General features: G+C 41.7%; 6 protein-coding genes across 34 annotated transcripts in view; 3 read left to right on the top strand and 3 right to left on the bottom strand.

Moving 5' to 3' along the window:
• Positions 1 to 2,913: 2,913 nt before the first annotated feature.
• POLH (DNA polymerase eta) lies at positions 2,914 to 35,964 on the bottom strand. 6 transcript variants are annotated; one of them, XM_072642247.1, is made up of 12 exons: positions 35,761 to 35,964; positions 32,458 to 32,554; positions 27,626 to 27,766; positions 25,954 to 26,088; positions 21,084 to 21,301; positions 14,859 to 15,028; positions 13,409 to 13,512; positions 11,861 to 11,980; positions 10,949 to 11,072; positions 10,351 to 10,416; positions 7,689 to 7,858; positions 2,914 to 5,284 (listed from the first exon to the last, which is right to left on the bottom strand). In XM_072642247.1, the coding sequence occupies exons 3-12, from the start codon at positions 27,760 to 27,762 to the stop codon at positions 4,411 to 4,413; spliced, it is 2,118 nt and encodes a 705-aa protein (XP_072498348.1). In that variant the 5' UTR covers positions 27,763 to 27,766; positions 32,458 to 32,554; positions 35,761 to 35,964; the 3' UTR covers positions 2,914 to 4,410. The 6 variants fall into 6 exon arrangements, with proteins under 6 accessions (XP_072498348.1, XP_072498350.1, XP_072498345.1 ...); XM_072642249.1 differs by having other exon boundaries at positions 35,778 to 35,895; XM_072642244.1 differs by lacking the exon at positions 35,761 to 35,964 and adding an exon at positions 34,276 to 34,346.
• A 308-nt stretch (positions 35,965 to 36,272) lies between these two features.
• On the top strand, positions 36,273 to 95,840 carry XPO5 (exportin 5). Its single transcript, XM_072642243.1, has 32 exons — positions 36,273 to 36,574; positions 37,626 to 37,747; positions 38,772 to 38,844; positions 40,019 to 40,156; positions 40,361 to 40,543; positions 45,473 to 45,499; positions 46,350 to 46,535; positions 58,006 to 58,082; positions 62,977 to 63,076; positions 64,101 to 64,184; positions 65,102 to 65,227; positions 66,055 to 66,145; positions 66,599 to 66,727; positions 67,636 to 67,751; positions 71,556 to 71,711; positions 73,048 to 73,089; positions 73,854 to 73,943; positions 75,328 to 75,527; positions 76,232 to 76,331; positions 77,436 to 77,617; positions 82,315 to 82,415; positions 87,626 to 87,722; positions 88,300 to 88,436; positions 89,254 to 89,351; positions 90,929 to 90,975; positions 91,404 to 91,501; positions 92,254 to 92,355; positions 92,807 to 92,889; positions 93,085 to 93,192; positions 93,510 to 93,647; positions 93,797 to 93,961; positions 94,217 to 95,840. The coding sequence occupies exons 1-32, from the start codon at positions 36,470 to 36,472 to the stop codon at positions 94,352 to 94,354; spliced, it is 3,639 nt and encodes a 1,212-aa protein (XP_072498344.1). The 5' UTR covers positions 36,273 to 36,469; the 3' UTR covers positions 94,355 to 95,840.
• POLR1C (RNA polymerase I and III subunit C) lies at positions 95,824 to 99,938 on the bottom strand. The gene is made up of 9 exons (XM_072642277.1): positions 99,690 to 99,938; positions 99,534 to 99,605; positions 98,305 to 98,412; positions 97,906 to 98,038; positions 97,712 to 97,831; positions 97,266 to 97,418; positions 96,968 to 97,117; positions 96,535 to 96,651; positions 95,824 to 96,329 (listed from the first exon to the last, which is right to left on the bottom strand). The coding sequence occupies exons 1-9, from the start codon at positions 99,756 to 99,758 to the stop codon at positions 96,211 to 96,213; spliced, it is 1,041 nt and encodes a 346-aa protein (XP_072498378.1). The 5' UTR covers positions 99,759 to 99,938; the 3' UTR covers positions 95,824 to 96,210.
• YIPF3 (Yip1 domain family member 3) lies at positions 99,835 to 105,878 on the top strand. Of its 2 annotated transcripts, none has more exons than XM_072642279.1 (9): positions 99,835 to 100,130; positions 102,209 to 102,406; positions 102,637 to 102,743; positions 103,792 to 103,837; positions 104,094 to 104,186; positions 104,395 to 104,526; positions 104,666 to 104,779; positions 105,014 to 105,137; positions 105,648 to 105,878. In XM_072642279.1, the coding sequence occupies exons 1-9, from the start codon at positions 100,050 to 100,052 to the stop codon at positions 105,782 to 105,784; spliced, it is 1,032 nt and encodes a 343-aa protein (XP_072498380.1). In that variant the 5' UTR covers positions 99,835 to 100,049; the 3' UTR covers positions 105,785 to 105,878. The 2 variants fall into 2 exon arrangements, with proteins under 2 accessions (XP_072498380.1, XP_072498379.1); XM_072642278.1 differs by having other exon boundaries at positions 99,867 to 100,130; positions 102,206 to 102,406.
• A 2,552-nt stretch (positions 105,879 to 108,430) lies between these two features.
• Positions 108,431 to 112,570, top strand: LRRC73 (leucine rich repeat containing 73). Its single transcript, XM_072642280.1, has 6 exons — positions 108,431 to 108,780; positions 109,617 to 109,777; positions 110,263 to 110,385; positions 110,942 to 111,042; positions 111,763 to 111,988; positions 112,198 to 112,570. The coding sequence occupies exons 1-6, from the start codon at positions 108,509 to 108,511 to the stop codon at positions 112,266 to 112,268; spliced, it is 954 nt and encodes a 317-aa protein (XP_072498381.1). The 5' UTR covers positions 108,431 to 108,508; the 3' UTR covers positions 112,269 to 112,570.
• Positions 112,571 to 113,532: 962 nt separating this feature from the next.
• The window catches only part of TJAP1 (tight junction associated protein 1), a 24,906-nt gene continuing 20,830 nt past the window's right edge, over positions 113,533 to 117,608 (bottom strand). For 15 of the 23 annotated variants that reach the window (XM_072642255.1, XM_072642265.1, XM_072642260.1 and 12 more), the window contains 6 exons: positions 117,555 to 117,608; positions 117,399 to 117,465; positions 117,169 to 117,198; positions 116,190 to 116,297; positions 115,930 to 116,013; positions 113,533 to 115,350 (listed from right to left, as the gene is read on the bottom strand). The exon at positions 117,555 to 117,608 is cut by the window's right edge and continues 108 nt beyond it. In XM_072642255.1, the coding sequence (XP_072498356.1) occupies positions 114,280 to 115,350; positions 115,930 to 116,013; positions 116,190 to 116,297; positions 117,169 to 117,198; positions 117,399 to 117,465; positions 117,555 to 117,608 (1,414 nt within the window). In that variant the 3' untranslated portion in view covers positions 113,533 to 114,279. The remainder of the gene's footprint in view (positions 115,351 to 115,929; positions 116,014 to 116,189; positions 116,298 to 117,168; positions 117,199 to 117,398; positions 117,466 to 117,554) is intronic. The other 8 variants (XM_072642270.1, XM_072642273.1, XM_072642269.1 and 5 more) reach the window with 1 other exon arrangement.

Here is a 117,608-nt window from a genome sequence, read left to right as displayed (position 1 = left end):
TGGTACAGAAAATTTGTCTCAACCCTTCTTCTCTCTGGTGCCAGATCAGTTCAGAATGACCTGTGGGAGCAGAATGTGTCAGTATGTGAGTTCAGTATAAGCTCAGAGGTTGTGGGATGGCCTGTAAGGATCATATTCTATCCTGCTGTGGCAGAATGAGAACTATCCTGTCTTTCCCTGTGCATTGCTTGCACCTGTATCTTTCTCTTTCTGAGATCAAGCCTAAGCCTCTATATTTTATAGATGGAAAGATGAGGCCACGGTCAAGGGGTAAATGACCAAGGACTTGGAGTGCTCTGTGAGCAGATGATCCTATAAAATGTCTAATAAAAAGAATACAAACTTGCCTCCTGCCGCAGAGCCCTGCACTGCCTGCGAGCTGGGGAAGGGAGGAGATATGCTTGCTCACCTCAGAAGCAGCTAGGCTTTAGAAACATTAGTGGTTTCACCCTATGGGTATAAAGATACAGGCTGTGGTTGTCAACTTCCTGGGAGAAGGGTAGAGCAGCCAGAGAGCCCAGAAATAGGGAGATGGCAGCTGGAAAGAGGAAACAAGCTTTGACCACCCCAACCCCACCTCTCCTCCCCCTAGCCATTACTAGCCTGGCTGCCAGCCAACATTAGGGAGAGGGAAACCAAAAGCCAGAACTCTTCTTTATTTGAGGCTACCTTCTTTTATGTTCAGCACCATTAGAATCCTTATTTCTTTGTAGTTGTGACAAATGGTAGGTACCTAGGCACACAAACCTAGAAACAGAAGTGGTTTCTGCTCCACCATTCTCTTCCGCATTATTTCTATTAGTTCCACTAGCAGGAGTAGAAAATTATAGTGTTATTGTCAATTTAAGAGTTCCAGCTGGAGACAGCTTACTCTCTAGGTCAATAGGTCAGTGCCAGCAGGTCAGTCCTTTGGCAGGAGGTATGTTTACATCAGCCCTCCCTCACTAAAATCAGTCAACTGCAAGTCACGTCATCACCTTGATGTCACGGTCCTCTTCGAGAATGAAGAACAAACACACAACAACATTTACATGCTGGACTTCCTTCTTTAGAACTGTGCTTTACTCATTCATATCCAGAAAAACAAGCTCAGTAAATATGCAAACAGTGGTTTTAACATCTGTGTGAACCCTTAGGGATCCACTTTATGTCTGATTGTGAGATGTGCTATTTAACCTATTATATCCTGTTCTGATGCTGTCTACTCAATGACTCAAAGATCTGCAGTTTCACTGGTCTAGAGGTATTCCCTCCACTGACACAGATCCTCACTCCTCTGTAATTTAAATTGTTGAGAGCTGTTATGATCATGAATCCCAGAACTTGAGTTGGAAGCAGCTGTCTAGGTCAACTCATAGGAATCTTCATTCTAACTTTTGTTATTCAGTCATGTCTGGCTGTCCGTGACCCCATTTGGGCTTTCCTTGGCAAAGATACTGGAGTGGCTTAGCATCTCCTTCTCCATCTCATTTTATAGATGAGGAAACTGAGGTAAACAGGGTTAAGTGACTTGCCCAGGGTCACATACCTGGTAAGTATCCAAGGCTGGATTTGAACTCAGATGAGTCTTCCTGACTCCAGATCTTCCACTCCTTCAGTCCATCTAGCTACCTTCCTCTGTTATAATTGTCATTCAGTCTTTGCATGCAGAGCTCCAAGGAAGAAGATTCCATCACCTCCAGATTCAGGCAATTCCACTTTTAGTAGACAGCTCTAATTGTAAGGAAGTTTTGTTTCTAACATCAAGCCTAAATTTGCCTTTCTGAAATTTCCACTCATTGTTCCTGGTTCTTCCCTTTGGGTCCAAACAACTTTCCGTCTTCCATTTGATAGCACTTCAGATGATTGAAAATTTGTCATGTTTTCCTTGGGTCTTAGTCAAATATCCCCAGGTCTTTCAATGTCCTCATGTGATAAGGACTCAGCATCCTGGTTTCCTTCTCCTGGACACTTTGCAGCTTATCAGTGTGTTTTTAAACTGTAGTGCCCCAAACTGAACCCATTGCTCCAGCCTGGTCTGAGCAGGGCAGAGTACAGCTAAGACACTTGTCGCTCTCGCAGCCCAAGATATTCCATAAGCCTTTTTGGCTGCCACATCATACTGATAGAAACAGCTAGATAGCACAGTGGATAGGGTGCTGGGCCTGGAGTCAGGAAAACTGGAGTTCAAATCTAGCCTCAGATATTAGCTGTGTGTCCCTAAGCAAGTTAACTAACTTCTTTCTGTCTTAGTTTCCTTTACGTTAAAGTGGTGATGATAATAAAAGGACCTACTCCCACGGTTATTGTGAGGATTAAATGAAATATTTGTAAAGCATTTAGCATAGTACCTGGCACATAGTAAGTACTTATTTAATCTTATTTCTTTCCTGATGACTCATATTGAGTTTATAGTCCCTTAACTCTGCCTCACTCCCAGCTCTTTTTCGATAAATTACTCATCAAACCTCCCCACTTTGTGCTTCAAGAATTGATTTTTTTTTTTAACTCAAGATGTTACATTTATCTCTCCAGTTTTATCTTATTAGATTCAACCCAACACTAGCCTATCAAGATCTGTTTGGATCCTAATTCTGTCATCCGCTGAACTATCTCTCCCAGCTTTGTTATTTGAAAACTTGATGAAATTGCAGGTATTCACCAAAATAGTCAGATTAACTTCAACTCATATCTGTAGTTCCTCATGACTGTCAGGTCCAATCACTTTAATCCTTATTTAAATACGTATTAAACACCTACTAAGTGCAAGACACCTGGGGATACAAAGAAGTCCTATAAAAGGGATTAATTAATACGGGAGATAAGACACACACAAATAACTATAATGCAATACAGGATGGGTATGGTAAGAACCACTGAAGTAGTTTTAAGTACAATTAAAAAAAAAAGAGATTCCTCCGCCCCCAGGGAGAATCATTTCAAACAGCATTTATTATAAAGAATTTCTTGGAAGACTGAATGATCCAGATCTTTAAGGATAGGTAGAATTTTTTTTGAAACTTTTATACACTTTATTTAAGAAACATGCCAGGTTTTATCACTTAAAAGAATGAATAGGAAAGCTTACTATTTCCTAGCCTTCTAGACACAGGGAAGCTACTAGCATTAGACAGATGATCATTTGAATCACAAGTACTGCTTTAATCCATTACAAATAACGGAATTTTTCAAAAAAACCACTATGCTACATACATATGCCAGACTCCATGAAACGTTATTATACATAATTGTGTGAACTGATCTATAAAGCTAGTGAAGTCATTAATAAGAGCAAGAATTTCGACCAGAGTTGAGGAAGGAAGAAACTTCTAAGTAGAAGGAATTGCTTAAGCAAAGACATGAGGAAGGAAGGGCATGTTAGTAACCTACGTGTGAACAGATCTGCTACAGAATCAGCCAGGATGATCAGGGTAAGCACTTATAATGGATACTCCAAGGGATCTCTAGGCCATCTAGTTCTACCTCTTCATTTTACAGATGAGGAACCTGAGGCCTAGAGAGGTTAAATGATTTGCCAATGTCACACAACTAGTAAGTGGAGGAATAGGGTCTGAATCCAAAGCTTCAAGTTCCAAATCCATTACTCTTTCCATTGTAGCCTGGCACTTTCCTTTCACATCTAGTCCTTAGATTTTAGGTATTTGAGAAAAAAACACAACTGCCTTTTATAGACTTGGCTTTTGGAATACTCTCTTCACATGGATCAACTTCTCCATCTAGGGTAGAGTCATGTCCCAGACTTATTCTGCAGAGACTGTGGCACAATACCTTTAAATTCATTAACAGGCTAGAATTCCTGACTTGTACCAGTAAGTCCACTATAGAATAAAATAAGTAAGTCCGCTTCAGAATAAAAAGGGAAAAGCCCTAAGACTGGAGGCTATCAAGAAGAATCACTGCCATTAAACCCTTACTTGTCATTAACCAGTCTAGTTACTATAGAAATACCCTGCCTAATGCCATTAATTGGTACTATGAAAAAATCATTCAAGGGACAATTAGTCACATAAAAAGTGTTAGAAATAGCCAATTGACCAAACTACATTATAGTAAGGTTTCACAAATTTAATTCATTATTGTGGTGTTTGGTAATAACATTATTATGAAACACAGGTTGGGCCCACTATCTAAGGCATGCCTGTATTTATCAAACACCCAACTGTGCACACAGCACTGTAATGAACATTAAAAACTTCACATTTCAAGTCTTTGCACCAGGGTGTCCAATTAGAAAAACAGCATCTTTCAAGGGAATGCCAGGATCACCCATCATGTGGGGTTGTAAAAATAATTTTTTGTGTATGCTAAAAAAGTTTACTATAGATTTCCTTTAAAAAGCCATGCACATTTCTGTTTCTAGGATTTCACATAAAAATGATAAAATCCTGTGCAAGTGAGCCTGAGCCAGAGCTATCGAGTTAATGGCTTGAAAAATGATTCCAGCGTTGGGGTGCCCTCAGGCCTGGGGCGCTTGGCACTTGAAGGCAAGGGGCTCTTGGGACTTCTCTTGACCTGAGAAGGGGAGGTAGCAGGGACAACAGGAGACCCAGAGGAACAGGGCCCTAAGAACGAGCTCTGCAGTTCCATTGCAAAGTGATAGTCTGTGTGTTCAGGCATTTCCCACACTAATATCAAAGAGCCACACTTGTCACAGCACAGCTGGTCCTCGGCATCTGGAAAAGGGGGAACAATAGTAGCTATCTTGCTAGCATCATCCAGAGAAGAACCAAGTCTGCTTGGCCCACTCTGGGCCAAAACCATTTCTCTTAGAGGAGCTATGGAAGGCTTAGTTTCTAGGACTTCAGCACGATCTGGTTCTGGAGAAAACTGGTTCCTGGTGATTTTTCTAGCCACGGGGAATGCATTTTGTGAAGGGAGAGAAGCAGAAAAGCTATTATGAAGATGTGGATGTGTTTGGGCCTCCCTATTTTTTTGTATAAAGAAGGGCTCCATTTCAGTTGTATCGTTGCAACAAAATTGTAAAGAGGATTTCAGTGGTGAACTTGACGCAGGGACCTGGGTGGTAACAGAAGATGGGATGGAAGCCTCTTTGGCTTTCTGCTTCTCTGCAGCTTTTTGGAAAAGCAACTCCAGAGAACTGGTGGCTCTCTTAGTAGCTACTGCCTTTGGGCTACCTTCCAGAGCTTTAGCATTGGAACCAGCAACATCTGACTTCTGAAGAGATGGGTTACTGCTCATAAAGCTGGTGGTGTCTGTGCAAGATGGTGGAGCAGAAGAAGAGAACTTGGTGGCACAAAGGAAGAGCATGATGAGGGGAGGAGACCTGCACAGAGAGAAAAAAGGCACAGAAAGATTAGCAACAAGTCTAGATTTCAGGGCTTAAGGAAGTGAAGACGATATTCAAATCCCATATAGCTACATCTAGACTAGTTCTCATGTTTCATGACTATCTGAAGTTCATCAATAAGAAACAGAATTCAATCTGAGAACATTACTAGCCCTCACTAAGGCCTAGATTCCCTCTGACAGAAGGATGGTATATCCCTGGTTATCCTCTCTAGTACTGGCTGTATCTTCTCACACCGTGATCCACTGGTCGTAATTTTGGGAAAGGGGTAAGAATATTCCTTACTCCCCATTGTTACTTTCATGTGCTCCCTTTACTTCCATCACTTAGCAATCTGTCTTTCTTCAAAGTTCATGGAATCAACATTTTCTACTCACATCAAAATACAGTATAGTAAACCAATTTCAGGGTTATTCTCCTAACTGTGGATATTTCCCAAGGGTCCTCTTCACTTTCTGGGTAACCTCAGCAACTCTCACGGGTTTACCTATCATCTCTATGCAAATGACTCAGTTATATAGAGTATTCTCAAAATCTTACACTACACACACACACACACACACACACACACACACACACACACACACACACACACACACACACACACACACACACACACACACACACACACACACACACACACACACACACAGTCTCCCATGAGCTTGAGTCCAAAATCACCAACTGCCCGTTAGACATTTCAAACTGGATGTCCTAGAGACATCTCATATTAAATATAATACATCCAAACCTAAACTCATTATCTTCCTCTAAAAACCTTCCTGTCTTTCAAATTCATTTTCATGAAAGACATTTCTTATTCAGATTCATAACCAAGGCATTATCCTAGACTCCTCCCTTTCCCTCACCCAACATATCCAATCAGTTACCTATTTTACTATTCTCACTATTTCTGCCTCCATCATATCTCTCAAATCTAACCCTGTCCTTACACAACTATCACCTTAGTTCAGGCCTTCATTACTTCTTGCATAAATTATTGCAAGAGTCTCCTGATCAATCTCTCTACCCCAGATCTCTCACTACTCCAATCCACCTTTCACACTGCTGCCAAAGTAATTTTCTTTAAGTGCAGTTCTGACCATACCACTCCTCTACCCAACTCCATCAGCTTCCTATTCCCTCTAGAATAAAATATCAACTCTGCTTGTTTAGCTTTTAAAGCCCTACATGACCTGGCCCCAATCTATTTTTACTGTCTCCTTAGCTACTACTCCCTCCCCCACACTGTGTCCCTGCCAAACATGCCTTCTCCCTATGCCTCCCACAGGCCATTCCATCTAGGTCTCTGTGCCCCACAAGTTGAGCTTTCCCCCAGGTCTGGAATGCACTGGCTCTTTATCTCAGCTCCACTTAGTGGTCATTGTTTGGGCCTGATGGCTTAGAGTGAAAACACATAGAAATTGTTTCTATTTTGACCAGAAATCCTGAGGGTCTTTTTCTTCCAGATTGATTTTTTTAAAATAGGTAAAAGGGGCCACTCCGTGGCTCATTTCTTACCTAACCTTAATCACTGAATGGGCATTGCTTCAATCAAAGTGAGAACTCGGAAAGATCTTAGCTTAAAAAGGCCAAGGTCTCCCACTGCATTTGGGGCCATCTCCAGTTATCCTGATCTGTATCTTGCCACTGGCCCCAGATGACTCTGGAGGAAAAAGTGAGGCTGGTGACCTTGCACAGCCCTGCCTCACTTAAATCCAATTTACTTGCATGTCATGGCATCACTTTCCTGACATCATGGTCCTCTTTGAGAAGAAAGGACAACAATCTCCACCTAAGAATTAAAGCACCATCTTCTGTAAGGTTTGTGATGATTTCATTCTTTGTCTTTGTATCCTCAGCCCCTAGCACAGGGTCTGGCACACAGTGGCTACTTAATAAATGCTTGTTGCTTGATAGTTGTTTTGAGCTTGAGGCTAAACAAGAATATGACCCAGATTACTGACTGATACAATCAGAGACACCTTTGAGAATGAAAACAGACACTTTATAAAGTTACCTTAATTAGATAGCTGGGAAGAAAATTCTCAGATGTTTTCCCCCAAATAACTCCTCCCTAGGTGACACAGTTTAGCCTATAACAGGGCAGCCATGGTACATTCTCAATCTCTTAACCAAGTCATGAAAAGGGGAACAATGGGGATGCGAGAGGGGATAACTGCAGCTGGACAATTTTGTTTCTGGGGTTGCAGCTGTGCATTCTTCCCAGAGTACATGACCATTCTCTTCCAGGATGTAGAGGCATATTCATTTCATTAAATGCTGGAGCCCACACAAGTGGTGAGCTCTTGTACTCTACCTAATGTGAAAGTCAGGACAGTTATGGATCTATCTTCTTAACAAAGAGAAAGGAACTCACCATTTAGCTTTGATTTCAGCAGTATTATAGTTTCTGATAAGAGCAAATGCATCACTGCTCATCCTGTGGGCATCATAGCAGGCTAGGGCACAGCAGCGGCGCAGGCTGCTAAGACGTTTATCTCCTTGTACCCGGATGCTAATTACCAGCTGTGTGGCCACTCTGTCATTCTGTGAGTAGAAGAGAAGAGGAAGCCAAAAGTGAAATTGAGATACACATCTGGATATCACGTTTTGCCCAGGAGATATAACAAAAGCCAAAATGACAGACTGGTTTGGGGGAAAAGAACTGTGCAAGGGTAAATACCAAGAACATGGGGAAGAAGTCCGGAAACAAGCAATGATGCTGATACTTACTGAGTGCTTACCATATACATGACACTAGGCCAGGCACTACAGAATATAAAGATTAATAAGGCATATACTTTGCCCTCGAGGAATTTATAATCTAGTACGTAAGAGAAAATAATAATAAGAGGCAATATGTGGCCAGAGGTGTGTATTATAGTACAAACCAAGAGCTGTTGAGAAAGAGGCAGCATCTGAACTGTGTCTAAGGATAATGAGGACTTTGATGAAGAGAGATACAGGGAAGAGCATTCAAGGCCAAGGCACTGGCATGAGGGAAGGCACAGAGCAGAAATACACAGTGTGTGCTCAGGAAATGGCAAGTAGTCTACATATTTGTGTGAGAGTCTGTCTGAAAGAAGTATCCAATTGAAAAGCAACTAGTAGTATGGACTGACTCCATAATTAAACTTCTTCTCTCTATGGGCTGCCCCTATACTAAGTGAGGACACATACTGTCATTACCTGCTTCTAACTGTGTAACGTCTGTGGGAGGCAGAATTTAGAAAAAACTGCTTATTGCAGGATGTTCAAGAAGTGGACAAGGAAAAACTGAAAAGGGATCCTTCCTAAATTCTAGGCATCCAAACATTGCTGATGCTCATCATACTGAAGAATATTTTTCAAGAGGAAGAAAAAAGGGCAAAAAGTTCTCACCTAATGTATCAAAATATTGTGGCAAGATATATGCCCCAGTTCAAATTGCTGTTCAGTTGGATCTTTGTGACTCCTTTAGGAGTTTTCTTGGCAAAGACGTTGGAGTGGTTTGCCATTTCCTTCTCCAGTTCATTTTACAGATGAAAAACTGAGGCAAACAGGATCAAGTGACTTGCCCAGGGTCACACAGCTAATAATTGTCTGAGGCAAGATTTGAACTAAGGAAAAGGAGTCTTCCTGGCTCCAGACCTGGCATTCTATCCACTGCCCCACAATTCAGAGAGGGCCCCATAAAGGCAACTTTAAAAGATACTATAAATTAGATTAAAGAATATTGGTAAGGAAGAGAATGAAAAGAGAGGAAGGAGAAGCAGTGGCCAGCCATTTGTTGAAAGAAAGGAAACAATCAAAAGCTGGGGTTATGAGGAGGGTGATGACAGGAGAAAAAGAAAGTGCATTTGAAAACTTATTAAAAATAACTAAGAAAACTTCTATGTAAGATTCGATCCTGAAGTAGTCCTCTCTGGAAAGAAATTTATCTTCTCCAGAAAAGATATTAAGGGAATCTATCTTTAAGCACTACTAGAGCCTTAAGAATTCATGAGTTTGTGGCATGAAAGTCATTTAACATGTGACTACTACAGGCCACTCTCAATATCACGTATTGCAGAAAAAGAGACTTCCTACATGGACAGAGGAAGTTCTCTAAATCCCAGGTTCCCTAGTCCAATGAAATCCCAGACCAGTCCCCTCTGCCACCATACAGCACTCTGCAACATGAGACTAGATCAAAAAGGAGGTGAGAAAAGAGTGTCACCTAGTGGCCAAAGTCAGAAAAATCCAGGCAAAATCTCTTTTTTTTTCCTTAGTATCAAAGGAGGTAGCTGACTGACCCTTTAATATATACACTCAAATTCCAGATTAAAAGATGGGATTAAGGTGGGGTCATATCAGAAGGCATTCTGGAGTACCCTGTAAGTTAACCCATATTTTCTGAGAAAAATGAATGCTAGAATCTTATATGGAATTAACGGACAATAAAGAGATCACCTAATTCAATCTTCTCATTTTACAGATGAAAGAACTAAGGTTTGGGGACCAGCTTGTTCAAGGACACACAGAGGCAGAGCTGGAACTAGAACCCAGGTGTCCTGATTCAGTCCATATTGTAAAAGAAATAGTGATGGATGGTCTACTATTTTTCATCTCTAATCTAACTCCAATCCTTCCTACTCTTTTCCCAACACCAGATCTTAAAGACTAGTGTCCACATCCTAAGATCACTTCGCAGTGACTTGGTACTATCAGAATTAGACCCTGGGCCAAAGACTGGTAGAAGCAGTCAGGGCTACTTGGTGTTCAGAGTTGTAGCAAGGTTATGTGGAAAAGACACAATAAGACACTAGGTTCCATGGACTTTGTGACAGGGCCACTCTGACACGTGAGAGGAAGAGGCTTTCACTTTAGGAGGCATGGCTTAAAGATGGTCATGCACAGGAGTGAGGGGGGAGAGTGAGAGAGAAGAGCATGATAATACTGCTTCTGAACCTGAAAAACATTCAGCAAGGTTCTAGCTTCAACATTTCTGTTTCAAAAACAAGCTTCCTAGAATGTCCCCAAGCCCATGATACAAATAGAAAGAAGAAAATGTTCCTTACATCATTTTGGTCCTTGGTCAGTCTCTCTTCTAGCTCCAGGGCTAACTGTAGTAGCCACCACTGTACCTGTAAAAGGCGTGTTTGGGATTCAAGATTTCATGAGTAACAACAGTGTACTTCTATCAAGGGACATAGCTGAGACTTGTTCAGGCCTTCAAATGCACAGATACAGGAAGTATCCCAAGGATCACTAACTTATTCAACTATTATCACTAATTAATACTATTTTAGCTTATGCTAAGACACTTTCTAGGTGCTCTTGACATGGTATCCAGTGGATTTCAGGTATATCATAACCTTATGAAACTCAGCACAAACTTTCTTAGGACTATCAATTTTCAACTTCAATAATGAGAAATTCCATTTAGAATTCTAATCAAGTTAGTTTCATTTATTTTGGGGTAGAAAAAAATGAATGCAATAAATTTAAAATTCAGCTTAACAATTTTCAAGGTCTGGAAGGAATATATTTCCTTCATATTCTGTAATCCTGTAGCTTACTTAGTGAATGCAATGAGGTTCCTGACTAAACAATCAACAAAAACCCACTTCAAATCTCTGTTAAAATGGCATTTTCTGCCTGAGGATGTCTACCTACCTGTTCTGGAGTAGCCAGGGCTGTTACCCCTGGGAAATTCTTACTACAGCCTATGGTCTTAGGTAATTGCCTAGGTTTCACTGGATCATGTTCAATCCCTCTGCACATGGCATACAGCCAGGATCTAATGAAGAGAAAAGAGGACAAAAGCTGAAGGTAAGCTCTAGTCCTCGGCTCAATTCCCTAAGTCAAGGAAAGGTAAGAAAAACTGTCCACAATTGACCCCTCACCAATAATATGTTCTGTCCTTTCCAGGGAATGTTGTTGTACTCAATTAAGGAGGCAAACTCTCCTAAATCCAAACAAGTATTTGCATTTTCATATATATGTACATATATTTATATGTATACACACACACACACACACACACACACACATATACACCCTATCAGAACTTATACCTATGAGTAAGAGTCATCTTCCATTCGCAGCTTTCTTGACTCTTAAGTTTCCTTATACATAAAGTGGGGAATATATCTATAGTTCTGACCTCACAAGGCTGTTGTGAAGATGAATTAATTCAATGTATGTAAAGCATTCTGCAATCTTTAAAGTACTACAATTAGGTTTTTTATCCCATCTGCTTTGTAGGGTTGCTGTGAGGATAATACTTTGCAAACAATAAGGTACCATATATAAATGTGAATTATTATCATTGCTATTTCAATACCATGCACAAATGGGGCAGTAGAGTAAAAACGGCCATGAGCTTGAGCTGAGTGATCTTTGCTATTAAAACTTTCCCAAAGACATGAAAGGAAAGAATATAGGAGACATCCTTTAAATCAAAGTAACACACAATGATCCAGAGACAAATCTAAAGCTTTCTTGGGAATTTCTGCCCAGAGAAACTTTCTATAGAAATTAGCATCACCATAAGGAGATTATCCAACTATAAAATAAACTGCTTACCCATTCTTTTCCCCAAAGTGACTCTGGAGCTGGAGTTCAGTGAACTGGGTTAGCTCACCCATGTACTCCACTCCTAGGGTACCAATAACAGAAGCTCCCAGCTTTCCTCCGAGATTACGGCTGCCAACAGAGGGTAATAGAATCCAAAGCTTACTCAGAGTAAGGTGGAGAATGATTAGCAGACAAAAGGATATCATTCTTGGGGTCAGTGGCATCACAGGGATAATCGATTTATTTTTACAGACAAGGAAACAAACCTAGAGAAGTTCAAGGCAACACAGTTAAACCCAGGGTAACACAGCTAGTAAATGTCTAAGGCAGGATTTGAATACCCTCGTTTCATTTACCGAGAATATCTTCTCCAGTCTCCTCTTCCTTTCCAAATCTTATTAAGAACTAGCTAAAATTCAGCCTCTTCTATCACCTTTCCTGACCACTTCAGGTTGAAAGGACCTTTCCCTCCTCTGAATTCCTATAACAGTAACTGTGGAATTAATTATTGTCTTTAATTATTTAAATCTTCCACTTATTATTATACTTTTTGTGTGAAGATGTTTAGGATAAACTTCTTGAGGTTAAGGACTATGTCTTATACATTATTGTATACCTCTTAACACTGAATAGGCAGACACTCAATTATAAATTATTTTAATTTTAATTTTCACTTCTTAAAGCAAATTTTGAGATTATTTCAATAACCACGAGCACTTTAACTAAAACGTAGATGGGTGCTCATCAACTGTACAATGGCTGAATGAATTATTAAATATACTTCTGTTCCATAAGAAAGGATGAAGAGGTAATTTCAGAAAAACTTGAGAAGATTTGCATGAACTAATTCAGTGAAATGAGCAGAACCATGAAAACAATATTATAATGACATTGTAAAAATGCATAGTTTTGAAAGACTTATGAACTCTGATTAAACCAATGATCAACAACGGTTTCAGAGGGCCAAAGATAAAGAATATTATCCACCTTTTGATAAAGAGGTGACAGAATACATATGTAGAATGACATATTTTGAGAACTAGCCAATATGGGAATTTGTTTTGCTTGTGACTGTGACAGACTGCTAAGTAAAAACTACTACTTACATTTATTTAAGCAAAACAAGAGTTTTGTTTTCCTTTTTTTTCTTTTCTGGGGGACAGGAATGGGAAGAAAAGAATATGCTTATTAATTAAATATAATTACAAAAATAATAGGCAAGAAAGGAAGTGAAGTTCTTATCATGTAACCTAGTAAAAGATTTTGGCAAAAAGTATATTGGGAGGAAGAAAGGTTAACTGATGATTCCAGTCATCTATGGTATTCTTTGTCCTATTACCATGGATAATCTAGAACTGAATGAATATCCACTCAAATTTGTTTGCTTTTGAAACTTTCCTTCAATCTTCCTTTCCTTCCATCTCCCCACCTTCCTGTAACCTACTTTCCACAGGCTATAGACTTACCAAAAACAAACAAACAAAAAAATCAGAGTAGAACTCTAGCCTACTCTCACAAGGATTTGAATAAAGAGCAAACTGTTCCCTACAAACTTACATTTTACCAATAGGCACATGACTGAAGAGTTGTGGGACAGATCCATGTGACACCAGAGTCTGACGGTTGGGTTTATTTAATCCACAGGCCAGTTTTGCTAGAACCTGAAGCGTGCAAACAGCACAGAAATATCATTACTGTCAATCTCACCCACACAAAGGGCTAGTGAATGCAAAAACATTCTGGTTTCCAGATTACAAACAAAAACAAAACCAGAAACTCAAGACATCTCTAAACCCTTGTATCTCACAACATCCTCAGTGGAAAAAATGACAGACCTCTCATCACTCTCACTATTCTTCCCACATTTCTTTCATCTTCAGCTTTCTCCAGATCCTCCCCCAGAATTCTGCCAATCCTTTCCTTGAAATATTCCCACTTTTATAGATTTGTCAAGTAGAGAGAGTGTAGAAAGAAACTAAGATATTATTAGTATAGCCTTGCCTTGATAAGTTAAGGTTTCACAGCTCACTGCTGAAACAAAGTAGGCCCACAGGGCTCTAGTCACACTATTAGCTAACCATTTACTTGGTTTCCTATCTCAATAAGCCAAATGCTGTATTTATTCACCATAATGTCATCATCAATTCAGACTATATAATTTGTGATTAATTCAGCCGGGAGTTAGTATGTGCATGCTCCTTATCAACCCTTTCTTCTTAAAGTACAACAAATTAATGGTACAAACTTATTTTTCCAATGACAGACTGCTAAGTAAAAACTACCACTTACATTTATTTAAGCAAATATTCTAAGTATTTACCCTAGACAATACTTTAACTTCATTTGAATTACTATATGTAGGTAAATGTAATAAAAGTATTTTTAAAAAATTTATAATTTCTACTCTTTCCTTAAGTCAGATTAGCATCCCTTCAATTTGGTGTGAATGCTTAAGATTTTATTGTACACATATCTCTTACTGGATGTATTGGAAAATCAGAAGAGAAAGTGATGCACAGAATACACATGAGAACAACATGGTGCAAGGAGGCAAGAGGCTATCTATAGCCAGAAAAAATAAAGGAACATACCAAATTTTTACAGGTCAAGCAATGGTTTCCCTCTTTCGCCTGAAAATATGAGTTTACTTCTGTTTGTTAGCATGCTGGGGATATCCTGAGGCTTCTATTTAGGTTTCAATGGGGAAGCAAAGAAAGAATCTATTTTCAAACAAATATAATGATCCAAATATAGGCAGCCTCTGAATATTAGGCACATTGCAAAAACTAAGGTTTCTTTAAAAGGAGGAAAATAGGTATAGACTGAAAAACATCAGCTACATGAAGTTTTTATACAAATCAGGTTTGGGGGGAAAGTGCTACCTATATTTGAGTCAATACGTTGTCACATGTTCCTAATTATTTAAATACTCTTGTCCTTGTTTCACAAAATTGCACAAAGATACCTGTATTTCTCTTTGAAATCCACCCCTATCCTTAACCATCACCTTGTTGTGTGAAATCCCAGCTGAGCACTGAAAACCGGTGTGCCTCTCTATAGCCGCTCTCATTTCCTCCACAATTACTGCTCCCATGGTGAGTTGCAGGTCTGGAGAGCTGGATTCATCGAAGGAAAGAGACTCAAGCCACTGGATTACTCCTTGCTTTCGGATTTCATCTGAGAAAGGAGTGAGAGGGTGTCAAAATAAATAAAATATGCTCAACCCCATATCACTGCCCTTATTAACTGTCCTGAAAGGAAGGGCCATCCTTGCAGAGATGCTATAGTCATAGGCCAGTTTGCTAGAGTAAAAGATAACTCAGATTTCCACAAAAATAGACAACATGAGGTACTGACAAATTTGCACTTTGCTCCTATTCCAGGAACCTCAGCTAGGAGCATACCTTAAATGGCCCTGGCATTTGAAAAATAATGTGCATAAGTTACCTCTTGAGTAAGTAAACCAGACTCCAAGTGTGGTTTTAACTTAGCTTGAAGAGCTTCTGAATAAGACTGAAGAATCAGTTGAAGAAAAGCTCTGTTTATAAGGTATTCAGTCACCCCCAACTGCTCTTTCCAATCAGGACACATTTTTGCACTTGAAAGAACACTTTTTGATTCTGAATTTTAACAAAAAAAAAATCATTTCCAAACACATAGAACATAAAGTAACCATGACACCCTACTGCTAAATACATGTTCTCTGTAGTCCACCTGCAGATTGTCATGAACAGCAGGAAGAATAGATGTCTCTGTTCTAAACACAACTCCAAACAAAGTCGTTTCTTACCTGGCCTCCTAACCCCTGTTTTCGCATCTGGTCCAACCCTGGACTGGTGTGTCCAATAAGAAAGCATTCAAAATTCAGTCAAATCACATCTCAAACTTCATGCTAGTAACACAATTTGTACACTTTTAGAGCTATAGTTCACAACCCTGGTTGTCAAATGAGACACTGGAAAGATCGGTGAATTTACTTTCTTGTCATTCATTCTTAAATGAATAGTTTTAAAGAGGCAAAACTTAACTAAATATTCAATGGGCTGAGTTACAGGACATATAGAGATACTCATTAGAATGAATAGGATAAAGAAAACCTAACTGAAGTCATTTGGATAAAGGTAAAGAGAAAGGCAGTAGAGATATGACATCTAGAAAGCAGGCAAAGGACTTGCCCCTGCACTGGCAGCTTTGCTGCCACCATTCTATCCTTTCTCTAAGCTACATCTGGAGTGTTTTGGATGGACAATGATAACCTGGGAAATGTCCAAAAGAAGGCACCCAGCCTATGGAAGAAAGCCTGGAGTCAATGTCACGATAATATTTGTGAAAGAGCATTTGGCCTGAACAATAGAAGCCTCCATGGAGATATAATTGTCTTCAAATATTTAAAGAGCTGTCATGTGTAAGAGGGATTGCAGCTCCTTCCATTTGGCTCCAGAGCACAGGGCCAGAAGCAATGTGTGAAAGATGCAAAGAAGCAGATTTAGCTTTTATATCAGGAAAATTGCCTAACAATTAATTAGGCTTATCTATAAATGAAATGGTTTGCCTCAGGAAGTGACAGGTTCCCTCTCATCGAAGGTCTTCAAGCAGAGGCTTTAAGACTGCTGGTTGGGTGTGTTGCCATGGGGTTTCTTGCCGGGTAGGAAAGGAGCTAGACAGTTCCTGAGATCCAGTCCAATGCTGAGATTCACGTTCAATGATGTTACTTTCCAATCCCTTCTTTCCATTTGTGCCTTCTCTAACCTCAACTCAACTGTTAACAAACTGCCCTTCAACCTGATCTCTTTTCATATTCTTTTTAATTCTCACAGAAACCTGGAACTCTCCAGAAGATGGTTAATGTCTGGGCCAGCTTCTCCAGGGCAGACTGTACCCTTCCTCATGTAACCTACCACAATGAACCAAATTGAGGACTTGGCATTCCCTGGGCTCTCCACTGTACCACCACTATCATTCAGCAATCTCTCCTCATTCAAGGTTCACCATACCTGTCTTTCCTCCAGGTTTCTAATCTACTGCCTTCGGTCTCATATTTCCTCCTGTCTTAAGGAATTTAGTACTGACACAAAGTTTCCAACTCTCCAACCCAACTGCTGCCCTTCTACTTTGAAACCTCAATTTAATGATGTCTTCTTAAATCCCCTGGGGCCTCCCACTTCATAAACCTCCTTAGCTCCCATGAGCCACAAGATTGCTCCTACCTTATGAGTTACACTATCTATCAGGATTGCCACATCCAGTGATATGGCTTTTCTTAAAAGTCTTAGTCGAATGCAGGCCAGGCTAGTTTTTCCTTAAAATGTATTGAAATCATCCTTGATACTTAATTGGTATAGGAGGCTGAGGCTGAAATCATAGATGTTGCTTCCTGGTAAAAGCCAGTCCACAAGGAGTTAGAATGCAGAAGCAAGGAAGCTGTGCCTAACGGAATCAATGCTCTACCTACACTGTGACTTAGTATATTTCCTTTTTGTTAACTGTTAGATTGATTTGGAACATCTCATTTCATTCCAGACAGACATAAACCCGAATTCTTGTCAGGCCTGGTTCGCTCCATGCCTCCCTTTCCTCTCTTCTCAGTTTTGACCCTACTGTTGAACAATTCAGCTCTGCATAACCCTGTCGCTTTTGTCTCTTCCCCCTTTCCCCCTGCTCATATTCGGTCACCTTTATCTCCTCATATATAACCTGAGTCAAATTTCCACTCCTGCTGCTCCTTTTCTGAGCTCGTCTCACCCCACCTGACCCATTAATCTCTCCTCTTCCTCATTTCTCCTTGTATTTTTACTTTTATCTGTGTACATGCTGTGTACCTTTGGTACCATGGAAATCCCTTGGGAGCAGAAACAATTCCATTCTTCTCCTTAACGTCAGTACCCTGAACAGAATCGCTACTTAATGTGTGGTGAAATGAAATATGTCTCTATAGCTGTAATTCTACACGTTTAAAGTACTTTTAAGTAAAATTACATATCACCTTCAGTAAATGCTTATTGGCTAAATGAATGAATTAGGAAGAAGAAAGTAAATGGGATCTTAATAGTTAGAAAAAGCCAGCTATATAGCAGCCCTGGAGAGCTTTCAGAAGGGAAAATTTTATTTCAGAATTCAATCTTTGGAGAAAGTACATACAATATTCCTTCCATTTTACCACTCAACAACTCACTTAAAAAACCGCCTGAAAATCCAAGGTCGGGCTTCATAGATAGTATAGCTGAATAGAATTGCTAGGATTAGCATAAAAAAAGTAAATAAAAGTTTCAGCATCAGATTTGCCTCCATTCCTGAAAGCTTCAGTAGAAGCTTCAGCCACTGAGGTCAGTTATCGCTCCTCAGTACTGAGTCCTGTATAATTTCTTGGTCAGGTAAGTGCTGTAGTATAGTGGGTTAGAGTGCTGGGCCTGGAGTCAGGAAGTTGAGTCTTTCTGAATTCAAATCTGGCCTTAGATAGTTACTGGTTGTGTGATTTTGCACAAATCACTTAAACCCTGTTTGCCTCAGCTTCCTCCTCTGTAAAATGAGATGGAGAAGGAAATAGCAGACCATTCCAATATCTTTGCAAAGAAAATCCCAAATGGAGTCATGTGTCGGTTGGACACAACCAAACAAAAATCTAATTTCTGTTCTGGACCATAAATGTTCTGTTTTGTACCACAGATGGCCATAAAACAATAGGTTCATATATATGAGGATTAGCTCATTAGCATTAAAAAAAACAACGAAACAACACCTAAAAACAGTAAAGCATGAATGTTTTCCTTTGGTTTAATTTCTTAAAATGTGTGTATCCCTCAAGCTGTCCTTGACCCTACTCTCTTCCTCTTTCTCTGCTCTCTCTCCTTTGGTGATTTCATGCATTCCCATGGCTCCAGTTAACACTTTCCTGCATCTGACTCCCAAATATTTGTCTCCAACTCCACACTCTCCCCAGAGCTCTAATTCTGTATTTCCAAATGGCTGCTGCATGATCTCTGCCTGGATGTGCCACAAGCACCTGAAATTCAACATGTCGAAACTTAAAATCCTCATTTTCTTTCCCAAAAGCTTCTCTTCCCCCTAACTACTTTATTTCCGTTGTGGAATTCTTATCTTTCCTGGTCATAAAATACAGGCAGCTTTGATTCTTCCCATATCACAGTTACCTGACACGTAAAATGAGAATGGGACTAGGTGGTGTCTGGGTCCCCTTCCAGTTCTAGAGCTTTAATTTTATGATCATTGCACCTGTTATCTTTCCCATTAATCCCCCTTTTTTGCTTTTCTTTGTATCCCTCGCTCTTAGAACAGTTTAAGCACATAGCAGGTCCTTTAAAAATGCTAGTTGACTAACTTTTCATTCAATTACTGAAATCACCCTAAATCAAGCCCTTATTCTTGCTTCCTGACTGATCATATCCTGGCCAATCCCCTCTCCAATCCATCCTTTGCACAGTTGTCCAAGTAATCTTCCTAATGTGCTACTATGATGTGATTCATCTATTCAAAAGACCTTCAGTGGATCCTGCCATTAGAAGGGCACTCCACAATCTGGCTCCAGCTCATCTTCCTGGCCTTATCTCATATAACCTTGTTACATGGCATGTTCCTGTCCAGTCCTGTTCTGTCACCATGCTTTTGCTTAAGGCATGCCTTTATGCCTAGAATGGACCCTCTTTTCCCCAACCAGGCCCTACCATCTGTGGAAGCCTCTCCCTTCCTTGAAGGCCCTTCTCAGATGCTATGTCCCTCATGAAACATTTTCCGGACTTCCCTATATTCCCGATGTCCCTGCCTCCATGTCGGTAGATCAAGTTCATTTCTCTCTCTCTCTCTCTCTCTCATAGTACTTTGACTGGAAATCTTTTTTTTGCACTTACCACACTCTCTCCTTTGTAGCAGTTATTTGTGTACATGTCTTTCCTTCCACTAGCAAGTTACATGTTATTTACCTTGGAATTCCCAGTGCCTAGCACACAAATAAGCACTCAGCCAATGTTTGCTTAATTTAATTGGTTGCTCTGAAATCAGGCTGAGGTTCCCTGCCTACACAGTCATCTTTAGACCAACAGCACAGCTTCTGAAGGCAATTACAGAACAGTTCCCTCAAGGGGATAATCCCCTACAGATTTGTGTCTAGACAGTTTCCTAAATTTAGAGCCAACAAGCATCCAATATTTAATGTTTTCTAATAAAATGGTTAATCTTAGTGGAAATAATGTTACAAAAGTATTCTGAGAACATAAAAATGGTGCCTGTTTATGATAGAAGGAAGGCTAGTCACAACACTGTTCTAAATGTCACACTTGTCAACGAGGATGAAAGGCTTTAGGACACAGAATCCTAGGTTTCAGGGGAACAAATGGAGTCCTACTATAAAAACACATAAGAAAAATACAAGATCTTATTCTTTCGACTTTCTGAGACTGAGGATCTGGAAATATCACAGGCCTTTGCAATAAAGGACAAAATACAGTACAGCTTTCTTGTATTTGCTTTGCCCTCCAGAAAGGTTGGGGAACCTGCCCTGTAGTTTCAGACATTAATACTTTAAGGTTTATAAAGAGATTCAGGTCTATTATCTTCTTTAATCCTCACAACAACTCTGTGAGATAAATACTAAAAATATTGTTAGAATTGTTATCATGTTATATTATTATGATGAAACTGAAGCTGAGAACAGCTAAGTGACTTATAGTTTGCAAATGCTGGAGGCAGAATTCAAACCAGTCTCTTCGGCTCCATGTCCAGTGTTCTGCCCACTATACTACCCTGCCTCCCCTAGTCTGATATGTTTTCTTAAAAAAAAAAAAAAACCTTGCAATTATTACTAACCTTATTTAGTGCTTTTAACTTAAAGCACTTTCATGTAAACTCCCCATTTTATCCTCACAAAAATCTTATGGAGGTATGAATTGCATGTGTTTTGTCCCAGAAATAGAAGAAATATATTTTCACAAACTACTGAAATGACATCAAGCTAACCTAAATTAAAAAAGGGAAAAGAGAAGCTCAAACTCCAACTGCTCCCTAATTAGTACTCTGCCCCAGGCGTATCTACAAGAAATTGACTTCTTATTGATTTCATAATACTTTCCTGGAATGGAAAAGTAAGTCTCTTTTCCAAGTGTTATTTTCTTTAAAGTTATTTCCTTTTCAATGAATGCAGCTTTACCTGTAAAATATATCCTAAGAATCAGCACGACTGAGGAAAGCAGGAAAAGGAATTAATATGTTGTTATAGAAGTACCTTTTTCAACAGGCCCCTCCAGGGCCTTAGTGCCATGGGGAAACCCTTGGATGTAGGTGCTTGCCAACAAGTTTGCTGTGATAGGCTGAGCTTGCAGCTTTTCCAGTCTCTCTTGTACAGCACTAGTTAGATCTATGTAGGCCTCATCGATGCTGGAACGCTCAATCACAGCAAAACGAGACATCACCTTCATCACTTCCACACTGGCCTCCCGGTACCTGAAGATTATAAAAATCACAGATTTGGGCCAGGAGCCTCAGGAATGACAGCATGTTGGTCCTTTTTCTGGCTCTGCCACTGGCATCCTAAGGGAACCGAAAAAATGTTCCTTTTCTTTGTGTAAAAAAAGGGACTATATGAACACTACCAACTTACTTGGATTCTTGTGGAAATTATAAGTAGGTTATAAGTAAAACACATGAATAAAACACTGTAAAAAGCATGTTAATATTTTATTATCATTCTTTTAGATGGCAAGAGGGTATTCAGGTATCAAATTTGGAAAAAAGGTTATAAAGAGTACGAAAGAAAACCAGAAAAGGATGCTATAAACTATACAAAGTGGTACTTTTTCACACCTTCCTACGATAAATTAAAATTACTATATGGAAAGTATGCAATCTTCATGAACATATGTTGTTTATTTTGTAGCTATACATATATAGCTCTACAAAAGCAATCTTTTCCTTATAGACTCTTCTTTGTATTATGTACAATGAAAAAAACATCCCAGACTTCTTTTTTCTCCTTTAAGAAAAAATAAACTGTTATTTTTCATTTCATTATTTTCTCCAAGTTTTACTTTTTAAGAGGTCAAGGAAGACTCAGAACTCTATGTCTATTGCTCTAAACAGCTACAATCTTTTTTTGATTCACCATTCCAGGGTCTCAAAAAGATGTATTATTACACAGAATACAAGAAATACATGACAAAAGAATTGAGAAATTATGGACTCTTTATGTTGAAATAGATCTTGACCTATACTAAATCATATAGACGAATATTTACAATGGTTACATTTTCTAGTAAATGGGGTTCAACAACTTCCTTGGGGGTCTCATTCCACTGTCTAACAACCAATAGTCAGAAATTCCATCGGCTTAGCCATCTACTTACATTCCCTGATGGAATGTAAAAGCCATTTCCTATTATATTTTTAGAAGGAATAAAGGATACCTGGTAACTGTTAAATTCTGTCTCTACTTTTTGTAGAAGTACAATGTAGTTATTCTCTATGAACTCAGAACTCAAAACTCAAAAGTTGAGATCTTCCTCTAAATATCCTTACAACAATTCTTTGAAGTAAAACACAATTTTTATCCAGATCACCCACCTGCTATCTCTTCGATTTAAATAATCAAAATTCTTTAAGCCTTCCTCATAAGACCTACATTTCAAACAATCAGTTATTCTGTGGGTCTTTCTAGACTTTCTTCGTGCTGTTTGTGTTTCTCTTGGGCTGCAGCCTTCATATTTTAGCAAGCATCTGACCAGCACAGACTGTGAGAAGATTACCTGACAGTTTCCACAAACAGTATTTTATCTTAGCACAGCTATGTATTTTGTGTTACACAACCCATTCTCAAGCTAATTTTATTTTTATTTACTGTTTGTTTGTATATGTAGAGTAGAACGTAAGGAGCATTGTAGATGAAAGTACAGGTTTCTATTACATACAGATTATTTTGGTTGTGCAGTAGATAGAGCACTGAGGCTGGAGTCAGAAAGACTCATCTTCCTGAGCTCAAATTCAGCCTCAGACATTTACTAGCTGTGTGACCCTGGACAAGTCACTTAACCTGTTTGCCTCAGTTCCTCATCTGTAAAATAAGCTGGAGAAGACAATGGCAAACCACTCTAGTATCTTTACCAAGAAAACCCCAAATGGAGTCAGGAAGAATTAGAAACAACTGAAAAACGACAGAACAACAAATAAAATAAAATTAACTTGTAGCTTTCAAAAGCTTATCTGCTTGTCTGGCCTTCCTTCTGTTCTTATTTCACTACTCTTTAAAAAGAAGCCTCAATCATCCTTTTTCCCCCTATTCTATTCCCTCTTGTGCTTAAATGCCATCGCCTGTTGAGGGGAAAGCAGAAAAAAAGCCCTTATAACAAATATAGTTAAACAAAACAAATTTACTTATTGACTGTGTTCAAAAATGTAAGCCTCATTCTGCATGTTGAGCCCATCATCTCTCTGTCAAGACATTACCTTCATCACCAGACCTCTGGAATCATGATGGTTCATCACTGAATCGGTTGGGTTTTCAAGTCTTTCAAATTTGATTTTCTTTATTATGCTGCTGCTATTGTATAAACTGTTCTGGCTCTGCTCTATGCATCAGTTAAGGCAAGTCTTCCTAGATATCTCTGAAATACTTCATTCTACTCCATTCACATACCATAATTTGTAGAGTCATTTCCCAATAAATGGATACCCCCTTAATTTCTAGTTGTGTACTACTACAAAAAGAGGTGCTATAACTATTTTTGTACATATGGGTCTTTTTTTCAAAAAAATCTCTTTAGGGTCCAAAAGTATACAAAGTTTAGTAACTTTAGGGGTATGGTTACAAATTGTTTTTCAGAACAGGTAAACCAATTCACAGTTCTGTCAACAATGCATTAGTCCTCAAGCTAACTTTGATGTAACAGTTTAAAATCGCTAGTTTTTAACCAGTTTGTGGCACATAATGACTTAAACTGTTTTATGCTATAAATGCATAAAGTTTTTTGTCTTGCACTTGTAACTGGTCGATCTAGTACTATATTCTAAATCTGGTAAAAAGTGAAAAGTTTCGAGATTTAATGCCAAAGTTCTTATAATGTGAACACTAGTTTAAGCTTCCTCTCAATACAACATGGTAAGGGTATACAATTTACATTTAGGTACAATCTATCCCACTTGATAAGCTCAAAATAATCTATGATTAGAGAGCTATGGTTTCAATAATTTCAATGTTGAATTGGCCATGCCCTAGCTTCCAATGTTCTTCCATATTATGGGCAGCTAGGTGGTGATAGAGTGCTAGGCCTGGAGTCAGGAAGACCTGCATTCAAAACCAGATACTAGCTCTTAGGTGAGTCACTCAACTTGTTTGCCTCAGTTTTCTCAACTATAAAATTAGGCATAACATTAGCACCTACCTCCCAGGGCTATTGTGAGGGTCAAATGAAATAATATTTATGAAGTGCTTAGCACAATGCCTGGCACATAGTAGCCCGATATTGCTAATTTATCATCATCTATTAAGAGTCCTAATTGCAAAGAAATGGCCTTGGGATCAGAAGACCAGGGTTCCACTCCTACCTCTATTACTTTCTAGCTATGTGGCCTTGCTCAAGTCAATTTATTTTTCTGAGCCTCAGTTTCTTCAACTTTAAAATGGAAAAATACATGCATTACCTACTTCATGGTGTTACAATGAGAAAAGAGCTTTGTAGACCATTAAGTGCTGGTTCAGAGATGGATCCAGAAACAGATCAAACCACAAACCTCAAGTCTTGGTCATGGCCACACAAGCTAGAATTGTGTTTTAGCTCTGACTCAGGGAGCGATGTTTATTAACAATGCGTACTCCTGGAAATTGTGAGGCAGAGACAGCTTAGCTTTAAAAGCTGATCTCTAACCTGAATAAAAGTTTGGTGTCAAAGGGCTGTAGCCTGTCCTACCAAAACTCTCATAATTCAGTTTCAGTGACAGTTCAACCTAAGAGTGTTGTGAATAAGAGAGTAAGTATTATACAGATAAAGGAATAGGTATTACACAAAACTAGTCCTAGGAGGACCAAGAAAGGGTAGCACCAGCTGGAGGATGTATAGATTCAGTTCAATAAACATTTATGAAATACCTGCTGTGTACTCCCCTAGGTGCTAGGACAAGATGCACAGTTTAGACAGGACATGATCTTAGACTTCATGGAATCTAGTAGGGAGATTTGACATACATATAACCAATGGGTTACGTGTCTATATTACTTACTGGGGGAAGGAGAAGAAAAAGGGGCATTAATGAATGCTTCATGGAGAAAGTAACATTTGAACTATGCTTTAAATGATGCATAAGAATTCAACAGGTTTCGAGGGGTGAGGGGAAGGAAAAGATGAAAGCATTCCAGTAAAGAAAAACAGAGAAGGAAGGGTTAGGCAAGCAGGCAAACAACTAAGAGAATGGGGTGTCTCTGAAGGAAAGGGAGAAGTATTCAGAAGGAAGAAGTCATCAACAGTGTTGAAAATACATTACAGAAAATAAAATCCTTGCCACCAAAGTCCTCGGCATCAGAAAGTGATATGATTTTATTAGTGGAAATTACATTAAAGAGAAGACACTACCATTTGCCTTGCTGCTGCATCCCAAGGACCATGGGACTTTCCATCTGACTTGTAGCTGAAACCTTCCCTAAGTGCTGTTTCCGTCATTAGAACGTGAGCTCCCTGAAAGCAGGAAGGTCTCACTTTCCTATTTGTAAACACAGCACTTAGCCCTATGGTTTGCATGCATTAAATGCTTGATAAATGTTTTATTAATTCATTAAAGAGGGGATGATTGCTAAAACAAAGTTCTTGAGAAAAAGTGCAATAAAAGAACATAGATATAGGCCTTACCAAAGAGAATGTTCTATCCCTACTCTATGATAAAAGAGAAAAAGAGAATGGGTGATGAGTTTAAATATAATGAAGAGCTTTAAGGAAAGGAGAAGGATACTAGCATGGTTGTTAATAGTTCCTGGAATCCAAACCAAAGTCTCTGGGAAAGTGACATCATTCAGGCGCTGTCAGTTCAAAATAGTACTGAAATCCTCATTCTGGGCATCATGGACCATCAATACTGATCCCTTCCCCTTTATCCCAAAGAATTTTTCTCCTTACTTGGTGAGGTCAGCTTTCCCTCGGGTCTCACGAACTTGTGCTAGCAGAAGATCTGGACATAGCTTCTTAGCATCATCTGCCCACATACCTCTAGCAACCCCGAATGCACGAGCTTCATAACTAACTGCAATTATTCTAGAGAAAAGAACAGGCAGTTATTATATGACCACAAGCAACAAAAAAGGGAAGCATTTACAATATTAATTTACTAGATAAAATGGGAGGCTACCATAGATTGTAGCAATCAGAAATGGGCAAGTGGAGCTCATTTTAAGCAATGGCCCTGTACAACAAAAGGAAAGAGATGCAAACTAAAACAAACCCACTAAACCAGTAGTCAAGTTACATAGGTACCTAAGAAGACAAAGATAACAAACGATACGCTAAGTTTCACAGCTACGGTCACTTACACTGAGAATAACAATCAGCTTTAGCAGTATCCTAAAATATAAAAGAGAATGATAGCATAGAGAGAATAGGTAAAAATGAAACACTGGAACACTGCTGGAGATTTCTGATGCTTCCTGTGTGTTCATCATCTACTAACCTTATCAAGACAAGAGTGCTTTTAAGGAAATATTTTTCTGTAACTCCAATAATAGAATTGATGCGTTTACAGGATAAGCCTTTCACACAGAAGGCAGTCCAAGGAGCCCAAAGAGATAAGAAGCAATGACAGGAGGGAAACAGAGTTGTATAGCCCTATATTCTACTGTTAGGAAAAGCCTAATATGATATAATGATCTGTATAAATATATCTTTCTTATGCTGAAGAAAAAGCAATTTCCAGGCATCATCTCACTGTAATTTACGATACCCTAAGAGTAGCATCCAGTATTATCTAGTTTTGCAGTTGATGATGCCCAGACTGTTGGGCTATATACTTTGCTGAAGTTCATAAAGAAAACAAAGGTTATTTAGACTACAACCAGGTCTTTCAGTGTGTCATGTACTCTATCTCTTCTAGATTTTTAAGCCACTGAGGGTCATGAACCAGTAAAGGTTATAGCCAGAAGGTTTTTGAGGACTAATGACGCTGGCTGCACTCTTCTGGCCCTCTCCCTCATGTCCCCATGATGGGCCCCTTTCCTCCCCATCCCCACCCAAGTTGCCCCCTCAGCTTCCTTTTTAAGTGTTGACTTCCCCCATTAGAACATAAGCTCTTTGAGGGCAAGAACTGTTCTTTCTTTTTGCTTATATTTGTATTCCCAGAACTGAGCACAGTGATAGGCACATAGGAGGCAAGCACTTAAAAACTGCTTGTTGACTAACAAGAAAACTAGAAGTTGAGGAGAAACCAGGCTAAAACAAAGCATGGTAACTACCAAGGAAGAAGGTCAAGAATAGAAATTACATCTCAAAAAGACAGATTTCAGCTTGATTAGAACTATCCAAAAGAAGAATGGGAAGACTGGATGACCATTTGTCAGGGATGCTGTACAGTGGATTACTGTTCAGGTAGAAGCTCAACTAGAAGGCTTCTTTTAACAAATTCTATGAATACTTAAAAACAACAGAAGGCCATAAAATAGTTAAGATTCCACATTTCTAGACACAGAAGTCACAGTTGAAATTTAAATCATGGCAATTCAGGGAAGTAAGTCCTAATTATACTATTTAGTCCAATGCAGATTTTGAAATATGACCTGTTGAAAATGATAATGACACATACCCACCACCCTTCCATGTTCTGTTCTGTACAACCGCACAAGGTTTGCTTCTCAAATGTGGATTATACTTCTGTTCCACTTGTACAAAGAAGCAATCCATGTCCACCAGGGCAACCACCCGTTCCTGCCCAGTGGCCATTTTCCTGTTAACAAAAATGAAATGTTTTGTAATCAATTAATCAAATAAAGACAACCCAAAAAATATATGGGAAAACAACATTTCCATTCATATTTAAGTATTAACCTATGCTTACGACATAGAAAAGTTCACCATCAGGCAATATTTGGGCATGTAAAAATGCATAAGAGGCAAGAATAAGTCATTTCATTCATGAAGCTATCCCTGGCTCCAAAAAAGAAGAAAAGTAAACTAGGAAGTAGCAATATTATCTTCTCCTTAATCTTAAAACATGATTAAAATTTCTTTAAAAAGCATGAGTTAGGTTTTTTACACCAGGCAGACAGTATAAAGGAGAAGTTATAGTCATTGGTTTAAAATAAAGTACAAATAAAGAAATCAGCTATATTGGGGTATCTCTTAAGGTATCTTTTCAATAGCCCTGAACATTGCAGAGCCTTCTAGAAGAGATCTATTAGCATTCAAGAAAGTTTGGCCTAACCATCCTCCAAAGAAAAAACAAATGGATAATAAATGCCTATTACCTAGATCATGACAACCTATAGAGCTTGTCCTTCCATAACTATATCTTATACTGAGAGTATAAATGGATAAAACAGCCCAGAACTTAAGGGAAAGGGAGGAGTAGGCAGGATTGCCTTCAGGAAACTGCAGAGTTTCTTTAGTGACCCTAACTTCTCCTAGAGGTAAAGGTCCATTTTTTTTTTTAATACCAATATCTTACTGGTATTTCAGATGCTCTGCTTGGTTTCAAATCCACCATCATCACATACCCCCAGGATAAGCTCATCACTTGGAAATGCATCATCATGGAGATGGTTTCCGCTTTGGTACTCTCACTTTATCAATACCCTCAGTTGCCTCTACCCCTCTGATTGGAGGGCTGAATGTCAAAGCAAATAAACTCTTCCCAAAGCCTTCCTTTGTAGAAGGCTCCGAAGTCCAGTCAACTCTTCATTCCCTACCAGCTATGCTGCTTATTTCTACTTCACCATCATTATGCCACCCTCCCACAACGAGGTACCTTCTGCCCCAACCTACCTCCCTTTGAACTTCCTTTTGGCTACAGTCTTCCTCCATTAGATTATAACCTAAGTACTTAATAAATTTGTACTGTACTGTGTTCTATGGCTTTGAGTCATGGAACTCTAGTCTCCAAACTAAAATGAGTTTCACTCAAAGGGCAATGGAGAGATGCAGGTAGGGTGTGAGGAGACTGTAACACATGATAAATCCTTCAAAAACAACACAAAAAGGAGAAAGCACTTTCAAAAAATAATAAAAAATAAAATGCAGTAGGAACATGGTGAGAACAAGGGTTAAACCAGTGGTCATCACATCATCCCTCTACAATACGCTCAAGATGTCAGGAGAAAGTGAGTGAGGCCTTTGACACACTGGGTGGACCCCCTAAAATGTATTCAGAGGAGGCCATGGACAAGGGTCATATAGAATTAGCAGGCATGGAAATGTTGCCCTCAACACTGCTTGGGATGAATATCTATTCTGATGAGATCACAGGTCTACTTGAGTACTTTTAAACAGCAACGAACATTTAATCAGACATTCCCTACAATACTGGTTTTTTAATTTAAAAAAAATTTTTTTTAAATGTTTTTGGTTTTCATTAACATTACCCTCTCCCCATTGCAAGAGAACACTGTTTTCTAAGATCTTAGATTCCACTTATTAGAGGGTGCCAAACCAAATCCAGTTATGCAGGATTCCTAGTTTCTCTATCTCCTCTAACCTTATAATGTGCACAAATTCTAAAATTACCTTTTATTTGTGCTACCATAAATGAGGTTAAAGGCTTCCTAAGCGCTTAATAACCAATCCCTAAAGGTGGGTGTTCCCCAAAGGTCTGTCATAAGTTTTCTTCTCTCTCTATGGATTTTGGTTATATCATTCATTCCCATGGTTTCATTAGCATCTCCATGCTGATTATTCTCTAATCTATATATCCATATATATAATCCATATATCCATATATGTAATCTCTCTTGAACTCCAGTTACCTGCATCTCCAACAAACTGCTGAACATCTGCAACTGGATATCCCACTGCAAACTCAACATGTACAAAATGGACTGAGCATCTTCCCACTAAACACATACCTCCTCCAAATTTTCCTGTTTCTGTTGAGGGTACCACCTAGAGTCATAACCCAACTCATACTTGATTCTCCCCCTTCACTCGCCCATTATAATCAGCTGCCAAGACCTGTCAATTCTAACTCTACAACATCTTTCACAACTGTCTCCTGACTCAAGAGACTATGCCTAACTTCAGTCTCTCGTGAACACTCACCTAGGCTATTGTAATAGATTATTTCTTGATCTCTCAGTTTTTTATCTCTTCCCTATTCAATCCATTCAACACACAGCTGACACAGTAATCATCTTAAGACAGAGTCTTAAGTACTCCAGTACTCAAAAAACTTCAGGGGCCTCCTATTGTGTCTAAGGTAAATACAAACCCCTCAGCCTGATATATGCTCAAACTTGGGTGGAAAATGATTAAAGACACACTATTACCCAGATAATTTCCACCGTCTCTCTCCCATCTATCTTTTCAGCCTAATTTTACTCCATTACCCTGAAAAAGCTATATGTTCCAGTCAACCTGAACTAGCTGCTTTGTGAATTCAATATTCCTTCTACCTCCAAGAATTGGAACAAACAGCTCCCCTGAATGAGATATACCCCTTCCTCCTTGAAGCCTTCCAGACTTTTTAACTTTTTTCAAAGTTCAGCTTATGTTACCTTCCTCCATGAACTCTTCTCTGTTCTCCCCAGTCGTTAGTATTCTGCCTCTTCAAACTACCTTTCATTTATTTATCTGTGCATACATTGTATAGCTCCAGTAGAATGTAAGCTTCTCAAGAGCAATCACTGTTTCATTTTTATCTTTGTAGCCCCAATGCCTAGTGCATGGTATGTAGCTAGTAAATGTTTGTTGAATTCAACTCAAAGGCTATTTCCTCCAGTAAATAATGACCTTTTCCCCCCCTTGAACCTCATACAAAATTTTGTTTTGCATCCTTCTAATGCACTTATTTATGAATGACAAGGCTATAGGAACTAAAGAATAAAGGGCATACAGAGGTAAGTTCAAAGTAGGCAGAATAAGAAAGAATACCGACAAGGTTAGGGCACAGCTGTAGAGCTAGATGGGCCTTAAGGGGCATCTACTCCAAACCCCTCACTCCAAAGATGAGACTAAGTCTCAGACGAGTTAGTGACTTGTCACACAGACAGTAAATGGCATAGCCAAGATTTAGATCCTGGTCTTCTGACCCCAAATTCCTTCCACCATATCACACTGCCTCTTTGAAATACATCCAGAGGGAGAGGGGCTGAAAGCCCTCAACACAAAGGACTTACAGGTTGCGAGAAAGGGGACGATTAACCCAGAGAAAAGTTAGGAGGAAACATGACAGCATTTTCAAGTATCTAAACAGCTCTCTGGGCAAAGGAATAAACTTCTTCTTGGCTGCAGGGAGGAAAATTAAGAGCTATGAGAGGAACTTACAGAGGCAGGTTTGGCCTTGAAATGAGAAGAAAACTTCCTACCAGCCAGAGCTGTCCAAAAATGGCACTGGCTGTCTCATACATGCTACGCACATTCAAACAGAAGCTGGATCACCACTTGTGGAAGGAATTGTATAGGAGATTCTTCTGAACAAACTCTCTCCTATCTATCTTTTCAGCCTGATTTCACTTGATTACCCTTAAAGCACTTACATCCTCCAGCCAAACTGGAACTCGCTGCTTTGTGAATTCAGTTCTCCATATCTCACCTCCAGAGAATTGAACAAACTATCCCCTAGTGTTGTACAGTGGAGACAGTGCTCGGCCTGGAGTCAGGAAGACCTAAATTCAAATCCAGCCTCAAACATTTAGTAGGTATGTGACCCTGGTCAGGTAACTTAATCTTTATCTGCCTCACTTTCCTCAACTATAAAATGGATTGTTGTGAGAAGCAAATGAGACAATATTTGTAAAGTGTTTGGTTTGGTGCCTGACACTTAGAGGGGTTTAATCAATGCTTATTTCCTTCAGGAATGTGTTTGACTAGATGAACTCTGAGGCCTCTTCTGACTCTGTGATTCTATGTATGTCCTTATCTGAAGCAGCTAGTTGGTGCAGTAGATAGAATGCTGGGCCTAAAGTCAGAAAACCAATCTAGAGTTCCAATCTAGCTACAAACATTTCCTAGCTGTATGGGCCTGGGCAAGTAACTTGATCTGTTTGTCTTAGTTTACTCAACTGCAAAATAAGGATAATAACAGAACCTACCTCCCAATGTTACTGAGGGGATAAAATGAGATAATAATTGTAACAGCACCTAGCTAAACAGTGGGCACTTAATAAATGCTTGTTTTCTTCCTTCTTTATCCCACTACTAGACTTTTAGCCCCATCAAGTCAAAAAGAATATCTTACATAAACTGTATTTCCTTAGAGTCTAACACAGTCCTGTGCACATGGTATGGGCTTAAATAAATATTTCCTGCATTGAATAGAGTATGTCAAACATAACCCTTTTCAGGTAATTTGTGTGATGTTGAGAACTAATGAACTAATAAAGCTCAGAAAATTTAAGGCACAAAAACAGATAACTACAATCTAAAATATTACAAGTATATTACAAAAAGTGTAAAAGCATTAGGCATAAAGAGGAAGATCTTTACCTTCTATGGGCATCAGGGAAATCTTCACATAAGAGGTAGCATATGATTTCAGTTTTAAAAGATGGAAACAAGGTGAAGAACAGAACAGTTTTCTCATCTGTAAAATGAAAGGATTGAATTAGATGATCTTTAAATCTTACTCTAAAAATTCTCAGTGCCGAAAGCTAACAATGTAACGTCAAGTTTGATAATGCTTATTCAAAAATTCAATTTATCAGAAGCATTGGTAAAAACTACACTATAAGGACCTAGTCTGTGGTTACACAAATTTTTTTAAAGTTGTAGGAGAAATTAGATGAAACTGTTGATTAACTTTGGCTTTCAGTTTCATCTGTGAAATTCAATTTTATCTCCTTTCTACTAAGGCTAAGCAAGAGCAAAATAGATAAAGAAGAAACTAAGTTTTGATATAATAGCCATTCTTTTAAGAACAGCTAATGTCCACCTGCAGGAAAAAATTGTTTATTAGTTTGGAGGAATTATTAAGAATACCATGTGAGAGAAATATGTTTTGGAAGGTTTCCACTTAACCCTAAGAGGAATTTCTTCCTACCTTCCTATAATGAGGCAATTTGAAGGTTCTTGATAATCATAAAACCTGGGCTAGAATGGGCTAAAAGTAACCCACATTTGAAAATTCTTTTTTTCACTTAGTTTCATCAAATTCTAGTTAACTAGTCTGTAGCATGACATAACACAAAGACTCTTTCTTGGATTATTTAAACTACCACTTTTTAATACTGCACAAAATAGCCAGTTAAAAGATTAACTCACAATTCTACTAGACAGAGTATGAATGACTTTATTCAGTTTATGTATTTTGCTACAGAAACCAGCGTACTTTTTAAGTTTTAAAGCAACCTGAAATCACTAAGGATAATTCAGTATGGTTACTATATATAATTCAATAAAATATTTTAGAGGGATCAAAATTGTGTTGTTCAGTTGTTTCTGACTCTTCATGAGCCCATTTGGGGTTTTCGTGGCAAAGATACTGGAGTGGTTTGCAATTTCTTTCTCCAACTCATTTTATGGATGAAGAAACTGAGGCCAACAGGGTTAAATAAAGTACTCAGGGTCACACAGCTAGTATCTGGGGCTGGATTTGAACTCACAAATATGGTTCTTCCTGATCCCAAGCCCAGTGCTCTCTTTATCTACTATGCCAATTCAACAAACATTTATTAAGGGCCTACTATGTGCATGAAGTTGTGCTAGACAGTAGGAATACAAAGAAAGATGAAACAATTTTTGTCCTCAAGGAGTTTACATTCTCTTATGAGACAACAAAAATGTACATAGAAAGGTCAATATAAAATAAATACAAAATAGCCACAGTGAGGTAGGAAGAATACTAACATATAGAGGGGGAGAGATAAGTAAAGGATTAATTTCAGGAGAAATCTCTTGGTGCTGTGCCTTGAAGCAGTCTACAGATCCTAAGAGGCACAAGTAAAGAGGCAGTAAATTTAGGACATGAGATATTTGACTATGAAAATGTCAAGTTTGGAGAAAACAAGTTGGCCAATTTGGCTAGAAGAAAAATGCATGACAAGGGGTCATGTGCAACTGTCTGGAAAAATAGGTTGGTTAGGGTTAGGTGGTGGTGGGTTTCAAATGCCAAACAGGAAAATTTGTATTTTATCCCGGGAATTTGGCAACTGACTGGACACAAGGGGTGAGGGAGAATGAAGGAGTGCTGATGACTCTGAAGTTGCAAACCAAGTTGTCTGGAAGGATGAGGAGGGCCCTTTACAGAAACAGGGAAGATGGGAAGGGGAGAGAGTAAGGGTAGGAAGATAATGAATTCTGACTCACTAACACATGAATTCTTTATCATCCATCAGAACAGCCGAAAGCTTCTAGGAGAGAATAATTGAGCTTGGGTCCGGGGAGAGAACTTGATCTTTTGCATGATTGTACATGTATAACCTATATATAACTTCCCATCTCAGAGAGATGAGGGGGAGGGAAGGAAGGGAGAGAATTTGAAACTCAAAAACGTTTTTTAAATGTATGTTAAAAATTGTTTTTACAAGTAACTGGAAAAAATACAATATTCCCAGATAGGACTTGGGTGAACCCAAGACCAACACAGAAAAGAGCAATGAGATGGTATTTCTAGAGAGGAAACCTAAATCACTTACACATTTTTATTTGACCTCTTTATTGAGGACAAAGGAAACGGAAAACCAAAAAAGTATAATTCATTAGGTAGTAAGGTTAGTGATATTTATCATTGTTATTAATCTGGAAGTTGGAGTGAACAATGCACAAGTATATTTCAGAGTGCTTAGGAAGTACTAAGTTGAAAACCACAGGAAACATAAATGAGCAGAGAGGAAGGAGTATAGATGTAAATAGGAGACAGAGGTTGACAGTTGAGCACCCAACCATATTTTAAGCATCCAACCATATTCTAGAACAGAAAACAGGATTCAACTGGTAAAAGTTATAGTATGTCTCAATGCTATTAATTTGGAAATGTGCAAAAAAAGATTAAGAAAATAATATCTCTTTATTATTTGAGATATCTGACTGAAAGAAGGAAATCAATTTTAGTTCACTGAACAATAATAGCTAAAGAAGGATGTAATATATCCGCAGTTTAAGTTCTCATGTAACAGAGATAACTCAGCCTTGGAAAGTGGATCATGGTAGCAACTTTATGAAACTACGAAGACGAAAAAGAATCAGACTGCCAGTGGGGAAAAAAAGGCACTTAAAATAACAGGAAAGATTAGAGGAACAAGTGATCGAATGGGGGTTGGGGATATAAGACATAAATATCAGCGAATACAATATGTAAATGAGATTGCACAGAACACAAAAACAGACACTGGAGGAAGTTTCTTTCCAGTCGGTGCTGACCCTGATAACGATGATCACTATTACATCGTCTGGTTTAAAATACCTGTTTTTATTCTCTTTTAGGATGGGCTCTCCCTTAAACTAACCCTTCCTAGCCGCACTGGGCCACCCCTAAATGCTCCCATCTCTTCGCGGGGATCCTTTCAGATGATACGACATCCCAGTAAGTACCGTAAGGGCAGTTTTCGGAGTCCCTAGTCTGGCACCCCGGCTTGGACAGCTAAGATACTGCCCCCAAGACGACCCAATCAGATCCAACCGCGATTCTGTCAGACTTCCAGGCTCCAGTTCTGCAGCACAGGATGGCCAAGACTCGGCGGCAGGACGAGCCCGGCTCCCGGCCCCGGGACCGGCCGGTGTCACCGAAAGCGGCGTCCCGTCAAGCCGAGAACCAAGGCAGCTCCTGCGGAAGGGGGCCCACAATTCTCCTACCAAGGCCAGGGATCCACCTGCGCGCGCCGCCGGCCGGGGTCCGCCGTGCTCGGCGTCCGTCTGACAGGAGACGCGCCGCCTGCCGAAGGGGAGGAAGGCGGGCCGGGCCTGGCGAAGAAGGCGATCGCCCCTCCTCCACGCCCGCTGTCAGACACCCGGCTAAGATGTCCCCATCTCGTCCGACTCGACCGCCGCGCCAAGCAGCAGCTCAAACCCAGACTAGACCAGGACTGGCCTTTGGTCGCCGGAAACCGTTGAAACGCCTGCGCACTTAGACCTTCAGGTTTCGCGCTTCGTGCACGCTAAACTCCACCCCATCACCCCCGCCCCGTGGTGGCCAAAGGCCCGCCCCCTCTACCCTCCCCTGGAGGGGGCGCTTGCGCAGTGGCTGGACCCGAGTGCGCGCGCCGTGGAGGGGCGGCGGCGCGTGCGCAGGGTGGTTGCCTCCCTCCTCCCCTTTTCCTTGGCTCCTCCTCCCTCTCCTCCTCTTCCTCCTCCTCCTCTTCCTCCTCCTCTTTTTCCCCCCTCCCCACTCGGAGCGGTTGGTGCTCGCTCCGTAGCTCTGCTGCCCTCCGCTCCTGGTCTTCCCCGGGCGCTGTTGCGCGGTGCGGCCCCGGTGTGGGAGCGCTTGCGGCCCTGGTTGCGGGTATAGCGGAGAGCTGCCTCGTGCTCCGGGGGTGGGCGCGCGCCGCACGGGGGGATTCTCGCCATGTCGACGGATGAAGTGAACGGTCTGTGCGAGCAGCTGGTGAGGGCGGTGACGGTCATGATGGACCCGAGCTCCACCCAGCGTTACCGCCTCGAGGCCCTCAAGGTAACCTGCAAAGCGGAGTTCGGGGGGCGTCTGGCACCGCCGAGGAGTCCACGCGCTGCGGACGCCGGGCCCGCGGCTCCGCTCCGGCCTGGGGCCCACGAGGCCTGCGAACCCCTCCCCCGTGCTCCCTGGCGCCCCTCTGATGCAGCTCCTCCACATCCCCTCCCCCGGCCCGGCTCACCCCGCCGCACCCAGGCCCCTTCCCACCGCCATGCCATTTCCCGGGCCCTGGCTGCCGGCTACTCCCCCACGCCCCATCCTCGCCTGCCCATCCCCCCTTCTCTTCCAGCAGTCGGGCACAATAGTGCCTGCAGCCCTCGCTGCCTTCCCCGGGCAGTCTGCGTGCCTTCTTCCTTTCCCCCGTTCACCCCGCTCTGTGATCTCTCCTCACCCTGCTCTGCTACCTGTGAACGTGCGGCCCGGTCCCGTGCCCTGCCCGGACTTCTTCCTGGCTGGCATTCCTTTGGTGTGGTTTATAAGCATCTCCCTCCCTTCATCTCTGCCCATTCTCAGTCACCAGTCACCGCCCCCCCACACTCTAGAACTCTAGGATTTGAGCTCGTGGTGTCCAGGCTCCGTTGCATGGAGCTGAACGTCAAGTTTTGCATTTTCCTTTCAACGGTGGCGGTGTCCTTGAGGAAATGGTCTTCTGGGGTTTGTGGGGGAAGGAGGGTCGTGGCCGTGCGCGTTGGTGAAGCTGGGGAGGGGGCAGAATCACACTCCCGTGTTAAACAGGAGTTGTACAGGTAATGACTGATTTGCTCCACCCCACCCCGAAAAGAAAGCTTCATAACTTTATGAATGTTCATCTTGTGCACAAGGAGCGGAATCGGAATAACTAGATCTCTTCATCGGGCTGAAGTATTGTTTCATTTTAATCTGTTTGGCTGGGGTGACAAATCAAAAAAGTAAAGATAATGAATGAAGAATATTTTTGTTTCTTTGTTCATACCTCGATATGTGTTTCCTTGCTGACAATACCAAATAATCCTCTTCATATTTTTTATTCCTCAGCTGCTAGTAAAAGCATTATCTATTTTCTTTTCCTCAGTTTTGTGAAGAGTTTAAAGAAAAGTGCCCCATTTGTGTCCCTTGTGGCCTGAAGTTGGCTGAGAAAACACAAACTCCAATAGTTAGACACTTTGGCCTTCAGATCCTGGAGCATGTTGTCAAGTAAGAGACTCTTATGTACCTGAGATCATTTTAGCCTCATATAGCCTGTAGTTTTCCCACTGAACCTTCTGAATATTAAGGATTGTTTTTCTTTTTCTGGTGACTTTTGACATATGCGTACATAGTCTTCCTATTACTAGACAAAATCCTATCCAAGGAAGTTTCCCGGTATTGGACTTGAAATCAGCAGAAATTGAGCTAGAATTCTGCCTCAGGTGCTTGCTAACTGAGTGAGCATAGGCACTCAATCTCTCTTGCCTTGTTTTTTTCCCTGTAAAGTGAAATTAATGCCTGTAGTATAAATTCTACCTTACTGAGTTGTTGGTAGGATCTGGGGGCATGATGTGAGGCAAGCATTTTGTAAACATTCAGAATCTAATGTGGTCTTTCTGGTTCTACGTTTCTGTACCTCATGACCTTTCTGAGAACCTTGCTCAGTTCTGAGTACATGAACAGTTCATGTATGATGACTAGTGTAGCATTATCCAGAAATATCAAAAGCTCCCACATGCCAGCTTCCTAATTTTGGTCATCTGTACTCTCTAGGCCAACTACCATTGCAACAGTTGGTGTTTATACACTAAACTAGATTTACACCAGAATTGTAAATATCACCTTAATATCCAAGAAAGTTATACTACCTAGTCAGATAGCATCAAGGTCCTCTTATTGTCTTAGCAGTTATCAGGGGTATATATTTATTTTACTTCATCAAAATGAAAGGACAATAAATAGATGTTTCTGTGTATGTGGTTTTCCACTATTAGCTTTTGTGCACATTAAAATCTATTCTCAGAGTCATGTTGGTATTGGGATTGTACACCCTACTCTGGAGTCTCTCAAGTCTAATCTTCAGAATGAAAGTATTTGTATACATGTAGAATCAAAAGTACATTTATCAGTAGATTCTTTGATGGATGTGACAGCATAATTGAGGTCGGGGAACAGTTCTGTTTCTCACTTTATAAAATGTTCCATGTCTTCTCAGTGTATATCTATTGCATTTCTCCATTTTGCTGGCCAGGTTTCGGTGGAACAACATGTCTCGCCTGGAGAAGGTGTTTCTAAAGAACAATGTCATGGGGCTGATATCAAGTGTAAGTAATAAGTAGTTGGAGAACTTCTGCTAAGGGTAGATTAAAATGAGGTGCTGCTCTTTTAATAATGATTTGGGGAGTATGGTGTGAACTTTTTGTGTAATAACCAGTTTGACAGAAATCAGATAACATTGTAGAAATTTTACAATGCCATTGATGGGGGTGAAGGTTGGGGGCAGGGGGGCAGGAATGACACAGACCAATGGTGTTTCTATTCCAAAAAGGAAGAAGGTCCCCCCTATGGTTTATATGGTAGTGAAATAATGATTTTAAGTGGTGGTCCCTATAAAAACTGTATTTTTTTCTTGAATGTGTGAAACATTCTATTTCTTAAGCTGAATTCAAAAAGTGCTTAATAAATTTCATTCAGAGGGCTACCTGCATAAATGTTTCAAGCAAATTTAAGGATTTTATCATTGCTTCATTTAATATTAACTTCTTTAAGTGGTCAATTCTTGTGTTCAGGAGTCTAAGCTTTTTAGATCTGACTTAGAGTCCAATGCACCTGTTTTTCTGCTTCTTTCTTTCACCACTATACTAATAGTTTACATTGTGGAAGGTGATTGTGTTGGTAGGCAGAACCAAAAATGCACAATTTTGACTAAACCCTTGGAAAAAATGAGCCCTGACTCTTTTTGTCTTCAAATCATTTTCATCCTTATTAGTGAAAATTCTCATTTGGATTTCAGTCTCTCATTTGAGATATAAACAACCTAAGTCCTGAGACTTAGACTTAGTTAAGTAGCTTTGGCTGGGGGGTGGGATATGGGGGAATACCTGTAATAGCACTATTGATGAAGTGCTATATTTCAAGTCCCAAATCTTATATCTTGTTTCCCAGCTTACTTTTTATTCTGTCCTCACCTCTCTACATATTTTCAATCCCTATGCTGACTCCCCAAAACAGAAGGGAAGAAGTATGAGGAGAAAGTCTATTATGTTTAGCTAAAGAGAAGCATCAAATCATCCTGGTTCTGAGCACCAGCTATTATTTGTTAAAGTATCATGTGAATTTATGAGAAGAGGTAATGGCAAGCCTGTAGAATTAATTCTTCAAATACTTGAGACAGCTGTGTTCTTTTATCTAATTAAAAGTAGCCCTGATTCTATGTTTTCTGTACTCTTGTTGTCTAGCTATATATGCATGTATGTATATGTATTGGTTCTCTTTCAGGGGACTCAAAATATTTTGGAAGAAGAAAGCCACATTAAAGATGTTTTGTCTAGAATTGTGGTGGAAATGATCAAGCGGGAATGGCCACAGCACTGGCCCGACATGTTGAAAGAATTGGATACCCTCTCCAAACAAGGGGTATGAAGCACAACATACATTTATTTCTTACTACCTGTAATGTATATTTGAAAGCAACTACAACTCATTTGAATTTGTGGAATGAAGCATATGCACAATTTATTAAATTTGTTATATATTTTTTTAAAACTTCAGACTAGTAGTAGAGAGCTAAAAGAAATCCCATTTCAGTCAGACTTACCTGATTTATATTCATTGGTATAGGAAACACAGACAGAACTAGTGATGTTCATCCTTCTGCGATTGGCAGAGGATGTGGTGACTTTTCAAACACTGCCCCCTCAGAGAAGAAGGGATATCCAGCAAACACTGACCCAGAACATGGAAAAGATCTTCAGCTTTCTGCTTAATACTCTTCAACAGAACGTGAACAAATATCGGCGAATGGTAAGAGGAATCCCTTTTTCCAGAGGTGCAGCAAGTGGAAAAGTCTTATTGTTCAGGAAGTGGGAAAACATTTTTGGATATTAAGAATAGATAAGAAAAGCAAAAGTCTTTGCATTAAGGCAAAAAGAAATGACCATTTAAATAAGATGTTTCTCAGGCAAAATAGTTTAGTGGGTAGAGTTTATGTGGAGTCTGGAGGACCTGGGTTTGAATTCTGCCTCAGACATTTAGCTGTATGACCCTCAGGAAGTCACTTGACATCTTTGGGCCTCAGTTTTTTCATTTGTAAAATGAGGAGGTTGGATTCAGTGACCTTCTAGCTCTAAATCTACAGTTTTATGAACTGAAAATGACTTTCTTAAAATTTAGTGCCCAAATTACAGGATTGACAGGGGAAAGGGATTATTTATCTTTTTGATAAGGATTCTTCTACCTTGCTGTAAAGGTAAAAGTCTATCCTAGCAAATCATTAAGGACCTATTGCATGCAAAACACTGCACTATTAATTAGACATCTAATATTTGGTTGTCATTTTAATCTTTACAAAGTCTGCCATGTGCTCATCAAATTGGTGTCTCATTAATCTTGGTCTTTTGGTTGCTTTGATTCCCTTCCAGGAGTAGAAAAACTATTGAGCTCATTATTAGTCTTTGTTATAACAGTGCCATTTGTCCTACTAAGATTTCAACTCTGTAAGTTCAATTTTGTCTTCTCATTCATCTCTGTAGGTGATTTTAGTGGAAAGAGGCATTTTGATTGCCCAGTTTCTAGAACTCAAAAACTTTCCAGGGGAGGAGAGTATTAGTTATTTCCTATGACAGTGTCAAACTCTGTTGCTGTTAGCCATTTGGTTAAGTGTAAGGGGATGGGAAAGGGAATAGGCGTTTAGCTAAGAACCTTACAAATATTATCTTATTTAATTTCCAGACACTTTGGACTATAAGCTACTCTTAAGTTTTTTGTTTGTTTTTTGAGGCCAGCGTCACACAGCTAGTAAGCATCTGCAACCAAATTTGAACTTAGGTCCTCCTGACTTCAGGTCCAGTGCGCTATTTGTTGTGCCCCCCCACTAACAGTTTTAAAGGAAAAGTTCAGAGAAAATTTCATTTTAAGATCACTTGGGAAGGAGGAAAAAGCCCTGTTTTTTCTGTTGTCTCAGGCTTAGCCCACTGATAGAATGGTAATGGTGAAGTTTGTTGACTGAGTATTCCTTGGGGATTAGCCAGCTTTCTAAGAATGACTTTTTGCTACAAAATTGAACTAGTAGCCTATAGTGAGCTGTGAATACAGACTTATTTTGTTCTTAGGGGAGAAGTTTTATTTATAGCCTGAGAAGTACAATTGGATTGTTGTTGCTTAGTGAATATTTTTCAACTGGTAGTGGAATCCTTTTGATTGCATAGATTGGCACCCTACAAGAAAGTTTTTTAGCTCTACAAATGTCGTCTCTGAGCATTATCTGGAAGTTATTCTTGTTGTTCACTGCAGTGTTCTGTTATGCTAACAACATGCTAGAGTAATTTTAGGGATGAATTTGGTAGCAGGTAAATAGGTATTTATTAAGTGCTTATTATGTGCCAGGCACTGTGCTAAGCACTGGAAATACAAATACAAGTAGAAAGAAAGATAATCCCTGCTCTCAAGGAGCTTCCATTCTAATGAAGGAAAAGTACCAGTAAAAGGAAGTTGAAAAGGTGGGAGAGAGGAGGATAGTAGAGGAAGTCCCAAGTGGACCGTGGAGAGGAATGAGACTTAGGGAGAAGCCATCCAATCAGAGGGAGAGGCTCCAGGGGCAGACAATACTTCCAGTGTGAATTCTAGGGCCAGAGTGAGGCTTCAAAATGAAGAGCTGGACCAAAGTAGAGAAATTCCTGGAGTGCAGAACTGTTTTATTTTTAATGTGGGTAGCCTTCAGTTTTAAGAGAGGCTTTCCAGACAAAAATTAGATTTAAAATATATTCTCCAATGGTAAGCTGCTTCACTGTCCAACTTCAGTCTTACTGTTTAGCTTTGACCAGTGGTTTTCAGACATTCTGAAGTTGTGGGTACCTCTGTTGAGGTTTACCTTTTCCAGAATTACAGTCCCTAGTCTTGTGGTTGAGCAAGCCTGGTGGATGGTAGAATAGACATCATATAGAGGAGGAAGAGGAGGCAGCGAGTAGAATGAATGGATCTCCAGGCTTTTGGTCAGGAAACTCTAGATTCTAATCTGGCCTCAGACACTCATTATTAGCTGTGTGACCCTGGGAAAGTCATACATCTTAGTGTTTGTTTGTTTGAATGGGTTGGACTTGATGATCTCTTCCAGCACTAGATTTATGATCCTAGTACTTCTTTGCCTTCCATTTCAATTTCTTCAGCCTCTAAGACTTTTACTTGAAGATTGTGCCCTGACAATTCCATGACATACATTTGGAACATTGCATTTCACTCAGACTTTGTTCCCACTTCCAAATTTTGACAATTTTCAATTATTGGAGAATAGTGCTTAACACACTGCCTGGTACATATTGGGTGCTTAATAAATATTGATTGATCGAACATTAATTAAGGATGAGATAAGCAGGCACAAGCGTCATACGCTGTCATTCTTATTCTTGCCCTGGTACCCAAGAGACCTGAAGAATCAAAGTGGAAATAGTAGAATCCAGCAAGAGAGAAGTTAGGGGTAGTACTTTGACTTGATACATTATATTATCACCGTTCTAGTTTTCTTGTAGTGTTAATATTCCCATAGGGAAAGGAACATGTATCTTATTCTCATTATATTTCTGCTTTACTAAAATAATTGAATGGGGCAGCTATGTGGTGAAGTAGATAGAGCTCTGGGTCTAGAGTCAGAAGATTCATCTATGAGTTCAGATCCGACTTCAGATACTTAACTAGTTGTGTGACCTTGGGCAAGCCACTTAACTCTGTTTGCCTCACTTTCCTCATTTATAAAATGAGCTGGAGAAGGAAATGGCAAACCACTCCAGTATCTTTTACAAGAAAATCTTAAATGGGGTCATGAAGAGTCAGACGTGACTGAAATGACCAAACAACAATGTAATTGTCGAGGAAAGGTTTTGAAAGAAAATAGAAGCTCTCTGACATGAACTTCTGTTCCCCTGTTCTGGGGACTCCTTGACCTTCCATTGTCTCTTGTATCATTCCAGTTTTTGATAAGTGGCTCATTGCAAAAGCCAAGTCTTTGATCTTAATTCTGCATGCCACTTAAGTCATCCTGTCCTCTCTTGCTAATCCTGAATCTCTTTTGGTGTAATACCTATATGTTTGGGGGTGGGGGTGGGGTCTTCCAATTTAAAAAAAAGGGGGGGGGAACCCTTCACTTGACTTTGCCTTTTCTTTGAGTTATTGTCACATATGTTCACATCCATACCCCTTGAATAAATATAGTTATACTCATCATTTCTACTTCCTTTTCTCCCAGTAATTTCTCATCCCCTTGCAGTCTGACTTCAGACTCCAACGTTGAACTGAAAATGCTCTTTCCAAAATTGGCCGTCTCTTAATTTCTAAGTCTGATAGACTTTTCTCAGTCTTCATTCTTCTTAATATCCCTGCAGCTTTTGACACTATTGATGACCACCTCTTCAGGAGAATCTCCAGGTTTGGGTATTTTGGGTTTTTTTAACACTAGTTCCTGATTCTTCTCCCTCTCTGATTTCTTCTCAGTCTCCTTTGCTGAATCCTCACCCATTTCCTGTCCCACTATTATAGGTCTTCTCTAAGACTCAGTCCTGGGTTCTTTTCTCTCCACCCACTTTTAGTGATTACCTCAGATCTCCTAAGGTCACTCATCTATGTGGACAAATCCCAAATCAATATATCTAGGTTTAATCTCTTCTGATCTATAGTCTTTTATTACCAAATTTGTGCTACGCGACTTTATTAGGAGTATCTTTGCAATTCAAAATTAATTTTTATTTTTAGTTCCTAATTATCTCTTCCCCCATCCTTCCCCTTCCTCTACTTATTGAGAAGTCAAGAAAAACAAAACCCATTATAAATATATATGGTCATGAAAAACAAATACCCATGTTAGCCATGAACAAAAAAAGAAGAAAATATGCTTCACTCTGGCGCTTGAGTCCATCAGCTTTCTCTCAGGAGGTAGATATCTTTTGATGTCTTTTGAAATTGTGGCTGGTCATTGTGTTGATCAGAGTTCTTAAGTCTTCCAAAGTTCATTATCTTTACAATATTGCTGTTGTGCAAATTTTTCTCCTGGTTCTGCTCACTTCACTCTGTCTCAGTTTATACAAGGCTTCCCGAGTTTTCCTGAAGCCATCTCCTTCATTGTTTCTTAGTGTTGCTTTTTCTAAAACCCCTAGGTCTTTACATTTGCTCTCTTCAAATCATCTTGGACTTACTTACCTGTTGTTTTCTTTGTATTGCCCTGTAATCTTCTTGAGAGAGGGGACTATTTTTCATTTTTATCTTTGTATCCCCATAGCCAAATAGAGTATTTTTCATATGTGTTTAGTAAAAGTTTACATGGTTATATTTGGTGACGGAGTCAGAAGTGATATCTTTTTAAAAACTGCAAAATATTTAGTTGAGGAAAAATTCATGATGAAGTAAAATTTATCCTTCTGTAATAAAAAATTAAAAATTCAGGTTTTTACTGACTTAGTTTATATACAGCATCAATTTATACATATTAATCAAGCATATTTTAGAAGTCACCATAATCTAGTTCATTTTTGCTTCCAACTTTCTCCAAGAGATACTATAGCTTCTCAGTGGGGTGTTACTCTGAAAGATAAAGAATAAGATGTATTAAATAGATTTTAAATCTCTGTTCCAAAATTTCCCAAAGGTATATCTTCATCTTTTGGATTGGGGAAATGGGGAAGAGTATAACATAATCATTTACTCTGATGAACTGAATCTTTATTCTTTTTTTTTTTCTCTTCTCCCCAGAAAACAGATACTTCCCAGGAGCCAAAGGTAAGGAGTGTAGAGTATTAGGAAACAGCTTAGAGTCCTTATAGCAAAACTTTTTAGTATTTGCACTTACAGGTAATACTTAAAAATGGTTCTAAGTAATGGAGGCTATGATTTCTACAGTGTCTTTGGCCAGTTATTTGGCTCTGTGTATCAGAAGTAAATTATACAGATCTCTGCTTCTTTGGTCTTAGATAAAAGTATGTTATTTGGTATTTGTTGAGAAAACAGATTTGTTGACAATAACTATCAATAGGAACTTATAGACTGAAGTCTTAGAACTGCCACTATTTGAGAAGTATTTGTATTTGAGGAAGAAGCTTCTAAATTCCCTGCCATATGGCTGCCACAACTATTATAAATGAAAAGAATCATCTTTTTTCAAGTAAAATTAGAAATAGAAGGTCAGTTGTAATTAAAGTTTATCTTTCATCTCTGAACTTCCAGTTTAGTCAACATGAATTAAGCATCTACTCTAGACCTGCACAACTTGTAAACATTTTCTGGCTGCAGATAGGTTAGGCTGGAGACAGACTGACGATGGTTAGTTCGATTCATTGACAAACAGTGCAGTGGCAACCCTAAATTTTTTACAGGCCACGTGTTGTACAGTCCTGATCTACTCTATGCAAGGAAGTTACTGTGCACTAAAAAGATGAAAAATATAGCTCCAAAGAACTTACAGTCAGAATATTACATGCATGCATTTAAGTATATATAATGTGTTCACAATAAGGTATAGTATGGTAAAGACCAAGAACAACTTGAGATAAAGTAATCTGGAATATGAGAGGGGAAGAATTCTTTTAGTTGAGAGACACCATTACATCTACATATTTATCTGCCCATTTAGGCCCAGGCTAACTGCAGGGTAGGGATAGCAGCACTCAACACCCTGGCAGGCTACATTGACTGGGTGGCCATGAACCACATTACAGCTGAAAACTGCAAACTCCTGGAGATGCTGTGCTTGCTTCTGAATGAACCTGAACTTCAAGTAGGAGCAGCTGAATGTCTCCTAATTGCAGTCAGCAGGAAGGTATGTTGTTTCCTAATTGACAAATGTGTCTTAGGCATTTATCATGTCCGTGACACTGTACTGCTTACTGGGACTGCAGTGATGAAATAAAATGCACTTTGCCCTCAAGGAGCTTACAGCAACCTAATAGGTCACATAAGGTGTGTATATAAAAAATACAAAGAGTAATCATTCCCATATAATTTCAGAGGAGGTTAGAACCAGGTTTTGTGGGAGACTCAAGTAGGAGAAGATATTTTTTCAGCGAGAGTTGAAGATATAGGAGAGACTTATGAAAAAAAATGTCAGTGAAGCTCAGCCTTGAAATAAAGGAGAGCTTTCAGCAGAAGGAAATGAAAGGAAAGGAAAAATGAGGACAGAAAGATGTCTGTTTTAGTCATGGTAAAAACAAAAGGATATTTGAAAACAGTGTATAATTCCATTTCTTCAGAATGCTGAGTGCAAGAGAAGAGGGGGTAGTATGAGAACCTGGAAAAGAAGATTTTGGAGGGCTATGACTAGATAGGCTAAGCAGTTTGGAGTTGATCTGTTAGGCAGTAAAAAGTTAAGTGTTCTTCAACAAGAGAATGAAGTGATAAGACCTATGCCTTAGAAAGGTGGTGAGTTAGCAGTATAACGAGTAGGTTAGAATAAGGAGAGACTAGAGTCAGGGTGACCAGTTAGTCTCTTACTGATATTATTATCTTACTGATTATCTAACTGATAATCCAGAGATGAGGAGGACCTGAACTAGGATGTTGGCAGTGGGAGTAGAAAGAAAGGGATTGATTTCAGAGAGAATTGACAGGTTTGGGCAGTTGATTGGATGTGAGTGAGAGGGACATTAAATATAACTACCCTGAGGTAGAATTACTGAAAAAGATGATGGTTTCTTAAAGAGAAGTAATAAAAAGTAGGTTTTGTAAGGAAGGGTGAGTTCAGTTTTAGGCATATGATCTTGGGAGGGGATCTGTTGGACTTCAAGGTGGAAAAGCCCAACTAGCAAATAGACTTGTGTTTGTCCTTCGTTCTCAAAGAGGACCGTGACATCAAGATGATGACATGACTTGCAGTTGACTTTTATTTGAATGAGGGTGGGCTGTGCAAGGTCACCAACCTCACCTTCTTCTGAGCCATCTGGGTCCAGTGGCATGATAGTCATCAGGACTGGAGATGGCCCAGGATGAAATGTGAGACCCTGGTTCTTTTAGGCTTAGATCTTATCACAGTCTTACTTTGAGTTACATAAGATGTAAGCAAATAGAACTGTGGGATTGAAATTCTCAGCCCTGGAAATGATAAGAGGAGTCATCTAAATATAGGTGATAATTGAAACTATGGGGGTCAATGTGATACCCCAGGAAAAGCTTATTTAACAAGAAAGATAGTCAAAGCCTTGGGTGAATAAATATTCAAGGAGGGGAGAGAAGAAAGTCAGCAAAGGACACAGAATTGGGCTGATAGAGAATGGATGAGAAAAAATAAATGGAGGACAGTAGCGCCATGAGAGCTTGCAGAGGAGCTCTCTATCATGCTCCACTCAGATACCCACCATGCACCCCCCAAAAACATCCCAGTAAAGCTCAGAAATGTACCATTCTTGAAACAAAAAGTTTCACCTCTATACTCCTCTACTCCCAGGAATCCACAGAGGGCCCCCCTTGCCCCGAGTTCTTTGGAGACCCAAGGATAAGCTGGGGTAGGTTGAGGGGTGGAATGCAAGCAGCTTGACCCTAGGTGGGTCCATACAACCTAGTAGTACTTAGCTATCCTAATGGCTACAGGAGTCCTGCTAGTGAGAGAGTGCTCAGCGTTCCAAAAGGATCCAGCTGCCACTGTAAATGACAGAATTCCTTGGAATACGACTTTGTAGAAGGCAGGTGATGAAGGTTTACAACCAAGAAGAGTCTGTTCAGCACCACTAAGTGTAATGCTACAGGAGGGGAAATGAGCCTTTAATGGAATAGAGGATTTCCAAGCATTTCTAATGAAAAGAACTGAACTGAATTGACATTTTCAAATGGAAATGCAGCTGTCAAAAAGGTACCGTGTTTATGGTGAATTCTTCACATGTTAATAGGGGGATAAGGAGAAAGGAGAAATCCCTGAAACCTGTGTTTGAAGCCCAGCATAGGATTAGCCTCTGAGCCCAGCAACAAGGGGGAAGGATCTAGTCAGTACCTGTAGCAGGAGAAAGCCTTAGAGTCCAGTGGCAAGAGGGCACCTCTAGGCAGAACCTAGTGCTGGAATAGCCCCAGAGTGCCTTGAAGGGGAGGGGCTTCTCAAGAGCACGGAAGCCCTGCTCATGCCATTTAGTTTCACAGCTTGATCCAAGTGCATCTCTGCCCTCCCTCATCCTTCTCCTAATCTTCAAACTAGATAGGGAGGAGGATGAAATATGTAAACCATGGAAAACTCTAAATACCATAAGAAAATGCATTGAAGAAGATACCCAGGAATAAACCCTAAGTAGTATAGCTGCCTCAAAGTTCATATAAAATCTTCCAAGGAAAAGACATTCTGACCATAAGGAATGCAAGAGTATCTGGAAGATATGAAAGAAAATACAGAAAGAAAAAGCTAGAGTGGAAAGGGTGACAAGGACATCTTTAGAACCGATGGTGAAAAATCTCACCGAAGAATTGAATGCCCTGAAATGGAACAGACAGAATACAACTCAGTGAGACAACAAAAATAAAGCAAAATTTTAAAATAGGAGAAAATTATCAGACTACCATATTTCAAGATATTACAAATGAAAACTATTCAGCAAAACTAAGTGTAACACTACAGAGAAGGAAATTAGCCTTTAATGGAATAGATTTCCAACCAGTCCTGATAAAAAGACTTTGACTGAGGCTACATTGTCAAATGGAAGTGCAGCTACCAAGAAAAACTTAAGAAGTACACGTTTATGATGAATTGTTCACATGTTAATAGAGGGATAAGAAACAAAAGTCTTTTTGGAACTCTAATATCTTTACAAGTCAGAGAATAGGTTGAAAGTGGCAGATGATGTATAGATGATTTTATTTTAGGAAAGGACAAAAATGAAAGATTTTTTTCTATACTGGAGAGAAGAGGAAAGGAAGGGAAATCACTATTGCATAATTAAGGTGCAGACAATGAAAGTTTGTGGTCATGAAGGAAGGGATAGGAAGGAATAGGCATCTTTTCTCTGAACCAAAGGCAGATAGAACACAATTTATGCACATTTGCATGCACACACATTCCAGTACAGAAATGCATTAAATTCTGAAGGGAAACATGTATAGGCAAGGGAATATTTAAAACTTGAATATCAGAGGAAAACATGCAGCTTGGGGATTAAAAAAAATCAAATAGTAAAAATCTGGCATCAGGTAGGGCAAGGAGAATTGGAACAGAGAAAACGGCTCTTTCACATAAAAGGTCACAAGTATCAGAAAAACTTTTTACCATCATGTAAAGAGCCAAGTAAGAGCAAAGAGGATAGAATGGCAAGAAATACACAATTAACAGTCATATGTGAATGGGATGAATTCACCTATAAAATTTAAGAGAATAGCAGAATGGACTAAAAAGCAGAATCTTAACAATGTTTACAAAAAACACAAGTACAAAGAACAAATGTGGAAACGTTAGAGGTTTTTTTTGTTTTGTTTTAGTAAGATTGTGATAAAGCCAGAAGGCCATTTTTACTACTATTTCATAGTGCTAGAAATAATAGTTATTGACAGTAAGAGAGAAAAAAGAAATTGAAGTGATAAAGACAAAGAAGTAACAAAACTATTGGTTTTTGCAAATAGGATCATTTGGAAAGCCCTAAAATTAACCAAGAAATTGAAACAACGTATCCACATAAGATTATCAGCATTTGTGTTACCAAGAAAACTCAGCAGGAAGAGTTAAAAAGTGAAATTCCACTTAAAGTAACTACAGAAGCTATAAAATATTTGTAAGTGTATCTGAAATGCATCCAGGAATTATATTAAATCAAACTAGAAAACATTTTGCAGAACTGAAGACCTAAGCAATTGGAGAAGCATTAATTAATCACGAGAAGGTCAAGTCAGTATAATAAACATGACACTACTGCCTGTGTTAATTTACTTTCTCAATGCAGTGCCAATTAAACAGAAATATTTTGTATGCCTAGAAAAAAAGCAGTGAAATTCATATGAAGGAATAAAACATCAAGAATCTCAAGGGTAATAATGGGGAAAAAAACTGAAAAAGAAGGGTTATCAGTAGATTTCAAACTATTACAAAACAGTAATCATTAATAGAATTTGGTGTTTGTTAAAAACAGGCAGATAAGTGGAACAGATTAGGTACAAATCATGTGGAAGCAAACACAGGAACGTATTATTTATTTAATTCACAGACTGCAGTTATTGGGGAAAGGACTGAACTGTTTAACAGAAACTATCGGGGGAACTGGATAGTAGTCTGGCAGAAATTAAGTATTCACCATCTCACTGTAAAACAAAATAAGATTCAAATGGATACATGACCTACATGTAAAAGGTCATATCATAACAGGTTAGTGAAAGCAAGAAAAATCTATTAGGGAAAGAGTACTATCAGCAAGTGGTAGTATCAATATAAAAGGGACAATTTTGATCATATAAACATTAAGTTTCTGTAAGACTTGTAAATGTAGCAGAAATTAGAAGGAAAGCATAACTGGGAAAAATATTTTGCAATAGATTTCTCCAAGTTACATTAGAAACTGATTCACATGTATAAGACTTGATCTTTCCCCAATCCATAAACGGCTAAAGGGTCTTAACAGGTAGTTTTCAAAGGAAGAAAATCCAAGTTTTCAAACACCATATGTAAAATTGCTCTTGTATCACCAATAAAAGAAATGTTAAACATTAAAGCAACATTGAGGTTCTACCTCATACCCTTCAGACTAGCGAACGTGAAGAGGGGAAAAAAGACAAATGTTGGCAGGACTGTGTGATGTTACTAGTTGACTGTTGGTGGCGCTTTGATTTGAATTGATGCAACCATTCTGGAAGGCAGTTTGGAATATATATTCCTGACCTGGACTCTGTCCTATCTGCCATTTGGAAAGTTCTGCTGTCTTAGAGCAGCCGAATCATAGGCTCCTCATTGGTCTGAGATTCCTGCCTTGATTACTCTTCTGCATCCTGGACTAGAGCTGGGGTGAGATCCTTATGTTCCCCTGCTACAGCATATGCCCCACCCATAGATGAGAATGCAGCTAGACTTAGAGGTTTATTTTTCATATTTGTAATTAGGTCATTGTTTGATGGAGAAGTGATGGGAGGGATATTAGTAAAAGAGTAAAATACAAAGAATATACTTTGGTATAATTTACCACTGTGCAGTAGTTACTCCAAGTATTTCAATTCACTACTTTTAATAGTATTGCGCTGATATTGATATTACTGTTGTTCAGAATGAATGGGGAGTATTTTAAGAACAGAGATGGGAGTACTATGTTAAAGAGATAAAGGGAGAAGAGTATTGAGACAGAAAGGTGGAGTTTGGTATTTTAGGAGGTCAAATGATGAGAAAACAAGTGGAGCCAAGATGGCCAAGTGTTAGGAAACAGTGCAGCCAAACTCTCTTCCATAAAACTCTGACACACATCTAAAAAATTCACCAAACCAAATCCTGATTGGAATGTCCAGAAAGAGTTATAGCGTGTCATTTGTGTAACTCAACTCAACATAGAAGTCTGCTGACATTGGAAACAAGGTTCGATGAAGAATTACCCACGTGCACAGCACTCCAGTACCCAAGGACAGGCTGTACATCAGAGCAAGAGGAAGGCCCCAGACTCATCCCAGGGCTCTGTCAAACCTATAATGCTTTGAAATGACAGGTATGAAAAATCAAAGGTGAAATTAATAAAATTGGAAGAAGAAAACCATCAAACTAGGAGCTGATTTTATGAAAAAACCAGTAAAATAAACCATTGGTTAATTTGATTTAAAAAAAAAAACTAAATTGAAATGAAAATGAAAAGGGTGAATTCACCACCAAAGAAGATGAAATTAAAACAATTATAAATTGCCTAGATTAACAGAAGGCAAAACAACAATACACAATCTCATCTTAGAAAATGAAATTGAACAACCCATCAATGAATTTCCTAAGAAAAAAATCCCCAGAACCAGATGGATTCGACCAAACATTTAAAGAACAATTTCAAACTCTCTGGAAAAAGGCAATGGAGTCCCACCAAATACCTTTTACCACACAAATATGGTACCAGTAACCTAAACCAGGAAGAGTAAAAACAGAGAAGACTATAGAACAATTTCCCTAATGAAATTTTTTTGTAATGTTATATAAAATACTAGCAAGGAAATTATATTTTTTGTTTGTTTTTTTTTTTTTATATTTATTTTTAGATTTCGACATTCATTTCCACAAAATTTTTAGTTCCAATTTTTCTCCCTATCTCTCCCCTCCCACGCCCCAAAATACCTTAGCAAGGAGATTATACCAATATATCACAAAGACCATATACTGTGACCAAGTGGAATTTATACCAGGAATACAAGTCTGGCTCAATATTAGGACAACTGCTGGCATAATTCACCATATTGATAACAAAACCAACAGAGGTCATGTGATTATCTTAATAGAGAAAAAGAGTTTGTCAACATTCAATACCCATTACTATGAAAACACTAGAAAGCAAAGGAATAAATGGAGCTTTCCATAAAATAATAAGTTTTCTCTGTGTAAAACAAGCATTATTTGTAATGGGGTTAAGCTAGATGCCTTCCCAGTAAAATCAAGAGTCCTCATTATTACCGCTACTCAATATTTTACTAAAAATGAGAGAAAAAAAAGAAGTTGAAGGAATTAGAATAATTGTCACCCTTTTTAGATGATATGATAGTATGCTTAGAGAATTCACTGAAAAATTAGCAACTTTAACACATTGCAGGATATAAAATAAACCATGTAAATCATCAGCATTTCTATTACTTAACAAAGTCCAGTAGAAAGAGATAGAGGATTTCCATTTAGGATAACTCTAGATGATGTACAATACTTAGCACTCTACTTCCAAGAGAACCCAGAGAGTATATAAACACAATTACAAAACATTTTTCACACAAATCTAAACAGTTGGGAAAATACTAGTTGCTCATGGGTAGGCTGAGCTAATATAGTAAAAATGACAATTCCCCCCAAATTAATTTACTTATTTCGTGCCATACCAGTCAGATTGCCAGAAAGTAACTTTATAGAACTAGAAAATAATGCTGACAAAATTCATCTGAAAGAATAAAAGGTCAAGAATATCAAGAGAATTCATGAATAAAACAGTGAGGGAAGGTAGCCTAGCTATATCTCAAACTGTATTATAAAGTGGCAACCCTCTCAGAATTATCTGGTACTGGTTAAGAAATAGAGTGGTGCATCAGAGGAAGAGACTAGGTACACAAGACACAGTAGTAAGTGACCATAGTAATCTATTGGATAAACCCAAAGACCCCAGCTTTTGCGACAAGAAGTCACTGACAGAGACTACTGGGAAAACTGGAAAACAGTATAGCAAAAACTAGGTTTAGACCATATGCCAAGATAAGGTCAAAATGGGTACATGATTTAGACATAAAAGGTGATACCATAAGAAGATTAGGAGAGGAAGATTACCTTTCAGATTTATGGAGAAGGGAAGAATTTATTACCAAACAAGACTTAGAGAACATTACTAAATATAAAATGGATAATTTTGATTACATTAAATTTAAAAGGTTTTACACAAACAAAACCACTGCAGCCAAAATTAAAAGGAAAGCAGAAAGCTGAGAAGCAATTTTTACCTCGTTTCACTGAAAAAGGCCTCATTTCTCAAATATATTGAGAACTGAGTCAAATTTATAAAAATGAGTCATTTCCCAATTGATAAAATGATCAAAAGATATGAATAGGCAGTATCAAAGCTATATCCATGAAAAAATGTTCTAGATCACTTGATTAGAGAAATGCAAATTAAAACAACTCTGAAGTACCACCTAATCATACCTGCCAGATTGGCTAATGACAGAAAAGGAAAATGACAAATGTTGGAGGGGATGTGGAAAAATTGGAACACTAAAACGCTGTTGGTGGAGTGGTAAACTGATTCAACCATTCTGGAGAGCCAGTTGAAACTGTGCTCAAAGGGCTATAAAATTCTGATCCAGTAATATCACTATTAGGTCTGTATCCCAAAGAGGTCAAAGGGGAAAAAAAGGATCTATATGTACAAAAATATTTATAGCAGTTCTTTTTGTGGTAGTAAAGAATTGGAAATTGAGGGGATTCCCATCAATTGGGGAATGGCTAAACAAGTTCTGGTACATACATGAGCGTAATGGAATACTATTGTGCTATAAGAAATGATGAGCAGGCTGATTTCAGAAAAACCTGGAAAGACTTACATGAACTGATGCAAGATGAAGTGAGCAGAAGCAGGAGAATATTGTACATGGAAATGGCAATAGTGTACAATGATCAACTGTGAATTATTTAGATATTCTCAACAATACAGTGATCCAAGACAATACTGAAGAACTTAGGATGAAAAATGTTTTCCACCTTCAGAGAAAGAACTGATGGAGTCTGAGTGCAGATTGAAACATACTATTTTTTCCTTTTTTTTATTTTTCTTGAGTATATTTTAGTCTGTTTTCTTTTGCAACAGGGCTAGTATGGAAATATGTTTTGCATGACTACGTGTGTGTAATTTATGTCAAATTGCTTACTATAGGGAGGTGAGGGGGAAAGGGAGAAAATTTGGAACCCAAAATTTTTTTAAGAAACAATTGTTTTAAAATTATCTTTACTTGTAATTGGGGAAAAATAAAACATTTTAAATAAAAAAAGAAATGACGGATCTGAACTGGCGGCTTTGTCACTCACTATTCAGTTCTGGGTCATAGACCCAGGGCAACCTTAGAAGGGAATCTGTTCATGAGGTTGGTGTTACCAGATAGGGAGGTCCCAGAAGCTCGGAGCCGGCAGCAGCAGCATGGCTGAGAGCCCAGGGCCAGAGCAGGGTCTCATTGCCAACATGTAGCTGAGCTTGCAGAGCTGTAACCAGGGCAGGAATCTCAAACCAATGAGGAACCTATGATTCTGACTCTGAGGCAGCAGAGCTTTCCAGCCAGCTAATGGGCTGAGTCCAGCAGCTTCAGCTTTTGTTCAGACCTATAACCAGGTCAGGACCTTGCAGAGATCTAACCAGGGAGGCAGCAAATCAGATTTTGCCCTACATCAGATCACTCTGGGAACAATGAAAACTTCAGGGTCCCCAGCCTGGCCCTGAGATCTGGGAGTAATACAACACTCAGTACTCTCAGCAAAGTGACAGTAGGATGAGCCCAGCCCTGACATCAAGTCCGTAGTCCAGAAGCTGGCTAGAAAAAATGGCCAAACTGAAAAATAATCCTACCATAATAAAGCTGTTATGATGGCAGGGAAGTTCAATACAAACCCAAAACAGTAATTCCAAAACATCTACAAACAAAAGTCAAGGTAGGAAAAAGGAAAGAAAGAAAACATAAGTATTTCATAGCAGAAGTAACTGAACTGAAAAATGGATTGAGGAGGAAAAATTTAAGAATCATTGGAGTGGTGGAACACTATGACCAAGAGAATCCAGACATCCTCTTTCAATAAATATTAAAAGAAAACTGCCCAGATCTCTTGAATCAGAGGGCAAAATGGAAATAGAATCTCTCAGTCGCTTCCTAAAAGAGAACCCAATGTGAAAATTCCCAGAAATATGTTAGCCAAAATCCAGAATTTCTAGGTCAAAGAAAAATTATTGTATGCAGCTAGAAAGAAAGAATTCGGGTACATAGGAGCCACATTCAGGATCCCGTGTGATTTAACAGCTACCACTGTAAGTAGTGGAGAACTTGGAATATGATGTTACGGAAGGCGAAAGACGTAAGGGCTCACAGCTAAGACTAACTGAGCATAATGCTTCATGGGGAACTGGACCTTTAATGAAATAGAGAATTTCCAGACATTTCTGATGAGGACAGTGCTGCATAGAAACTTTGAGGTCCAAACACTGAAGTGCTGAGAAACCTTGAAAAGTAAACTTGAATGATCAGTGGAAAGGGATTAAACAAGAATAAGTGCTTACATTCCAATATGGGGAGATGATAGATGTGTCTGAATGCTATTACAGGGCTCATAGGGAACATCCCTGTTATGTCTTGATGGTGTAGTATTTCATGTCATCAAGATGGATGTGTAGACATCTATAAAACAAGAAGGAAGGAGGGTGGGAGGGACCACTTGACACCTGAATCTCCCTCTCATCTAAACTGGTCAAAGGAACAATAACACATGCACAGATTTAGATACAGGAATCCATTTCACTTAATTGGTAAATAAAAGCAGGAGGGCGAGATGTAAGAGTAGATTGAAGAAGTGATTAGTCCTAAACAAAAGGAACTCTAAAAATACATAAAAATATTTTCTGACTTATTTTGATGTGACAAAGAATGGTAATCTGAAGAGGTGTGGAACAAACACATTAGGATATATAATTATAACGGAGTACCATTGAGCCTAACTCATTGGTGAAATGACCATGATTAAGGATGAAACATGCTAGAAATGAAGGATTCAGAATGCAGAATGCAGTTTTTGTGGATGTAGCCAGTATGGAAATTCATTTTCACTGACTGTACGTGTTTGTCATGTTTTGGGGTTTTTTTTCCCCCTTGTTTGAGGGAAGGGACAGATTTTGAGGGCTGTACATGTTTGTCATGTTTTGGGGGGTTTTTTTTTCCCCTTAATTGAGGGAAGGGACAGATTTTGAGGGCTGAAATTCAGGTTAGAATGGTTACGGTAAATGTAGACTTTTTCCTTAGATATTTGGCAGCAGATGAGGAGAGACGATAATTTGAGAAATATGAATCATAAGAGAAGGTGTTCTGAGGCCAGAGGAGGCCAGAGCTGTGTTTTGTTACATAGTTCTCTAGACAGGCTTTAAGAATTTGACTTCTTTTCTGTTTGAAGCTAACTAACCTATCTCCTGCATCCTTAGATGACAGTTGTGTTTCTTGTATATTTCTGTGCCTTTATGGAGGTCAATGTTAGAATGTAAATGAACTTCCCAGACCACACTCTACTTGTTTTTGCATGTACTGCAACAGCTCTGGACCTTGGATTTCACTGTTGAGCAATGCTAAATTTGTTATTAGATATTGATTATATACTGTCATGTGGACCTTAACAGTATCTTAAAAGCTAGTTGTAATGATCTTCTGGCTCTCCTGCTTACTTAGAGTACAGATCTTCAATTTTTAAACCAAATTTTGCCATCAACCCAGTACTTAACTAATCTTGTTGCATCTGAAAAGCCATGTAACAGTGTGTTTTTGTGCAGTTAATGTGCATTGAAAGTAGTAGATATCAAGGTTTTGAGGATCTTCATAAGAGGAGTAAATAGTATATTTTGACCTACAACTTTATTTTGACCTAAGTTTCCCTTAATTTTGTCTAGGGTAGGTTGGAAGACCGGAAGCCTTTAATGGTCTTATTTGGAGATGTTGCCATGCATTATATACTCTCTGCTGCTCAGTAAGTAACTTCTCATTATGAACAGAATGTTTTCTAAGTGCAATGTTATTAGCCTCTCCTTGTTGGGACACTGCATATCTGAAACTTTCCCACTCAAATGCTGTCAGCTCATGTACTATGGATAGTATTTGGTTAAAAAAACAAAGCACTTCTCAGGGACAGTGCTCAATATTCTTGGAAAATTCAGTGCTGGAAAGAGGTTTCCAGTACCTCTAGTTTTCTCTACAATATAGTACCCTTTTCTGTGTATATTTCTTTCCAAACTCTCTGTCTTTTCAGGGTTCTTATATTTTGCAATCTCCATTCCCTGATCCATTGGCATCTTGGTGGCCTTGCTGATTGCTCCAAGGATCAGTGTGTGTTAAGAATTCTATTTTACAGACCCATCATATGCCAACAGCCAAAGGATTGCCTTCAGTAACTGTTTCTGCTCTTGTAATACTGACTTTTATGAACAAGATTTTTCTTATCTCTTTTATGAGTTATAGCCTGCCCCATTCCATTTCTCCCTTTCTCTTCCTGGTATTTTCCTCCTTCACCTCTTATTTTTATTTTATTTTTTTGTGTGGATATCATCTCTTCTGATTCAACACACCTTGTACTCTCTATCTATATGTGTGTGTGTGTGCATGTGTATGTGTGTGTATGTACAATCTCTCCATCTACCCAAATACTGAGAAAAGATTCAAGAGTTATAAATATTTTCTTTCCATGTAGTAATGTAAACAGTTCAGCTTTAGAGAGTCCTTTATGATTTTTCTTTCCTGTTTACCTTTTCATGCTTCTCTTGATTCTTGTCTTGGGAAGTCAAATTTTCTGTACAGATCTGGTCTTTTCCTCAGTATGAATGATTGAAAGTCCTCTATATCATTGAATGACAATTTATTCCCTTGAAGTATTATACTCAGATTTGCTGGGTAGGTGATTTCTTGGTTTCCATCCCAGTTCCTTTGACCTCTGAAATATCCCATTCCAAGCCCTTCGATCCCTTAATGTTGAAGCTGCCAGATCCTGTGTTATCTTGATTATAGTTCCACAGTACTCAAATTGTTTCTTTGCAGTATTGCAGTATTTTCACCTTGATCTGGAAACTCTGAAATTTGGCCACAATATTCCTTGGAGTTTCTCTGTTCAAGTCTCTTTTAGGAGGTGATCAGTGGATTCTTTCAATGTTTATTTTGGCCTCTGATTCTAGAACATCAGGGCAGTTTTCCTTGATGATTTCATGGAAGATAGTGTATAGGCTCTTTTTTTGATCATGGCTTTCAGGTAGTCCCATAATTTTTAAATTGTTTCTCCTGGATCTATTTTCCAGGTCAGTTGTTTTTCCAATGAGATGTTTCACATTATCTTCTATTTTTTCAAATTTTTGGTTTTGTTTACTACTGCTTGGTTTGATTCATAGTCATTCATTTCCCTGAACTCAATTCTTTCTTCCAACGAATTATTTTGTTCAGTGAGCTTTTGAACCTCCTTTTCCATTTGGCTAATTCTGCTTTTTAAAACCTCCTTCTCCTCATTGGCTTTTTGGACCTCTTTTTCCAATTGTTAGCCTCTTTTTAAAGCTGTTATTTTCCTCAGCATTTTTTTGGTTCTCCTTTAGCAAGCTGCTAACTTATTTTTTAAGGTCTTCTATTGCCTGAGCCCATTTTAAGTTCTCTTTGGAGGCCCTGGAGGCAGAGGCCTTGACTTCCTCTGACAGTATGCCTTGTTCTTCCTCATCCAAAAGGATGGGGGGAGACACCTGTTCCCCAAGAAAGTAACCTCCTGTGGTCTTACTTTTTTTCCCTTTTTTGGGCATTTTCCCAACCAGTTACTTGACTTCTGAGTTTCTTCTCCATAACCGCCTCGCCTCTAGTTGTGCCAAGCCAGCACTGGGGGCTGAGATTCAAATGAGCTGCTCCCAAGCCTTAGGGGCTTTAGGCAGGGGCAGGGCTGCTATTCAGTGTGAGATTAAGATCAGCTGCTCAGGAGGGGGCAGGGCTGCCACACAAGGCTCAGTTCCCTCAGGGGGTTTACAGTGAGACCTTCAACAATGGATGTGGGTTACTGCCTGCTTTGGGAGCCCCATTTGCTTCTGCATCTACTGCTGCCACCTGAGGAGGCCCAAGTTATGGGGACACCCTGCTCCCATCTCAACCAGCCGAAAAGACCCTCTCACTGACCTTGGCCTGTGGGTTGAGGGACCTGCGCTGCTGCTGGAGATTCTGTCCCTGAAGCCTGCTTGGTTCTGCTCCTCCCAGTGCCACATGGCCAAGGCAGGGCTGGGCTCTGCTCCACATCGGGTGCCTTTTCCCGTCGGTCTTTCAGGTCACTCTGGGCTAGAAATCTCCTCCACTCCCTTGTTCTGTGGTTTCTGCTGCTCTAGAATTTGTTGAGAGTCCTTCTTTACAAGCATTTTATGGGCTGTGGGGGAAGAGCTAGCGTATGTGCGTCTTTCCACTCCGCCATCTTGGCTCCCCCCCAGTACTGACTTTTACGTAAACATTATATGTTATTCTTAAGTGATGTAAATATTTACATGATGACTTAAACTTCCTGTACCTCCTATTTGTGTAGGTAAATATTAGGGTATATTATTAGGTTGGATTTGCAGCAGGGAACCAGCTGGGGGCTGGAGGGTATCTCACAAATATTTTAAATGTCTGATTATAGCTACCTTTCTTTGACCCTGCTTCTCCTGAATTCGAGGGACCCATTTCATAGGGATTCATAAAGTAAAAGAGCATACAATATCTAGAGAATGTATAAATGCCTGTAAGATTTATGATAGGTCTTTTCTAGTTAAACATTTTATTCCTAATCATTTTTTCTCATGCAGAACAATAGTGACTGAAGAAGTGGATTATGTAAACTAGACTTTTTTTTTTGGTGACATATTTCTCATATCAGTATTCTGCCCACTTTTTAGCTTCTGTGGTCTACACAACATTCATAGTCTCATCTCAAATTGTGGCTCTGCAGAACTATTTTGCCCACTACCATCCAGTTTTATAAAATTCTTGGAGAGTTAAAAAGATCTTTGAGATCTGTATAGTATCATAGAATTCCAATTTTAATTCCTTGGCCTACTTCTGAGTGCTGTGAGGTGGGATAACTTTTTAAAAAAATAATTAACGTAACTTAACTGGATTTCACCTAACATATTTTCCATGAGTGATATTTCAAAGTTGCTTAAGTAGAAAACTTCTACATCATAGTCAGTAGTTAATACTAGACACTCAACTTTAATAAGTCCCTGTTTGTCATTACTTCTAATCTGTTTCAGGCCAGTGGTGACCAGCAATTGTGAAGTGATCTATATGGCTTGTAGTGGGTACGGAGTTGACTTTGATCTGTCCACCACATTAAGTGTCTATTAGGTTCTAAACCTTACTGGATATCTGCTGGAGTGAAAAAGAAATGGAAAACACTGATCTTCTCCTTAAAAAGCCCAAAGTAGGGAATTTTAAAGATTAAAAACATTTTTAAAACTGAAGGATATTTATTCTATATAGTTGTATACAATAGTAATAATAGTATTTATGTAGCACCTACTATGTACCAGGCACTGTGCCAAGCACTTTAAGAGTATTAACTCATTTGATCCTTTCAAACAACCCTGACAAGTAGGTGCTGTTATTATCCCCAAATTACAGTTGAGGAAACTGAGGCAAGCAGTTATGTGATTTACCAAGCATCACCCAGCTATTAAGTATCTGGGTTGGTATTTGATCTCTTCCCTCACTTCCGGCCCAGTGCTCTCTCTGTTGTACCACCTGTCTGCTTCAGATAAGGATATACAGAGAATCAAAGAATCAAAAGGAACCTCAGAAGCCTTTGTATAAGAATAGTACAAATTATGTACTTGCTGCCAAGTAAAACAGCAAGTGGTCAGAACAAAGAATTTGTCTTCTTTTCCACAACTCACTGGTATTAATGCCTTAGAATCTATGAGTATATTGGTCTGAAATCTGCCTTTCTTCAGTTTCTATCCATTGTTCCTACTTCTATTCTCTAGGGCCAAGAAGAACGAATTTTGATTCCTTTTCCATGGGATAGCCCTTTGATAGTAGAATAAAGAGATCGTGCCCCCTTTAATAGGTCTTTTCTCCAGAAGACATCTCTTCCTTCCGCTGATCCCAGATGGCATGGTCTCCAGTGCCCTCATCTTGTTATTCTTCCTCTGAACCTTCTTTGGCTTACCAATAGCCTTTCCAAAATGCAGCACTGACCACAATTAACCAGCTGTCTTTTTGATGAGAGCAGAAGGCAGGAGCAATATAACTTTGCCTGTTCTGGACCTTTCTTTGTTAGCTATAATCAGAAAAGAAACCTGGGGTCACATTATGTCAGAGTTTCCTCCATATCAAAAGATGGGGACTTGAGGTATTGATGATTCATGTTGCCGTTGTTAAGTCCTACATGACTAAAAAAGAACTTCAGCTCCAATTAGATATTATCCCTTTGGCATCCTTCCGTAATGTAAAATATTGTACAGAAACAGAGTCTGATTTTATCCATGGTCCCTTGCACTTTGTGTTTTTCAGTTGTCACCACTTCTCATCCCAAAGATGTCTCTGTGTCATCTCTAGTTATCTAGTATTTTTAAGTGTAACTGTATTGTTTATAGATCCATGCCCCAGATTATCAGTTTTGAATGAAAAAAATAATCAGAATTTTATGATTGTCAAAGCTAGAGAATGTAATGGATGGACTTGTCCCTTTTGAGAAATGTTATATTTAACAGAATTGCTTATTTCTTTTTCCTTCAACTTTTTATCTTATCCTAGAATATAATTCATTATAAGGAGGTAGAAGAAATAGCCACTCCTGTTTATGTTTGTTTAATGAAGAATCCCTCTGTCCTTGAATCTTTCCAAACTCAGACCCTCTTTCATCTGTTCTCTTTTAGGACTGCTGATGGTGGAGGACTGGTAGAAAAACACTATGTTTTCTTGAAGAGACTTTGTCAGGTTTTGTGTGCTTTAGGCAGCCAACTGTGTGCTCTACTGGTAAGCATTCTGCAAGTACCACTGAAATCTGAAGTACTTGCCACCCTTTGAGCATTCAACGGTGCCATCGGAGACAGGGACTTGGAAATTATTTCCCTTGGTTTATATGTGGTACTAGCCATATGTAATTAATCTGAACTTGATATGGGAAGATTGTCCTACAAGATTATGTTAATTTCTTTGATTGGAATAGGATTTGAGTTTAAGATTTCTTTTAACTAGTATGTTGCTAATGAACAGATATTGTACACAATTATATGTCATACAATTATAATAATGTTTTTACATAATTATACTAATTATTTAATAATATTATTATATGTCTTACTAAATGAAATTAAAGTTGCTATTCTTCAGGATTGTAAAACACAAAGAAATACTTTTTCTAAAGCACTAATCACTATACTATATCTCTCCTTGTTTGTGGCCTCACTTTTACACAAAAGCCTAATATGTGAAGAGAATATTCTTTAGGTTAAGTGGTATTATATTGCCTGTTAACTTGGAAGTGAAAGGTGTAGGATGAGCAAGCGTATGAAACTCATTTTGTGGGAAATGAGGATTTGATAGTTGCTTTTAGACTTCCACGTTGGACTCCAAGACTCTGGAATGGTTTTATTAATTTACTCTTAATGATACATTTTTGTTTTAACTCAGAAGAGGTCAAGATGATCAGAAACAGGTATAAAGACTGAACTGTTGAGTAATCTGGTTAAATGCTAAGACTTAGCGGTGAGAATGAACCAAGCTTGGAAAATTAAGGCTTCATCTGTATTAAGAGTTTTCAGTTTTCTTGTAGCGTTTAGTAGATTTAAAAAAAAATTTTTAATGAAACATTCATATTGTAGTGGAAATGATAATTCCCAGATATAGCATTTAACTGTAGAATTTTTTTTTAATGAAGTCATTTGGTCAGATGATGTTGCCTTTCCCTGACTCTTTAATTATATTTTCAGAGTTTGAAACTGCATTTTTTGTGAATTCTCTATTGTCAGTAGCCTTTAAAATAATATTTTTGCAACAGGGCACTGATTGTGATGTTGAAACACCAGCCAACCTTGGAAAATACTTGGAGTCTTTTCTGGCTTTTACAACCCATCCAAGCCAGGTAAGTAATATGATGAAGGCAGAAAATCCTTTAGGAAATAGAACTTCAATTCTTAATATAAACCATAGTTTGGCTCCTTAGTTCAAAGTAAAACATTGTAAACTATATTTGTAATTTTAGCAGCTACACCTTCATATTTAAAATAAGGTCTCCTCCTGTTACACGAAATACTGAGTAAGGGATGCTGTGTGTTTTGATCATAGAATCAGTCAGACTTTGGTTCAGACCCTGCTCACAGACATCTTGGGAGACCACAGATGAGTCACTTCAGTTTTCTCAATTGTAGAATGGCAGTAATGATAACTGCCAAGATTTTGGAATATCTTCCTTTTATGAACCTTGGGATAATATTTATCATGTTATGTCACACTTTAAGAACTTGGGGCTCTTTATCAGGAAGATCTCTAAATTTTCAACCCAGCTTTCTAGAGCCCTAGGTTTCACACTGCTAAAGTGTGCTCAGAGTGCTCTCTCCCAATATGTCCTATCTAATTTTCTTTGCTTTCCTGTATTTAAACTCTTTTACTTAAAGATGATATTTGTGATATTATTTAATGTCTAGTTCCTTCTTCCAGAGCAGAATCACTTCAGTTTTCTCAATTGTAGAATGGCAGTAATGATAACTGTAGTCTTCATCAGGGTTGTTTGAGGCTCAAATGAAATAAAGCATTTGGCAAACCTTAAAGGTCCATATGAATGTTAGCGATTATCCCCCAATTATTATTCTGCCCTCAAGGATCAAATAAAGGGGCCATTGTAGCCCCCTTGTTATGAAGTCTAGAGCTTTTGTTAGGAGCTAAAAATGAATCTCTTAATTGCAACCTTTTTTAATATGTGTAGGGGTAAAAATTTAAACCCCTTACAAAAAAACAAACAGGTTTTTTTAAACATATAGGTGTTTTAAATTTTTTCTTCAGTTTCTGCGATCATCAACTCAGATCACTTGGGGAGCCCTTTTCCGGCATGAAATCTTATCCCGGGACCCTCTGCTTTTAGGAATGATCCCCAAATATCTCCGTGCCTCTATGACTAATTTGGTGAAGGTATGTGATGGTAGTTGACTAAGTTGATTATAGACAGATATCTATAAAGACAAGATTTTTCACTGGAACCAATTAAGAACCAAAATAACTTCCTTAGAGAATAACATCTTCCTAGTTCCTCATGGAGAGTCCCTTTTGCCAGTCTGTTTAGTGTCACTGTGGATTTCCTGGCAAAGATTGCTTACTCTGTTTCAGTGTGCAAACATTCAGCATGTTTCCTTGAGATTATTAGTCAGGAAGACTTAGCCATTGATTGGTCTTGGCGTTGACCTGGTAAAAAACCAGTGAAAGGGCTTTTCCATTCAGAGGTCCAAGCTACAGAAATCTGCTAGAGAGAATCCCCTAACCAGGTCCATCAAGTTGTACTTGTCAAATTTAAGGTCTCTCTAGGAGCCTTCAACAAGTCTTGAGGGAAGCACACAAATTCCTGTGTTTGTTCCTTACGTGTTTTGGTACTTGATATGAAATGTGTTCCTAGACCCTTCTTTGTTTGATTCAAATTATCCTTTAATCCCCAAGCTTTATAGTCAAAGGCACTGAACAGATCATTGGTTAGGATTTTCCCTAAGGAGCTAGGAAAAGAATGTTGTTATTTCAGACCTTAGATTTAGAAGTGAACTATGAACTTGGGATATAGCAGACTTGGTAGTTATTGAAGACAGCATGCCTCCCCTCATTCACAATTTTAACACTGAATTGTATTTCCTAACTTAAGAGCTAGCATTTTTCAGGCTTCTTCCCTAACATTTTTTTACGACTCAGAGGGCTAAACCAAAATTCACAATGTTTGTTTTCATCCCCTACCTCTGGGTTGGTGTCTCTTTCAGATTGGCTTTCCCTCTAAAACAGACAGTGCTAGCTGTGAATATTCTCAATTTGACTTTGACAGTGACGAGGACTTCAATGCTTTCTTCAACTGTAAGTGATTTTGGAATATCTTCCTTTTATGAACCTTGGGATAATATTTATCATGTTATGTCACACTTTAAGAACTTGGGGCTCTTTATCAGGAAGATCTCTAAATTTTCAACCCAGCTTTCTGGAGCCCTAGATTTCACACTGCTAAAGCATGCTCAGAGTGCTCAGAGATATTATTTAATGTCTAGTTCCTTCTTCCAGAGCAGAGGAAAGCCTATTATTTTTACTATCGCCCAATCTTCAGTCTACTATAGCCTGCTGTCTTTCTCATATCAATAAAAGTAGGGAACTGATATATTAGGCTGCCACTTGGAGAAACAAGCTGCTGGTGATTTTAAATTCATTAATTGACTTAGCAAATAGCAAAATTATGTATGAAGCACTACATGTGTAGAACACAAAGCTTAGCTCTTCCTGAGATTGAAGACTGATTTCTATCTCATTCACTGGCAGCGTTCCGAGCTCAGCAGGGAGAGGTGATAAGGATGGCCTGTCGTCTGGATCCCAAAACTGGTTTTCAGATGGCTGGGGAATGGTTGAAATACCAGCTGTCAACACCTGTGGATACTGGGCCGATGAACTGTAAGTTTGATTTTAAACAACAAGGGTTTTTTTTTAATTGCCAGATATTAGTGGCTGGGAAAATATTAGGTTAGAAACTGTTTCTTCTGGGGTCTTCTCATATTTCCTACCAAGCTCTTAAGTACAGTTTTTAGGGAATATCAAAATTATTTGTCAGAAATAGTATTTCTTGGTACCTTGGTACCACTCTTGAGGGTTATTCCTTTCCATCTGCCTATCAAAGTTGACTGGTATTTCTACACTGATACTGGCATCCAGTTGAAAGAGAAAAAAGATTAATAGAATTGAAAACAGGAAAATCCTAATATCCACAACCTAATGTCCTAAAAACTATTTAATGACAATTTTATGTTGTTTTAGTAAATGTTTTTTGATTGAGTGGTTGACTAAAGTTGTAAATTGCTGGTAAAGGACAGTTCCGCCAATATACTTAAACCATCCATTTTATAAAACAAATGAATCACCACTGAATATTACATTTATTTGAACTAGAAGGTTCATTGATTGGTCACTGTTCTAACCAGAACTTCTGTTAAGACTTAGTAGCTTTTGTAACCTTCAAATAACATTTGAATATTAAGGAGGTGAAATCCAGAGACTGATAGTAAATTTTGATTAAATATAGGTGAGAATGGGGCAAAAGGATATGGATGAATTCATACAAATCTATCACTATTGGAAAAACCTTAGAATTATATTAGGTCCCAAATGTTGGATTAATCAGCTGCTTGTATAACATATAAGCATTCGGTAAATAAGTATTAAACACCAACTACATGCCAGACACTGCTAGAAGAAAGGAAATCTGTTATACTGAGTTTCTTTATATGTAAAATGGATTTGGATTGGTTGATATCATAGATCCCTAATTTTATTAGGTATTTCATTGCCCTTTTCTCTTTATACAGCTAGGACTGGAGAAGGCCTATGTTCAATCTTTTCTCCTTCTTTTGTACAATGGGATGCCATGACCTTCTTTTCAGAAAGTGTGATTAACCAGATGTTTCGAACGTTAGATAAAGAAGTAAGTAGCTTGTCCCCACTGGTTGCATGATTTTAGAATTATCATAAGGTCTCTGTGAGAAAAGAAAGTTGGTTACCTAATCTGTCCACCTATTAAATGTAGCATGCTTAACCCCCAAAGCCTCTTATTTCTAAGCTTAGCCAGATGCCAGTATTTCAAATGTGGGATAAACAGAACCACAAATCTCTGACTCTAAAGGCTAAATAAGTTCCCCAACAAGTTCTGAAGATGTGATCAAGCTCCACAGTGAATATTCATTTATTCAGCAAGTGTTGGTTTATAGCACATGCTGTATTCTGAGAACTGGACTGGACGTTGTGAGGGATACAAAAAGAGACTTGGCCCTGTTTTTGAGTAACTTAGAACTACCTTTGAGATACAATGCATACAGAGAACAAGAACATAGTCGTGTGATCCAAACTGCATACAGAGTTATGGAAAGCGTTGAGTAAGTTAGGAAAAATGTTCTGGAAAAGAAATCTTCACCTGAGTAATACATTTTCAGAGAAGCAGGATGGAATTTCAGGCAGTGAAACACATTAACAAGTCAGAACTAATCAGCAGGTGTAGAAGGCAGTAACAAAATTGGTCTGTTAGGAACAGAAAGAATGTCTTGGTAAGTAGCAAGTTACAAAGTCAACAGGTGTGAGAGAATGGAGATCATTGCGTGTTTAGACTGAGGAATATAAATGTGATACAGTGGGCAGTGGGAAACAACTGTCAGTTCCTAAGTAGGGCTCCTAGAGATTGTGTACAGATCGTCTGAGGTATTAGATATTTTTGTACAAGTGCAAAGGTTTTCTTAAGGGTTCAGTTTTGGGAGTTGGGCAGGTGTTGGATAACTAGGAATTCCATGCCCTTATGGTATTACCTCAAATCAAGAAACACAGTATAGTAGGAAGAGCATTGTATTAGGAGCAGTTGACCTGTGTTCTAGTTTGACCTTTGCATTTACTTGCTTTGTGGCCTTGAACAAGTGATTTGCCCCTGGGCCTAGTTTCATCATCAGTAAAATGGGGAGGTTGAACTAGAGCACTTGAAATTTTCTTTTTAAAGAAAAAATTAATTTTTTTCCAGTGCCATATAAAAACAATTTTTAACATTTGTTTTTTAAAATTTTGAGTTGCAGATTCTCTCACCTCTCATTCTCTCTCTCTCCCTTCCAGTCCTTGAGAAGGCACACAATTTTATACAGATTATACACATGCAGTCATGCAAAACATTTCCATATTAGCCATGTTGCAAAAGAAAACACAGATTTTAAGAAAAGGGAAAGTAAAAAGCAAAAAATAGTATGCTTCAATCTGCATTCAGACTCCATGAGTTCTTTCTCTGGAAGTGGATAGCCTTTTTTATCCTAAGTCCTTCAGTCTTGTCTTAGAGCATTATCTTGCTGAGAATATCTAAGTCATTCACAGCTGATCATTGCACACTTTTGCCGATTCTGTGTGCAGTGTTCTGATTCTGCTCACTTTGCTTTGCATCAGTTCATTTAAGTCTCCCCAGGTTTTTCTGAAATTGGCCTGCTCATCATTTTTATAGCACAGTGATTACCCTTATATACCATAGCTTATTCAGCCATTACCCAATGGATGAGAATCCCCTCAATTTCCAGTTTTTCAGACCACCACAAAAAGAGCCGCTGTAAATATTTTTGTACATATAGGCCCTTTCCCCTTTAATCTCTTTGGGATACAGACCTAATAGTGGTATTGCTAGATCAGTTTTACAGCCTTTTGGGCATAGTTCCAAATGTTCTTCAGAATGACAATCAACACCACTCCATCAACAGTGGGTTAGTGTCCCAATTTTTCCATATTCCTTCCAACATTTGTCATTTTCCTTTTCTTTGGTATTAGCCAATCTGATATGGGTTGTTTTAATTTTTATTTCCTCTAATCATAGTGATTTAGAGTACTATTTTGTGTGACTATAAATAGCTTTGATTTTTTTTGTCTGAAAACTGCCTCTTCATATCTGTTGACCATTTATCAATTGGGGAATTAGTCATATTTTTATAATTTGACTCAGCTCATATTTGAGAAATGAGGACTTTATCAGAGAAACTTGCCATAAAATTTTCTTCCAGTTTTCTGCTTTCCTTCTCATCTTGGCTACATTGATTTTGTTTAAATATTTTCTTCATTTTTCTAACATTCCATCATTAATCATTTCCAGATAAACCTCATCAGTGAGTTTTTGTTTAGTGCCTCATAGATTATCTGCATTTTGCCAGCTGCTTAGTGATTGAAACTTCTGATTGAAACTCTATGGAAGGGAAGTGACAGCCCTGTCAAAGATCTTGCCAGTAAAACATAAGCTCTGGCAGGTCCTACCAAGTTGGAAAAGCCTCCAGCACAGGCCCATTGATGAACTACTTTTCTTTGGAAGGCTAGTCTAGCTAAGTCTAGAGTGGTTCATTGCCAGTTTGCCTACTGGATAATTAGCTCCCTTTACATCTCTTAAAGGACCCTCAAATCAGTTACAGAGGGACTGTGAACTGCATCAAAGCAAGCAATACCCAATGCTAACATAATCACAGATTTTTTTTTAACATTGGATATTATACAGTAAAGGTTATATTTGACTTCTGAATAATTTTTCTTTAGGTGGAGAGAAAAGGAAATTCTAAAGCACACAAACTGCAGAATATTACACTTGCATATAATTATTGTTATAATTGTTGTGTGTAGTAATGAGAGAATGAGTGTCTTGACTAACTTCATGAGGCCAAATATTATAAAGAGTGCATCTTTGTAGAACTTCTAGGTTCAGAGTCTTATCTGCTGTTTCAGAAACTTGATTTTATCAGTTTACTTAATCTTCTGATAATCACTTTAATCAGAAAATAAACAAATTCAGAGTACACGTAAGAGAATACCTTACAAGGGAAAATGATCATATGAAATTTTGAAGGAAAAGCAAAGAAATGTCATGACACCTGAATTTCATAATTTCATTTATTTTTTGTTACTCATAGTAAATTATTATTACTAGAAACCATATTTAGAATTGTAGAATCCTGCTTTTTATAGATAGAAGTCCAAAGAATTAAGCATTTGGCAAATAAACTTAACCTGAAAACCCTCTTTGAATCAAGTTGTGTTAACATATATTCAAGTAAAAGTAAGCACAGAGTAAACCCAAATGACTGAAGTATAGGTGTGTTGCTGTAGCATTCTAGTCTACAACTATCACCAAATATTTTTTCTCCTTTTCTTCTTCATCCCAGAACTCCCATTGTCTAGTTTATGCCATCAATTCTTCACTAACATAATTTTATTGCTTATTAAAGATCTCAAGTTTGTGCATCCAGAAACTTATGTCAAGGAGTTTTTGATGCAACTTAACATAATGGCTGGAATGAATAAACTAAGGCAGTTGTAAGGAGGCAGATTGTAAGGGGGCATACCCTCCAAGAGAATACTGAGATACCAGAGAGAGGAGCTCATATCAGCTTGGTTACTAACAGGTTTTATTAAGATTAATTGGATTGCTTAAGAGAGTTTACTCACAAGAGGTCAGTTGTCCTGGGTGGTAGCAGAACAAAGTAACATCACTGATCTCTGCACCAACCCCAGGCCAAGTCAGGTATTGTATAGGAACAACAAAGAAGTCATAGTGCTGGGGTGACCCAGGGTCACATACAAGTTTTCCCAAGGGTTAGTTGGAGCATCTTTTGCTGTTTATATTTACTTAAGGTAGTTTACATTTTCTGTGAGACTCCAGGTCACATTCCCACCATACAACAGTTCCTTTAAAAGAAGACATGGCCACATGCTCAAAGAAATTTCAATGTTGCAGGAAATTCCAGTGAATGATGGCATAGAGCTGTTGCAGATTGTCCTGAATTTCAGTACCAAGGATCCCCTCATCTTGTCCTGCGTCCTCACCAATGTTTCAGCACTTTTTCCATTTGTCAGTTACAGACCAGAATACCTTCCCCAGGTTCTTTCTAAGGTAAGAACTCCCTCGCTTTTTGTGCTTTACTTGCAAAATGAATCACTGATTTTGTTGCTTTTGAGGCATGGTCATAAGCATTTAGAAAATATATAACTAGTATTACAGATGACAAGAAAATGGTTTTGGGGGAGGGAGCAGGCTTGTCATGCTGTTATTATGTAATAAGCAACCATTTCAATCTTTGTTTTTTGAGTTATCACATGAACTTTTTTTCTGTTATATAAACTGTCTCAGTGGTACTTTGTGAATCCAAAATTATTCTGTAATTTTTTTTGTAAGATGACTGTCTGATGATTAGTCATTATGAATAAAGCTTACCATAATGTTATTGATTTTGTTCCTCTCGTGTAATGGTTGTCATTTTTATGCAACAAACATTTATTAAGTACTTAGCAGAGAGACAACAATCCCATCCTCGAGGATTTAGATACAGAAAGAAAACACGTACACCAATAATCTTACCAAAGAGAAGTGCATAGAAAAGATAGAAACAAGGTGCAGTGGAAGCTTACGGGAAGGGAGAGATTACTTCTGGCTAGGGAGATCAGATAAGAATTCATTGGAAGAGGTGACTTCAGTTTGAACTGATCCTTGAAGTAGAGGTAGGTGGCTGGATGGGGAAATAATTGTAGGCACTAGGAGAAGTATGAACAAGGGCACATAGGACTTTGGAGACAGCATTTTGGCTAGTGTAGAAATTATGGACAGTGAGTGCCAGGCTAAAGAATTTGGACTTTAGTTGGTAGGCAAGGGAAGCTATTGAGGATTTGTGAGCAAAAGTGATGTAATCGGAGTTGTGCTTTAGGAAAATTAAACTGTCAATGGTTTAGGGCAGTGATATCAAATTTAAATAGGCATCCTTGTATATTGACTTAGAAAATCATGAATTAACATTTTCTGCGTTGTATTTTTATTTATTTTGTTAAACATTTTCTGGTTATATTTTAATCTGATTCAGGCCTATGGAGTTTTGCTGGCCCTGAGTTTGACCCCTCTGGTTTAGAAGGTGCAGTGTAACAGGGACCACTTGGGAAAATGATCTGATAGTCCCTGTGCACTGTAAGGAGTCCTAAATGAAGGTAGTAACCTTATGAATGATAAGGAAGGTGTAGATATAAAAGATGTATTGCCAGGACTTGGTGATAGTGTTAAAAAGGGGAGAAAAAGAGAAGGAAGAGTGAGGATAGCCGACCAAAAAGATAATAGTACCATGTCAAAGTGTAGCAAGTTTCAGAAGGAACATACTGAATTCAGTTTGGGAATCTATTGACTCTTCTAGTTCAGAGATACATTTCTGATACTGAGAAATGATCCTTTTCTTGCATCCCTTTAGCTATTTTCATCTGTTACTTTTGAAATCATCGAGGAAAGTAAGGTAAGAGAGCATTAATTTTATTCATTTTCCAAATATTGAAACCTGGCATTTAATTTAGCCCATCTCATATTGACATTTGTAATTTCCTTCTCTCTGATTATAGAAGTCTTTTTTAGAGATAACAGAAAAACATGAATTGTAAAATTGTCTCAGTTATATATGTGTCATCTTTTTCATCTCCTAGTCATCGCAGGGGGCCTGTCCAAGTGACAGTTATTTTCTACCTTCTTTGATTTCCTTTTTTTGATGGAGAACTGTGTGCCCAATTATACCTTGTCTAGGTTAGGAATACACAGATCAGAAAGTGTTTTTGAAACATTTTCACCAGTAATCTAGAGCCTTCTAATACCAAGTTTCTCTATTATAATATTTTATCATTCACAGTAGTCTTGGGTCTCTTTTGGTTATTGTTGATTGCAAATATAGCTTAAGAGTCACACAAATATGAGTAGAACTATAGGTTTAGAAATAAGAAACACCTTAGAGGTTATATAGTTCAACCCCCTTATTTTATAAATTAGACAACTGAGGCTTAGGAAGATTGAGTAATTTGCTTAGAGTCATACAAGGTAGAAAGTAAAAAGACTTAGATTTAAACCCAGATTCTATAATTCCAAATTCTGCACTTTTTCCACTCCTTGTCCCACTATACTGTTGGCTGAGACAAAATGCTTGTGAGTTTTTCCCCTAAAATAATTACAGTAGGTAACTAAAGGGTTATCCAGTTAAACTTGGCCCTGAATTTATTGAATTTTTCTTTTCAGGCTCCCAGGACTCGTGCTGTGAGAAACGTGAGAAGACATGCATGTTCTTCTATCATCAAAATGTGTCGTGACTATCCTCAGCTTGTCCTGGTAAGACTTGGAACAAAGTCAAGAAGTTGTTCTAATCTGCTTGATTTCATTATTGTTTACCTATGGCCTTAAATATACCTTACTTCAAAGAAAAATTCTAAAATTTTGCTTGCTGTAGTGAAAAAGATAAATATATTTTTCTTCTTATAGAAAAGCTTCTCTCATTATCATCTTTAGTTCTCAGTGTAAATTCACACATTCTTTGCATTTCTATTTAAGTCTCTTTCAGGTATTTCTGTCAAGTGTGTCCAAGTATGAAACAGTCTCACCTTGAGAATAAAACCTAATGGGATAAATCAGTGGTTCTCAAACTGTAGTCTGAGGGACCCTGACACTCTTTCAGGGGATCTCAAAGTCAAAACTGTTCTCATAATAATGCTAAGGTTATTTTCATTTCTAATATAGTAAATATTGATTGATAACCCATATAAAGAAAGGCTCTTTTGGAAATCCTCAGTATTTTTAAGAGTATAAAAAGATCCTAGAACCAATAAGCTTGAGAACTACTGGCCCAAATAGTTCTTAATGTAAGAAGATAATAATAAGATTCTTAATAATAATAATAAGATTCTTAATAAGAAATCAATCTGCTGTCAGGATTATAATGTCTTCCAGGAACGTACAACATGTGTTTGCCTCCTGAAATGTGTACCAAGCAGCATGAGCTATGAAGTCTTTTAATAAGATTAGTGTAGAAAAATTAGCCCAGCTGGGATTGGCAACTGCCTGTGTTTTCACAGTTACTAGCATAAGTTTTTTGCCTGGATAACAGTTGATTCAACTAGAAAATGTAAGAAATTCTGCTACAGAGATGATTGTCTTGTAGATTTGGTCTTCCTAAAAGACTCAGGATGTTTAAACAGTTCATTGAGCCCAGTTGTTAAGAGCCTGGTTAAACTCCCTATTTGTAGCCTTCTTTGGATATCTGGAACTTTCTTCATAAAAAACAGATCTCAGCCATGCAAGAAAAAAATTAGCTAAGGTTCTGTAGCGGAGAATGAATGAGACATGCCTCCTTACTATCAAGGGAAGAGGGTAATGCTAAGAGAAAATATTGTATATGTTGTCAACACAGTCTCTATACCAGACATCTTTGTTTATCATTTGTCAGAATGAAGTGGTGCCATGGGCATGGAATATATGTAATGTCACATTTTTATGTTGTATTAATCAGTTTTGCTATTTTTTCCCTTATAACAGATAGGGCAGGTAGTCTTGTTTTTGTGTACAGAATATAAGGGGAAATCTAGGGGGATACGTACACACACACACACATACATATACATGCACATGCACGTGCATGTGTATACGCGTGTGAATTAAAATCTGTTAAAAAGAAAAACAGCCCTCTACCACACTGGGTTCTTTTCTCTGTAATCTACAGCCCAACTTTGACATGCTTTATAACCATGTAAAGCAACTGCTCTCCAATGAGCTGCTCCTGACGCAAATGGAAAAGTGTGCCCTTATGGAAGCCCTGGTCCTAATCAGCAATCAGTTCAAGGACTACAAACGGCAGAAAGTTTTCCTGGAGGAGCTGATGTCTCCAGTTGCCAACCTCTGGCTTTCTGAAGAGATGCAAAGGTATAGTTGATCCTATCTCACACCCTCCTGGAAGCTTACAAGGATATTAGGGAAAGTGAAGGAGGAAATACTTTAAAGGCCACAAAAGAAGGGAAGCAGCTTTTTGGCTTATGTAGGTAACAGCTGTCTTTGGAATCATATTTTAAGGAGTTTATAAGAATGTAAGGTTGGGGTGGTAGCATTCAACATACTCTCTAAAAGTAATTAACTAATAAAATAACTTATAGTCGGGAGAGTTTGTTCTTCCGGCAGCATAATGTATGCACATGGGTATAATGGTTAGTACCAGGGTGGTGCATAGCTACCATCTAGGACTAGCCTACAGGGTAGGCCGAATTTTGTGATACTTGTCTTGGGTTTTTATTTTCCAGTGTAGCTGAGTGGAGTGAATAGCTGAAGGAGTCAGTACAAGTAGAAATTACACAGACAGGCATAAGTGCCCACTTAAAGGGAAGGTTCTCCTTCTTTGATCCTTCTGAGTACATATTAAATAAGAATAAAATGATTTAAACTATTTGTTCTCCTCTCCATTGAAACCAACTAGTGCAAAATAATCATAGCCTTTTCTTGTGGAAGAAAATGCTGACATTTGTATAACCCCAACATTGAGTGAAGAACAGGCTGGCATCGAGTTTTTTTTACATCCACTTGGGTTGAAGCTATGAAAATACTAATATTCTTTCTCCTCTGTGCCCAAACCTCAGAGTGCTATCAGATGCTGATGCTTTTATTGCCTATGTGGGTGCTGATAACAAAATTTGTGAGCCAGGCTTGGAAGATGCCAACGGTCTAAATCGTTCACGAGTAAGTAAAAAGCCTTTTCTGGGAAAGCAAGTTCTCTGCTGATCATTGTGTGCAGCTGTGTGATGTGTTCTCCAGTCTCATAATCCTGCTAGTCCTGGGCCTTTCCCATTGACATTCTGGGAAGTGACCTAGAAATATTGTCATTGCTACTCTAAGCTGCTTCTTTCTTTTTAAATGAGATTTTTTTTAGCTGTGTTCACAGTAGAATAGCTGATTATTACTTAACTTCAAAATATTCTAAATAACACTTGAAATAGAAAGTTTCATGAAAATAAATCAGAGGAAAATGAGCCACGGAAAATCAGTGGTCTCCAAGCCACCATTGTTTCAGCCCCATATAAAGGTCATCATAATAGTTTGCTGGGGAAGGTGAATTGGTATAGTTTAGGAGAATATAAGGAAAGGAATTAGAAAACCAGAATCAAAGACTTAGAAGAACTACAAGTGAGTCTATGCGGGTTGGATATGCAGAATGTACCGTGATGGGAATTTTCTTCCCTCCCCTGATGTTGCATGAGCTACTGACTCTTGTTCTTGGAGTAGAATCGAAGGACTGGACATTTATAAGATTGATAATTTGGCCATATGACAGCCAAACAAACTCTAAACCACTGAGCACCATTGTAGGACAATGGTCGCCCTGGAGATGTTAATCCACTTTCAGACCTGTTACAGGAGCAAGGTTTGCGGTCAGTCCTCGGAGCATTGTGCTGCAGGGAGACAAGATAGTGGTGACCCAAACACTTCCTTTTAGAGCATATCCTGCAGACACTCGACTCAGCACGACTAGCACCAAGACATCTTCCAGTCATAAGCTCCTGTGGAAGGGTCGTTGCATACCCTGGAAGGTATCCTCATGGTGGGGAAGCTTGTAAACAGGTTTCCAGAGGCTACCACCGGCCCGGAGAGGGGCGGCTGGAGGACTCCCCTTGGGCTTTGCTGGCTTAAAGAGAACAAGGTCCAGTGAGCAAGTGGAGGGGACATCTTCACCTTCTCGCTGGCCTCATACTGCTTTTGCCAAAGCACTAAATAAGCCTTTGCTAAGAAGAGTTATTTCTGTTCATTTTTCGCCTTCTATTTATCTCTGTTTTCTTTTTGCTATAGATAAGCTTTTGTGTATACACCATTCTGGGCGTCGTAAAACGAGCTCGCTGGCCCACAGACCTGGAAGAGGCTAAAGCTGGAGGATTTGTGGTTGGCTATACTCCAAGTGGCAATCCAATCTTTCGTAATCCTTGCACTGAGCAGGTCCTGAAACTTCTCGACAATTTGCTCGCTCTTATAAGGTGGGTCAAGCTGATAGGTCATTTTCTGACTTACAGCTTATTTGTTTGCATGGCCTTAGTATGTGTTCTTCCATTGGAATCAGTGGGATTGTGTCCTGGCCCAGAGATTGGTTCCAGTCTGGTTTTTTGTTGACATATTCTTTTTCCTAAAGTAACCCCAGAACTTGTGAAACTCTGGTGAAAAGAATTGCTTCATTTCTTACTTGACCTGGTTTTGATGTTGAGTAGAAAGAAAGAAATCCATACCTCTTCTTCTAAAATTGTCTTCACTCCTCCCCAACCCTCATTCCAACCCTTTCACCTTGAGCTGCATTTAACATAAACGTAAATGACGCACATTGAGGTATCTGCTCACCTGAACAGTCTGTGCTTTGTCATTGTGGTTCTGTAAATGAAATTCATATGAATTGACTGTAACAGTTACTATGACTACAAGTGTACCAAATTTATCTGCTGGCTGAGCAGAAAAGAAGAAAGTTGACACTTGATGAAGATGTTTATATTTTCTATCTCATTTACTGAGATCTGGGTGGGAGTGAGGAGGAGGCTGAGCTGAACCTGTGATATCATCACACTCCCAGTGTTAAAACTCCCTTTATGAGTATCAGAAAGTTGTCTGAGGCACTGAAAGATTAAATGACATGTCACATAGGCAATAAGCATCAAGCATCAAAGGTCTTTGTGACTACCGCTTACACTACCCTCCATAATTTAATCTGTGAAGCAAGGAAAAAGAGATATGTAATTTATAAGTATGCTTGGAAACTGCAGATATCATGTAATTCCTACGTTTGGGGCAACTGTCACAATGAAGTTTTTCAGAGGGAGAAGTGGAATCCAGTTCTTGTTTGTCTAAGGTTGAATTTGAGCATCTACTTATTTCTACCAAAAGTATTGTCCATGTTGAAAATTTGGGACTAGGCACCAACTCTGCTTGTTCCTTTGCTGACCAGTGCATCAGAACATAGTGAGGCAATCCAGAATGCTTGTACTCCAGGTAGTACATCTGGTGTCCCACATTCATCTTATCTAGAAGAGATTCTAGAGATACGGAGTTGTTGTCGTGATGTCTGTTAACATGTCTTGATTTCCAGAGACGTTATTCTACAAGAAACATTGGATGTAAATTGGGCCACAGGACTGAGGTGGGAGAGGATGTATTACAAATTTAGGTAGACAAGAAATTATTGCCATTTTGGTGTTCTTTTGAGAATAAAAGATTTTTTGGCATGGCATGGTGACATTTGATATAGTGATAAATTCACAGAGCAACAAGGACATAGAGCAGTCCATCATTCCCTTCTTCAGGCTTCCTCTTACTAGACTTCTAGAGAACCCAAGTATTTGGGTAAGAGTAAGCAAGCAGACAGGAAAAGCAGTGCTGTTCAGTGGGTAGAACCCAAACTGTGAATGTTGAAATAACTTAAATAAGGAAACATACAAGGTTGATGTAGGATATCACTTTGATATTCTCAGATTCCTGTGTTATTAGCAACTCCAAAGTTCTAACATAAATAATAGGTGTATAGGTTGATTCAGCAATTTTCTCTTCCTCAGGGGGTCCAGCTGGTGCTGGGGGGCCAAGAATGACAGTTTTTTTTAAAAAAACAGACCAGGTTTGGATTTTGATAAAGATAAATAGCCAAGATATTGACAATATCTCCTGCTTCTAAGTTTGTCTGTTCAGGGAAGATGGTGAAGGTTGGCATTAGACTGTAGAAGAAGATGTGTTTTATTATTACATTGGTTATTTGGAATCCAGGGTGAAACAAACCTGTTAATTGATTTGTGAGTTGGTGAGAGATAGTAACAGTTGGGGAGACGCTTGACTTTTCACAGAGAACTCTCTTGTTCTCCAAAGGCTCATGTCATTAGTCATACTTTTATCATTTATCCTAATACATTCTTTTATACTTAATTCAAATTTATGCTTGAAGCTGCTTTATTTGTTTAGATATGACATTACTGATGAGAAGAGCATTTGAAAACAATAGTGTTGGTGCCATGGTGGTAAATGATCCAGAAACTTTATCACAATACTATTCTTGCGTGTGCTTCCTTGTTTTGGGGACACTGTGCTAGGCATTCAGCAGAAGGTGGAGTCAGAATTCACATAAGTGGATAGTATGCTCATTGCCCTATCCTAGAAGTCCATTTATGAGACCTTAGAGCATTGTGCTGATACAATCCTGGAGTGATTGCACTTGAGTGAAAAAGGTAGAAATGATATTGTCCTCATCATTAGCATGAAGATTATTGGATGGGCAGGGGTCCTCATAGCTTCAGGAACATTTGCCTCTTTAGTGCAGTAATCTTTACACTTCCTGAAGTCCACCTGGGCATGTTAATCACATGTAATTTGATGATAAGAACCGAAGACCTCTGTCCCTAGCATCTTGGAGTCTTACTTCAAGAACTGATACTGCCAGAAAGCATACAGCAGCACATTTTCCTGAAGTAGCCACATGTAGGTGGAAGCAGATAAAACTAAGTAATCCAAAAGAAAAGAAAAAAAGATGACAAATTGCACTGACTTTTCAAGAGTAAATGCCTATGCTCCCCTCATCTCCATAATTTGATGTGTTATGCTTTTGATATGATATGGGCAGGAAGGGAGGCTATGAAAGGCAGGTCAGAACAGCTTCTTAGTCACTGTTCCTTGGTCATAAAAAAAGCCAGTATCTGCTTAGGTAAGTCATTTTGGTGTGGGGAAAAGGCCTTTGGGGGACCTTAGTGCAGGCCCAATCCCAGGGGAAGCATTGTGTCTTCCTTTCCCGTTTCTCCACTCCACTGCCCCTCAATGTTTAGCTCACTGTTCTAGGCTATTGGGATTGCCTCCTCGTGAGCTGAATCTAGTGGGAACCATCAAGGATTTGGCTCTTTATTGAAAAATAAAAAAAAAAACCCTAAAAACTCTATTGAATGGATACAGCAGAATGGTGTCACTGAAACTACCAGCATTTGTTTGGACGATAGGGACCAAGTTCAGTTTCAGGAACATGGTCTAATTATCCTTTGTTCTACAGGGAACTTTGCTTGCACTTTGAATCCGAACTCTACTCTATACTCATCATAGGCCATTGAGCCAGAATTTAGCTAAAACTAAGAAAGAAGCCTTTCCTTGAGAAGAACCGCTAAATTATTTTATACATGGGCTTTCTCTTATTGTCAGTGGAGTTGTCTTGGTATTTGGAAGTTTCTAACCTACCCTGGGCTTCTGTTAGGTGATTCTAGGATAGATACCTATGGCCAGCATTGCTTAGATTACAAGCAAAAACTGCCTTTTTGACTTTCCATTTCAAAAATCAGTTATCCTGCCAGACTAGTATAAGGCCATGTGTAGTAGTTCACCTGATGAAACTGTAAGAAGACTGTTTCAGTCTTGACTATCCATCTCTGGCCTTTTTCTCAGTCCTTAAAGTCTAAGAATATTTTTCAGTGGAAAATCATTTAGTGAAGGAAGGAAAATTATAGATTTCACAAGAATTACAGCTTTTCAAGTGTGTCTGTATAGATCTTGCCTCTTTGTACTTCACAGCACTGTTTTTGGAAAAGACAAGTAAAGGGAGAAAGAGTGGCTATGACATTTTTGTAAAGAAGTCTGGAACTGGAGACAGTAGTGTGGGATCTTTTTACATTGTTTACTGACAACTGATTTTTTTTGTCTTGACAAAAATTGGCAGCAGCTTGCTTCTTTCCCTGTTTATTTAGGACTCTGGCAGATGGTTTTTGACATTGAAAATTTTATTCCCAGATTCTTTCTACCTAAAAGGTTTCAGATGGGAATGATATTTATATCTAGTCTCCTAAAGTAGGTATTAGCAACAAAATTTTCCTTGTTGAAACAGGTGGATTCTCCTCAGTTCCAAGGTTCCACTTGTCCAAGATCAAACTCTACGTAAGTGAGAATTTGCGTCAATAAAGACTGGTACTGTTGAAGATTTTTATGACTTACCTAATGAAATGTCTTGTTAGACCAGCATGAGAATGTAGTTTTGTAGTGTGTGCTACCCATTTGGTGTTCAATTCTGATTTGGGTTGACATTAAGGTTTTGTAGAGTATTGTATGACTATAATGTCAGATGCGGAACAAAACAACCATGTGATAATAATGAAATTTGTTTCAGAGTATGGAAAAATATATCTTGCATTGGGCTAAGGAAAGACTAACACAGCTTTACGTTTCTAATAACAAAGAAAGCAGAATTGTTTGATTATTGCAAGAAGGGATGCTGACTGCTTGACCCCGGTGATGTTAGGACAATCTCCACTTGTTGGAGTGAAGGTGTAACATGTAAAAAAGTTGGACAATTCCTCTTTCTTTCTTCCTCGTTCTAGGATGTTTATTAGCCTACCTGGATCTCTTGAAGTATCTGCTTTAGGTTCAAGAAAACATCATCTCCCAGCCCTGGTGCTGAGGTTGTCCTGCTGGAGTGTGTTTTTAGATTAACAGATATCTTCCTTTTCCTTGGTTCCACATTTCATGTTTATACTCTGTGGTAGAGTTCCAGGCTTCCATTCTGAACCCTTTTCCTGAAGAGTACTCAGGCTACTTTGTGACCTCTTTCCTGTTCCCTGTTTGGAGAAGTCTTAAGAACATCTCCATCTGTACACTAGTTTGGAGAAAGGAGGCTGATGCACAGCATCATGTCATATTGGGGGAAACATATGTATATAAAGCTACTTCTCTCTTTCAGAACCCACAATACTTTGTATACACCAGAGGTACTGGCTAAACTGGGAGATAATTTCTCAAAGGCTTTGGATATGCTCGAAGTAGAAAAGAATGCTATCTTGGGTAAGAAACTTCATTTCCTCTAAGTTCAATTTTCCCTACTCTAAGAATTTCTGGGAGTTTGCATCTAAAGCTGTTTGAACAGCTCTATGTGTCTGGTTTCTGCAGCACCAGCATCCTACTGTGCTCTTGATTTACCCACATGGTATATTATAGTAAAAAGAGTGTTAGACTTGGAGCCGCAAAGACCTAGGTTTAACTCATGCCTCTGAGATTTTTTAGTTCTGTGACCCTGACAAGTTACTTAATGTTTCTGTTCCTGGTCAGTAGTCAGTAAACACTGATTAAGTACCTTTGTGCCAAGCAGTATGCTACGCACTAGAGATACAAATAAAAACAAAGATAGTCTCTCCCCTCACAGTCTAATAAAGGAAGACAATCCACAAAAGGGAGGTGAGAAGTTGGGGGAGAGGGAGGTTAAAGTACCTGTACAGGGACTTGATGGAGAGTTCTGGCTAAGTCCAGAAGCTGAATAGCTGGTGGGAAATGAGGAGAAGACTGTTCTGAACCCTCTCCTTAAATAAAGGCTTTGGAACCATGGCCCTGTCTTCCAGTCAGAGGCAGAAGGTCCCTAACGATGAGATGGGAGTGCCAGACAGATTGAATTTGGCAACATCCTAAGATTTCCCACTGACGAGTTTCCTGGGGATGGAAGGCAGGATGGAGAGGTCCAGAGAAGTCCAAAAGCAGTGAAGCTGGTAGAAAATGTTCCTCACTTTCTGTATCTTTAAAATGGAGCTAATAGTAGCTAGTAGCTTGCAAGGTTATTATGAGGGTAAAGTGAGATAACAAGATAACATTTGCATTGCAAACTCAAAAGTTCTCTGTAATTATCTGTTGCTGATACTGTTATTATTTAACCTGTCTAAGAGTCAATTTTCTTATCTGTAAAATGAGCATTGTATAGCTGCTCATCCCACATCTAGCATAGGCTATCTGGGTAGTGGAGTGATCAGGTGATACATACTATCACTTCATCACTTATGTATTACAAATTCAACCTTAAGAAGATCCATTTTTCCCCTTGCTATTCCTGTGATTTTGGTATTCTACCACCAGGTAACAAGAGTATGCAACATATAAGCAAGGATGTTTAATCTCTAAACTGTTTAGACTAAACAATTAGTTTGCTTTTGTATAAATAGAAAATTGTTTTAAAATACATGATATAATCTATTAATAAGTTTATAAACATATAAAGTATTTATGTAAAATATCTCTCCTATCTCTTTAAATATTTGAACTTTTTTGACCAATAGTGCACTTAATACTTCATAGCAACTTTTTCTTTAGAATACCCACAGGTATTTACTTTGGTGTCTGGCTACAGATAAGTTTCCGTAGAAACTTGGACATTCAAGGACACTAGGAAATCCAAGGTATACAAAATCTTAAGCAGTCACTCAGACCAAGTGAACTACCCAAGCTGAGTAGCATGTGATTAATTGAGTTACAAGTTGTATTAATTTTTCAGACCAAGGTCCTACAATAGCCTTTCAGTTTATGAGTTAATCTAGTTGAAAATTAATTACTCAAAGATAAGTGAAAATAGCATGTTGGTCTCAACCTTGAGATGGTGAGTAGCAAAACTGAATATCATTCCCTTTCTCGTAATTGCTATATGCTCTTCAGGGCAAAAACTTATCTGTCTTTATTGTTTGGTCCTCAGGTGGATTGAAATACAGGCATTTAGATAATTTTTTTTAATTTAAAGAAATTCAGATGTACCTTTCTCACTAATCCTGGATTTGATTTGAATTTTTTTTTTTAATAATACAGAATCGTAGTATACCCAAAACCTTTTCCAGGTTTGATTACAAAGCATGTTCAGCTCTACCAGGCAACATAAGATATGTTGGAATAAACAGTGGTAAAGCTAAACTAGTCAAGCAGTTCAAGAGGAAAAGTATTAGTTTTGCCTGTCCAGTGTTGTCCATTAGCCAGAATTGCCTTTTCAATACTCTTATCCTAGAATCTTCCCCATCATGAAGAATCCTGAAGAGAAAGCTATACATCAGAATACATCAGTAAAGACCTTTTCTTTATCCACTGAAATGGAAGTATGTTTCCATTTTGCTTGATCTTTTTACAGGAATTATTGATAATATGCATACAGTTACTTCTTTCTACTAGCCAGCCTTCTAATGCAAACTGACATTGTTCGAAGAACCATGCACTTTATCATTAAGTACAAATGTACATTTAGAAGATTTTAATAAATTTAAATATCCTTACATGAAGAGAAATTTGCCATTATCCATTTCAGGAAGACCTCCATTAGGGCAGAAATAAAATGTGAACTTTGGGACATTTTATTCCAAGTAAAATAGAGCACCAGACAACCATGGTTTTAGTGGTCCCAAATGCTATAGGAGAGGTATATTACTAACCAGTGTAAGTGACTGGTACATTTCTTCACATCTCTCTCAAGTCTTCAAAGAAACTACTGAAGTTTCAAAGCATTTTGAAGCCAGCTCCATGAAAATCTAAACCCTCAGCCCAGACCACTTAATTCCCATATTGTGCACTGTCAATTTCAGGTAGTTAGTGGTAAAACAATATGTACCTCAACAGTCTTCTTCCTGGGGCAAGCCAAAATGGCAGAGTAGAAGGAAGCAATATAGCTAAGCTCCCATCACCAACTCCAAACAGATTTATAAATGTACCACACCTAATCCTGATGGAGAAATACAGAAAAAGTCACAGTGAATGAGTCCTTTTTCTGACCCAAGTCAACACAGGGAAACAGAGGTCTACAGACACTGGGAACAGGCTTGGGGTAGGAGCCCCAACAGAAGAGCACCCCAGGACCCAGGAAAAAGTTCCATGCCAGCCTAAAAAGAGGTCTCAGATGCATATGTGGGAACCTCCAGATACACACCAGGGCACTACAAGAGGAACAAGTGTTAACTTGAAGCTTTGTCACTTATTAAACAGTTCTGGGTCACAGATCCAGGGTGGAGTGGGAAGTGGACCTACAAAGAACATTAGAGGAGGCCCTGGTTGTTATACAAAGAAAGGAGAAACTTCAGAAGCAACTGTGTGACTTAAAGCCCAGGGGCAGAGCAGGGTATAATTTCCAGCATCTAGCTCAGCGTGCAAAGGAATAATCAAAGCCAGGAATCTCAAACCAAAGATTCTATGATTCTGTGACTGAGACAGCAGGACTTTCCAACCAGCTGATGGGTGGAGTCCAGCAGCTTGCTTTTGTTCAGACCTATGGTCAAGAAATTGCATTTTCAGATCAGGAAGGCAGCAAATCAGACGTTGCCCTACATTAGATCACTGAAAGCTTCGAGGTCTCCAACCTGGCCCTGAGATCCTAGAATAACACAATATTCAGTATCCCGAGAAAGTAGTAGCAGGGTCAGCCCAGACCTTCTTGAAGTTCTGCAGAACCCAACCTTGATATCAAGTCCAAAGTCAGGAAGTAATCTAGACTAATGGGTAAACAAACAACAACAAAAAAGAAAAACCACATGAGGAGCTATTATGGTGGCAAGGATGCACAGAAGAGAATGACTCTAAAACATCTGCAAGTAATGCCTTAAAGAAAAACAGTTTGGGTGTAAACTAAGCAAATTTCTGAAAGAGATGAAGCTAGAGTTTAAAAAATAAGTTAAAAATATTTTTTATAAATGGAATGTGAATCTTTGAGGAAAATTTTGGAAAAGAAATGAGGGCTATGGAAGAAATAATTGGAAAAACTATGAACAGCTTGGCCCAAAAGCTACATAAACCTTGCCCAAGCAACAAACTCCTTGAAAATTTGAAAAAACCAAGTAGAAACCAGTGATGGCATGTGGCAAGGAGAAATATTAAAACAAAGTCAAAAGACTGGGAAAAAAAGGGAAAGAAAATGTAAGTATCTCATAGGAGAAATAATTGACCTGGAAAACAGATCAAGGAGAGAAAAATTAAAAATCATTGGAATAGTTGAACACCATGACTAAACAAAAGAATCTAGACATCCTATTCCAATAAATATTTTTTTAAAAACTGCTCAGATCTCTTGAATCAGAAGGTAAAGTAGAACTAGAATTTACCAGCCACCTCCTAAAAGAAAACCCAAAATGAAAATTCCTAGGAACATTTTAGCCAAAATCCAGAATTTCCAGGACAAAGAAAACATATCACAAGCAGCCAGAAAGGTAGAATTCAGGTACTAAGAAGCCACAGTCAGGAGCAGCCATAGCTATAAAGCAGTGGAGAACTTGGAATATAATGTTCCAGGGGAAAGATAAGTGGGCTCATAGCCAAGAATAACTTAACCCAAAACTGAGTATAATGCTTCAGAGGGGAAATAGATCTTTAATGAAATAGAAGACTTTCAAATATTTCTGATGGAAAAAATGATGCTTCATAGAAACTTTTCAGTCCAAGCACAGGAGTGCTGAGAAACCTTAAAAAGTAATCATGAATAATTAATGATAAGGGATTAAGCAAGAATAAACTGCTTTCATTCAAATAAGGGAGGATAATACATGTGTCTGAACCCTATCATCATCAGGATTCATAGAGGGAGTCTAGTTAGACAAGGCCTGGAAATGGTTCTGTTATGTCTCGGTGATCATAAGAACAAGAAGAGAGGACAAGGAATATACTGAGGTAGAGGGAAAGAAAAGGACAATTAGGAAAATTAACTTATTTAATCAAAATGTACAAGTAGACATTTATGAAACAAGAAGGAAGGTGCAAGGAGGGAGCAGTGAGTGATATTTGAACCTCACCCTCATCTTAACTGGTCAGAAGGAAAGGAGAGAAAGAGGAATTAGAGGGAGGGTAGATTATAGGAGGATTAGCAAAGCAAACTCTAAGGAAAATACAGCTTTTTGAGGTGGCAAGGAATGAGATTACGAAGAAGTAACCATAAATTGTGGGGTAGATGAACAAGTTATGTTATATAAATAGAATGGAATGCTATTGGGCCAAACTATTTTCAGTGTGACAAGACCAACCATGATTCCAGAGAACTGTTGAGGAAACATGCCATCCACCGTCTAATAGAGAGGTTGAAGGACTCAGAAAACAGGATGAGACAAGTGTTTTTTAGGACAGGGCCAATGTGGAAATTTGTTTTAATTGACTACATGATGGTAATTTTTGTTTTCTTTTGTTTTCCATGTTCTCAGTTGGGGGTGGAAGAGTGAGAAAGTGCATCTTGCCTGATTAAAAATAAACTAAACTAAAACAAAATCTTCTTCCTCCTCCAGGACTTCCTCAGCCTCTCCTAGAACTCTATGACTCTCCTGTCTACAAAACAGTCTTAGAACGAATGCAGGGTTTCTTTTGTACTCTTTATGAGAACTGGTGAGAGATTGATATTAACCTTTCTATATTCTGTTTCCTTACTGTTCCCTTTCACAGGCACATTAGTGTTAAAATACCTCGTATTTAGTGTTCCTTTGGGTACCAGGGGGATAAGGCAGTACAAACCCAAATAGTCTCTTATTAAGGACCAGTAGCATTATGAACTTCTGGTTCTGGTTTTATGACTTCTTTATGAATCTCATGCTTATTCCTTTTCCAGTATTGGGGGCATATTTGCTCTCAATCATCCACATTCTCCTGTATTTGTTCTTAGGACAGGTGACATACCTGGATACAAGCTGGCTAGAGTTCAAAGGTTCTCTAGCTATGGAACTTTTTACCCTGCCATCTTAGCCTGAATAGCAACATGATTTGGCCAACTGACAGCTGTCCAGTCATTGTAATGTCATTGCATCTTAATTAATGAGGAATTGGAAGGCAGTTAACCCTTGACTCAGAAATTTATTAAAATGGTTATTGATCAAACAAGTAGAAGTAAATAACATTTTTTTAGTTTCTTGGGCATTGAGAACTGGCATTGGTGGGTACTGAATCTGCTGATGATTTTCTTTTGTAGTTTCCATATCCTGGGGAAAGCAGGCTCTTCTATGCAGCAAGACTTCTACACTGTTGAAGACCTTGCCACCCAGCTTCTTAACTCAGCCTTTGTCAACTTGAACAGCATTCCTGACTACCGACTCCGACCCATGCTTCATATCCTTTTGGAAAATAAGAAATAATCTCCATAGACTGAGGGATGTTATTATCTGAGTTCATGAAAATTTCACTAAAAGAACAATGAATTGAAACCTAAAAGCAGCAGAAGAAAATCACAAAAGGGACATAAGAAGTCTTAAAAGATCTTGTTCAGGCTTTTAGGATCAGTTGTTTTCCCTCAAATTTATTGGTTTGACTCAGACTTAGATTGACTGTTCTGTGGTTGCCTGTATGCTGCTTCTGTGGAAAAGCACCTTCATGTTGGCATAGTTATTACTCTTCACTGAGAGGCATAATGATACGGTGGGAAGAGCTCTGGATTTGGGAATTAAGACCAGGGTTACAAGTCTCCTCTCTGTTGATAACTGTCCTTGAGCAAGCTACTTGACATGCATGGGCCTGTTTCCTCATCTATAAAAGGAGAGGTTGGCTTAAATGGCTTCCAGGATCCTTTCTATCTCTAAATCGTCCTGCAATCCAGTTACTTTCTCATCCTATTTTAATACTAGCATCTTTTCTTTGCCCCAGAACTATGAACCAATGGAGATAGGAAGCAAAACTTGACTGGAAAGATAATACAATTTGGAAGTGTAATGGGATTAGACAGCTGTACAGCTTAGCATGCTAGGGAAAGAGACAAGTCCACAGGTTTTACCTAACACCAGACAGTGGCATTGGCATCTTTAAAGCCATTGGCAGACTTTCTGAACATCTTTATGATCTGCTTTCTGGCTGTCTCAGGAAAGGTATGCATGTGGAATAAGGGGTGTACCTGTGCCTTGAATATTATAGTCTCCTTAACTACCTTCTTAACGGGTTTTTGTGAAACCTCTGGTGCTGTTCTGCCCTCCAGAGCACTATGAAGCCCTTGTATCTCCCATTCTTGGACCCCTCTTCACCTATCTGCATATGGTAAGAGAGCACTATCAAAAGGAAATTGAAAATCCCTGCTCTAAACTATCCAGCTAAGGAGTTCAGGTTAAGAATTCCTTAAGGCTCAAGTTCTTCTCGACCCTGAATTTGTACCAAAGTTTCTCTGGTTTCTCACACTGCCTTTTCACTAGATTAAACGGTAGCCCTGTAATAAAAGTCTAGTTCACGATACCACTGTGCAGCTAGCTACCTTTTCCTGTATGTTAGGGTTCTCCTGATAATTGGGCTGATGGGATGCTACAAGGGAGAGTCCAGGAACCCTAAAAGGATATGCTGTGCTAAACTTTGTTTGCAAAATCCTAAGTCCAGTGGTCCTTCTCACGGCTCTTGGTAGAGAGTATAATAATAATAATGTACTTGGTTGTTTAAAGGATGCAGAAATAAAGTTCTCTTCCAATTAAAGTGATCCTATGAACTACTGATTATTGAGCAGTGGTTTTCCAAGCTGTATCTGGTCATTGCTGTTGTTTTTTAGAAGCCTCGTCTGGCTATCAGGGTTGATGGAAATAGGAGAAATGTGGGAATATCTTCTTTTTTAAATCTTCTGTTTTTACATGATCATTTCCAGATAGGCCCCTGTCTTGTAGAGAGAGCCATCCCTTGTACAAGGAATTTTTTAAAGCAGGAAAACAATTCACTTTCTTTTCATTTACTTTATTTTACTTTTCTTTCCATTTGCAATTGTGTTTTATTTTTCTAGTTCTACTTACTTCACTTGTAATATATACATCATATACATCTTCCCATGCTTCTCTGTAGTCTTCGTATTTATGGTTTTTTATGATAACAACAATACTACATTCATTTTTCACAATTTGTTTAGTCATTTCCCAGTTGATAGCTATCTAGTTTGTTTCTAGTTTGTTGTTGTTTTCTGCTTCCACAAAAAAAGTGCTGCTATAAATACTTGGAAGCATTTTATCTTCTTGGGGTATAAGCTTAGCAGTGGGGTCTCAGAGCCAAAGGGTTGTGGATACTTTACTCACTTTTTTATATAATTCTAAATTACTTCCCAGAATGAACAATTCACAGTTCCTTCTTGTAACTTATTACTGTTCCTGTCCTTTTCACAGCCCTTCCAGCATTGACAGTTCTCATCTCTTGTCACTTTTGCCAATTTTCTGAAACAAACAACCTTAGAATTGGTTTTGATTTGCATTTCTCATATTAGTAATTTGGAGCAAAAGTTCACATGATGGTTAGTAATTTGCCATTCTTTTAAGTACTGTTTATTCATATTATTTGACCAAATTTATCCTTGGGAGAATGGCAGTTGGTCTTACATATTTGCATTTGTTCTCTTTCTATCTCAGATATCAGGCCCTTATCATTCGTTTGTTGCAAATAGTTTTGTTTTTGGTTTTTCCTGGTCAACAGCTTGAGAAAGGGGATTATTTCAAACTACTGTCTTTCTAAAAGGGAGCTTAAATGACTTTTCTATACTATCCCACCCATAGAATGATAGTGCTCTATCTAGTCTATCTACCTCATCTAACCCTTATGTAAGTGGAAGATTATTTTCAACTGTTTCTTTTTATCCCCGCACTGTTTTCCAGAGGCTTTCCCAAAAATGGCAAGTCATCAACCAGAGGAGTTTACTGTGGTAAGAAACCTTTCTGCCCAGAGTTCAGTGGGCAGGAAGCCCTGTTGCCCTAGCTGGAATAGCCAGTACATCAGCTAACACTGGAATAGGAACCATTCTTGGGGAATAATACAGTGCTTGCTCAGATGTCCCAGGTGGGAAGGGAAAGATCAGTAGGCTCACATTCTGATTAAACCCTCATAAGTGAATGGGATTTCGATGCCTTGGATGACTTTTCAGACACATCATTCCACCCACTTTGACTTTCAGAATAGTGTGTCTAGATCATTTGGAGCCCTATCCAGCTTTTGCTATAATAAATATAATAGAATGAAGCAATGAGTAACCAGTCTGCAGTGGGAGGGTCTGCTCTCCACTGGATTCCCAAACTTTTCTCCCTTTACCCTAGCAACTTCTCTAGTGTTATCTAACCCTTTGGCTCTCTCCAGCGGTGAAGAAGAGACTGCAGATGAAAATCCAGAGTCTCAAGAGATGTTGGAAGAACAACTAGTGAGGCTGCTTACTCGTGAAGTTATGGACCTGATCAGTAAGTGACATGTGAAAGAACAAAGTAAGAAGAAAATTTTAGGGAAGACCTAATTCCTGTGGTTAAGGCATTTCAAAGTATAGATTTTCCATTAAATACTTTTCCACTATTTCAGATGTAAAATATTTCACCCATTATGTAAGGACTTCTTGACCCAGACAGTACTAGTAGGTAAAGTCAGTACTGAGCACATAATCAGGAATTGCTGGTTGATATTGAAATTAAAAGATTGGGGGTGGGGGGGAGGTAATGATCATCAGATCAGTAACATGATCAACTACTCTTATCACACTGAGGACAGCATAAGAGAAGAATTTAGAGCTGGAAGAGTTTGTGTTAGACAATAGAAAGGGATTTGTCAGGCTTAGGAAAACCTCAGGGACATGAGCAAGAAAAACTGTATACTGTCTCTGGAAAATTTTTGAGTGAATTTTGTGAATTGAGTGAATTCCTTACCTTAAAGGCAAGGAAAACAATGAGCTCTCTAAGTCATTCACTTTCACAAGATTCTGAGTTTTCCTCTAAAGCTTTAAATTTGGGAAGATAAAACAGCCTTAGATTTATCAGGCCAGAAAATTGTTCACCAGTTACACCTACCAAAATTTATTTTATGTTTAGGCAATATGTTATATGCCCCTTCTGCCCTATCCCAGAGGCCCAGAGCAGAATTAGAACAGGGGTTTTTTTCTCCCAGAGGGCTGTGCTTTTATGGTACAGCCCCATTTTCCTAATCATCCAGCTTTTCTCTACAGCTGTTTGCTGTGTTTCAAAGAAAGGTGCTGAACACAATACCACCACCACCCCCACCACCACCACCAGTACCACCAATACCAACACCCCAGCTGATGGAGAGGGTGAGTGAGGAATTTGACTTAGCTTTCTTTCTCTTTGACCTTTATGCCATAGCAGTGCCTATTAGATTTGTAATATCTTTCTAGCAGCTTGGTGGTAGGCTCTTATGTCATAGATCTGGCCACACATAAAACTTTCCCAACATTCAAAGCTTACTGTTCAGTACAGTTCTCTTCCCTGTAGAACAAACTGACATCTGTCCAGGGAACCTCCATCGAGCTCGCTCTTCTGACTCCAAATAGAGTATGTTTCTAGCACAGCAGTGGAGCATGCTTGTCTCCTAGGCAAAGGGGGTATTTTACCTGACTCATATCAGCGGGGGAGGATCCAGGCAGACTTTAGATTGGTGTCTCTGCCTAGACACGCTTTCACCTACTGGTTTCCTCTAGAGCAAGATGTGAAGGGGCTTTTCTGAAAAGTGGAACTAACAACTGCTTTGCCTTTTGCTCCTAGATGAAGAAATGGTTTGCACAGAGGTGGCCCCCTCAGCCATGGCCGAACTCACAGATCTGGGCAAATGTCTAATGAAGCATGAGGTAAGTGAATGGCAAAAGTGATGGTAGTGTGCTCTGTCTCATCATCATTCCTTGTTCTTTTTACACAATGAAATCAATTCATGAGATTGCCTCACATATTCACTCCCTCCTGTCAAAAGCTTTTAAATCCTAATAGAATGGGAAAAGAAACAGAATCTTCAGTAATGCTTATTCGCTCTTCTTCCCTTTCTTTAGGACGTGTGTACAGCACTGCTCATCACAGCCTTCACTTCCCTAGCCTGGAAGGACACCTTGTCTTGCCAGAGGACCACCACCCAGCTCTGCTGGCCTCTGCTTAAACAAGTAGAGTTCCCTTCTCCTCACCCAGTTCTTCTAAAGAGAGGATTCTTTAGGAGCAGAATCACCAAAGGATTATTGGTCAAAAGGAGAGTGGGGATTTAGCAAAGTTTAGTGGAAAGAGGACTAAGTTTACAGTTGAGTCCTAGGTTCAAGGTCATTTGACAGCTATTTACTACCAGTTTGAAGAAGTCCCTCTTTCTGAGCCTATTTTCTTGTCAGATGAGGAAATTGGACAAATTGGTTGCTTTTAAACAATTTTCTTAACATACATGAGGAGTTTGAGGGGAAAGATTTGGTACTGACACAATCTGTTTCCTCAGGTACTCTCGGGAACACTCCTCTCTGATGCAGTAACATGGTTTTTCACCAGTGTGCTAAAAGGTTTGCAGATGCATGGGCAGCATGATGGCTGTATGGCTGCACTTGTCCATTTGGCCTTCCAGATATATGAGGCATTGGTAGGTACACTAGAATCAGCCAGTTAGTTCCTGGTGCCTTTTAGTTGTCACTCTTTAGACTCTTAGCATGTTGCCAAAGTTATTCTCTTGTGCTACTTGAAGCCCAGGGGTGCCCAAACCTATCCTCAGTAGATCTGACCCTCTTTCAGCGCCCCAGATACCTGGAGGTGAGAGCTGTGATGGAACAGATCCCAGAAATACAGAAGGAATCTCTGGACCAGTTTGACTGCAAGCTCCTAAACCCAACATTGCAGAAAATTACTGATAAGCGCAGAAAGGATCATTTCAAACGCCTCATTGCTGGCTGTATTGGGGTAAGCCTCAACTTGGAACCACCATATTTATTATTGCCCTATGAATGATACTGAATCTATTTCCTTTTCTTTCACCCTATGTGGGTCTTGAAACCATTAGGTATTAAGATGCAAACATAAAAGGGCAGCCTCCAACTAGTCTTACCAAGGCATAGAGGAATTGTCATTAAATATAAAAGAAGGGAGCTTTCCTATTGCAGAGAAGGGAGGCCCCATTGATCAGGTTTTCATAATGGCCTTGCTTGTTTCTTACAGAAACCTCTGGGAGAACAGTTCCGTAAGGAGGTTCACATTAAGAACCTTCCATCACTCTTCAAAAAACCAAAGCCGTTGCTGGAATGTGATGTGCTAGAAAGTGAGGATGGATGCTTGAGCAACATCTTTGAACCCTGATATGGCCTTCTGAACAATTTTCCTAGGCCTTCATTGTCATCTCTTCTCCTTCCCCTTCATAGCTAATCTGTAGCTGTTATCTCCACTGCCTCTTCCAGTGCTGACCTGGAGAAAGAACCAGGCTTGGAGATGGAGAGCCAATGCCAGGCTCTAAGAAGAGGCCAGAAGCAATCGCATTGGTGTCATTTCCAGGGGAGTTAGGACTTACGTTATTGTCTAGTTCTCCCAAGATGTCTCCTAACCCACTCAGAGCTCCGTATCTGAGCATTTTCAAGAGAAGCCATGAGCAGAACCATAGTTCCTTGTTGTCATTTTTCCCTTTCCAACTACCTTTTATGCAACATATGTAGAGTATGGGGTTGGGGTCTGTTTCATTCGAATTCAGCAAGCACTGCCACCAGTTTGTGGCTGCGCTACAGGCACAGAAACTGGTGTGTATGGCTTTTCTTGGCAACTTCAACTCACATGCTGGGGGAATGGGAAGTGGGAGGCAGACCTGTTTTGTTTTGCTGGATTGGGAGGATGGTAATTGAAGTGCATGCATGGCATCTTGAATACTAGGAGGGGTATAGACTGTCTGCAAGTGGCTACAGCCAAGAACAAGATCCCTTCAGAGACTGGCCAATCCCAAGTCCTCATCTCAGGGCCCCTTGGGAAGCCGCCTCATCACTAATGACTAGCAGATGTCACTCCCTTATTAGCAAGGGTTCCATAGGAGCAATAGCCACAATCCCTAACCATTTCACTTGATGCTCAGGTGCTTTGTGGGCATCCAAGATTATTGACAAAACTAGGCAGCATCTATTCCTAGGAGCTGGCTAAACCCATTGGCCTTTTCTCCCCATGACTTACCCCTTGTGGCTTGATTCCCATATAGCCTAGTTCAGGTGCCTTTAATAAGTTCATGGCTTCTGATGTTTCAACTGCCTACTGGACATTATCCACATAAATACCACCATTCAGTCAGGGCTCATGAGAGCTGCCCGTAGTTTTGGAAATCCAGTCTAGAGTTATAACAAAGGGTAAATAAAGATCCAGGCCTCCTCTAAAATCTAAATCCAAAATGAGCTGGGCATATTTGGCAAGAGGATTCTGTAGTTCGTGGATCCATAGGATAGAGAACAAGGGAAAGCTGGGAGAAGGGGTTTCACATCCAGTGTATCTATCTGTATTGCACAGACTTCCTGTTGTCCTCCACACATTCAAGTGTTCTGTTGTATTTTTAAAGTTTTTCTGTTGACCACATGGTCAGTTTTGGAACATGCCTTCTCTACTAGCTTTGACTACTGCCTCAGTGGAACGCTTTATACTTGTGTGTGGTTGGGGCCATGAAGGGAACAGTTGTATTTATTGTGTTGTGGTATTTTTTAACATCTTGTGATTTCATGCTAGTTTTTTTATTGTTTTTAGAGCCTTTTTGTAGAAACATTAACTCTGAGGCATATTTCTGCATGTCAGTAAAAAAAAAATTGAGTTTGATACACAACTTTAATATACAAGCTGCCTTTCTCATACTATATGCTACTACACATGGCACCTCAAGGCTGTTCTTTATGCTGTTTGTCCTTCCTCCCCTTTCCTCACTGACTTTGGAACACACTCTATTAACCAGATACTATTGCAAACGGTATGACAGATCTTTTCACTGCACAGCTGACACTTCAAAAAAGCAATCAAGAAGGCTGTGTTGGCATTTAGATCACAACTCCACACCCACTGATGTTTTCTTAGGAGTCTTTTAGGTAGCCAGCCTGTTCAGGAATCATAAGACAATTTTTGGATAGAGTGAAGCATCCCCACAAAGCAACCCATCTTGCCATCCAGGTGTTGTCTCCACTAAGTTGCTGCAAGATAATTCAGTCCATCTGAACTGAATCCAATTCATCCATGAAGCGCCGACATTTTCCCATTAGAACTTTGATGGCTTCACTCACTAGAACCTCAGGAGGCAAGACACCTGTTGATTCCACTGAGACTGTAATGTAAATATATTTAAGAACTTCAGTATGCATGCTAGGAATACAAATAGAAAAGAGACCCCACCTGTAAAAAGCTCAATTATAGAAGACAATATACAGTATTAAGCTGCAGGGAGAAAGGAAATCCTTTTGCCAGGTTGTGGGAGAGTGGTTTTCAGGCTACTCCCATATCACTTTTACTTCCCCCTCCCCAATACTCACATATGTAGTGATCCCGTACTCGGGCCAGCCGCACCAACTTCTTCAGGTTTTCATGACGAAAGATCTCTCTGCTGAAGGTATCCAGACGGGGGTTGGCAACTATGGCTACTTTCTTTCCTGATAAAATAAACCACATTACCAGTTCTGTTAGAAGAAGCAAAATTGATTTAATTAAGCACATAAGCACGATCGGAGCTCTAAGGCCTTCTTCAACTGAATTATATGTGTTCAACACTTTGTAATCATGCTTCATAAATGTTCCAGAGCAGGGTGTTATGATGAGAAATGAACGATATTACAATCATTAGATGCCTGCTATGAACAAGATGATGTAAGTTTAAGAATCCTGAGGGAAAAAAAATTATCTTTCAACTGAGAAGTGTCTTCAAGGTTTTTAAGACATGGGGATGTGAGCATCCCTTTCTACAGATACCTTTGACATCTTGCACCTGAATAACACCAGGTGAAAAGCATCGACTCAGCTCCTCAGCTGCTTCCCCCTCTACTGGCTGGAGGAGAGTGATATCTGGCAATAATCTGTAACTGGCAGTGGCTACAGGAGAAAATTTTGCATGGTCTTTGCCTGGAGAGGAAAAGCAGAGATACCCCTTATCAACCCCCTCATCTTCCATGCTTTACACTGCACTACCATTAACATTTCCAATCCAAAAATTTCAGGGCCCTTTCCCCCCACCCCCAACATAGTTGGACTAGCACCCAACAATCCTTACCTATGCCTTTAACGCAGTGCATGAGGAGGTCAAGCTCTTGGCCAGGACGTAGCTGAGCAATGAGAATGTCATCATGCACAGGACGAATAGTGCCTTCTGGGAAAACATCCGCTTGGTTTCCCAGGGGTATCCACGTCATGTGTTTTGTGTACACTACAGGATGAGACGAAGAATGTCAGTTAAAATTTAGGAGGGAAGTGTTACTGAGGGCCTAGATGGCCTCTGTGGTTAGTTCTAAGCTCTTAAATTTATGGTCTAATAATAGTGGCAGATACTCCTCCCACTTCCTCAAGCATCACTGGATTTACAGCTATAAAAGACCATATAGTTCAAACCATTTAAATTACAGATGAGTAGACTGGGGCTTAAAAGCTAATTTACCTAAGATCATATAAGTAAAGGAGCTGGATTTGCACCTTTGTTTCCCTGACCCTGTCATTACTCACCTTTGTGATTGAGATAAAGTTCATTGGGATCAGAGGAATCTTTGGCAGCTTGAGGATTACGGGTACATTTGACCTTCAGCTGAAACTGCAACGTATCTATCTCAGTGCCATCTTCATCACCTGCACATGACAGAGCAAGAGCGCCATCACACCAAGTCACAACCTCTCCCCTCTACAAGCCTCCACTCTCCTACCTTGGTTCCGGTACTCAAAAAGCCGGGGGTCTGCATGAATGGGAATGAGTCCCAAACGATGGGCCAGTATCTCATCCTGAACGATGGATGTGTTGTTGTACACAAAGACTTTTTCCACAGCCATGGTTGGAACCTAGATACAGAAATGATACTGATCCTTAGAAAGATATATATATATATAACACAACAGATCTTCTCCTCCACCTATGTTTCTAAGGACTGACTACTTTCCAAAAAAGAACCTGGGAGGGAACAAGCATAAGCAACCACAAGGAAATAAATATACAGAGCTGCAAAAAAATGAGCCCAAGTAGTTCAATGTGGCTAGGACAGGGTGGTTCCCTCCTGTCAGCTTCTCTGCCCTCCTGCCCACAACACCGTCACTATCGCCGTCACCACCTCAGCTAATAAGATCCTCCGAAAAGCGTTGGCAATGGCAGCATCAATCCCAACCATATCAAATTCCAGCGAGCTTTCATCCATGTGCACCACATCCACGCGGAACTCCTGAAAGGATGGGGGAGCAAAGGGTCTGTGAGGAAAAGGGCCCTAAGATTCCCACATTCCCTTCCCGGCGCAGGCTGGGTGTTTGGGGCCCCTGCCCTCCCAGGGCCTCCCGTCACCAGCTCCCCCCCCCACCGGGCCTCCCTCACCAGCTCCCCCCCCACCGGGCCTCCCTCACCAGCTCCCCCCGCACCGGGCCTCCCCTCACCAGCTCCCCCCCCCACCGGGCCTCCCCTCACCAGCTCCCCCCCCCACCGGGCCTCCCCTCACCAGCTCCCCCCGCACCGGGCCTCCCTCACCAGCTCCCCCCCCACCGGGCCTCCCCTCACCAGCTCCCCCCCCCACCGGGCCTCCCCTCACCAGCTCCCCCCCCACCGGGCCTCCCTCACCAGCTCCCCCTCCACCGGGCCTCCCCTCACCAGCTCTCCCCCCCCCACCGGGCCTCCCCTCACCAGCTCTCCCCCCCCCACCGGGCCTCCTCTCACCAGCTCCCCCTCCACCGGGCCTCCCCTCACCAGCTCCCCCCCCCCCCCCCGCACCGGGCCTCCCTCACCAGCTCCCCCCCCACCGGGCCTCCCCTCACCAGCTCCCCCCCCACCGGGCCTCCCTCACCAGCTCCCCCCCACCGGGCCTCCCCTCACCAGCTCCCCCCCCACCGGGCCTCCCTCACCAGCTCCCCCCGCACCGGGCCTCCCCTCACCAGCTCCCCCCGCACCGGGCCTCCCCTCACCAGCTCCCCCCGCACCGGGCCTCCCCTCACCAGCTCCCCCCCCCACCGGGCCTCCCCTCACCAGCTCCCCCCCCCACCGGGCCTCCCCTCACCAGCTCCCCCCCCCACCGGGCCTCCCCTCACCAGCTCCCCACCACCACCGGGCCTCCCCTCACCAGCTCCCCCCGCACCGGGCCTCCCCTCACCAGCTCCCCCCCCCACCGGGCCTCCCCTCACCAGCTCCCCCCCCCACCGGGCCTCCCTCACCAGCTCCCCCCCCACCGGGCCTCCCTCACCAGCTCCCCCCCCCACCGGGCCTCCCTCACCAGCTCCCCCCGCACCGGGCCTCCCTCACCAGCTCCCCCCGCACCGGGCCTCCCCTCACCAGCTCCCCCCCGCACCGGGCCTCCCTCACCTTCTCGAAGCGGCTCTGGTCCCACGCATCATCGTAGCCGCAGTAATTTCCCGGGAAGTCCGTGGTATGAACCTAAAGCAGAGGTGCACGTGAGGCTGGAGGCCGGGACCCTTTCCTCCGTACGGATCCCGGCCCAGTTCGTCACTCGAGCCTTACGTTTCGGACCCCGAATTCCCCGAGCACCACGCGGCTCCGCATCTCCTCCACCGCTCCGGAGGCCGCCATCCTAGCTCCACGTGACAACCGGGCGCCCACCGCGCACGCGTACAAGCCTTCTCGCGTCGTCGCCGTGGCGACAAGCGGCCCCTACGTCTCGCGAGACAGAGTGGACCTGCTTGTTTCCACGTCTACAGCTTCCGGGTGGAGTCGCCTAAACATCCGGTCGTCTTCCTTTTGGAGCATCCCACGGTGGGGGGACGCCCGTCTCCCCGACTCCACCTTCACTCCCGGGGGCCGGGCCCTCCCCCCTTCGCGCAGTAGTTGCGCGAGTCCGAGTGACGGGATCCTTCGAGGGACATGGCAAGCCCGGTGGCCCCGGCAGGAGGTACCCGGAACGGGGCCTCCCCAGAGTGGGGGGGCTTCGAGGAGAATATCCAGGTAATGGCCCTAGACGCCTCCCCGGACTGGGCGGCCTGAAGGCCGACAGATCCCTCGCGGGGTCCTCGTGGCTGCCCCCCGCCTCCGAGGACGCAGGTTCTCTCTCCGCGTTTGCGATCTCCCCCTTCCAGTCCCTTGCCGGGTGCTGGGGTTTAGAATTGGAGGCGCACCTTGGAAACCATGCAGTTCAGTGCCCTCGTTTTACAGAGGAGGAAACAGAGCCAGAAAGGGAGGCCACTGAGGCAGGCAGAGCCGAGGGATTCATCTGCACTTCCAGCCTGAACCTGCCCCTTGGGCGGCCCCTGTTTCTCCTTCTCGGGCCCTTGTGGAGCTTGGAGCTGGAGACCCCCCAGCCGGGAAGTCGGTGGCCAGGCCGCAGCGTGGCCCGAGCGCTCGGGCGAGCAGTGGGCTGGCCTCGCCCTGGCCACCCAGGGGGGAGGATGAACTCGCTCCTTCAGCACGTTTGTTCGGAGCCTTTAGTATACATATATACTCAGGGAGATTCAGAGAAGTTCGAAATTAAGTACTTGCACCTAAGGAACCGTGTCAATTTCAGAGTAGATTCCAGGCAATTCCATGAAAGATGCCGGCCAAATAGAGAAAAAACTTTCCTCGGGATGAAGGACAAGGAAGTGTATGATACGTGTACAGATTAAGCAGATGGAAAGTCGTTGCGGAGATCAGACAGCATTTAAACTGGACCTCGAAGGATAGCAACCCAGGAAGGGACGGCATTCCGGGTGTAGAGAGTGCTTCGACATGGGTGGAAACATACCAAGAATGTATTCTGGAACTTAGGTCCTAGGGAGCAACAGCAGAGCATGGGATCTGATAAGGGAGCCTCTTTTGCCTCTGTTTGTTGAGGGGGAAAGGTTGGGGGAGAAAATGTTCTTGGGGAACTCATTCTCTGTCCTCAATGGAGAGAAAGAGATGGGTAGAGGACAAGAAGCGAGTTTGTCTGGCTGGAAAGTAGAACTTGAGCCTGAGAAGTCTCAAAATTTTACAGCAAACTGCTAGAGTTGGGAGAGACAGAAAGGTTCATTTCAGACAGAATGCTCACTATGCACTATGCAAAATGCAAGGCACTGCCCTTGGCATTAGGGACACAAAGAGAGAAATGATACCGTCCTCATCCTCACAAAAATTTCATTCTTATTGGATGGAGGGGGGGATGTGGTTAAGAATAGATTTTTAGTTTTTGTAAATAAAAAGTAATTCTAAGAGGAAGAGGGCTAATAATTAAAGGGAACAGAAAAAGAATCAAGGAAGTGACAGCTCACTTGAGCTTTGAAGGAAACTGGAGGTATAGCAAGCTGGAGGCAAAGAAAGAGGGCTACCAAACATGAGGTGCAATTGTGCAAAAGTTACAAAGGCAAGAAGTGCAATGCTATGGAAATAGCAGTCCAGTTTGTTGTTAAAAGGAGTATATGAATGGGAATAATATGAAATAAGCCTGGAAAGGAAGGTGGAACCAGATTGTGGAGGACTTGAAATGCCAGCTGGATTTTTTGTACTGTTTTTAAGAGCAGTAGGAGAGTTTTGGAGCTCTTTGTGTCTGTGTGTGTGTGTGCATGCATATGCACGTGTGTGTACTCAGAATCATAACTAGATCTACGTTTTAGGAAAACCACTAAGTCTTAACAACTGCGGGACAAAGCCCCTTCCTCATTCCACCCACAACCCCAATCTTCAGATGAGGAAAAGAGGAACAGTGTTATTTAGCTGAATGGATGGATCAGAAAGATCAGTCTGCTATTAGATATTTATTAAATGCTTAGCACAGCACTGGGGAAGACAGCTCCTGTCCTCAAGGAGCTTGTGATCTAATACAGAAAGACAACACACAAAAGGAAGCTGACAGCAGGGAGAGGTACCTGAGGTGAAGTCCCAAAGTAGGAAAAAGAGAGAAAAACTGCTGTGCCTCACGAGCACACACACCTTTCTCTCCTTTAAACAGAAGCCCATGGCCCTGCCTTCCAGACATCAGGGTCCCATCATGGGATGGAGAGTACTGATGAGATGTGAGTACCAGGCAGAGTCAGTCTGGTTCAGATACAAACCATTCCTTTGACCAGCAGGGTGGAGGCTCAGCAGTGATTGACATGGAGAACATGGACGACACATCAGGATCTAGCTTTGAAGATATGGGGGAGCTTCACCAGCGGCTCCGTGAAGAAGAGGTAGATGCTGATGCAGCTGCTGCTGAGGAGGAAGATGGAGAATTCCTGGGAATGAAGGGCTTCAAAGGACAGCTGAGTCGACAAGTGGCTGATCAAGTAAGTAATACTGAGCTTCTAGCAGGCTAAGGAGAAGCAAGGTTCTGTCCCAGCTATTCTATTTGTGTCCCCTTCTTCAAGCAGGATGTATCATGCCAGTCAGATCAGAATCTCCTCTTCTGAAAGATATCTGCAATTTTTTCCATGGAGAAAAAAGCAACAGAGCCTAAAGCTAGTTTCTAGAAACCAAAGTAGAATCTCAGTGGATCAGCTTTATCTCTTTCTCTCAGATGTGGCAGGCAGGGAAGAGACAGGCCTCCAAGGCCTTCAGCCTCTATGCTAATATCGACATCCTCAGGCCTTACTTTGATGTGGAACCTGCCCAAGTTCGAAGCCGGTAAGAGTTTTCTTTCTCCTAGCTGCTCTCCCTGGCCCGGGCCAGGCCCACAACAGCAGCTGTGCTGTCTCTGCTTCCCTAATTCCCATATGAACTCCCTTTGGCCAGGTCTTGGGGGGGTCATGAGTAGAATCCTGATCTTAGGGCCAACTGGGCGCCTGTGAAGGTCACACTCCACCTGGTTCTTCACAAGAGCACACAGGTTCTAAAAGGAGAGAGGTAAGGTGTTTACCTGCATCTCCTCATTTTTCTTCACTTTCTATCACAGTCATTACTGTGCTCAGCCTTTCTCCCAACCCCCTAAGATGAGTACAACGTAGAATGTTAAGAGACTAGTAGTGGAAAGAGCATCTGGGTTCAAATCTAGGTTTTTATACCAAGTAGCTCTGAGATTTGGGGGAAGTCAGTTTACTTCTTTGAGCCTCAGTTTCCTAATTGGCAAAATAGGGAAAGTTCTTGCCCTGCCTACTTATAGGACTGTGTGTTGTGTTTCATAAACTTTAATCAAGACATAAAGGTAGGACTGTAAACTTGAACAAGGCCTTTAGACTCTCAAGCCTTTTTATTCATCCATAAAATGAAAGTGTTAAGCTGCATTGTACATTTCAACTCTAAATACAGTAATCCTAACAGTGATGGGGAACCTGTGGCCTTGAGGTCATATATGGCCTTTACACATCTTTGACAGAATCCAAACATCACAGAAAAAATTTTTCTGAACGGTCAAAGAGCTGTACTTGAGGACTAAGTGGGCCACATATGTCCTCAAGGCCACAGGTTCCCCATCCCTGGTCTAGGGAAAACAGGAGAATCATTTTTCAGTAACATTAGACACCTCCTACCCCCAATAACATAAACACACTTTTAATGCAGTCCACAATTTCGCAGTCCCCCTGCTAGACCTCTCCAAGATCTCCTTATTTCCCGTGGACCCAATCATCCTCAAATACTTTCCCCTCCTGGTGACAGTGAATAGTGGAAGAAAGAGATCCCTCCTAGAAAAAGTTACCCGCAACCCTGCCCTACTCTCAAACCTCCTATCTTATAGGCTCCTGGAGTCCATGATCCCTGTCAAGATGGTCAATTTTCCCCAGGTATGTGCTAATGATCCCTTTTGTCACTTGATGTCCCCAGCACCGTTCCCAAGTAGAAAATGATAGCCCAGGAAGGAGCAGTGGTTAGAATGTGCTGGAGCTTGGAAGGCCTGGGCAAAACCACTGAGAGGAAGGGTGGGAAACCTGGCCCAGGACTCGGGAAAGAGCTCCCAGAGAACAGTTAGGGGCCTGTGAGGGCAGAAGTAGAAGGGAAGCAGTCATTTGAACTTCCCAAGCTGACCTAGTGTCTCCACAGAAAATTGCTGGCGAACTCTATGGGCCTCTCATGCTGGTGTTCACCCTGGTTGCCATTCTTCTCCATGGGATGAAGACGTCTGATACCATTATCGTAAGCAGATGAGGGGGGTGGAAACTAATGGAAGAACTCTCCAGGGTTGCCCTGTTGAGCTCCAGGGTATCACAGATGAAGTGGGAAACCCTGGGACTTGATGGCTTCAGAAGAGCTAACTGAATGGGACTCAGACTCTTGAGAGAGGTGGGAGTGGGAGACCCTATGTGGTTAAATCAATCCTCCCCTCCTCTTTCCCCTACCCCAGCGGGAAGGTACCCTGATGGGCACTGCCATTGGCACCTGCTTTGGCTACTGGCTGGGCGTCTCATCCTTCATTTACTTTTTGGCTTACTTGTGTAATGCACAGATCACCATGCTCCAGATGCTGGCACTGCTGGTAAGAGGGCCTGAGTGGGGAGGGAGGGCAGTAGCAGACAGAGCAGCCTCTCTAGCACTTACCCTTAGCCAGCCCTGGGGTGGAATTGGGAGGTTCTGGGGCCTGCCACCAAATGCCATCTCCTCTTCTCATCCCTCAGGGCTATGGACTCTTTGGACATTGCATTGTTCTCTTTATCACCTACAACATCCATCTTCATGCCCTCTTCTATCTCTTCTGGCTGTTGGTGGGTGGGTTGTCCACCCTGCGCATGGTGAGTGGGGGTGAGGGGTTTGAGAAGAAGCCCAAGTATGGGCACAAATCTCAGTGTGGCTCATGAGTGGGTGGATTCTCCCATCCCTACCCCAACCCACCAAAGTCTAGGACCTGAAGGGAGGTCATTCAGCTCCCCCTCCACCCCTACCCCCCCAGCTGTCCTTCCTGCCCACGATGTTTGTCCCAGGCTGGGCTGGGTTTATTTGAACTGTGACATCTGTTGTGGCCCCAGGTGGCGGTGCTAGTGTCAAGGACTGTGGGTCCCACACAGCGACTGCTTCTTTGCGGGACCCTTGCCACCCTGCACATGCTCTTCTTACTCTACCTGCACTTTGCCTACCACAAAGTTGTGGAGGGTAAGTCATGGGCAGTGTTGGGAGTGATTCTTAGCTGCTTTTTCTAGTTTAGCTCCAGAACAGCAGGGGGAGGGAGGGGGCCCCTGCCCTAACCCTGTTTCCTCCCCTCATGCTCTTCCTTTACTTCCTGAGGCTGTCTCTTGAAGAACTCTGGAAACGGTCAATAGGCATTTATTAAGCATTTACTGTGTGCCAAGCATTGAGGATACAAAGGAAAAAAGCAAGAAGAAGACCTTCTTTCAAGGAGTTTTCATCCTAATGGGGAGGATCACCACCATTTCTCTAGGCTAGGTTAGGTACAGTGCTGCCCCAGTGCAGGAGACATTCAGAAACGTTCAAGTATACTGTGACTTTAAAAAAAGAAGATTTCCCAGGGTTCCAAGTGCCTTAGGATGACCTTCAGGGTCCAGGGAGAGTATTCATGGTGGGTTGTGCTTCAGTCCCCAGTCTAAGCCAGTTAGAAGTGCCCTGCCCCTTCCCAGGGTTAATCTCCTGTTTTCCTTCTCTCAGGGATCCTGGACACCCTTGAGGGTCCCAACATCCCCCCCATCCAGAGAGTCCCCCGGGACATTCCCGCCTTGGGGCTTCCTATTGCCGTGCTCAATGCCACAGCCAAGGCTGTTGCCCTGACTCTACAGCCACACTGACCCCATCCTGGTCCTCAGATATCCCTTCCACTGAGTTCAGCTTGCTGATCCCCACAGCATCGTGGGGAAGAGGATTAAAGGACAGTGTTGGTGACCTGTGTCTCTTTCATGGGGGCTGGGGCTTCTATGGAGCTATCGGGTCCTGTGTCTCTTCTCAGCTTCTGAAGTGTGTGGAGCCAGGGGCGGCTTGCCCAGGACCAGGACTGTCCTTCCAGGGCAGAAAGTATGTCGGGCCCTCTGGGTCCCCCTCACCGTCTTCCCCCCTTTTCATTCTCTCTGTATCTTGCTAATTATAGACTTGGTAATTAAAAGATTAATTGGGATCTGGAAGTTCAGCTACTATTCCAATAGCCTGTCCTACCATCCCCACCTTTCTCTGCTGCTGGTGGTTATAAGATATCCCCAGCTTTTCATCCAGGCATATTCATTTTTGTGTTGGGGAAAAAGGTGTGGAGGTTGGGGGAACTGGGGTGCGGTGCCTGGGTAGCAGCGAGTAAATGTGTAAACTCATTGGGGTCAGAAGACTGAGTAGCAGTAGCAGGGTAGAGATACAAGGTTCAGTTAGTTGGACCAATGGACAGGCCCAAAGTGGGATGGCAATGTCTTACAGACTTGACACTGGCAGTTATGTTTCCTGTGCATACAGCATAGAACTGGACCTAACCTTTGCCAACATATGCCCCACTACGGTGTATGCAAAGACACCCACGTTTTCACTTTCCAGCCCACCTAGCCCAGAATCTCGATCTGCATCAGTATTGGAATCGTATTGTATATGGCTACTTGGGCACAGTCTAGATAATTTTTGTTAGAACTCTGCCATTTACCCTTAATAGGTTAAAACTGCACAAAGACAGTTTCTCCATGGTTAAGGCAACAGTTGGTACTAGGTGCAGGATTGAAACGATTTAAGTTACTATGGGAATGGAAGAGGGGAGAAAGTCTATGGGTGTGGGGGATTTTTGGTTTACCCTGAGTATGAGCCGGTGAGACTTTTTCTGCGTTCTGTAACCCAAAGCCTTTAAGAGATGGGGTGTAAAACATCTTAACTTGAAGGTGACCCTGGCTGGAGAAGACAGTAACTTGTACACTGCTGAGATTTGGGGTGTTCTGCTTATTAATATTCCCCATAATTCCTCATAGTCCCTCTTTATCCTTCAATACTAACTGTGGGTGTCCCGTTTACAATTAGGGAAGCCAGCCAGAAAGCGTCCCCCACCTCTGCAGCTTTCTGGGAAAGAATACCACGAAAACTGTTACCACTAGGTAGCAGGTGACACATGTTGCTAACAGTTGCAAAGCCCTGTTACCTTGGAGCCCCACCATACTGGCCACAAGTACTGGAAGATTCATGGTGAGGCCTGGGAAAACTGAGGTACCCAGGTTGTGACTTGCCCCGGGTCACAGAGCTAGTGACTTGAGGCTGCATTTGAACTCGGGTTTTGCTGATGTTTCTGGGGGCTGCACCCATGCGTTCTGGTGCAGCGAATGGAGTTTGGGGCCTGGAGTCAGGAGGACTCCTCTCTGGGCGAGTCACCTAACCTTGTGTGCCTCGGTCTCCTCAGCTGTACAAGGACCCGAAAAATCACTTGTGTGTCTGCCGAGAGAACCCCAAAAGAGGTCACAAGGAGTCTGACACCTGCACACCCGCGGCCTGGTTTGGGGTCCTCTGGTTCCTCTAGTTCCCACCTCTGCCTTTAATACGCCCCTTCCCCCTTTGGGCCTTTCTCCGGCCTGCCGCCTGCGGGCACCAAGCTCAGGCCCATGAGGACGGCAAGCCCAACCCCCCACCCCGCCGGGCTCCCCGCGCCGGGGAATCCCACGGGCCCACGGAATCCCCACGCACAGGGCGCCGCACGTCATTGCTGCTGGGGCCGAGAAGAGCAGCGGCAAGGGGAGGCGGGCGGCTTAAAGGGGCAGGCCGCGGGGCCTGGCCGGCGGAGCCCTCCGAGAGGAGGCCGTGGGCCTCAGAGCCACACGCGCGCCGCCTCCCGCCGGCCGTCCAGCCACCGCCGCCCCTCGGTGGGAAGGGGAGGGGGCGCCAGCGCCCCGCGATCCCCGCCCCGCGCCGCCCGCTGCCGCCTCGGATCCTCAGCCCTCTCTCCGGGAGGGACTGGCTGCCGGCCGTCCCGGGCCCCTCCTCGGCACCGCGCCCGCCCGCCCGCCCGGCAGTGGAGCGATCCTAGGACGGGCAGAGGGCGGGGCGAGCGGCCGTGACGCGGCCGTTGCCGTGGAAACCCGCCGCCCTCCTCGGCAAAGCCGCCGAGCGCCAGGCCGTAGCCGGAGCCCGAGCCGAGCCCGAGCCGCAGCTCTCCGCAGCGGGGCCCAGGGGCGGTAACCGGCGCTCGCCCGGCCCAGGGAGGCAGGGGCCGGGGGCTTCGAGGAGGGGGAGCGGGTGGAGGAGGAAGCCCCGGGGCGCGCGCTCCGTCCGGGCCGGGCCCGCCTGGGTCCGGGGTCACGCGCCATGAGCCGAGGCCCCGGAGCCGGAGTGGCCGCCTCCCGCTGCGCGGGGTCCGGGGCTCGGGGCTCCCAGGGCGCCTGTGCCGCAGCCCGCACCCCGCCCGCAGCAGCCGGGCCGCAGCGCCGCCTCTAGCCGGGCGGCGGAGCCCCGGGCGGGGGCCCGCAGGCACGGAGCGTCCGGCCCGCCGCGCGCCCGCGCGCACCCCCGGGTGCCCGGCTCCTCGGCCCCGGAGGTCCCCGCGGCCCGGCCCCGCGGCCGCGGCCATGCTGCCCAGCTCCATCCAGATCTCCGGGGAGCCGCTGTCGAGCGCCGAGGTGCGGGACATCTGCCGCGGCCTGCGGGACAACGCCGTGCGCCTGCTGTCCCTGCGCGGCTGCCGCCTCTGCGACCGCGACTTCGCCCGCATCTGCCGCGCCCTGGCCGGAGCCTCGTCCCTGGCGCAGCTCAACCTCAACCTGGGCGTCGTGTCCAGCCCCGGGCGCGTCAAGCAGCTGGCCGAAGCCCTCAGGGTCAACCGCTCCGTCCAGTCCCTGTTGTGAGTGGCCCGGGAGCGGGCTGGGGCAGGGGACGGGTGGGCAGGGGCCCCGCGTGGTAGCCCGGGCACCGCCCGCTGTCAGGCAGGCACGCGGGAGGACCCCCACCTCGCCCTCACACACCCGCTCAGTTCTTGCCGCCCTCTCTGAACCCCTCCACAGACAGTGTCCAGTCTCCCCCTCTCCGCTGCCCTGGATTTAGTAACGCCGTCGTGGCCTGGGCAGCCCGCTGCAGCTTCCTCCTTTACAAAATGCAGGAGGCCTCGATTGATCCCTTAGGCTCTTCCTAGCTGTAGAAACTCATCTCCAGCCACCTCCCAGTTCTCCCGACCGTGCCTCCCGGAGGGGAGTGCGCCTCCTGGAAGTCCAGACCGGCCCGTCCGGTGACCTCTTTTACTCCCCTTCTGAACCGGGCGATGCCCTTGCAATCCCCAGCCGCCTCTCTTAGGGTCTGTTCTCCCTCACTTCCCACTCGGGGTCTATTAATATTCCGCATAACAGCGTCCTCTCAAACCCCTCACCCTTTCCCTGTGCTTTAACCCCTACGAATGTTCTTCCTGAGGTGAAAACCTAATTGCCAACCCTAGATATTCATTCACTAGCCCTTTTTCCCATGCAGGATGCCCACCCAAATCCCTATGCCCTGAATTCTAACCAGATACCCCTAACATTCTTCCCTAGGATGCCCTCACTTTACACACACACCCTACACACACCCCCCACACTCTTGAGAGAGAGCCCTCATCCCAGGGTACAAAAAGCAAGACAACTTTTCATGTAGAGAGGTGGTATGTGATGATAGCAATGACCACCACCCCACTGTTCTCCCCACTCCCAGCCTTCATGGGAGCCCCCTGACAGATGCTGGATTGGCCCTGCTCAACCCTGCTCTGGCTCTGCACCCTGCCTTGGTGGCCCTAGACTTAGGTGACTGCATGCTGGGGGATGAAGCCATCAACCTCATCTGTGGTCTCCTGCCCCCTGATGGGGCTAAGTCAGGTGAGCAGGGCATTGTTGAGGGTCATGACCAAAGGGGCAAGGGAAGGTGGGCCTGGGCCCAGGCCGGAACTCTGTTTACTTCTCCCAAAGCTGTCGGCTCCTTTTACAGCAGTTTTATCAGTTCCACTTCTAAGGATGGGAGGTTACCCTGCTCAGGGGATGGAGTATGGATTACAGAGCCTAACACATTTAGGGGATGGGCCCCCTGAGGGGACCAGATTCTTGGAAATGCCCTAAGTACTACAATTATGAACTAAGGGGGAAATGAAGAAATGGGGATCATACACTTCCCAAGCTGTGAGCAGACTCCAAATCCTGGTAGAAGAGCAGCTGGGCTAGGTTTTTGGAAGGGTGGGAGAGAAGGAAATGAGGTGGGCACGCATCTGGATGAGTAGCAAGGGCTTTCATCAGTTCTCTGACTGCAACTTGGAAAATGGACTTAGGTGTCACAAACTTCAGCACCACCAACTTCTCCCTCTCACCAGGCCTTAAGGAGCTGACCCTGAGTGCCAACCCTGGAATCACCCCCAAGGGCTGGAGCAGACTTGCCATCGCTGTGGCCCACAGCTCCCAGGTTCGGGTCCTCAATCTGGACTACAACCCCCTGGGTGAGGCACCAGGAAACCCCTTTCCCCCAACAGGGACTTGGAATGCAAAGTGTGAGAATGGGGGCAAGGAACGCTGCTTCTCAATTTCCCGATCAACCTCGAAGAAGCATTGCTTAGGCAATCCTAGAATCCTTGTGAGGCCCTGGGTGCTGGGCAAGTGGGGGAGATGCTAGAAGGGGCAATAATTCTCTATACACTGTTCCCCAACACACACACACACACACACACACACACACACACACACACACACACACACACACACACACACACACACACACACACACACACACACACACACACACACACACACACACACACACACACACACACACACACACACACACACACACACACACACACACACATATCCCCTGTGTTCCTCCATACATCTACCAGTACCAGCCTCTGTCCACCAATCATAGCCATTTTCTGATGACCCAACCAATCACCAACCTTACTTAGCAGGGTAGTTAGGCCATATGGTGGTTGCTAGGACAATGGGAGATGCTGAGGGATGGGAGGGGACAGTAATCTCTCCTTGGATGCCTCCCTCCAGGTGACCATGTGGCAGGGATGTTGGCTGTGGCTGTGGCCTCCAGTCGCACTCTCGAGGTCCTAGACTTGGAAGGCACTGGGCTTACCAACCAGTCAGCCCAGGTGAGGAGCCCAGGAGCTGGCCACACCAACTCAGCCCATCATGTGCAGAATACTGAGTTGGGCACTAGGGGAAATAAAGAGCCTAGAGAACACAGAATGGATACAGCACTCTCCCCTACCTTCCTTGTGCCTCCAAGGGGATATGAAACACACAGTTAAACTATAGGATTTACAGCCAGGAATCTGAAGATGTCCTAGTCCAGGGGTGGGGGGAATTTGTTCTGTGAAGTTTGGATTCAGTCAAGGGGCCATATGTGGCCTCAAGGCCCCAGGTTCCCCACCCCTCTCCTAGCCTTACCCCTTCCTGTTCTAATTGAGGAAGTTCAAGTCCAGAGAAGGCAGGTAAAGCTTGCCCAAGGTCCATCACAGCCCCTTATCAAAATCCAATATTCCAGGAGTGCCCAAAGCAAAGCACACTGCTAGAAGCTGCCAAATAAACATGAGTGATCCTTGACCATCTACAACCGCACTTCCCCACTTTGTAAATCATGTGTTGCCTGATGCTGCTGGGGCCCCCTTCTCCCTGCTGTGCTGAAATCAGTCTGGGGTCACTCTGGGGGAGGAGAATGAAGAGAGGTCAGGAAAGTCCCAGCCTTGGGTAAGAGTTTTATGTGCTGCAGGAGGTAGGATTGAAACACATGCTAGAGAGGGTAGGAGCTTGGTGTCTGTGTACCTCACTAATACCTCCTGCTCTATCCTCCTCCCTCGAATCCCCCCCAGACTCTACTGGACATGGTGGAGAATTATCCCACGGCTTTGCGGAGCCTGGTATTGACTGAGAACAGCATTAGCCCAGAACTGCAGCAGCAGATTTGTGACCTGCTCTCAGAGGGTGAAGAGGAGGAGGAGGCCGCCGCAGCGGGAGACGGTGGCCGGGTCCCGAACAGGGAGCGAGATGGGGAGCTCGATGCTCGCCAGAGGGGTGGATCCTGGATCTGCCCCAGCGGTAAGAGCCAGAATCTAGGAACAGCAGGGGATGGGGAGAGGGAGATGTAAGAAACAGGTGCTGAAATTCTCAGTGTCTTCTTCACCACTCCATATATGGCAAGTTAAGGGACTAGCTTGTCACCCCAAGCTAGACACTGCACTCTGTGCCCCCTAGCTCTGAATAATCTCAATGAATAACCTTTTTTTTTTTTTTAACCCTTTCTGCAGATCCTGGCTCCCAGATGGTACTGATGACATCAGGGCTGGGAGATAGTCTGTTGGCTGAGACTGAGATGTGAATCCTGCAACTCCACCCCTCACCCCACCCCTATCCCCTATGTGCCCCCTGTGTGTGTCCTCCCGTGTGTATATGTCTACACATGCCATTGTGAGCAGGGCAAAGCCCTAGGGTCTCAGGAGGGGTGGTACCCAGGGCTCTGGTAGCCCCTTGGCCGCAGGGTGGACAGGTGGGTTGCTCTGGTAGCTGAGTGACTAAATGGCCTTGTGGTGGCACTTGTTCCCAGGGCAATACCCCTCGCTGCATTAGCAGCTTTGGATGCAGCCCGCTGGCTCGGTAGATTTTATAAACTCCACAACCTGGTGTGCGGCTATGGTCACTGGGGATGGGTGGGAGAGGCTCCAAAGCACTGGAGAAATGCTAACGGCAGCCAGCAGGTATTGTCTGCATCCCAAGAGCTACTGAAGAAGCCAAATGTGGCTACCGCTAGGGGGTAGTGCTGCTCCTCATTTTAATCGTTTCAGGTCCCATTTCTGTAGCCCGGAGTGGTTACAAAGCTTTTACACACATTTAATCTTGACAACACTATAGGTAGGTAGTACTCTTAATCTCATAAAGATGAATAAGAAGCCAAGTAACTCCCCAGGATCACAGCAGCTAGTCATCTTGGTTAAAATTCAGTCACTATCTCGGTGACCCTAGTGGGCAAGTCCGTTTCAACTGTGAAATGAAGGGGCTCAAGCCAAAGCCTTTGGAAGGCCTTTTCAGCTCTAAACCTATAATCCTTATTGGCAGAATCAGGACTTTAGAACGAAGGTCTGGTCCTCATTCTCGCATGTCTTTCTACATCATGGTGACTGCCCTCTTCCTCCACCCCCAAGAACAATGATGAAAGGATGTCCTTGTCCTCAATTGTTGGATGTCCTAAAGGCCATGGTGCCATCCCCTGCCTAACAACGTTTCATGTGGCTCAGACCTTGCTGACTTGCAGCCTCTTTTCTCTAAACCCCAAACAGCCCTGCAGCTCAGCTGGCTCATAAACTAGGCTGGCATGTGTCCCAGGTCAGGAAGTTGTCAAGCTCAGGGTGACAGGAATTACTCAATGCTAGGTCAAGGTCCCTGTCTAGGTGCAAGGCTAGAGAAGCCTTACACAGGGAATACGTTTTTATCCCATGAGGATGGGGCTCTAAGGGTCACCTCAAGTATCGGGATTTGAGGTGGGGAATCCCATCAAGTCTTGAGTGCCTTCAGATCCACCTCTGGTCTGGAGAAATCACTAAGCAGGAACAGGTTTGGAGGGTCAAATGATACAGATGACACAACACTACCGATAAAATAGTTTATTTCTGATTTTAAAATAGACTCATCAATGTGAAAACTTCCCAAAGCTGAGAGTAACAGTCTAGAGCCAAAGGAGGGGAGGCGCACCTCTAGTCTTCCCTGGATCTAGGGCCAGACCAGGCAGATTTCTCTCCACCCCACTGTCCCCAAGGAGACAGAAAGCCCTAAGCCATCCTCCATTCATCCTTACCCCTATGGGGCCAACTCTACTGGAAGGACCTGTAACCATAGCCCTTGCCATGGAAAGAGTTTCAGGTAATAAGTAAATAGAAAGTTGGGGTCCAAAAACAACCCCTTCCCCCCAAAATAGGGGGCAAATACTGACAGGACCTTCCCCACCCCTCCCTCACCCCAACTCAAATATTCAGTGCAAACCAAAACATGGCATGGTCAAGGTTTAGGAAAAAATACGGCGTCTTGTGCTCAGCATGGATCAGTAAGGGCCTAAATTTAGAGCCATATATGGACAGACATTTGGTGTCCCAGTTTTAGAAATGGCCAAGCTCAAGTTGGGTGAAGGGACTGATTCAATGCTGCATCCAAGGTCAAAGTCCCTGCTTTTCAATGGCATGAACTGGCTGGTCCAAGGAGCAGAAGGTTGGGGAACCTGAGTTTAGAGTGAGTGAGCAAGATGCCTCAGTATCCCCCATGCAGTAACAACCTGGTGTTGTGTATGTTAAGGGGGAAGGGGAAGGGAGCAGGCGTTAGCAGGGAGAAGGGGTGATGAAGGTCTAGTTAAGCAAGTTGCCTTGCTCCTGGGCCTGGGTCAAACTGTCCTTTCGGTGTAAATGGTGCACACCCATCCGCTTGGGGCTTCTCTGGGGACGGTGAGAGGTCACTCGAACCCTCCCCTCCCCAGGAGGGGTGCCTGATCCTTCCCCTCCCTCCTCAGGAAGCAGTTTCTGGCGTTCCTCTGTGGGGCTCATGGGCAGGTTCAACTCCTCATCATCCCTGGATGGGGGCGGGCTGGGAAAAGGTAAGAGTCGACACCCCTCACCAATTGGAGAGGAGGGCACAGGGCCAGTGTCCTCATTTTCTGAGGGGCTGCCAGCAAAGTTGCGCAAATCTGGAAGTGCATCACGCCCAAATGCTGTACGTTGGGTCAGAGGGGCAGGTGGAGGTACCCGATCCACAAATGCTCGCTGCCAGCTGGCCAACAGCAGATCCTCTTCAGAGCTAGCCGAGCTGGCCGCAGCACTAGGTACAGAGGGCGGACTGGCAAGTGGTCGAGGTGAAACCTGGGTGGAGGCAGGGCTACCAGGGCTGAGTCGGGCTCGATCTGACCCCTCCTCCACTAGGCTTAGCGAGATGGCCTGTCGGGTGGCATAAGTACAGTTGGGCAGAGGGCTATTCCTGGGGATTCGCACCTTGTCCTCAGAGAATTCAATCACTTTTCGGCCTGGGTACAATGGGTGTGGGGGTGGTGGAGTAGGGTAAGGGCTCAGCTTCTCACAGGGTGGCAAGGGCAGCTCTTCCTCTGATGAGCCCCGAGTACTGCCTGGTGGGCAACACTCCCCATTGGCTTGAGAGGTGGGACTCCGTGGAGCTGTGGGACTGGTAGGATTGCCCAGGGCCCCCTCACTCATGTCCACGTGCACAAAGACATCCTCAGCTACAGGGCGTCCAGCACTGCCAGACTGGGCAGAGTTGAGCAGGAGTGACTCTGGCTTTTCTAGTACTCGAGCAATGACTGAGGTGGGCACCACAGCTCCTGGGGCCAGGCTAGGGGCAGGGCTAGGGCCAGGGGCATCCTGTGTGCTATGCAAGTGCTTGCTAACCATGTCCTGAAGTTCATAGGGCAGCTGCATAGGAAAGATACATAGATATGAGTAGAAAGCCAAGGCTACTAGAACATGAACCCACTTCTAACCCTGGGTGACACCTCTAAATCAACCCCTGTCCCCAGATGGGGATTTCTGGATACCTAGATCCAGAACAATTTTAAGGAAATCAGCAGTGATACCTCCAGAATCTCCCCATGCTTCAACTACAACCTCAATACCTTTAGCTTGGGAGCAGTCTTAGGGTCTTCAGTAGTTGGTCCCTACTTGGAGGAATACTGGCACACTCTCCTTTACCTTGTGTCCCCAAGGCTTTGTCCCTGTCAAACAGCTCTCTCCACATCCCCTCCTACTCATTTGGAAACATGGAGTTCAATCCTCTCCCTGCTCCCCCTATCTACCTCTACTCAGGAAAAGGTGACAGATCCCTTATTTCCATTCTCCACCCCGTCAGGTAAGAGCAGAGGACATCAACCAGACAGAGAATCCAGAGTATAAAGAAGGGAGAGACAGAAGAGGAAGGTGGGAAAGCAGAGGGAAGTGGAAGTACAAGTGAGAATCAGAGATGATGCTGGGGGAAGCAAAAGGGGTCACACTCACATCAGCAAACTTATGGTTTCGAAAATGGGACTTGTTGCACTTAAGCAGCTGCACAGCCAGGTTACAGTCCTGCCGGTAGCGCTCCTAGAGGTAGAGCACAAAGGTTGGTGCCTACCCTGTGCCCAGCATGGGGGGCTACAAGGAGGAGGAAGGGATTCCCTTACCAGAAGGTACTGCCTTCATGACCTCCACAGCCAGTGCTCATGTCTCCCACCCCACCAGCCAGGGAGAAAAGGCACACGTGCCCATGGGGAACCTACATTGAGCTCTTCTAGCTTGTTAATGGTAGTTTTAGCATCCAAGAGTTTGTTGGTCAGCTCCACAATCTCCCAGTCCAGGGTTTTCCGGTCCATCTCAGCCTTCTTAACCTAAAATAAGAGATTAAGTAGCCTCAGCGTAATATCTATTGACACCTCAAATCACTCCCCCCCACCCCCAACAGATATGGGATAGCCACAGGAGCTGGGACAGCTAAGGTAGACAAGACAGACAGATGGATGGATGCACAGACATAGGGAACCAGGGGCCTCTCTCCTGCTCTCTAAGCTGGCTAAATGGCAGGAGTAGGGATGGGAGGGGGCATGGGCTACCTACCACCTTCCACATAAAACAGCAGGTACAAATGTCTCTGGGATACCATTACCTTCGTGGGCATTAGCTGGGGGGGGGGGGGAGGGGGGAGACTGAAGAGGAAGGGGCAAGCTAAGAGCAGCTGACATCACCTGTTCAGAGGCAAGGACCTTCTAAACACAGGCTCTACTGTATTTTGCCCAGGAATGGGTAGGGAGGAGATGGAGGGGAAAACAGTGAAGGTGGCCCTGAGAGGCAGCCTGATATTTCTCTAACACTGACAAGATTTATAGCAACTCCAGGAGATGGAAATGAGAGGAACACATATTCAGGGTACCCCTCAATGCTCCAGCCCCTCTGATGGAGAAGCCACTCAGTCATCTCTGTTGAATGCAGCAGGGAGGACACTGTCCAACACTGGCATCACTTAGTACCCCAAGAGTCACCTAACAAGGCTCCCTGGCCCTCCATAGCTCCTGAGAGAAGAGGGTACCCATGGCCACTGCTCCAGGAAGAGGACAGGGCCTGGAACAGGGATAAAGAGGAGGGACAGAAGAGGGCACTAGTGATGGAGCAAAGGGTAAGGGTAATTAGCCAGGGTCCCAGGGGGGGTCCCAGGGCAAGGGCAAGGCCAAGGTACAAGAGAGAAAAAACAAACTCAGACGCAACTGCAAAAATCCAGCTGTGGCTAAGAGAGGCCTGAGAGGAGAGCGCAGCAGCAGCAGTGGCGGCATGGGGGAAGGGAAGACGAGGAGAAAAGAGAAACAGCCGTGAGCATTAGGACAGTCCTGACTCAGACAACACAAGGCCCTGGGAGCAATGAGTTGGCCCTGGGGGTCTTAGGGCACCCTGCCCCTGGTGGACTTGGTGCCCTTGAGGCCCCCTTCGTGGCCAGTTACCAATGTGTGCAACTTGTCTTCCAGCTCCTGGTTGCTCCTCTGTGATGCAGTGTAGCTATTCTGCAACCTACAGACATGAAAAGAGAGGCAGGGCTAGCACTCAGCAAGCAAGGCCGGTCCGTCCCTCCTGCCCCCATCCCTCAGCCCCACTCTCACCGTCGGAATTTGTCTTTGAATTTGTCCAATTCTTCTCGGCTCTGACCCAGCTCC

Source organism: Notamacropus eugenii, chromosome 2 (genome assembly GCF_028372415.1).
Source record: "Notamacropus eugenii isolate mMacEug1 chromosome 2, mMacEug1.pri_v2, whole genome shotgun sequence".
Classification (NCBI taxonomy): domain Eukaryota; kingdom Metazoa; phylum Chordata; class Mammalia; order Diprotodontia; family Macropodidae; genus Notamacropus; species Notamacropus eugenii.
Note: the sequence above shows the minus strand (reverse complement) of the source record. Positions and strands in the feature narration are given on the sequence as shown.

What these genes read in the sequence shown, in the direction of transcription:
- LRRC73 (XM_072642280.1), top strand. Translation starts at nt 108,509, where the DNA reads ATGCTGCCCAGCTCCATCCAGATCTCCGGGGAGCCGCTGTCGAGCGCC. An exon ending in CCCTGATGGGGCTAAGTCAG is followed by an intron (nt 109,778 to 110,262) that starts GTGAGCAGGGCA and finishes CCCTCTCACCAG; the next exon opens with GCCTTAAGGAGCTGACCCTG. An exon ending in TTACCAACCAGTCAGCCCAG is followed by an intron (nt 111,043 to 111,762) that starts GTGAGGAGCCCA and finishes AATCCCCCCCAG; the next exon opens with ACTCTACTGGACATGGTGGA.
- YIPF3 (XM_072642278.1), top strand. Translation starts at nt 100,050, where the DNA reads ATGGCAAGCCCGGTGGCCCCGGCAGGAGGTACCCGGAACGGGGCCTCC. An exon ending in TCCAGATGCTGGCACTGCTG is followed by an intron (nt 104,527 to 104,665) that starts GTAAGAGGGCCT and finishes CTCATCCCTCAG; the next exon opens with GGCTATGGACTCTTTGGACA. An exon ending in CTACCACAAAGTTGTGGAGG is followed by an intron (nt 105,138 to 105,647) that starts GTAAGTCATGGG and finishes TCCTTCTCTCAG; the next exon opens with GGATCCTGGACACCCTTGAG.
- POLH (XM_072642244.1), bottom strand. Translation starts at nt 34,297, where the DNA reads ATGATAAAGAATTCATGTGTTA. An exon ending in TTCCCTGATGCCCATAGAAG is followed by an intron (nt 27,767 to 32,457) that starts GTAAAGATCTTC and finishes TTTTGTTAACAG; the next exon opens with GAAAATGGCCACTGGGCAGG. An exon ending in GGGAAAGCTGACCTCACCAA is followed by an intron (nt 21,302 to 25,953) that starts GTAAGGAGAAAA and finishes TATAATCTTCAG; the next exon opens with GTACCGGGAGGCCAGTGTGG.
- XPO5 (XM_072642243.1), top strand. Translation starts at nt 36,470, where the DNA reads ATGTCGACGGATGAAGTGAACGGTCTGTGCGAGCAGCTGGTGAGGGCG. An exon ending in AGAAAAGAATGCTATCTTGG is followed by an intron (nt 82,416 to 87,625) that starts GTAAGAAACTTC and finishes TTCCTCCTCCAG; the next exon opens with GACTTCCTCAGCCTCTCCTA. An exon ending in AACCAGAGGAGTTTACTGTG is followed by an intron (nt 90,976 to 91,403) that starts GTAAGAAACCTT and finishes GGCTCTCTCCAG; the next exon opens with CGGTGAAGAAGAGACTGCAG.
- POLR1C (XM_072642277.1), bottom strand. Translation starts at nt 99,758, where the DNA reads ATGGCGGCCTCCGGAGCGGTGGAGGAGATGCGGAGCCGCGTGGTGCTC. An exon ending in GGAGGATCTTATTAGCTGAG is followed by an intron (nt 98,039 to 98,304) that starts GTGGTGACGGCG and finishes TTCTGTATCTAG; the next exon opens with GTTCCAACCATGGCTGTGGA. An exon ending in TCAGGTGCAAGATGTCAAAG is followed by an intron (nt 96,652 to 96,967) that starts GTATCTGTAGAA and finishes TTATTTTATCAG; the next exon opens with GAAAGAAAGTAGCCATAGTT.